General features: G+C 49.1%; 7 protein-coding genes across 12 annotated transcripts; 4 read left to right on the forward strand and 3 right to left on the reverse strand.

The window, feature by feature from the left end:
• Positions 1–44,012: 44,012 nt before the first annotated feature.
• Positions 44,013–55,424, reverse strand: WDR93 (WD repeat domain 93). 2 transcript variants are annotated; one of them, XM_053954946.1, is made up of 16 exons: positions 55,298–55,424; positions 54,492–54,803; positions 53,554–53,749; positions 52,862–52,926; positions 52,540–52,622; positions 51,585–51,708; positions 50,045–50,132; positions 49,322–49,499; positions 49,061–49,128; positions 48,502–48,588; positions 48,050–48,181; positions 47,301–47,532; positions 46,580–46,640; positions 45,715–45,871; positions 45,390–45,591; positions 44,013–44,303 (listed from the first exon to the last, which is right to left on the reverse strand). In XM_053954946.1, exons 2-16 carry the CDS (start codon positions 54,753–54,755, stop codon positions 44,192–44,194), a joined length of 2,049 nt encoding a protein of 682 aa, XP_053810921.1. In that variant the 5' UTR covers positions 54,756–54,803; positions 55,298–55,424; the 3' UTR covers positions 44,013–44,191. The 2 variants fall into 2 exon arrangements, with proteins under 2 accessions (XP_053810921.1, XP_053810920.1); XM_053954945.1 differs by having other exon boundaries at positions 51,585–51,712; positions 52,544–52,622; positions 55,298–55,423.
• An 85-nt stretch (positions 55,425–55,509) lies between these two features.
• PEX11A (peroxisomal biogenesis factor 11 alpha) lies at positions 55,510–58,476 on the forward strand. 2 transcript variants are annotated; one of them, XM_053954947.1, is made up of 4 exons: positions 55,510–55,640; positions 55,830–56,012; positions 56,164–56,279; positions 57,809–58,476. In XM_053954947.1, exons 1-4 carry the CDS (start codon positions 55,585–55,587, stop codon positions 58,372–58,374), a joined length of 921 nt encoding a protein of 306 aa, XP_053810922.1. In that variant the 5' UTR covers positions 55,510–55,584; the 3' UTR covers positions 58,375–58,476. The 2 variants fall into 2 exon arrangements, with proteins under 2 accessions (XP_053810922.1, XP_053810923.1); XM_053954948.1 differs by lacking the exon at positions 55,830–56,012.
• Positions 58,477–63,478: 5,002 nt separating this feature from the next.
• Positions 63,479–69,925, forward strand: PLIN1 (perilipin 1). 3 transcript variants are annotated; one of them, XM_053955170.1, is made up of 9 exons: positions 63,479–63,947; positions 64,576–64,634; positions 65,251–65,449; positions 65,580–65,662; positions 66,010–66,262; positions 66,449–66,801; positions 67,321–67,467; positions 68,132–68,365; positions 68,878–69,925. In XM_053955170.1, the coding sequence occupies exons 2-9, from the start codon at positions 64,590–64,592 to the stop codon at positions 69,256–69,258; spliced, it is 1,695 nt and encodes a 564-aa protein (XP_053811145.1). In that variant the 5' UTR covers positions 63,479–63,947; positions 64,576–64,589; the 3' UTR covers positions 69,259–69,925. The 3 variants fall into 3 exon arrangements, with proteins under 3 accessions (XP_053811145.1, XP_053811144.1, XP_053811143.1); XM_053955169.1 differs by having other exon boundaries at positions 63,479–64,634; XM_053955168.1 differs by lacking the exons at positions 63,479–63,947; positions 64,576–64,634 and having other exon boundaries at positions 64,854–65,449.
• Positions 69,926–70,131: 206 nt separating this feature from the next.
• On the reverse strand, positions 70,132–73,728 carry LOC128794891 (ras-related and estrogen-regulated growth inhibitor-like protein). The gene is given in 6 exon segments (XM_053955171.1): positions 70,132–71,556; positions 72,070–72,146; positions 72,411–72,464; positions 72,887–73,025; positions 73,027–73,083; positions 73,085–73,728. Coding segments are annotated over 6 exon segments (804 nt in total). The 5' UTR covers positions 73,136–73,728; the 3' UTR covers positions 70,132–71,130.
• Positions 73,729–73,812: 84 nt separating this feature from the next.
• KIF7 (kinesin family member 7) lies at positions 73,813–84,887 on the forward strand. Of its 2 annotated transcripts, none has more exons than XM_053955017.1 (18): positions 73,813–74,113; positions 75,681–75,881; positions 76,132–76,543; positions 77,095–77,626; positions 77,921–78,058; positions 78,204–78,428; positions 79,180–79,343; positions 79,644–79,750; positions 80,053–80,208; positions 80,512–80,714; positions 80,825–81,022; positions 81,208–81,333; positions 81,817–81,993; positions 82,291–82,506; positions 82,711–82,917; positions 83,387–83,585; positions 83,678–83,827; positions 84,041–84,887. In XM_053955017.1, exons 1-18 carry the CDS (start codon positions 73,813–73,815, stop codon positions 84,424–84,426), a joined length of 4,098 nt encoding a protein of 1,365 aa, XP_053810992.1. In that variant the 3' UTR covers positions 84,427–84,887. The 2 variants fall into 2 exon arrangements, with proteins under 2 accessions (XP_053810992.1, XP_053810993.1); XM_053955018.1 differs by having other exon boundaries at positions 84,044–84,887.
• Positions 84,888–86,572: 1,685 nt separating this feature from the next.
• TICRR (TOPBP1 interacting checkpoint and replication regulator) lies at positions 86,573–103,903 on the reverse strand. Its single transcript, XM_053954754.1, has 22 exons — positions 103,237–103,903; positions 102,401–102,686; positions 101,592–101,833; positions 101,085–101,328; positions 100,486–100,621; positions 99,658–99,800; positions 98,727–98,939; positions 97,924–98,072; positions 97,088–97,182; positions 96,637–96,730; positions 96,387–96,466; positions 95,830–96,066; positions 95,308–95,404; positions 95,015–95,087; positions 94,189–94,329; positions 93,593–93,683; positions 93,006–93,067; positions 92,061–92,216; positions 91,181–91,338; positions 88,689–90,975; positions 87,346–87,450; positions 86,573–86,999 (listed from the first exon to the last, which is right to left on the reverse strand). Exons 1-22 carry the CDS (start codon positions 103,882–103,884, stop codon positions 86,881–86,883), a joined length of 5,856 nt encoding a protein of 1,951 aa, XP_053810729.1. The 5' UTR covers positions 103,885–103,903; the 3' UTR covers positions 86,573–86,880.
• A 364-nt stretch (positions 103,904–104,267) lies between these two features.
• RHCG (Rh family C glycoprotein) lies at positions 104,268–116,575 on the forward strand. The gene is made up of 11 exons (XM_053954755.1): positions 104,268–104,495; positions 108,521–108,901; positions 112,217–112,403; positions 112,863–113,013; positions 113,345–113,492; positions 113,876–114,042; positions 114,718–114,855; positions 115,211–115,347; positions 115,880–116,004; positions 116,187–116,260; positions 116,355–116,575. The coding sequence occupies exons 2-11, from the start codon at positions 108,691–108,693 to the stop codon at positions 116,418–116,420; spliced, it is 1,404 nt and encodes a 467-aa protein (XP_053810730.1). The 5' UTR covers positions 104,268–104,495; positions 108,521–108,690; the 3' UTR covers positions 116,421–116,575.
• Positions 116,576–138,836: the final 22,261 nt, after the last annotated feature.

Genomic DNA, 138,836 nt, shown 5'->3' on the forward strand with positions numbered 1-138,836 from the left:
AAAAGCTGTCTTTCACAGGCAGAAAAAAGGAGAAAACAGCTGCTAAAGAGAGGGAAAAGATGCTGTAATGTTAGAAAACTCCTCTGGGCTTGCAATAAGTCACTGAAGCAAGTTTGTTCTTGAATGTGTCTGAAATACCTCCAAAGCAAACATGTTCTTTTGAAGAAGAATGTTTTTTATATGTAGCTTAAAAGAGATTAGTTGCCAATAGAAGAGCACAGCAGAAGAAAATATTGAAAAACAACTGGAGATTGTAGTAGTGGCTATCACACTGGTCAGCAATCAATATTAATGTTGTCACCATTAATTTAAATATTAGAAGCCCAAATGAACTAAGGAAACCCACATGAGCATAATGAAATCATTCACCTGCATCCAACCAACTCAGAGGAGGAGTTTTCTCCTGTCCAGCATCTGCAGCCTCTTGTACAAGTGACATGTGAATTTGCATCAGAATTTCAGATGGAAAATCCAGAAAATTGTTCAGATCAAGTTGGATTTGGCTCCATGACTGCAAATAGCAAATGCAAATCCTATTACATTGTGCACACTCACAGCAGGATAGAGATAAAGCAAGGGAGATGCTGGGACGTTCAGTAAAGAAACCACCACAAAATTTGGTCTGCCTTTCACCAAATGCCCAGAAAGAGAGAGGCTGAAAGGCTGTGCTCACTCGTTACTGTTCCCCATGTTTATTTTCTCCCCAGAAGATGCCAAAATATTTATCCAGCTGCTGTGTTTCAACACTGCACTGGAAAGGGACTAGAAATACTTTGCAGCTCTTTTGCAAGTTTGGTTTTGATGAAAAAAAGAAAAAAAAAAGAAAGTGGAGGATCTGTGTAGCTGGGTAAACTTCCACTTGAAACTCTCAAGTGCTGTTAGGCAAAACAGCAGGATTTTATTAAAGCAGAGATGTGCCTGTTGTCATACATTACTGTGTGCCTTTCTGGATGCTCACAGATGCAGATACTAAGGCTACAGGAGGTTTATCAGGGATCCAGCCTGATCCATGTTGCTGGGCACGGAGCTCAATAGCCCTTGAAAATAAACAAAGCAACCGAGAAACCCCAAACACCCCACCTGAGTTTTCAGCAGCAAACCAGGTTCAACCAGCTCCCCTTCACCTAATTGACTCAAACCCTTTAAATCTTACAGAAAACCCACAGGCCTAAAATCACAGACTGAGAGACAAAGTCACCTGGCTTTTAAAGGTTAATTTCTAGGCACTTTGGAAGATGCTTTATGTGTACAGCTCGGTTGGCTCCATTATTAAATTAGCAGGTTACAAAGTTGGTACACCATGCTCTGCACTGGGACATTAAGCTGCAGGAATTTTCCTCTCAGCACTGGCATCTCATTATTTGCTTCTGTTGATTATTCAGATTGCATTAGATGTCAAGGCTTGCTGGATTCAAAGACCTCAGTGAGACGAAGGCAGTTCTATCCATCACAGACAACGCCGAGGAAATGAGTACAAAAGCTACTCCATCCCTCAGGATAACAAGTGATGCAAAATATACCACACCATGCCTTATTTAAGAGCCTTTTGAAATGTCATAACTGCTTAGATTTAATAGGGGGAGGTGCAGAGGAGGGGGAAACCCATCCAGTTTCAAGAGGGTCTACAGCCAGAGCTCAGTGAATTGCTCTGTGTTTTGGTCCTCACCTCTACAGTTCATACCTAGCTCCCCTCTGCAGTACAGATTCCAACCCTGGAAAGTGGGAGGCATCTCTAAAACAGAGGAACAAACTAATGAGAGATTACACTTCCATCTCCCCCCCTAAACAGAGTGCTTGTTGTAGGAACAGGTGCAGCTCCCCCCTGCCCCAGCAGCTGGAAATAGCCTCTCTGGACAAAAACCAGCTGCACCTAAAGACAGAGCAGCCCTGTGGTCTGCAGCTCCGAGGCAGCCTCGTCCTTCCTGCCTGAGGTTCCCAACCAGGAGCACCTCAGTGCCCCATCCCCTTCTGCTGCTCCCTCCTGCCTGCCCTGGGCACAGGGAGACTCTCCAAATCAGACACATTTGATCCCACACCCTCACTCAGGCACAAACAATGAAAAAGAGCTGCACAGCCAGAAAGTTGAATTTGCTTTGGTTTAATAAAAAAAAAAAAAGTGGAGATTGCCTAATTGTCCTCTCAGCTAACCATTTTAACCTTCTTTCCTCCTACTGAGTGAATATCTTATGTGATTTCTGTGCTAAAAGCAGCTGAATGTCAGAGACATTGATCTTGGCTCCAGCTTTTTTTTTTTTTTTTTTTTTTTTTTTTTTTTTTTTTTTTTTTTTTTTTTTTTCCGGATTTGGATCTACTCTGATTTGGCACCACATTATTGGTTTCTATCAGTGTCAAAGTGCCACTTTCTGCTTTGTTTTTGCTTGCTCACAGACCTCAGCCCTTTGGAGGGCAAGTGCCAGCCTAAGTACTCGGGGCAATCAAACTGTCATGGGAGGAGACTCTCCTCGTGTCCCCAGAGCAATCCCTTGGTGCTTCCAGGGGACATGAATGTACCACTGGAATGGGAAAGTTATTCCCAGAGTAATTCACTGCCTCCCTTCTGTACCAAAATCACTACAGACATCACTGCCATCACAGACCAGCACAATGGGACCAAGCAATGCTGGGGGTGCAGCAGGACTTCCCAACTTGAAATCACAACCTCAGTCAAATGAGAGAGGGAAAATCCCTCTGCCCTGCACAAGTCTTGGGCTCACTGAATGATTTTTCTTTTTTAATAACTACCTTCTACATGCAGAGCATCCTCATTCTTTTGTTTCTGTTGCCTTCTCCCTAAATAGTGGACACTGTCTCAAGCTCCCTGCACGCTCTCTAGAAAACAAGTACAAAGCACTTTTCCCCTTCTAGGATGACACACTATATAAAACTACATAAAGGCACATTAATCACAGAGCTCACATTCATTTATTCACGCCATTATAGATGAGAAATATTCTTTGGTTTTAAAAGTTTCTGTAACAAATGAAGGTTGAAAAGCCAAAAGAGAAAAAGAAAGAAGAAAATGGAAATAAAAAAACTACATCAAAATATTAAACATGGGAGAATATCAAGTCAATGCTCTCATGGATTTCTTGCCAAAATCACTTGAAAGGCTTTCACAGCTGAAATCAGGACAGAATAAAAGAACTGAAAATCCTAAAAGAACATGCTGAACATTAAAAGGAAAAAAAGGTGAACAGAAGGTCTGACTGAAGAAACTTAACTGTGATCCCAAGGCAATTCCATTACCCATGAGAACCCAAGCTCTTCTCAGGAGCTGGAGCTACCCTTCCTTCCCTGCCAGCACCAGGACAGGGGTCCTGTTTGGGACATTAATCTCAGCATTTACCACCCCAAATCATAACCCCAGGCTCCAGAGAAACAGCACCTTCTGCAGAGGTCTAAGAGCAGGGAAAGGGACAAGTGTGGTGATAGCTGGGAATTCAAACAAGCCAATGTAGACGAGTTCAGATTTGGGCTCAGGAGACCATCAGCAACCCCTTCCTGAGGAGCAGGTGGGGATGAGAAGTGCAAAGGCAGAAAGGTGTGGGCAGGGCCAGCGCTGGATCTGGACCATCTGTTGGAGTAGGCTCTTCATTTCCAGCCCAGCCTGCATTGAAGGCAACTCAACACCAAGTTTTGGCTCGAGAGCATCAAAGAGAAGAAACAGATATGGGTTTTGGAGGGAACAGCCAAGAAGGTGCAGTGAAACACGAGAGATTCTTGTTGTCCATAGTAAGAGCTTAACGAGCCAAAGGGCTCTGAACACCTCTTGTGGGAAGATATAATCCACAGGAACTGTGATTGCTCTCAAAATCCAATTAGGCCTTGCCTACATCAAAATGTCAGAGGGAAATAAAGGTGTCTGATCCAAATTTGTCAAGTGCCTCCCAGCATTTCTGTAACAGATGGTGTGGTTTTTGACAGAACTATGATGCATGAAGTCAAGATTGATCTGCAAACTGCAGATGATGAAGACGTGATTAAGGAAATAAGAATAGCTCTCAGAGACATTGGTCTTTATCAATTAGTTTCCATTCCTTGAGTGCTTGCCAGTGTAAAGGCTGTTCTGCAGGCCATTTGCAAGTGACCAAGGACACCTATGTTACCAGTAGCTTCCTATAGCAGCCAGAAAACACAGTAACTGATTAAGCAAAAGGTGAATGCAAGTTTCCAAAACCCCTGTTCAAATTTGAAGTTGGCTATTATTTATTTTATAGTTAATCTTCTGCCTGTTTGTGGTGATGAGGGAGCCAGATGTTTAATTAGTTTTAACAAAAAATTCCATTAAAATTTGTATTGCTTCTACTGAACTAGATTTATAACCTGTGTAGACAGAGACAATTGAAAATCCCAAGAAAAATATTCTATGGGGAATTCAAGAAAATCTGTATCTCAGAACATTTTTTCCTGTACTTGGGGACCTTCAAGGTCTGCAGACTCAGATAGAAAGACCACATGCATTTTTCATCTGTCACCATCACTTACTCACTTAACAAAGGAAAAAGAAAAGCCTAATTACTCATGGGTCCATTTTTAATTTGCAGGGTTAGCGATGTTTAAGAAGGAAAAAAAAAAAAAAAAAAGGAAGAAAAACACAGAGATGAATTATCCCTTCACTTAGAGCAGTAAAAAGATAGTGGTTGTTTCCAGGCAGGCAGGTCCAGGGGGGAGTGCTCAGGAAGCTTCACAGCCCAGAGCACTGTTCCAGCCAACATCACACAGTAGCTGCCAGTTTGCAACCCTCTGCAGTTTGTTTGCATGCTTTTATGCAATATTTCGCTCAGGGACTAGTTTCTGTGTTATTCTACCCAACCTCATTAAGGCAATTTGTATCCCCACCCTCCTCAGGCACAACTTCCCCAGAATCCTCATTTCAGCAGGTCCAGCAAGCAGAATTTTTTTTCTCTGTACAAAAAAAGTTCCAATCTAGACTAAGGCTACCATTTTTTATTTAAAATAAAAAGTGCCCTTTCATCATAGCCTCCCCAGCTGTTATAGAAAACTTTCCACATGCAGACAAATTGTTGTGTGCAAATAACTACAAGCAGTTCCAAGCTCGTCTTTTGCAATCATATGTTCTACTATTATTCTGTTAAGCACAGGAAGATCTACAGTCATGTTTATTTTGGCTCTTCAACCCTCTGAGTGCCCCTCAGGTACTGCTGTGACTGAGAACAGATCCATCCCCTCGAGGCTGTTAACATGATTTTCTACTTGTTGCAATTTTCTTTTCTCTTCTCCTAATTAACACTGTTGTGAAACTGGTTGCTCTCCCTTAACCTAACCGATTTTAACATATGCAACAGCATCGAAATACTCCTCAATTAATTATTTAAAAATACCAATACAAACATGTTTTGGGGCATTGTACAACCAACTTGGTGTAAGTTGGACTGAGATATAAAGCAGATCCTTGTCTGAGCTGAAAGGGCTTAGTTTTGATCACAGAAAAAGCCTGTAAGCACAATAAGACTTTAGTCTTTTTCAGGCTGCATTCTCCTGCTTTCCTGCATGAAAAGGAAAAAAATAAAATTGCAAGCACGTTTCTTTCAGGGCAGATTTCAGCCTTATACAAAATTGAAATCTTTGTCTTAAATAACACTACCCCCTTTGCCATTGTGAGGGGCAAACTACATTAGCCAAGAATGTTTTTTAAACTGCTGTTAAGAAAAATAGGTTTTTCTAGTAAACAACAATCCCATGTCTAGACGGAGCCTGAAAGGAATCTACTAAAACCATCAAAAAAGAAATATGTAGAAACAGCATATTCTCCTCCAGGCAAGAAAAGGTTTTTCCTGGAGCTAAAGCACCTCCACAGGCTCATCCCCAGCCCTTTCTCAGGGGGTTCAGATGCATCTCAGTGGGGTCAGGAGAGTTGTTCCAAAACCTGACACCTTGGTCAATACTTGGGTCTATGGAAGCTGCATCCCTGTCCCTTACCAGCAAATTCCCTCTCTGGCACCACGGTGAGAGCCTTCAGAGCACCATGGCTCATGAGGAGCAAGATGTGTGAGTCAAATATATACAGGAACAAACCCCAGCAGAAAGGGGACTTCATGAAGGTCTTTCCATTTCCCTCAGGACCAGATTTCCCTGGTCCTCAGAACAGGAAGAATATGGGTGGGGGGCTACAGCCCCAGGGCTGATCTCCTGCCTCCAGATCCATCCCACTCCTGTGGCTGGCCTGACCCAGCAAACCTCCACTGTCATCTCAAGGCCATTCCCTGCTCAGGAAAAGCTCAGACAGTTTAGATTATCATCCTCCCTTTCTAAAACATGTCTTGTACTTGTGCCCAGGGCAGGAGCAGTTTAGATAGCATAAATAGAAATAAATGATAACTATAAAGCAAATAACAGCTGCGTGGCAGGAACGGCATCTTCTGGAGTGTGTTAAGGCAGTGTTAAGAAACACAGGACAAGCTGCACTGAATATCAAATTAGGAAGAATGGCTTTTTTCTTCCTCCTCTTCTACCCAGTGAAACCCCAAGGCATTTCTCATTCTGCTCTGAGGCACAGTGCCAGCACCTCTTTTAACAAAAACTTGTTTTCTGGCCAGGCACGGGGACTGGGAGACTCTGACTTAGCTGAAAGTGTTCTGGTCTCAGTATTCCAGAGTGTGCCAGGCTTTTCTAAACTTCTTTACCTCCCATGACAGCAACCTACAAAGTCCTGGCAGGACTCTGTTTTCCCCTCATTTTCCCCAATTACTGTCATTCCTCCCTCCGCCCCATCTCAGACACAGGTCCCTTCCCTGAGCACATCCCATTTACCAGCCTTCCTTGGGGACACTTCCATCCTCTTACTCCTCTGAACTTTTCACTCCCATTGGGCATCTCCACAGTTCACCCTTCAAGCCATGGCATGTAGGAAGGAGTATGAAAGCACTTTGTGTGTGGAGAACTGTTCATCATAAGAATGTATTTTACTGTGCCACGTCCTTTGTCCATTTGGTCCAGCCAGTGGAAATGGGTGGAGAGCACTTCCTGCAAAGGTTCAAAGTGCCCTGCATTGATAATAAGGCCAGACATCAAAATACAGGGAAGAAAATAAATGCAAAATGTAAGGTGACACCAATGTCACAGCAGACCTGGGAATTTCTTGCGTCTCAAACAAGTGAATCCTGAGAGGATTCCCTGAGTGCTGCTTTCCCCCACCCAAATCAGGGCTAAGGTCCCTGAGCACAGGGAGGGGAAATGAAGAAACAGCCCAGGGACATTGCAAGCAGCATGTTCAAGGTGGTGGTGGAGTTAACAAAACTTCCCCTCACTGAGGGAACTGAATATGGAATTGAACATGGCAGGTGAGAAGGCAGCAAGGCGTGTGTGTGACAGCACAGCAGCCCTGAGCCAGAGCCTGCAGAATGCAGGTGACTTTGGCAGGACGCGGAGCCAGCCGCAGGGCGTTGGAGGCTCTGCTGCCCAAACAAACCAGGGATGCTGTTCAGCATGTAAAACAGATGGCAAAAGGGCACAGGGCTCCTTGTGGCACGTTCAAAGCAAATCACTGAGGACTGGAGGATTAGACCAGCAAAGAGTCACTACATCATGCCCTGCTCCTGCTGTAGGGCCACCAGCACAGAGCGAGGCCTCTTCTCTGCAGCTTCTGCCACGGAGGGGGCTCTTGCATGGCAGGAATGGAGCAGAAAATAAACATACCTTTGTACAATCCCAAACCTAAGTGAAAATTCAACTTCAATTTGCACTCAAAAAAGTGCATTTTGAGTGCTGGGACACAAATAGGATGACTAATATGAATGAGTTAATAGAAATGGAAATCACTCCCATCTGAAGTGAAAGTAAGAGCCAGAGCTTAAGGCACTTAAGTTCTGGGGACTGGATAATTCCTGAGGATAATGATAATTCAAAAAAAAAAAAAAATCTATCAAGGCATAAATGGCAGTGTGCTAGGAAACAGCAAATATAAAACTATGTTTAAGAGAAGCCCATTAATCCCACTGCACTAGTGTGCAAGATTTCCTGAACAAGTTATGAAGGGAACAATAATTAAAAGATATGGTGGTTAATGGAAAGCAGTATAAAATGTAGCATGGATGTACAAAGAGAAGCTTATGCCAGACTGAATCCAATATCTTTCTTTAAAAAGATAACTAGTTTTCTACAGGAAAAATGTGGCAAGTCTAATCTATTTGGACATCTGTAAGGAACTTGGAAATAAAACTGCAGGGGAAAGTGCTGGTTGAAACTAGAGAAAAAAAGGGGTGCTACAAAAATTATTAGCAGTGAGAAACTCTTCAAGGAGCTGACCAGAATACACACATGCTGTCTTCTTGTCCTCCCATCTTTTATCTTAGCAGTGGCTTAATTTTTTAAGGTTAGTCTGAGTTTCTATGGTTGATGAAATTCAATTCTCACATCTTAGGTACTTAATAAGCTCACACATAAAATAAGTGCTTTTTGGGGTTTTTTTTAGGGAATGTAACAATTTATTGTCCTTTGAAGTAGAAAAGGACAGTGGTGTATGTCCTTAGCTTCAGGAAAGTTCTGCAGAACTTTGATGTCCTAAACCATCCAGTTTCTAATGCTCCCCAAGCCTGTATTCCTCTCCACAGCTGCACCACAACTTTGTTTCTCCACATAGTTTCAGTCCATCCTCTCTCCTCTGCTAACTCAGTCACGTCCTTGCCAATGATCTGGTGTGAAGTTTGCTTCATGCTGACAGAGAGGAGGCTCAGATACTCCATCTCCAGCTTTACACTGTGGATACTCCTGGGGCACCAAAGATGGACACCAGGCGTGTGCCAAGTCCTCTGCCCCACAAGGACCAGCAGCACTGAGGCGTGGTTTAGAAAAATACAGCCACTGGCAAAGGAAAAGACTAGGACCATTCTCCTGCCACCTGACAGGGAAACTCTGTGGTTATGGCTGTTCAGCAACACAGTCCCAGCACCAGTCAAACCCAACCTGCTGTGGAAAAGCCCAAAGAACCATTTCCCTGGGCCAGGAAAGCCCAGCACCAAACAGGAATGACACTGGTCTGGACCTTAGCTGTCTGTGCTGCCCTTTGGGAGCCTTTCTGCAAAGGCACCTTGCAGGAGCACATTCCCAACCCGAGTTTTGCCCAGACACAGTGACTCTTCAGCTCCAAGATTGCAAGCACAATCTTCCCTATACGGGCAAAGTGGCAGATACTTCGTCAGCAGGAAAATGTCTGTACGGCTATTAAAGAAATCAAACCCAGAAAGGCTGCACACACCAAGTGGTACTAAACTGCTATAAAATTCAAATTAAGCTGCATTGCATTGCACAAACTTCCCCCCAAACCCACCCCATGTGAGGTTATTAAATGAATGTGACTCGAGTGCTACAGAGAAAAAAAAACAATATGAAAATTCCAGTGCATAATTTTCCCATCTCCAAGCCATAATGTGGCAGTGCTAGAAGGTTTCCTATTTTGGAAACATCAGGCAGGCACATTCTGTCTCCATCCCAGCATGTCTTAATCAAAAGCATCCTGATCTCAGGTTCAGCAGCTATTTGCAGGAACAACCAGCAGCACACAAATGATCAGAGAGATTACAGAAGAGACAAGTCCTGTACCAAGAAGCCTTAGCAGGGTCTCCTACTCTCTCCGAACAAATAACTTTGTGCTTTAGTATCTCCATACACTGCTGCAGGAAGCAGAGAGGAACAGCAGAGTCAAGATGTGAGCAGTATGGCCAAACCAGACTGACCAGGACATCACTCACTCAAGGATGCTGAAGATAATTTGGGTTAATTGCACAGTGGGTTGTCTTTCAGCCTTTGGCTACAGTGAAAAAAGTGGGAGAGACAGTGGCAACAGGGTGGGAAGGTGCAGAACCAGCCTGGAAAGCATCTGGAAAGAGCAACAGCGTGTAAAATCAGAAGTTGGCTTTCTGTAGCGAGATAGAAGAAGGTCCAGTCCTGATGTAATTTAAGGTTTAACTGTTTTAAAGATGTTTATCTATGCAACAACTCACAGCTGTGCCCTCCCTGAAACCAGAGGTTCAGACGTTGTGAAATGGAAATCCGTGTCAATGAGCCAGAGCTCCCTTTTCATTACAGAAATAATGAATAAACAGCCACTCCTCACAAAGGGCAATAGAAAACTTTACAAGACCATCCACAATTTGAATCTTAACAAGATTAAAATGTATTAATACCACAAGTATTTGATCTTTTATGAGCAGGAAAAGAATATTAATTTACTGCTGAAGAATATTTTGGGTTTTCACCTCCTGTGATGAATCTCTCAGACAAAATCAAATCAATTCACGTTACTACTTGTCTATCATCAGATCATACTGAGGTACCATTCAGAAAGTAATTGAATAAAGTTTTTAATCTTAGATGGCATTGAAATACTAGCAAACAGCTTTCTCAGTATTAAAAAAGAAAAATCACTCTTACTTAACAGGTGGCAGATGTAATGATGGCTTTTAAGGAGATTGCAGTATTAAGCTGAACAGGAATGACAGAGCTGACAGTGTATCTTCAGTGGTCTTTAGAAAACAAAGTTTGCTTGCAAACTTTAGAGTCACTGTCTCAGAAGCTCTCTGGGAAAGCTTGGCTCTCCAAGGAAATGGTCAGATACACACTTTTGGTTGAGCTCCCTCACAGCACAGCCCCCAGTTCTCCAGAGCCTGTCCTCCAGCACAGCTCAGGTGCTGCTGTTCAACCCTGCCTCCACTCATCACCTTTTGGGGCACATCTTCCCTCTGGAAGACTTCAGGACATCAATATCCTCTGGTCTATGACTGTAAGAGAGAGACAGTGCTTCTTCCTGGAAGCTTTATATTTTATTAGAACAGTGATGTAGTTTTGTTTTGTTTTGTTTTTTTTTAATAATAAAAATTGAATAGGATGGAACATACTTGCCTGGAAGCCTTCCTCACTGCCTCCTTTACATTAATACAGATATTGTAAACCTCCTTCTCTAGACATATGAACACTTAAAGAATTTGCTGACCTGGCTCCACCTTGACACAACAGTTCCCACAGCACCTGCAATAACATCCACCTGAAAGAGACATTGCCATCAAAACCCAGCATGCCTGCTAAATTGAACAGTCCTGCAGAGACTGCAAAATTCTCCCAAGATGAAAACAAAATAGCTCACAAGAAGCCAAAGCCCTCCAGGTTAGCAGCGAGTTCACCCAAGCCAACCCCAGGATTTTTTCAGATACCTCAGCTCCTGGCTTCAGAGAACCAACCTCCCCTCACTGCCTGACCTATACACCTGTAAAATATTCCCTGCCCTGCTGCCCTGCACCAGGCTCGGTCCTGCTTAACCTGTGTGGTGCCCACCACGTCTCCATGCATTTGGGAAACCCCTGCAGTCAGAATTGCTCTCTGTTGAGAATGGTTAACAATCCAATTAGTTTAAAATTAGCTGGTTTTAAGGTGCAAGGTGAAAAAAAAATATTTAAGTCAGGAGGAATCCTCCTCTTTAATTAACTTTGGTGGAAAACAAGTTTGTCAGACAGCATGGATATGTTTGTTTTGGTTCAGTAGATTTCTTAATAAACACATTAGGTGTAACATACTACGGTGAGCTTAATTGCACAGCTATAACAAAATTCAATGAAGAACATAGTTAACAATTGCTAAACTGCAGCAGCTCCTTTATTGCTCACAGAGTTATTACAGCTGGCAGTGGTCATCTGGCTCCCCTAACAGAGCAGGGACTGCACCAACCCATAAAAGAGGAGGAGAGGGGAGAGACCAATACACACTTAAATAATTGTGCAGCAAGGCCTTGTAAATTCCAATTTCTGTTAACACTGCTTCCCATGGAGAACAAGCAGCCTGGGCTGGCATGGTCCATGCCTCTCCCACCCAGGAGCTGCTCTGTTCCCTTGCTGAGAGCTGAGCTGGCTGTGCTCTGAGCTGCAGAGATGCCCCAAGCAGAGGGCCAGTCCTGCCAAGCCCTCCATCAACACACCAGGGTGGAGGCTCACGGCATCAGTCACTCCTGTAGCACTCACTCGTAGCCCAGGGAGGAGCAATGAATTGTTCTTCTCTGCAGGTCAGTACGTGGCTTTAAGAGTTTCTGTCCACGAGCTGGGAATTCTTGGAAAGAAGAGCAGAAGGAAGAGACACAACCAGCACCTCCCTGCTGCCAGGGCCATCCCAGCTGTAAGGATTATGAGAGGCTGCCCAGTGTCCCCGTCTGAAGGTCACAGCCCAGCAAAATGCACACACTTGTTCAGTACCAGCCTCACTGCAGCCTCAGTTTGGCTATTACTTGTCCATGTGCTGCAGACTTCACTGCTGGGAGCTCTCATTTTGCAGCAAGAGGAATGAATGCTTCTCCACACGTGATCTTCCTCTGGCAGGAGAAAGGAAGCCAGACTGGGCTGTTGGAGAGTGATCCTTGCATGCTGCTAATGCAGAGAGACTGATCCTGCAAGAGCATGGCAAGGGCAGATCAGGTGAGACCCCGTGAGTCCCTGCACCATGAGCAGCACAGAGCAGCTCTGCACACACTGGATGAGACATGTCCCACCCCACAGAACCCTCCAGGAACACCCCCTCCACATCCCAACACAGCCAAGTCTCAAACTCAGTACAGGCTGATCCAGCCAAGACATTAAGCAGCAGTGACAGACACACAAATAATTTTAGTTTTGTTTGACATAGCTTTAATTTTCTACTCCTCCTGAGAATATGAGCAGCAGCAGTTGATCCTAATACATACACACACATATATATATATATATTATAGAACACATTCCTGTGATGGATGTCACCCTTCCCTACCACATCTCTCAGTCAGCACACAAATTAACTTCAGTCAATCAATCATTCTGCTATCTGCATCTATCACCACATATTAACCCCAGTGATAAGATAGTGTTAAGATGGAGTTTAGATATAGGCCTCTAACCTCTGGCTGGTGCAAATGAGTTTACACAGCCCATACTTTCACAATCCCATGAGAAGAAATAATACTTACTGCCTCTGGTTTAATGATGTTCACAGACTGCATAGCCATACTTTTATTGATACCCTGGAGAAAGGTGAGGGAAGGTGCACTCCATAAGCATATTGATGAGTTTTGTAGAAGTGCTCCAAGTACCCATTATGTTGTAGTCTATTAAGAGGAACACAGGCTGGACAACCCACTGCACTCTGTTACTTTATAAGTGATAGGCAAAGAGGCTGTGGACAGAAAGAAGTCCTCTGACTAGAATGTAATCAGGCAGGAGACAGTGCACAGCAGGGTTTCTGCTCTGTTTTACCCATCATCCCTCAAGAGGAGAAAAACAATCCTTGCTTAGCTTTGGAGGCAGAGAAAAATTAATGCCACACTAGGGATGACGGTTGAGGGCCTTTTCTCCACAAAACCATCCCTGAGATCTGTTCATACTTTTTTGCCTCTTCCCAAAAACAAACATGTCCCATGCCATCCATTGCACACACCCACAAAATGGTGTCATTTGTTCCACTCCTTGGTAAAGTCTATCTTGGCCTAAAACAGCAACAATTTAGCAAAGCAAAATGAATCCAGCTTCTTTTGGCAGATGAAGTGTATCGGTCATGGAGAAGATGTGCAGTTTTCCTCCCTTTGCCTGCAATTGGAACTGTACTTGGCCTCGGGTGGTTCAAAGCATTTATGTTTCGAAATCCTGGTTGTCTGCCATTAAAATTGTGCATTGCCATTCAAGGGAAAGTGCAAACATCCTCCCCAAAGGTTTTGCAGGTGCCTGGCTGACCACACACCCCTCCAGACCATGCAGCCATCTCAGGAGGCATCACCAGTGACTCTGATGTCCTTCCCCCTCAGTTTGGTGAATATTCTCTACTCACAGGGGATAACAACCCGAAGAAAGAAATAACCCCTTTTAGTTGTGTCACAGCAGAAATCCTGGAGAGCATTAATTAAGGTCAAGGGGAAGAGCTAGGAGGGTTAAGAGCACAGGAGCAGTCAGCAGCAAAACATTGCCAATTAACATAAAAAGCACACAAGTTGTTCGTTCTGTTTAAGCTTGTTAAATATTGAAATTAAGTGTTATGAACTATTAAATAAAATTAAAGTCAAAATTAACTGCCATGCCTCCCTTTTAATGGCTCATTAGTGATGCTCTCCAAGGAGCACCACCCCACGCACAGCACCAACGCTGCTCCCTCTGGGATTGCCTGTGGAGTGTTCCCATGCATCAGGCTGCCAGAGAAGTTGGTGGGCAAGAGTTTGACACTTGTGGATCAGGAACCAACCTCATCCATCTGAGCTAGACACAGCTGGAGAGGCATAATAACCAGCAACAGCCTCCTGGATGTTTCAAGTGACAGCTCTTCTCAGAGCAGCTTTAAAATCCCCCCTCTGCGTTTGCTAATTAGTCACACCTAAAAATACACCATTTGCCCCAGAGACCAAGAGGATTAAGTCACTCTTTTTTCCTAAAGACTTGATATTTTTATGGGAAGAAAATTTGGTAAATATATGGAAATGAACCAACTCTCCTAAAAGGTTCTCTGATTTTAAGTGAAGCCTGTTCTGCATCACCAGTTGTTTATATGCACTGATTGAAGGCATAATTGACAAGGGATAATTGCTTATTCTTCCTAATACATGGTGAATTACATTTTTCTGACTCAGCACACCATGCTGATGAGAAGCCCTGCAAAACACTTGGAACAGAATCCATTTGGAGGGCAGGAGCCAGACACATTTTTCAACAGGAGGGGCCACTTGGGCCTCATCTTGAGCACTGGAGAGCCATGCTGAGTCCTCAAGAAAGCTGTGACACCACCCAGGAGGGCTGGGTCTCCTTGGCACTACAAAATAGCTCAGCTAAAAGTGCTACAGAGCTACCAGCATGTCATGCCTTGTACAAATCTACCAAACACAGACGTATTAAAAGTACAACAGGATCAGAGTTCAAAACTGTGAGAGGGTTTAAATATTGAGTATTCACTACTCAGGTGAATGTAAGATCTACTTAAGACCACAAGCATTTAATAATGCTGATAAAAATTAGCAAAGGCCGATAATTGCTTTGCAGAAAATACAGCCCAAGGAATGAGTGGGAGGAGGATTTAAACCCCTGTAGTATTTGAAAGGAAAATATTTTTGTCCTTAAAATATTTCACGGCAGTTTAAAGGGGGCAAAGAGTTTTCAGAAAGGGTTTTAGGGATTTGGGAAGTGCATTTGGAAGTCTTTCCAAAAGTCTTGGCAATTAAGTTGGAAGAAGGTATTACTGAATGTCCTCGAGTCCAACCAATTCCCCAGGCTCAGCTCAAGAGCAGAAAGTGCCTCCTTGTTTTAGCACTGCTGGCAGGCTGGTACAAGGTCTGCTCAGGGCTGACACAGGGGTCCTGCACAGACAGAATGACAAAACTCTCCCTTGATCAAATGCTAATTGCAGTGCACAGGCAAAAGCTTCACACAAGTGAGGGCAGGGCAGTATTTTATGGATGTTCTCACAACACACCCCAGCCCTCCTGACTTCAGAGACTTTGGATAAGTATCTCCAGCTTTATCAGATAAGAAGCTTATTTGAAATTCAAGGCAAGGATATTCCAAGGCTCTTCCTTTTCTGCATGTTCATTCTGTTCTAATGGAAAGATATTTTATCTAATGCTTTTTAATTCTGGCTACAGAGTATAATTGGCCAAGACTGGAAGATAAGCAGTTAAAAATCTCCATTTCCTTTCTAAATTAAAGCTTTCTTGGAAACAACCTAAATCGCATTTAATGAGCTCAAAATATTTAATGCTAATTCAGTAAATTTCACAGGAATTAATTTTTGGTTTATATCCAAACAACACTTCTGATTGTTGAAATACAGTGTGCCTTCAAATTAAAATCTGCTGGTGGGAGATGTAATCTAACTTTTCCTTCAGATTAATGCCAACAATAGAGAGGACATTTCTTGAACAACCTTACTGCTCCAAAGACCTAATAAAGGATGCAAAAGAAGTTACAGATGCAGAGGTGCAGAGTTCATCCTCCCAGAGTGCTCCTCTTGCTGGCTCTCCCACCCCCACACATCAGGGGTGGCTGCTGAGCACAGACAGGTCCAGGTTCACCTCCCATCGCCCACAGGGGTCTCTGAATGGCCACAAAGTGACCAAATCAGGGTCTCTTTTCCAAATCTGCCTCCAACCTGTGCACCCCATGTGGTCACTGGTTGGGTGGTTCTCAGCCACAGCTGTATCCTGGTTTATACAGGCACTCAAAAGCATCCCAATGCTCAACTCTTAAAGAGCATCCTTTGCACAGACTTCCTTTGGAGTCAGCAGCAGTGCACAGCAAAGGGCAGCAAATTTTGTCAGCCCCTGTGAGGCTCTGTCCTGGCACAACTTCCCCAGGTCAAAGCTGGGCAAGGAGGAATCAAGGTGGGACATCATCAGCCACATCAGATCATAAGATGAAGTGATAATGTCCTAGAAGGTGCCACTGGAGAGGATTAGCAAAAGGCAGAGAAGCACTAATGAGACACAGATTAACAGTGACTTTGGCTTATCTCTTCTTTCCTAAGGGAGGGAAGAATCTCTAACAGCAGGAGTAGTAGTCTCAAGCAGCAATCGAACCTTTGGGAAGTCTTCACACCGTGTTCCCAGGCCCCCATATCCATCTTCCATCAGTGTGTGCCTGGGGGGAGAGGTGGAGCAGACCCCCTTTGGCACCCCAAGGGCCAGCCAGTGAGCTGCCATGGAGTGTTAAAGGCTCTGCAGTGTGACATGGGAATACAGCACCTGTAAAATCTCCATTTCAGAATTCTGCTGTTTATTTCAGGGAGATAAAAAGGGAGCAGTGGAAAGCTGTGAGTCTGGATTGTGTCTTTGAGGCACTTCAGGCTCCAGCAGTGATGCCCAATTAACACAAACAGCCAGTGCCAAGCACACCCCAGAGCACTAGGTGCAGATTACTCTGCACAACACAGACATTGCCCTGCATGGAGGTGGCAGGCTGTTTTCCAGAGACTCTGCTGCATCTCACACAGTAGAGTTGTTTCCTCAACCTACTGCTGTAGAAGCAATACAACAGAAAAATAAATGAGGATAACCCAAAGAAAATAAACCTGCACTTGCTTTCAAGAAAACTGCTGGCTCATTCACCAAGCCTGCCAGAGTTTAAAGAACTACTTGGTCAACACTCAGGCACGTGGTGTGATTCCTGGAGTGGTCCAGTTAATTTCAATGATCCTTGTGGGTTCCTTCCAGCTCAGGATAATCTAGGATTCATTGGCCAAGAATTAACTGGCAATGGCTGCTCCGCTTGGGTTTTGCTGGCCAGGATGAGTACCTGCTGCAAAAGCACCAGGTGAGCTATTAGCTGATAGAAAGGGTTAAAAGATGACTGCAAGGCAGGCAGATTTGGCATTTCAATAAAGGCACCTCTAACTAGGGCCACAGGCTGGGACAAGAGAGGGACAGCCAGCCTAAGACCTGGTACAAGCTCACACCAAACTGTTGTAAAACCAACTGTTTTACAGGGACCACTGGTCTTACCCAGGGTCATGGGAACCTGAGCAGAAGGCTCAACACAGGCTGAGAAAATGGGTAAGGAAAGTGAGTGTGCTAGAGATGCAGACCATGTAATTACAGACAGAGACACCTGGATGGCTTAACAGAGGTAAATGAACTTAAGTTCATTAAGGTCTAACACAAGACAGCCAGTGATCTCAAGTGTCAGCACTAAACAGAGTTTAGTGAGGAATTTAGGAGGAATTTAGCTCTTCAGGGCCATCACCAGTTTGTTTTGCATATCAGGATCCCAACAGGGCTGCTGGGGCACAGCTGGGAGCGGGAAGCAAGCAAAAACATTTTCCTGTGCGCTCATATAGAAAGGACAACACAGGGAGACCAGGAAGAGCCAGGAGATGAGGCAAAGCACACACAGGAGGGACTTCAGAGTCACAAACCTCTGTCTCAGCTTTGCTGGGAGATGCCTCTCTTAATGCAGTAGCCCTGGCTTCTTGTGACACCCTGTGCCACCAGCTGCACATTCAGACACAAAATGGCTTTTTCAGCCCTGAGCTCACAGCAAGAGTGAATGGCCAAGAGGCCACTGACTTTGTGCTGGCCAACCCTCACCTGATGTGTTAAGGGGACTGTGCAAGGAGCTCAGATGGGCATCAAGAAAATGTTCAGAGAGGCTTTGGGCTCCAAGAACACACTGGGCTTCTACTACCTTCTTCTCACTAGAGAAAAAAATTCAAACCAAGCATTAGGCCAGCAGGATTGCAGCAGCACACTTTGCACCAATGCAAAGTGTGCAGTTTGTGCTGCCTTCCTGCTCTGTCCTTACAGAGAGACTTTTCAATGCCAACCAACCGCCTGAACAGAACAAGAAGAACAACATTACGAGAAGGCAGAGAAAAATCCACTTTCCTGGACTGTATCAGAGCTGTTGGCAAAGAAAAAGAGAACCTGAGTGTCCTTCTTGCAGGAGATGAGTGAACAGCAAGCTGTGCCCAGCAGCCAGACCACTGAAGGCACCAGCTGCTTTGCAGAGCTGGACCCTGAGCCATGTGCTGCCATCCCACCCCTGGTGGCAGCTGGTGTCCCAGAGCCCAGTGGGAACCACCCTTGGTGGCACAGGTGCTGCCTCACAGTGCTCCAGAAGAGAACAAGCTGCCTCATTCAAACAAGAGAACTTGAATTCCTGCCCAGCAAACCATCCTCTTGAAAGGGAACTTTCAGATCAGCGTTTATTAATTCTGGAGTGTGATTTTGTTTCCAAGAAACTTTCTCAGCTGAAACAATGAAAAAATTGCTGGTTTGGCAAAGTGTCTGATTGAGAATTCAAGTGACAGAGCAAGTGTTTTGCTGATAACGAAATCATATACATTTTTGTTTTATAGACACTGCTATTTGCTGCAGAATATTTATGGGATGTGATAAAAATCTACACACTCAGCACAGCTCAAACTTCTTTCCACAGACAGGTCTTTACCCCATCAGAAGTTTTGTCAGGACAGAGGAGTTACTTCTCAGAGGTCCAAACAAATCTGCTGCACCAGTGGGCCAACTCACCCCTCTGCATGGGACCAGGACTGCCAGGAGCAGCTAGGAGCTGCACAAGACTCATCCATGTTCTTGAGTTCCTGTTGACCAAACTAATTTCACCTGGGAAAAGAACCTGAAATTCAAAGTAGCCAGAGGAACACACAGTTGTCCTGCTGCTCTGCACAAAGCATAAAAGCCTATTCAAGAACCCTCTTTCCCTCCTATACTTATATCAAATTAACATTAGGCCAAATAGATGCTCTCATATAAGCTGTTCATAGGCAGCCTGGCTTATGAGTGTAGTTTTATGCAACTTAGAAATTTTCTTTTTTCTTCTTGTTTTTTAAACCTCTTGCTGTTAAGACTGCAGACATAAGGAAATCTCCAGCTCTGGCTCTTGCCCCATTTGCTTTGCCCAAAAGCTCTTCAGGCAACAGTGCAGACTACTTGACTGTTGGTAGATCTCACACTGCCACCTCTGAAAATCAGTGTGTTGACAGCCACTGGTGACTGGAGGCCAGAGCAAGCAGCTGGCAAATGGCTACAAGCACTGCTGTGGGGGAAGCAAGACTATCCAGCCTGGAGTATTTATCAGACTGCAGGAGAGCTGACTTGCCTGCTAAACAGGATGGGTTGGGGTTTTTTTCCTCCATTCAGATGAGGAGGGAGTTGGAATCTCATACAGCTATTTGCTGGAAAGGAACAGCTTTCCACTCCAGCAGTAGCAGCCCTGCCTGAACTACTACCCTGACAGCCAGGATATATTGCCTTACTACTTTTGTTAAGAACAAAATCCAGGGATTTGCAGCTACAACCCCCACCATTAATCATTTAGGTTCAGAGATTTTACTTCTGTGCACCTCCAGCAGAGCCCTTTGATATGCAGAAGCTGTATCAAGCCCCAGGTGATGGCTCTGATGTGGGGAGGTTCAAGGGCACAAACCAAGACCAGAGTTTCCATTTGGACAAATGGCCATGATGGGAGAGGGGGGCACTGTGAAGAGCCTGGAAACCATCCCTGAGGCCTGCTGTCCTCAGGAATATGCACACACTGGAGATGAAGTGTGACTCAACTGAGAATTGAAGACTACATCCACCAGGTCATCCCCCAGCTGATCTGCTCAGGCCCGTGTTTGGCAGGTGAAAGCACCCCAGGTGTGTGCAGACAGGGAGCTGTGATGTATCTGCCACCATTACTGAACACACCTGGTTCCCTTCATTGCTCAGCTCATCAATCCAGGAAAAGGCTATTACTGTTATTGATGTGCCTCAGACCTCAGGAGCCCTCAGACTTCCAACCCCAAGAGCTTTAAAGTCATGAATTAAGCCCTAAGAGTCATTATTAAAAAAACTGCAACCATTGCATTATTTTCATCTGCCGTCTGTTTAAATGCTTTAGGCTATACTTAGCTCAAGGTTTCTCTCCACAAGAGCTAGAAATTTACTTGCTCTAAATGAAAAAAAAAAAAAAAAAGAACCCTCCAATTGTCCTGGAGTTATGCAGTGATTTGAACTGAAGTTTTCATTACTGTGATACTTGCAGTATAGGCAAAATGCTCCAGTGCTTCCAACTTGTCCTTGAGAATGTATTGCTCAAGGTGGGGAAGGATGGAAATCCAGGATCTGGCCAGAGCTCATCTCCCAGATGCATATGGGAAAAAATTACGTAAGACAGAAGTGCCACAGTCCACATCAAGGCAGTGATTTCCTTTGGTGTTTGCCTGCCCTCCCCATCACTGATTTTAAACCACTAGATCAAGAGGAGCTCACTTTACCTTAAGTTTTCAACTTGGATTAATTTTCAAGCCATCACAAGTGAGTTGAAAAGTAAACCACAGATTCAGTTTCCTAATCCACTCTGGTGGATGCACCCCATTCCTCACAAACAGCCTTCATTCACCTGCTCTCACCAAGAGCAGCACTGATGGCAAAAAAAGGAGGGCAGGGTAAGAAATAAGAATATCTACCCTCAAAAATAAGACTTCTTTTTAAAATTTTCTTCTTTACTGAATTCACTTTTCTCCAAATCCTAAAGAGAAGTAAAGATCAATTGATTAAAATATGTTCTATTCTGCAGCCACAATATTTGAAGTCCTTAGACCTCAGCCAGAAACAGCCCATTTAGATTTTAATTACTTCTAACTCTCATAGTAGAAAGTTTGTGGTTACACATTGGGATCCAAAATGGCACCAACCTCAGACTTGGCCTTGCAAAAGAAAAATAAAAACCTTTTTCTTTAAGAATAGCTTTAATTTCTATATTCAGTAAGAATTCAAGAAAAAAAAAAAAAAAGCCCAGTATGTCTCTCAAGCTGGAGAGTGCTGTTTTATTTTCTGCTTTATAAAATAATCCTACTGAAAACATTTCTCTGCATACATTCAGTAAATCTATTCCAACAGAAAAGGAAGCCCTAGCCCTTACTGTAGATAGCTTTAACAAATATTGAAGGGATTGCTCGACAAACACCAGGCCCTGCACAGAGCTGCAATCCAGAGCAGCACTGGAAGGTGCATGCATCACCCCCAGACAGGAGGCACTCTGCTTCCACAACACCCTTGCTATGCAATAGTCCCCTCTGTGGGCAGCAGCTCAGCCAATAGCAGTATAAAGAACATTTATTGCAAGGCATCCACAAAAGAAACCCATGAGGAGCACACACATTCCCACTGCTGGTAAGGCAATCGTTCCTTTAGGGAATGAGAGCATTCAGTGAAGCCAGTGCAAAGGGTCTCATTTGTAAATTATATATCTCACAGGGACTGACTCCTTGGAAATTTAGGAGCCAATTCTGTGGGTCCTCACACCCTTGAGGAAGACCAGGCCCTTTGCACAGCCCCAGTTGCATTTTTGGGTGGCTGGATTCCAAAAGGAAAAACAAAAGAACTAAGTTGACCTGCGTTAAAGTAATTTCCAAATTCAAAAATCACCAGTCCTGGCTGAATCAATTTGTATTTCCTCCTCCTGTTGCTAAGGTCCCCTTTCTGAGATCACCAAAAGCTCTAAAAGCTGTACCACTCACAAGGGCAATAACAATTGCCTTAATATGTAATTTTAAGCCACCCACCACACTCAATCATTCAAGCCTTTGATACTCACCTGCTGCTTTACTGAGGCCCTTTGTTGAGGCACAGTGGGATAGACCTGAAGCTCTCTAGAGTGAGCCAGTTTTCACAGAACGTGGCTTTAACAAATTCTATGTAGCCAACTGGAAAATTAAAAACTGTCTTTTTTTCCTCTGGAATTTATTAAGGTTGAAGTATCTTTATAAGTGTCTTCTCAACATGTCAGTGCTATCTAATCAATTGAAGATAAATTAAGGGTTTGATCAGACTTTCTTTCACAGGAATTGACCTGATGAGTAGAGACAATACTTTGCATGTTACTTCACCCAGTGCAAGAAGAAGAAAAATCAACTGTACCTTATTACAAGTGGCCAATTTTGGGTTCTTGAGGCCACCTGACCTTAAGCATCACTCAGTACCCATGCTGTCTAAGAATCACTGTACAACATACTTGCTTTGCATTTGACTCTGCAGGACAATTGTCATAGTTATTATTTAAATAGCTTAAAATTAGGACAGCTTGAAGTGCAGCAGGGCAGACTGGACCATGAAAACCCAAGCAGTGCCACCCAAACAGCCCCCTGAGATCACAACAATGCCTCCTCTAAAGCCTTCTTGAGAGGAGAGACAAACACTTGATTTCTTTACTCAGAAAGTCAGCACCACAGTCTCTGGGTAATCAAGAGAGATCAGAGATAAAGCCACTTTAAAAATCACAGAGTCACTGAGGTTGGAAAAGACCTCACAGATCTTCGACTCCAGCACCACCGTGCTCATCACTAAACCACATTCCTCCAGAGCCACATTCACTTGACTTTGAACTCTTCCAGGAGCAGTGATTCCACCACTTCCCTGGGCAGCCTGTTCCACTGCCTGACCACCCTTTCAGTGCAGAAGTTTTTCCTGACATCTGTTCTGTAAACCTCCCATAGCACAGCCTGAGGCCTTTTCCTCTCATCCTGTCACCCTCATGCATCCAAATTCCTGCTTCCACCATTTCCTGAACCAGGCAGGAAAAAGGCTGGAAAGCCCACACCAGCCACCTGCAGGGTTTGCAGAAATACCCCCACAGAGAGGGAAATATCTCCACAGAGGCATCTTTCCAGCATCCCAGTGCAGTGCTTCCATCCTTCCCAGGAGAGACTGCCCTTAACAGAGCTGCTCTGCTTTGCTGCCCAGGAGCCAGGATTGCTGAGCAGCACTGACAAATCTGGCCCATATCCTTCACCCCAAGATGCTTCTCAGACACACAAAGCTGATGGCTGCCAATCTCCCACGTACCCATAAAATCCTGAAACAACCAGGTATTCATTTCAGGGAAAGTGTTGAAAGAAGAATAGGAAAAAATAACCCATGGGAAACAATAGTTTCTGTTTCAGTGTAATAGATGGCCTGGGAAGATGACAACCTTTGTGTACTTGTTGATAGAACAAGCTGATGATGTGACTGGGCCACAAGAGAGGCTAATGAGTTTCTGCAGTTATTACAGAAGGTCTGCTCAGGAGAAGCCAAAGATCAGAGTTATTGCTCAGGCCCAGGAATCCCAATTTAGGAAAGATCTCATTCAGACTGAAACAGGTACAAAGAACCATACATGTTTAGTTAATCTCACAAAAGAAGATTAAAAATAACTCATTTCAGTTTGCAAATGAAAGTCTAGTGGCACAATTGCAGTCTTTGAATAGATCAGGGAGATTACCAGCATCAGACCCTGCCTATTTTTACACTGAGAGCTGGAGTGACCCTTGACTCCACCAACAATGTGCAAGACAAAAAAGCAGCATGGGCACAAGAGGAATTTCTACATTTAATTTCCAGCACAAATACATTGCCTAGTTAAATGTCTAAGTGCTAGATGAGGGCACAGCTGGAAAAGCTCTCCCATAGGAGAGGAAGAAATAAGCACCCTTTACTAAAAGGATCCCACCTGCTTGCCAGTTCTCTGAAAAGGACTGGGATCCTTCCTTGAGCCAAGACACTGAGTTAAACTTTCAGCCACTTCCTTTCTTGCCTGACCCCACAAACCAATTTGAGTGGATACCAACAGCCCCAGCAGCATCTCCAAAGCTGTTCATGTTTTTCAATCTCCTCATCACTGAATATTTCCATGAAGCAGGTTTTTCAGAAGAGGGATATGGGGAAGCAAGTTTAATATATGAAAAATTAAAAATTTAGGGGCAGGATAAAACTAATTGAATCTTGTGTTAAATTATACCACTGCAGGGATGCCAGTGCAATTTTATCATTCATACTTAGTCTAATAAAAACTCTCAGACCTTTAATTTATCTCCCCTCCAGAACCATCCTGCATCATGAAAGGGTTTTGCCACAGAGCAGAGGTCAGGCTGAGGAGCACCACAAGCTGTAAATACAGCAACTGGGCTCAGCTGCTTCCCCCATGGGAACCACACCAGGATGCTCTGTTCTTCTAAGGATAAATCAGAGATAAGCACAGCACCTGAGAGCTCATTTGCTTTCATGTCCTGTACAACTGCTCCACTCTCAGAAGTGAGTGTAGAACTATGCAAAACAAGGATGGGGAAGTCTCAGCTGGGCTTGGCCTCCAGCACAGTGTCCCCCACAAGGATAATTCAGAGCTTCTGTGCTTCTTGCTCATCAAGAGGACAGGAGAACAGCTTTCCTTTCTCCAAAACCATGATCCAACCTCAGGATTTAGGCAGCTTCCTCAGACCAGTCCCAGATTATTTGTAAAAGGGCAGGGCTGTGTACCAAGCAGTTACCGCAGCTGACCCCAGCAGACAGAGCAGATAGTGCTGGTGCTTGCACAGCCTGCAAAACATGCTGTACTTTTGTCCTCAGGCCTATAGGGATCTGTGACAGATATTTTGTGCATATTCTGGGCTAGAGATTTATTGCACAGTTGCCTGAGCTCAATGTGCCAGCTGTTCCACATTAGCCCCTTGCCCCCACACTCATTTGAAGCCCTGTTCTGAGTTGATTGTCCCAAGATGGGGACTCAGCAAGTTCTGGAAGATCTGTGTGGCTCCACCTGCCTGAGATCTGGGTGGATTTTGATTTCACATCAAGTTGCTCAGTGAAACCTTCCTACTCCATAGCTATTTCCCATCAGGTTTCACAGGATCTTGCACTTGAAGGAGCAGTGATCCCTGCCAGCCACTCACCCCAGTCAACACTCAAGCTCAGTCTGTGCACCAGTCCCCCCAAAACAGGCAGGGTAAAATTTCCACAGTGCCTTTTAAGACAGTTTCAACTTTAAAAAGCCAACAAGAAAATGAACAGCTGACTAAACTGTTGTATGGTTTTGAGGAATTATTAATTTCCCTTATTGGTACAAGCTATGCATTCATAAGCAGCTCAGAGCCTCACCAGACTCCTGCCAGACTGAATCATTTTAGCTGGAGGATGAGAAACTGCAAAAGTTCAAGGTTGCCACAACAGCAATCAGGCTTTAGTTCAGGAAATGCTATAAACAATTAAGCAAAAAAATCCTCCCAGCCTCAAGATGCTGGAGATTCAATTCCATCTTACAGAGCTGAGATGCACTGGAGGTGGGGATGGGATCTGTGGCAGCTCTGCAGTGGCCTCATCCCAAAATGACACAGGAGCACAGGGCTTTAGTGTCCATGGGGAGGAAGGCACCAAAGCGTACCCTGGAGACATCAGTAATTTCTTTGCTGCAAAGATGCCCTTCAGGTACTTCTTACAACTTTTAACCTATCCCAGGATGAAAAAGACCATTGGAGCATCTTCCCCAGGCTGAGAAAAACAGCACAACTACTCTGTCCTCTGCAGGGATATCTCGGACAGCAACCTGGAGAGCTGCACTGAGTGGGTACATATGGTCAGGGACCACCTTCAAAACACAGCAGCTTTAATTATTCTTGCTCCTGTGCCAGACATATGGCATTTTACCTTCAGTTTAAATGCCATCAGCTTCTCTTCCCATATTGTTCCTTTCCAAAACTTGTCCTTTCTCCCCACTTTAATATTTTAAGCGGCAATGGAACTAGATTTTTTCAAAGGAAAAGTTTGTAGCCAAGCAAATATGTCCATGTCATAAGATGAATGACTATGCAGCTAAAGCAGTGACGTTTTCAGGATTAATCTTGCCTAAATATTTCATTTCTTCATTTTGAATTATGAACATCTTTTTCATAAGTACTGACAGAGTTTATAGATCATCCCCAAAAGGAAAGTTTGATTAAAAAACTAGAAAACCACTTGAGGAAGAGGACTTCAGTAGGTGGCAAAAACTGTCCTTCAGATAAGACTGAAGAGCCTATAAGATGATAGGTCACTTATTTTTGATAGAGTTTATTTTGGCAAAAAAAAAGGACTATCATAAGTCTTGTGCTACTTAGCCTTTGTTGGATTAATATAATGAAACATTTGCTTGAGTCTAAAACCATTAGGCATTGTCAGAGAGTATCTGGGACTCGGCACTCTGCAAGATTTTGGCACCACATGCACCTCCTTGTACTGTGGGATTCATTGAGAGCTGTCGATACCCATTTCCTTCAGGAAATCAGGAAGCCTAAGAAACGCCCGTGGCAGATAAGATGCAAGACTGATGAGCTGCAATCAGTATAAATTAGCACCTGCAAAGGATAAATCCAATGCACAAGAAAATATCTATTATGACTATCAGAAAAATTCCAGGTGCAACATGAACTTGAGGAAGTCACAAGGTTGTTATTTACAGCCAGACTTCTTCAGCAACTGGAGTTTTGCAAAGAAAGAAAAAAAAAAAAACCCAAACAACAAGCCAAACCAAAGCTGCTAAAATCTTAGACACCCTGAAGATGGGTGTACACCCATCAGGGCACTATCCTTCCCAGCTCATGTTAGTTAACATGCCAGAACTCCTGGAAATGCTCAGCCCCCAGCTGGGAGGTGGTGGAGGGCTGGCTGGGCAGGCAGAAGTGTTGGATCTGCCAGAGGAACAGGTCTGCAGGAGGTCACTTGCACGCTCTGAAGGAACAACAGAGTCCACTTTCCCCCATGCATTGCTGTGTAGCCAGAGTGGGCAGGAGAAGTTTTAACAGACCAAGCAGATGAGAGAAAGAAATTGGTGTCAAGGACGAGCACAGCCCAGCGTCACCAGGCACCCCAGCAGGTCACATAAACCATCTAAGTAATAAAGTTCATTTAGAGCTCCTTGTTCTCACTACACCTGCAAAATCCAGATACTGGTCTCATCCAATGGCGTCTCTTAACTAGGAGATAAGTACCATTAATTACCTGCAGGCCTGAGGATATCTCCTTTCACTGCTAACCCACTCTCAAGTGCTTTGATAAATACCGCGTTTCCTCTTGCAGGGGGAGGGATCCTATCAGCAAAGTGTTAATGGTCTAAAGCCACTTTCAAAGTAGCGCCTACCAGCTGATAAGTTTATCCTATATCTCAGCACTTCACAAACAGCAGCTCCAAACACTTTTCCCTGACCAATTTATCAAGATTTATATCGGATTTGGGTTCTGTGCTCCAGTTTGACTCACCCAATATTTCAGCATTCTGTAATCAAACCCCAAGAGGCCCATGACTCTTGGGCATGACATCTTCTGCTTTTCAAGATATTCCTGTGCTATGAAATAAAGAGGTAACTGTGCCAGGCAATAAACAGCAAGAGACTATTTCAAGAATACAAGAGAAATAGTTAAAACTCAGCAATTTATTTGGGAACACATATGTGCTTTTGTTAGTAGGAGAACGTCATCCATGGCTTTTTTAATCTCGGGATGCACTGATGTATTGTGACTCTTTGTGCTTTTCAGTGCCCTGCATTTCCATCCATTTCCTTCCCTCAAGTGGGGCAGGCTTTCCAGTGGATCGTCACCATTTAGTAATTACAAATATAAATGTCACTGCTGTCAAATAATATAACACACCTCACGCATCAGGACACAAGCTGTTTAAAATCGAGCTATTATAGCAGAGCCACCGCTGTGTGAACACGCCTTGATTAAATTCATAGACATTAATCATTTTAAATAAAAAACCGAATTTCGTCAAGGCAGCAATGAACTTTCCAGAAGATATAGGAGTGAAGTGATGTTTCCAGAAGGCAGTGTTCCTCCAGGCATTCCTTTAACACTGGAGCACAGTAGGAGTACATAATGCATAGCTGCAAAAAGCAGTTTTTAAGCACGAGTTCCATGGAGCAGTTCAGGACCACAAAATCCCTGAAAGCTGCAGCCCTCAGCATATGGCAACTGCTCACCTGAGCACCAGCAGAGCCATCACAATCAGGAGTGTTGTCTGCACAGGCACAACCCCAGCGAGCCCAGACCAGGGTCCAGGGTAATTGGTTTTGCCACGCTGTCAATCCCACCCCCAGGAAGAGGTTTCCCTGCCAGCCTGCTCAGTGCCAAGACAGCTTCTATTTTCCAGACTGTCAGTCTCAAATCCTATCAGATTTCAGGCTGCAGAAGATAGATTATCTGGGCAGCATTATGACAGATGCACTGCTGAAGATGTCCACTTACTCAGAGAGAAAAGGGAAAATGTCTCCCCCTGCTCCTTTTCTGTCTGTGTCAGACCCATCTGCCATCCACTGCTGGGTTCATCTTTGTCACGCCTGGGAACAACAACTCCACCAAAGGGTCTGCACATGCATTCATTAAGAGGAAGTGTAGTTTGATGGAAAGATTTAGTTTCTTTATCTTCCCAGAGAAGGGATATCCTGGGAAAACAATCCATGATTATTCCCCTATATAATAAAGGGGTTATTCTGCATAGGGATCAAATAGCAGTTGCAGAGTGGAACAGCCACTTGGCATGATGACAGATTGCTGTATCAGTCATACCTGCAAACCTTATTTACAGAAGCACCACAAAAATATTTGAGCTGGCAGCTGTTCCATTGTGAAAGCAAATATAGCTTAAAAGGCTTTCTATTTTGCAGAATTTCCAACCCTTATTTAAAAAAAAAATGCACATGCAAAACACATCCCTCCCACTGTCATCCAGCTCCTGCCCACCCTTTTTGATGAAGAATCTCCTAAGTATGAAGGATTTGCTAAAATGCAGACAATGATGTTGCTGTCATTATTCAGTCTACTTATGAGTCCAGCTTTGAGATCAAGAGTAGATGAAAGAAGAGAGAAATCTCATTTGGAGTCAGATGATGCTCAGCCCCAGCTTGCTGCATGTCCAGCCAAGTTTTTTTACTCCATCACTCAGTCACCTTGCACTTACTGGTTTCCCAGGTGTGACTGGGCCTTGCCCAGTTTGGGGTGACTATGGGGACAGCAGACGACCCCCAGGGCCACGTCAGAACTGCAGCAGCAAACCAGCATCAGAGACTAAATTTCTTACCCTTCCATATCAAATGCAAGGAGAGCTCAGTGCCCTCACATGAACTGAGCACAGCCAATACACAGCCCTGCTGATCCCTCCCCTGCCCTCAGCCCTGTGCTGTTCCCTCCATCACCCAACTCCAGCTGTATGTGCAGCTGGCACAGCAAAAGCAGAGTGAGGAACTGATCTGGGCTAAAAAAAGAGGCAACTCCTTGCAAATGAACTCTTAAATTTAGCTTCAGAATTTGCAGCACAACTCTCCTTGATTGAGGCTGGTGTGCTGGGAGTGAGATGCCTCCTGGCATGGATCACCCACCCTGGCACGCTCAGCTCTTCCCTGGAGATGTGGGATTTCTCTGTGCTGCCCTGGGACACACCAGCATCGTGCACAGCCTGTGGTGCCCAGCTGCACCCTGCTCCTCCCTGGGCAGGCCCCACCAGACAGACAAGGAGCATTGCAAGGCCACTCACCCGACTTGAGGTACCAGGCAGCATTATCACAAGTCCTTAGGCAACAGTAAAGCCCCTAGATTTTGAGGTTTGCTATTTTTTTATAAGCTGAAACATGCATGCATATGTTCCAGCTCTCTGTTGCCAAAAAGAACCAGACAGGTTAAACGCAAAAAGGTAAAGTTTGTTATAAATGCAAAAGCCACAGCCCTTGCCCTTCTGTCCCTCAACCTGAGCCAAGCACATTAACCAGCTCTGCCCCCTCTTCCTGATATAAATGTGTAAAAGAAGGGAAATTGTGCCAGGATCCAGAACATGTTTGCCACTTACTAGGGTCAGAACTGCACTTTACACCAGAAAAATCTCCCCTGGACACCCACTTCAAACTCAGGTCAACATTTGACTCCCCCAGCACCAAGTGAAGCAGCTCTACTGAAAGCTGCTTCAACCACCCCCTCTACCTAAACTTTCTGCCTGAGGGACCAGAGAAGCTCACCATACACAAGGGGGTTTGCTTTCTCATTTGCTTTGCCTGAATACAAGCCCTCTGCTGCTCCTCAGCACCCCTCAACAAACAATTGAGCCTCAAACAAAAGCAGCTTTTCCAAGCCCAAGGAAAACCAGAGCAGACACCACCTCAACTTACCATCCAGGCCCCCAAGCAGCTCCATTTCCCACAGCCATGCTCCTCCTTTGCAAAGGTCATCCATCCATCCATCCATCCATCCATCCATCCATCCATCCATCCATCCATCCATCCATCCATCCATCCATCCATCCATCCATCCATCCATCCATCCATCCATCCATCCATCCATCCATCCATCCATCCATCCCTTCACCACCCCCCCCCCACCCCCCCCAAAGCTGGAGTCTTTTATACTCATGGCCCTTAATGATTTTTCAGGTGGTCTGGATTCAATGCACAAAAAACCTCATTTTCCCCACCTGAAAGCTTTTACACCACTCTCCTGGATTGCCCTGGGAAGAAATGTGTGAGTGTTGTGACAAAACATTTGCATTCCTTCACAGGGGCAGAAGAGAGGTCAACCTAGAGGAAAGGGATGGCATAAATGGAAAAGTTTGGTGTTTAGGGCATTTTTTTTTCTCTTTATAGATAAAGAAAACCTTTTCTATGCAGAAGAAATGTAAAAGTGTTAGGGGTCAGCAGCAAAGAACACATTTTGCACTAAAAAAAATACGTTTGTACAGATATTAAAAAAGCATCAGAGTCTTGCTCTGCTCTTCAGCAGTGGAAAACTACCTCTGGACTCCCCTTTGCCTCATAAATCACTGGCACAGTTGTCCTCCCTCACTGTAGCCAGGCTTGGGGTGGCAGGAAGGGCAGGGCTTGGTGTTGTCACCCAGTGCAGTGGCCAGCAGGGCAGGTTTGCAGCCAAAACCTGTGAGAATGAGGCTTCAGACTACGGTGTGCTGTCTTGTCCTTCACTTTTCATCCCCTGTTTGTCGTATGCAGGATTAAATTCTTTGCATTATCTTCAGAAGCAAGAACAGGTCCCCAGCATTACACAACTGAGAGCACTTGCTGCTGGGTGCAATGTGACATCTCCTACTCTTATCCACACATCATGAATGAAATTCAGAGTAACAGCTGTGCTGTACAGCCAAAGGGAACCTTCTCGTGGGCCACTGCAGACACGATTCTCTGCAAATCATGGTTTTTCTTTGCACATGCAGAAGATGAGCTCACTCAGACCACACAGGCACTGGAGCCTCAAAACGCCGGTGTGTGGCCAGCTCGGGGCAGCAGGGTGGGATGTGATGTGTGCTCAGTGTGGATGTGCACCTGGATTGTCCCTCCCATGGCAATCCAAGGAGCACAGAGTCCTACTCAGCTCCATGAGCCCTTGTTGAAGAGCAGGAGGAGGGAGCAGTGTGGGGCTGGGAGGGCTGCAGGAGGTACCACAGCAGTTTTGCTGAAGTCACGGCCGCACACGGCGCGTCAGCGATGGCACAGCCACAGACCTGAGCTCCGACCTCCACAAACACCAGCCTTCTGATCAGACTCTGAAACCCTTTAAAAACCCCCTTCATACACCTCAATTATTTTAACCGCTTAACCATCACGTTCCAGTATTGATTTGAACACAGACGAATTATTTAAGTCAATTGCCTATTAAAATTCATTTTCGGTGAAAGGTCAAAGCTGCAAATTGAAACCAGATGCAGTACATTATGTCTATCAGTACTGTGATCTGCACACAGGTTCATTATTATGTTTCTGCAGAAGTAATTTCTCTTGTCAAATTTTGCTCTGTTTGCCACTGTGGCTATTACAAGCTCTATTAATTAAGAGGCCTCTTTACTCTTATTAACAGAAAGTTTTAAATTCTGCAGTCTCAAATAAAGGTATGTAAAAAAGCATTAGGGCTTACCCTTCTTATAGCATGCTCTTCCTGAAATTCAGAGAGAAAGGAAAATGAATTAATTTTGTAGTATTTTATTCAGTTACAGGAGATCTGAGGAACTCTTAGACTCCCTGCAGTGACTAACAGTGACAAGTAGCACCCTCCCCCGAAGCCACCAGCGACATCCCTGCATCCAGGACTGTGTTGTTTGTAAAGTACAGTGACTTCTGGGCAGCTTTTGATCCATTTGAAGTCCATCAAGAGAAAAAGGCCACAAGAATGGCCTCTCTGTGTCACCTTGAAGCTTCCATCGACTCCTGATGAAAGGCAGCAGAAGCACAGCAAACCTCAAAGCAGCCTCTAAGTGTTTACACTGCTCTGTTCCTCAGCAGCCAGAGCTGGGAAATCCCACCCTGACTTGATTTGGGTTGCATCTGGTTTTAAGTTCCTAGAAAAATAAAGGCCAGTTACTCATGGCCTGCTCTGCCACTGCTTGCATGGATCTTTCCCCAACACAAGCACTGCCCATTGTGTCTTTCTTTATGTACACATGGCTTATGCAGCAAAGGGGGCAATGGACCACAGAGGGGAACATGGCATTTTCTCCCAGTCACAGAAGTGTTTTGTTTTCTTTGAGACTGACCCTGTAACTACTGTCTCAAGAGAAAAATTAGTTTTCTTCCAAAGTAAAAATCATTTGAAAGGAAGGCTGTTGTTCCAGTGGGAAAATGATGGTGTTCCTCTTGGGAAAACTGAAAACAAACCAAAATGGAAATTTTCATTTCATTTTAAAATGCCAGCTTGAAATAGGACATTTGCATTTCTGCCCTCCAATAGCAGGCATGTTGTTCCTATTAAGATGTTTATAAAAATATTGTGTTTTGGCAGAAGGAGGGGGTGTTTGATACTTCTGATAGGGAAAGCTGATCTCTGACCATCTCTGAACATCTGAAAGTGTTTTGAGCTCTTTGCAGCCTACATTGACATTTCAGAGTGTTGAAAGTTGCACAGATCAAGTCAACAAATTTCAGGTGTCTTATGAGTAATTCAGTTCATAGAATCTCTCCCAGCCCAGGGATTCACTTCACTTGCACATTGCACCAACACAGACCAAGGCTATACTTTAATTACAGCATCTTCCACAGTTCTTCCAAGAGTTCCTAATAACTCTTTAAGACAATTGCTAGGGAAAAGTGGAACAGAAGAGCCAAGAGAAGAGGAACTGCTCTCAGTGCCAAGCATATTCGGCAGTTCAGCAGACACACACAGACACGTTTTTTCTTTGCCAAAAGTTAAACCTTTTCTTCTTAAAGTTTTCTTGTAAAAATATTTATTTTCAGTGGAGCTCTGTAAAATCTGTCCAATTTCCTTATACTCTATTTGCTGGAACAAGGAACCTGCAAGTCCCCAGTGGGTCACCCCAGAAGTTGATGCCCTAGGATTTTAGCTTTTATATTTTTCAAATCCTGTAGTGCTTTAGGGTATAACTCTAAAGTCCATATAGAGTGTTAGTTAACCATCTTCACATTTTGGTCAGACAAAACAATCCCTCCAGGCCTGATCCTGATCAAAATGAGTGGGAGCTTGTGGGTGTCCCAGGGTGGGGGCATGAGTGGGTGCAGGGGCTGCAGCCAGATCAGATGTCTCTCTACAACACATCTGATGGGAAATGAGAAGGTGTCTCCTCCCCTGAAACTGGGATCATTGTGTGAGCAACCAGAGACAAGGGGCTGAGGATGGCAAAAGCATCAAAAGCAAGAGTCCTGTTTGAAGAGATGCAGTGGTGGTCCCGCTTCTGGTTGGCTTGGGCTTAACTCTTCTCTCTCTAAAGTTATTTGAAAATGACTCTGTGGACACAGCCTCTGGGAAGGGCCAGTGGAAGGGGTCAAGCTGCTGTCTCAGAGCCAGTCACGTCCTCAGCTCAGCTGCAGAGGTGGCTGGTCTGCAGGCAGGGCAGGGCCTCTCTTGCAGCGGGATTTGTGACACAGGCACAATCCTGCTGGGAAGGGAGTGGCGTGGCCAGGCCAGCAGCCCTGGCAGATGGTGAGGATCTTCCATCTCAGCAGAAGCTGCAGGGCTCTCTCAGGAGGAGGGGAGGCTAAACACCTGCTCTTCCAGACACACATGGCTCTGTGCAAGCAAAGGGATGATCCACGGGCAGGACATGCACTGCCCAGGGTGCTTCCTCGCAGCTGTGGCTGCTGAGGCCATGGCAAGAGCTCTGCAGGGCCATGGCTTTTGGAGGTCCCCAGGGGGATTTGAAACTGCTCCATTTGGTCAGAAGGGCTAAAGGCAAGGGCTTTAGTCATGGCAAGGGGCTAGTGCTGTAGGGCCATGTAATCCAGGGGTTAAATAACAAATTCCAGTATTATCTCTCCAACTCTCTTCCTCACTTTCTTGGAAAAAGGATGAGATAAGAATCCAGCCCTGGGCAGGACTTCACAGTCTGTGGCAGGCAGGTATGGGCCCTCTGAATGTGAGTCTCAGAGGGGAGGCATCTCAAAGCAGCTTCCAAATGACCAACATCGAGGGCTTCTCACCATTTGGCTGAGCTCATCCCTGTGCCAGTGTGAGCCAGTCCCAGGGTAGGGTGCACAGCTGATGCAGAACTGATGCTACACTTGATCTCAGCTGAAAGGCCATTACAGAGAAATCAGAAGAGACTGGCTAAAAGCAATTTATGGGGTTACAAAATGATGTATTACATGCACCATGGCTCCAGGTTTGCAGTAATTTAGGCTGGTATTGATTGAGGAGAGACTGGGGCATATTCCACCACCTTTTTAATTTCAGTCTGATTTGGCCACTACTTGCAGGTCAGCAGGCAATTTGATGAGACAAAAACAAACGAAGCATTAGAGCAGCCTAAATCACATGCTTTTAGAAGTACCTTGTAAATAACTTTTAAGGCTGAACAAGGAGAACAAAATGAAAGAATTGGCTATTAAGGAAATCGAGACTGAAGTTTCAGGCTCAGAAAAAATAGTTTCATGGCACAGCTAAGAAAGAATATCACTCACACCTACCATCATTGCCTGCCTGCATTTTCCCAAACAAATATGCTGTCTTTTTCCTCATATTATGGTGCTAATTATGATTCAATGTGTACTGATTAGATATGAAAATAAAGCCAAAGTTCATACAGTTTCTTACAAAGGCCTCTAATGATATTATTTCAGCAATGGGATGGATTACTTGGTAGGATTCCAGATGATTCAAACAAGGTAAAGGTGGAGTATTGTCTCTGCACTGCAAGGAAAGGGACAGGCTGTAAACCTGAGTGTAAAACTCCTGTAAGGGTAAACCTGAGATGATTTTCATTGTGGAGATAGTGATTACAGTATTAGTACATGGAAGGGCACCCATCAGTACTTGAGGTGGGGAAATTGCCCAGTGCCTTCCCTCAGGGAAGAAAAACTTGTCACATACTGTGTGATATTGAGGAGAAAAAACACAGGCAGAGGAAGTGGGAGAGAAAGGTTATTCAGTGCTTCATTATTTCTTTTTGATTTTAGGATTGAAGTGGTCCCCTCCTCACAAAATTACATTAAAGTGCACAAAATCCCAGATCCTTTTCCCTTCCCCTCCTAGGAATGTGCCCTGTAATTTATCAGGCACACCCACAGTCTCACAGGGTGAGAGGGTGGTGGAGGCACATGGTAGAGGGGGAATTGTTCCAAACCATAGAATGTATCCAACTGCAAACTGCCTGAATTCAGCCCCGAGCTCAGCTCTGCTGTGCTTGCATATTGATGTTGTGTAGGACGTGGACAAAGGTCTAAGCAAAGCAGATCGATTATGTCACTTACACCAGCCATCAGGTGTGGATATAAATGGATTTTCTGAGTTTGCTGTGACTATCAAATCTTGAACTCTGATGTGCACAGGTAAAGAGAGACACAGGAATCTCTGATTGGAGTAATTAGCACTTTCCTGCAGAAGGCTTCTCTGATCTCTAATTGCATGTTCATTTCAGTCTTTTAATAGCACACTTGCGAGGCGCTTTTCTACTTGCTGCAGGTAAAGGGAGACATGACCTTGTATTCCATCACACCTGCTGATGGAGCAGATGTGATGTCCAGACTTGCTGAAGCTTGGGAGGGAGCTGGAAAAATCTCTGAATTTACTTCAAACCAAGCAACTTCTGAGGACCCAGTTCTTTATTTCTGGCTAGCAGGGAGTTTGTTCAAATGACATCCCAGGAACATGAAGTCCCACTTGATGGTTTGTCTCATAATAAAATCAAGTTGAGTGGTGTGAGGGAGGATAACATCTCCTTCCATGGGCCTGTAGGAAATGGTAACCTGCTCCCAAATATATACACGTGTTGGGAAGGCCAGTCAGGCTCTATGGACTCTCACAGACATCACAGAAAGTGCAGGGCTCAACTGCCAGTGAACTTGATTCCACCCTTCTAATAATTCATTCACAACCAAATGAAACCACTTGAGCATCTTCTTCCTTTGTCTCAACTCCAGAAGTCAAACACCTCAGAAGTTATTGGCAGTTTTAATTAAAACTAGCTTTGAGACACAGAGCAACCTATAATGGTTATGGCTCTTTCTAGATAATACTGTAATAACCCTCTCTCATATTAAATATAGCAGCAATATTGTTCACCAGAGATGAGGACATTAGCACAAATAATCAGCCTCACTGTTGTGGGGAGGGCACTGAAGCCAAGAGGGGGTCTAAAATGATTGCATAAAATGCATTTGCTCCTGAAAAAGAGACATCCTGCAGCTCCCTGCCCTCATCAGCATCCTTCCCAGAAGGCCCCTGAATTTCCAGTAGATTTAGTTCACCCCCCCATACTATCTCAGCAACGTGCTGCCAGTGGGAGGCCATTTCCAGGTTCCTGCCCCTGCCTGGGCACTGCCTGCATTGTTTCTGCCAGACAGTCTCATTCACACGAGCCACTTGTCACCAGCACAGAGCTGTAGCAGGGAGGGCTGTGGGCTCAGTGACTGCAGATGTGTTCACAATTTCAGCCCCATTCAGCTCTTCTGATCCCAGGCCCTGGGCTCTGCCCAAGGGGTTGCAGCAAACGCAGGGCTCAGCTCAGAGAACTCGATGTTTGAGCAGGCTGACCAACAAAATCACTGCTTTGCTGCATTTCAGAGCTGGGGTGGCCGTGGCACTGCAGCAAAGGGACTTTGGGTGGAAGGCCACGAGGCTGTGCCTTGGGCTGGGGGTGCAGAAAGCATGGCAGATCATCACACCCTTGTTCTGAATGGCTCTGCAAATGCAGCCCTGGTGCAGTGCCTGTGGGATGTATGGAGGCACCTGCCTTCTGCTCACCTACAAATCCTCAGCATGGCTGCAATTAACTGAAGTTCCCTCCTGTTGATCTACATAGGAAATAAATTTTTTCCATGGTGTAAATCCACTAAAGTCAGGACATTCAAGGAAGGCACACAAGGAGTGAATTTGACCCAGGGCAGTTCCTGTCACAGACTCAGGTGTCCATTGAAACTGCCCAATGGCCCTTGCAGCCCCAGCCCAGTGCTATTTTAAGGGGCAGTGGAAAATTTAATTGTTTCTTCACATGAATGACAGCCAAATCTTCAGTGCATTTTCTAGAGAGATATCTTACGTTCATCTGAAAATCTCAAGACATTCTGATTCGAATTGAAGGAGGCCTTTGGGAGACAGTGAAAACAGTCCATTTGAGGAAACTCTAGTTGAGTATGTGAGGTAAAGGCATCGAAAATCATTAATTTCTTTTGCAAACCACGTCTCTTCTTTCCTACAGTACTGAGGATGTGCATGAAAACACTGAAACAAGTTTTGCTCAAAAGACCATTTCAGTGAAAAGGATTGTCATTTTTTAAACTAATGAAACAAAATGCAGCAGTAGTTCTCCTTTGAGAAAAATAAAAAAAAACACAACCTTCTTCCTTACAGTTCTTATTCCTTTCTCATCCAGTGTGTGTAATTAGATAACAAAGACAAGTGAAAAAACACTGGAGTTGGATTCAAAATTTGAAACCCACAGGGTTCTTTACAAACTTCTTGGGGAAATGTTTAGCTTTCTGATAGATGATACAAACCTTACTTATAGAACCATAAGCTCATGCTAACTTAAAATCCCTTACATATGAAATGCACTTCAGTGGCCATTCTGCTCAGGAACAGTTCATCCTTGGGAAAACATTATTGCTGGAATGCTATGTGAGTCCACAGCTTAGAGCTGGAGGATGCATTTAAATTCTCTGAAGAGGCTTTAGGAATTCATAACAGCACTTGATCTACCTTTTTGGGAGGGAGTATGGGGGGTTTTGTGCTGCAACAGCTGAAAGCATTAATTGGCTGATCTTTTCACCAACAATTCATTGTATTTCATTACGTGCCTTTTATGTGTCTGTTGTGTTGCCCAGTGCCTTGCTAAATATTTCTTAGCTGCAGCATGGCATCTTTGAAAGAGGGAGGGGGGCTCCAGCCATCACTCTGTTCCCAGAGAATGAAAGAAAAGTCAAAATTAAATGGGAAAACAACTGTCACCACAATGATAATCAAACTGCAGGCTGCATTAGTATTTTTCCTCCAGAAGCTCTGGTATGAGGAAACAAGATGCATGTCTTTCCACAAAATAATTATGTTGTAATGAGACTGTCTTAATGCATTCAGAAAGAAAAACTGCTGTTAAGGCTGACTAAATGGAAGTACTAAAGCAGAACAGGTAGCCTAAATGGCAGCTAGGCTTTATAGTTTCTTCCCCAGTCTGGAAGATTAGAAATAGTTGATCATAGTGAGATGCAAGTGTAAAATCCAGATCTGGATTTCAGGTTTTGCCTCAAGAGATGGAGAATATACAGAGGAAGGCTTCTGATTCAGATTAATTTTGTAAAGGAAATGTGTAAGTCTCTATCTGTTCATTCTGGTTCCAACAAGTAAATAACTTCAGCTCTCTGATCCCTGAGGAATGATGATTTACAACTGGTAATGTGCACTGGAGAAAAATACAACTTGTTCCTGAAAACCACTGATTAAAGTGATCATAGCAAAGCCAAATAACTCACGGCTTCCTCCTTTTATCACTCATACCTGCCTTACCCCTTGTTACTCCACTCAACAGCACTGACTCTGATTTAATCTGCTGGAAGGGGGCTTGTTTGCAATGCTGATCAACACAATTCAGCCTTTGCAAACATTGGCCAGTGCCAAGGGACCTTCTGGCAATGCTTTTAGCAGAAATAATCTTAAGAAAATGAATTGCTAAAATATGAACTTCCACAGAGACAGGACCAGAAGAAAAAATTACAAAACCATAATAGGCACTGCCTGCTCACTGGGAACCATGAAGGATACAAGTTATTGAACCAGGAGGGAAGTACAACCTGGCAAGTACAATCTGTTTAGTCCTGTCTCATCCACCATCACTGCCCCAGTCTCTGCCAGGACTCTGTCACAGGGGAGATCCATAAAGAGCAAAAGCTACTAGTGATGGAACTGAACATTCCATTCCCATTTGGACAATTGCAAATATTTTTCCTGGTTTGTAGCCCTGCTCCTGCTGCCTCTGCACTGTACCAGGGATTGTGTGAAATGCTTTTCTCATTTCCTTCTGTTTGTTATAGCCTTCAAAGAGAGAAAGGACCCAAATGCACAATGTGTGGGAAACACTTCAGGAACACAGTCCATTTCATTTCTAGAGACTGAGAATCACAGGGAATGTGGGCTAGAAAGAATTCAAGAGTGCCCTCTGTCCTACTGAATCTCCCTGGCCAGGAGGATCCCTCCACTGATGGATGCTGCATGACTCCCCAGAAATCTACACTTATGCTGCCTCCACAGCCAGTGCAAATTTCCCCTCACCTCTAACCTGAACCCACTGCTAAGGTCCTCCATGGACACTGGAGCCTGTTTAGTCCCCCTTTATCTGCTTTACACACACACACATGGCTTCTAAGTCCCTCCACGAATCCCACACCTTTTCCTGGTGGGCTTTTCCATCTCCCAGAGACCCAGCAAGCTGGAGGCTGGAGCGTGAGCTATTCAGATCAGAAACAGGGTGCAAATTTACACAGCACAGGTAGTTTAACAGCTGTGACAACTGACCACGGGCTGTGCTGGCATCAGCAACGGGCAGTTTAAAATTAGGATGCCAGATGTTTTTAAATGACGGCTGTGTTTCAAAAAGGAATTAATTCAGAAGCATCCTTCTTTTAGTGTTTACCCTGTATTACTGTGCTATATTATCCTATAATTGGTTGTTAGGTCAGGATTGCAACCTAGCAGGTTCCTCTTCCTTGCCTAATTAGCATATATTCCTCATTGCTAAGTGCAGGACTTGTTGTTTTCCCCCTACACATTTCCTTTTCCTATGAACACCCTCTCAACAACACAAATTTATTCCCTCTCCCTCTGACAGTCCAGCCCTTCACGTGCAGAAGAGCTGCTGTTTGCCCAAGCAGGCTGACCTGAAGCTTCTAACAAAACGAGCTGTTTAGTCTGACGAGCTCGAGGCAGTGGAAGTGTTTCAAACTTGGCAGCACAGCCAATTCACTACTCAGACACTGTACATTTTCCTCCTGTCTGATCTGCAGCCCTGCAGTGACATGAGTCACTCTCCTTCCCCTTCTCTTTAAACCATGGACTTCCCTGGGGCCGAACCAGCACATGGCCCTGCACAGAGGTGTGCCACGTGAAGACCCGGCTCCTGCGAGGACAAGTCCTCCCCTACGGCACAACCAGTCTGCTCCTCCACACCCCAGGCCCAGCACTTGGCTTGTGTAGGGTGTGAGTTCCTCAGAGCACAAGCACTGTCTGTCTTGAGCTGCATGGAGTGCCTGTAAATCCACGGGCCAAGAGCCAAAACACAGCATCACCCTCCTCATTGTGCAAATCTCTCGAGCACCCTCAGCTAAGCTCAGCCAACCTCATCCTGTATCTTGGCCTTGAAAAAGTGGCTCATTTCTCATCCCAGCCAATTGTCCTGCTCTTGCAAAATCTGGCATCAAGGCCAGCAGAACATGGCTCTCCATGTGAGACCACATGTGAATATTGTACAAGGTCCTGGACAGATCAGCACAAGAGGCACTGTACACCATCAAACTGGAATAGAAACAGGGACAAACTGGAAGGGTTTGCAGAAGACCCGAATGAAACCAGGCTGAGATGCCTGGCACAATGCATTAGGAAAGATTAAAAGAGTTGATCTGCATGGCTGGGCTGAACAGCACAATCCAACAGTGATAGCCTGGACTCGGAGGATGATGAGAAACCTCACCCTGGTACAGGGAACTGGCATTAGAGGTAATGAGGCAACACTAGTTTGGACAATGAGAGCTATTTCATAAATTAGGAATGGGATGCAGTACATAGTCACCTATATCTAGACACAGATTAGAATGGCAGGGGAGGCAGCTTGACCTTCCCTTGCTACTTCCAGAGCAAACGAAGCAATTGCTAGGACTGTCCTGCCCCAGGCACCACTGCATGCCCCACAGTGTCTTGCAGGGACTTTATTTCCCCCAGGTAGGACACAGAGGTTTTTGCATCTTCCTCCTCAGAATGGCTTCAGGTTTATGTGGTGAGACAGTGCAGGATATGTGGATTGTTGCATTAAAATTGGTAACACAGGCAACAAGGAGTGCAGATCCCAGAGCACACAGCACTTCAGCTCTTCCGAGGACCGCAGTCCTGCCAGCAGACACAGAGGTGGCTTACCCAAACAGCCCAAACTTTTGCTGGCCCCAGCAGCACGGGAATCAGGTCAGATCAGCCTCTGATTTCCTCTGCCTTCACAGCACAAGAAAGTATGCAAAGAAGGAAGATGACATTTGGCTTCTTGCAGAGAACAGCAGATAATTTAGCGAGATTAAACGACAGCCTCGTCTCCCTTCTCGCACAGAAAAACCATCTCCGCCCGGCTGGGCAGGGACCCGTCTCTGCTGGAACGATGCTGCTCGAGCGCCTCTCTGTGGATCTGAGCTCCTCTTCCTCCCTTGCAGCCTTCTCTAGCCATCAACTGATCTTTTAACTGTCTTTTACTTTTTCAAAATACAGTGCCAAATTGCTCCTATTATACCGTGAGCACCTCTGAGTTCACTGAACTTGGCACTGAGCAAGGAGCTGGCCCAGCCAGAATTCACAATTTCATCTTTTGATGGTGAGACACATGTATATGATACTACTCAAGGCCTTTCTATAGTTTCCAGCAGCAGAACAGCTGAAATTGGAACAGACCTGCAGCTGCCTAGGGCTCACAGAGTGACCAGGAATGAAAGCGTGGCTGCCAAGGGCACTGTCTTTGAACAAGCAATCAGGTGCCTGTGCTTGTCTCCAGAACATGTTGTGGAGCTCAGCACAGAGCTCCATCACTAATACACATGTCAACACACTGATCATGCCAATTTTTCTGTATTCCTCGAAGAAGCAGGAAACAAATGGTCCCCTGCTGAAATCATGAGTTAAAACAAAGGCTCTTCATCAGCCTCCTGCAGCTGCTTGTTGTTTTCCTTTCTCTGTGGAGCCTGCCAGCTCCTGGTTATCTTGGCCAAGCACATGATTAGAATCTTAGAGCAAATTCCAGCTGCAAACAAACAAGTACATCTTGAGAGGAATACACACAGACTGGTGGATGCACAGTACATCTTACTGTTCAGCAGATCCTGTCCTGCCTCTTTTGATGCCAGGCAAGCCCTGCTCCTCTTCTGGATGAAAAGCAGATGGGGTATGATTAATGGCACAGATCCCCAGACCCTTTATATTTGCACAAATAGCAAGAACTAGACCCAGTGCTGTTCAAGGGGCCACATATTTGTTGTGCTGGCTTTCTGCAGCATTGGAAGCAATGTCAGAATAGGAATTCCTGCCCTGAGTAATCCCCTCTGCCTGGCTATGGCAGAAGGTCTATTGTTTCCGAAAGTACCATAGAAACAAAATAATTAAGCTCTAAGGCCACCACAGCAAGAACAGAAGGAAGGATCAAGGATTGCTCCTTGTTCACTTCAGTGCTGGCCCAGGTGGCTCGGTTTAAACAGGCACTGAGGGTGGTTTGGGCTCACCCGCCTGGCTCTCACTGAGGCAGATGGCAAGAGCTCACACGGCCCAGTCCCAATATCCGTAACAATCAGATGAGCTGTGAAGCTGTAATCTGTGGCAGATGGAAAATGACAGCACAAAAGCTTTTACTACAGGCCTCAGAGCCTTCACAAAGGTAGCAAATAGGAAGGTTCAATTCAAATAGCTTGTCCTTCTCCAGAGCAAAGCCAGGCATCTGAGACTGAAACAAATTGAATGCTTCTCCCTCTTCCTCCCTCCCCAACAGATTGGCTGACTTCATTTCCAGAGGATGAGCTGAAACCTCTCATCAAAACTCAACCCAAAACAAGACAACTTGCTATGAAAAACTGAAATGGGACCTTGGCATGGGAGTGTCTACACAGCACAGTCTGTGCTGAATCCCTGACACCCTGCATTGGTGCTCTCCTAAACCTTTGTGGGAGGCACTGGAGGGAGATGGGGGGGGGAGAGGTGGGGGGTGGGGAATGTTCCCTGTGCACACAGATTGGAGTTGTTCCTGGGAGATTTGTCAGATTCTTTGTGGGTTAGGCAGTCATCCCAGAAGCATGATCAGTTGTAAAAAGACTGAAGCTTTCTCCAGGCTGCAATTCCTAAGCAGTGTTATCCCAAAACTGCCCGCTTTGAAGTCAAGAGAGACAACTGGAGAACATCCTATGTCAGGCCTGTCACACTCTGCAGTGTCACTGCTGCTTAGCACTGCTATGCTTTGAGGGAAGACACCTCCACAGCCAATTTGCTGCTTCCTTTGAAAGGACAAGGTTTCTGGTTAAGCACAAGGATGCTGATGGCTGCCCATCTGGGTAGGAACAGAAAATGAGACCCACTGGTGAGCTCCAGCAACACAAGGACAGAAAATCAGAGTCTGATGAAACACCAATTCTATGAAAAGCAAGAGACTTTTAATGGAAGAAAGGCTTTATTAAGGTACACCCTATTATTGTAACATACCAGATTGCTCTGATGTTCCAGGTCTCTGGGAGAGAGATGATTGCAATAGAGTGTCTATCAAAATGTCATTGCTGGATCATGAGCCTGGCCCTCAGGATGCAAGGCTGGCTACTGCTTCTTCTTTCCCTTCACTTTCTCTCTCTCACTGTCCATGGCAGCTGCCTGTGCCTGCAGACAATCCCAGTATTCCTGATTCTCCATTTCCAGCAGTACCTGCTGCCTGAAATGGTGGGGAAAGGGTGGTTAAAACAAAAACAATCCCTGACATTCCCCCGGTGCTCAGACAACACCCCCAAGGGCCCCTGGGGCTCACTACCAATTAAGCAGTTCTACTTCCTGTGTCCAAAAATCTCAGTGATTCCCTCGTGCCAATCAGTACTCAAGTTCACTGTTCCTGACAGCAAGGAACTCTGAATTTCTGTTGTCTCTAGACCTCTGTAGACACAGGTCTCACTGCAGTTATATTTGCACTACTCTGGCTTCAGCTCTCAGTTCCCAGGGAGCAAGATATCCCTGGAAGTGCTGACTCCCCAGTTTTCTGGTAGAAGGCAGCCAAGAGTCTCCTTTCCAGCATTTTGAGAAGAAGGGACAGAACTGCTGGCTGGTAGCATAGGATGGAATTTTTCTGCCCTTAACTAGCCAGACAACTCCACAGGATTCATCCTGGAGACAAGGAATTAGGGAAGGCCACCAGGCAATAAATATGTGCTATAAGGTCACACCTGCACCCACCTGTTTCGTTTCAAATTGGAAAATTAAAGTTTAGTGAAAAGAAGACACAAAATACTGACACGGATCTAGATCCAGGTTTCCAACAGAATTCCAGGCAAAGGACCCCAAAAAGAGATGTCACAGTGCCATCTAATGACGGCAGCGACGCAATGCCACATCCCCGAGGCTGCCGGGGACCTTCTCCAACCAAGGAACCTCCAGCACAAACCTACTTAAACATCACATGGACCCGGGAATTCGGGGGTCGAGAGAGGCACAAAAGGATCCCAGCTCTGCCTGGCTGTGGGATCTAAAGGAAGACGCAAACACGTGAGGATCATACTCCCTGGCAAGCTTGCACAAACTGTGTTGCACAAAAACACATTAGAACTTGCATCCTGACTTACAGCTGAAGCTGTTCTAGGAAGGACAGAAGGGAGATAAGGAGGGGTTCTGGGTGGCTGTCAGGTATCCTGACACCAACTTCACTTAGAAACAAATCTCTCACAGCACACAGAACAACCCAGAAGCTCCAGGGTGAGACATTGCATGAACTCAGCAACACCACAGCTTATAAAAATGCAGGTGCACTTACCTCTCAGGCAGAAAGCGAAACCTATTACGTAAAAAAATGTTACATCTCTCAATCCACTGCAGTTCCTGCATGGGTTTGAGAGGCAAATCTGGTTTCTTTGGGAAAGCTTCCTTCAGTGGGTAGGAGTTAAAGTCAAAAAGGAAGATGGTGCTGTGAGTGGCTTTGCTCTGGAAAAATTCATCTGCCTGCTGGTGCTCATCTCCTAGACAGAGACAATAACAAGCTACTGTATCAGGAGAAATCCAACAAGAACTATCAAGGATCAGTGCACAGCTGAATGCACCCAGTGATGGTGCACCAATGACCACCCCAAGGTGTCACCCACCTCGGAGCAGCAAGCAGCAGTTCACACAATCCACTGTGAACACTGGCTGCCAGGCAGGTGCTACAGCATGAGAAGGTGGAGTGCAGAAGCAGTAAACAGTCTGTGATGTGTCAGTGTTCATCAGGGACACTGTGCCATCCCAGGTGAAGATCAGCACCTGAAGCAGCAAAATTGACAAGTATGTGTAAAACAAGTGAAAAACATTTTCTGTAAAGGACTTGAGATGATATCCAGGGCTTCACATCCCCAATTATGATGCTGTTTTCTTTGCCTGCCCCATAGTCATAGGGTGACAGAGATGAAGAACAGCCCTTGCAGAGAACTTGGGCCAAAACTGCTAGAGGTTTGGATTGGAAAAGGGCAACAGGACACATTAGAAATGAGCTAGAGCCAGCCTTCTGCATGGCTGCTATGGTGAGTGGCTATTAGTCCTTTCCTCGCCATGCCTGCAAACTTTCTGAGGCCACTTGTAAGGTTGTGTTTGTAACTTTCTGCCCAGGATGCCCTCTCATATTTGACCCTGATGTCTGAGGCTTCATGGCTGAACCCTCCCAACTTCCAGAGGAACCTGTCCATGTGCACCTCAGTGGCCAGTTAGAGGACACAAGTGTAAGGGGACACTGAGTAAGATCATGGAAGATAAATCCTTTGAGCATTACCAGCTACACACAGACCTGTGACTGGTGCAGGAGGTCTTCACACCAAAAATATTTGGAGGCTGGAAAGGATGTGAGGCAATCATATCTGATTGCCCTGCTCATTATCTTCTAGGCACCCAGGTACTGTCCTTGCTGGAAACAAGATCCCAGCACAGCTGGACATGAGTTCCCACGCAGCTGTTAAGAGAGCTGGCAGTAATACTCACTGCACTGGGGAAGGCCTGGACAGGCATCACTGCACTGACAGTAAGATTTGGATTTTCAGGCCTGTAAAAGAGACACAGGTTTATGCTGCTGTTGCATGTACCCGGCACGTACTGAGAGACTGTGATAATGACAGTGGCAATTTGGGGCACACTGACTAGCAAAAAGTCTCAGCCAGGCCCCTCCCTTATAGAGACAAAGCCTGTCTCCTCCCAGGCAGGAACCCCTGAGGCCATCCCTGTGCAAACCTGCCTGGGAACTACATTGGAGATACAAATCCCTGCCTGCCATGAAGGCATGAATCCAGAGTCTTCAGAGCAGCAGCTTCCCTCCTCCTCAAACCAAGGGTATAAGTGAACACAAAAATTATAGAAAGATGGCAATACATGTTTATTCTGACTTCTAGGGAGATGGTGTTCTGTTAAGGGCAAAGGGGGGAATAAAAAAATCCCCTGGGTATCCAGCAGAGACACAAATAGTTCAGCATCAGCCCTGGAGCTGTGCTAGAAGTATTTGTGTTCTGGTGCACAGAAGAACCCAGAAACACCACTAATTCTGGCAAACCATTGAATTTTAGCATTAACAAAACCACACTGCTGACAGCAGCATGGCAGAGCCATCTGGGTAAAAACAGTAGGAAGTTCTCTACTCCACAGAAACCTGGGCCTCCCTGTTAGACTGGATCACTATAACCATGGCTTTTTTGGCTGGAGTCTACCTCACCTGTCTGCCAGGAGTGTGATGCTGGACTTCCCAGCCCTGGGTGCTTTCACCAAATACAAAGAGCTGTCTGTACACAGAACTAGAAGCTGTATGATGGGATAGACAGGATCTGCACCACAATAGACAGGATCTGTACCACATGTCTCATCACTGGCAGCTGCAGAATCACACAGAAAGTGGATACTACGGATGAAACGTTCCTCTAGAATGGCAGTCACAGACAGTGGGTATCCTGAGGAAGGAAGGAAGGAAGAAAAATGGAACTGGTAATTTATCCAAGCAAAGCTTAGTTTGGAGTGTGGAACACTCAGAGAGAGAACCAGCAGATGGCAGAAGAAGAGTCTTCTGCCAGGAGAGTCCCTGCATCATGGCAGGATGACTCTAGCACTGATGGCAGCCTGATCTGTGGTGCCACAACAGTCTCAAAAGTGACCTTAGAGTGCAGTGGCAAAGCAGTGACTGTCACTGTCTCATAGCCTTGGGGCAAGACTGATCAGTCCTTGCTGCAGCAGTTCCAGCCCCGACATTGCCCTGGATGGGGATGGTTCTGCAGGGACCAGGGCAGTCATGCTGTGCTGGCAACTTCTGGCCAAGCATCCAATAGATGACTGAATCCAAACTATTTTCAGATTTCCTTGTAAACTGACCATCAGCCCTTTATTCACACTAAGTCTGAGCCTCAAACTCCTAGGCAAAAGTGCAATTTATCCACAGTGATCCCAATACAGAGTCCCAAAGGGCAAGCTCACCTAGGTGCTTATCCCAAATAGTGATTGTTGCATCTTCACCTGCCAGTGCCAGGTACCTGGAGCAGGAACTGACAGCCGAGCATGCAATTGGAGCTGCACATGGCCACACAACATCAGGTTTCAGATCAGAACCTAAACAGAATGGCATGAAGAGAGACAACTGTAAGAAGATGCAGAACATCCTCTCACATAGTCTAGCATCCATTTTCCTCATCAAACATGCACCATTCTGTTGCTTCCTGCCAGAGTGGCTTCACTAAAAACACTGCCAGCCTGTGCAACACAGAGCCCCACAATCCAAATGCCAGCCTAATCCACAAGATATGAGTCAGCTTTCCTGCCAATTCCTCATTTATCTGAATAATGAAGACCTGGCAGAATGAGAGCCCCTGGCCACAGAACACTCCCACTCCCCATAGAGTGCTCTGCTAGAGAAAGCAAAACTTTCTTACCCTCTTTGTCCTTGAGTGAATGGTTGAGTAAGTACAAGCAGAAATTGTGGTTCCCATGCCAATGCACACCAATGCCAACTGGAATATCTGGTACAGAGAAGGGGATGACAAAAAGAGAAGATGACTGGGGACAAAGAAAGGAACAATCCAGGACACCAAAACACCATTAGAAAGCTCTCATTAGAGCTTTCATGGTACTTCTGATAGAAATTCTGCTCACACAGAAACTAAACCAGAGCAACCTCTCCCTTTGTTTGTTTGGGTTTTTTTAAATCTTGACTATATGCCTCCTTTTTCATTTTTTGGGGGGTTGTTTTGATTTGGGTTTTTTTTCAGAGGGAAGGTTGTGGAGTTTTTTTTTTTAATATGAAGATAAGTTTTTTTACTGCATGCCAGTAACTGACTTATAAGTCTTAGAGCTGACAGTTTTACCCAGGTCTACGTCCTTGGAGATGAACTTAGAGTGGATGCAAGCCAGATCCACTGAGCTCTCCTGGAACTCAGTGTCACACAATGACTGTGCTTCACAGATTAACAGCTTTTTGTCCATTTGGATTACCTGGCTGTACTTTCATTTCTGGTCCCACCAGGATCCGGCTAGGAAGGAGGAAATGAAAGGTAGCATATCTGAAAAGAGGAAGAAATATATGTAAAAGAAAGGCTTTGATAAGTAAGCAGCACTATGACAAGAGGTGGAATGGCTCCAGCCCCCTGCCCTGAAGCCTTGGGATGAAGGAAGCAAAGTAAATACAGGAAGCAAAGTAATACAGCTCAGTGTGGATGACTCATGGACTGAATCCTGGTTGGTGCTGCCACTCACCTGGGGATCTCCTCCTTGATCACACCCTCAGCCTCCAGATACTCCTGGTAAGTGCTACAGAAGATTGCTTCCTGCAGCTCCCACTGGGAATCCTTGATTAGGTGGTTGTACCCCAAGCCAAGCATGCTGCCATCATCCACTTCCTTCAAGGCATCCAAAGGGCCTTTAAAACTAGTGCCTGGGTTGGGAACACAAAGGGAAAAGGCACAGCCCTGGAGAAGCAGAAACCATGAAGCAAACACCATGGAGGCATTTGGGGGTGGCATGGTCTTGAAGCAGAAAACACTATATCTTGTGTGGGACTTTCCATATCACAAGTTCATTTTCCAGTATTTGAATGCAGGTATTAGGGCAAGACTTCTGAGGACCCCACTCACCTTGCCTCTCTGTAGCATTTTCCAACATATAGTCTGTCCCCTCCTCACCCTTGGCATTTTTCAGTAAATCCAGGACTCAGACTGATGAACTAGGAGTGCTGCTAGATCTAGCAAGCAGCCTCCTCCCTCTCCAATGACACCCACTCTGAGACACTCTAAAGCACTTTGTGCTGGCAAAGGTGAGATGGTCTGGGAGGAAGCAATTCCCACTACAGGATTACATGTAACTAGAAAGGACCAGGGATCATGTTACTGAAACTTTCTGACCTGTTCTGTATTTATAGGGGCCATGATGCCTTTGCCACCTGAAACAGCTGCAGGCTGCACATAGAAACTCAGTCCTGACCTGTAATGGGTTTGGGTGGCCTCACTGTCAGCAGCAGCACTGGGGGATCCAGCTTTACATCAGCTTGGATTGCAGACACAGGAAGCTCCTGCAACAGAAAAGTGCCCACCTGAGAACTGCCTTGTGTGCTACACTGCTGAGTTTTCACCTGTTCACGGGAATCAAATGCTTCCTAAAGAATTTAGGGAAAACTCCTTTGTGGATGCAAAGGTTGGCTGGCACTATCTGGGACATACTGGGTTTAGGCTCATTCTTCAGGCCAAAACACAGAAGCTTGAGGGCGTCACTACTTTCCCAACTACATTACAAGGATGTCCTGCCCAGACTTCTGTCTTTGTGCCGTCTCTCTATTCCTGTTTTAGCATAGGCCTGTGTGAGTCACAGCAATGCTCAGAAAATCGGGGTGGGAGGGACTGAGTGGAAGCAGGACTAAAGGTTGAAGAGTGTCTCCTGAAAGCAAGAACCAGATTTTACTTCACAGAGCCCAGGACTGGAGGAGGTCACATATATACTTGGCTGGGAACAGAAAATTGTAACAGGGGGCCAACATCACCCCACACACATTGACACTGGGCTAAACAGAAAAGGTCTGGCTTAATAATCAGCCACGTTTGAGAAGGAGGGGGCAGGAGCTTGGATAGTTTGCACAGAATCAGCAAAGAGAGAATGCTTGAGTGCTTGTTTTTGGCTTTGCTAAGTTAAGCAGGGTGTTTGCCCTGCGAACAAGGCTGAGAAGCAGTTCCCTCTTAAATGTCCAGGAAAGTCTTTGCTGAAGGAAGAGGAAAGAGTTGGGAGGTTGCTATCAGAGAGGGTTAGTTCAAGGTGCTGGGAAGGAGGTGTCTGTGTGCTGAGAGGTGAAATCCCACAGAGTGAAAGTGATAAAGGGGAGGGTTAAGCACTGATTCAGTACTTAAAATTCCCCATGGCAGCTCAGGACAGTCCCTGAGGCCAGTGACCATCTCTGCAGAACTGTTTCCATGCAGCTCCTCAGTTTTCTGCCAAAGAACCAGAGCTGACTGTGGTTAGTGCACGCAGGCAGAGACACTGCCCTGCTCAGGTGGGTGAGGCTGTGACCCCACCAGGCTCTTCTTGTATGTAATCTAAAACACAAACCCTGCTTCAGGGCCAGACTCCCAAACAGAGGCATCCTGCCCGATCCCCACTCCTCTTCTCCTTCCCCCAGTAACATAAGGGAGAAGCCCTGTGGGAATACCCTTACACAGGGCCCCCTCAGATGGAGCAATACTGCTGAGAAATGAGCTGCCAGTTTCAGGGAGGGGCAGCAGGAACATGAACCCTGGGACCAGGGGAATCTCTTTGGAAAGCCTGTTTTGGGAGAGTAAACATGTCCCAATAGCACAGAGGCCTTATGAAATGTGGGATGGGTGGCTGCAGCAGCTGCAGAGACACACACACCATCCCCTTGGGGCTCAGGCTGTGTTTTGCTGTCACTGTCTGCAGCAGCAAGGCTTGGGGGAACACCTGTGGGCAAAAAGGTCTAAGAAAAAACAGCACAGAGGGAGATGGAACTGTTTTGTACCACAGATGAGCAGCTTGACCTCCTCTCACTGCAAGACAGCTCTTCTGCAGCTCCTGCGTTCTTTCCCATCTCTGTCAGCCAGGAATCCTTAGGCAACTGGTAGATCTCCAGCCAAGCTTTTGTACTGTCTGCATTGGGAAACCATGTTAAGCAATTGGAAATGAGAAGGAAAGGTCTTCCAGGCAACCAGCCTGTTATCTTCTATTCTTATAAAAAGATTTGTGTATTTTCTGAAATATAAAATCTCTGTGAACTCCATGCAGCCCACCTCTCCTCCCACTTATGGCTTGACATGCTTGATTGAGACTGACATCTCAGCCTCCAGCTCAATTCCTCAAGGTCCCACATCCATCAAAGAAATTCCATGAAGCTACTCAGTCAAGAACCTGACTTGTAGCCAAGTAGAAAGTGAGGCATGGTCTCACATTAGTTCTCTGCTACATGTCTCATTCTCAGCATGTGTCCAGGCAGATCCCACCAAACATAGGTCCAGAAAACCTGTCTGCCATGGATTCAGCTGCCATGAAACAGAAGAACTTTTTAACAAGGAGTTTCTTGTAGTGTTTTTAGAGGTCCTCTATGCTCTCTGGCCTACATCTGCAGAGAAGATTCTTCAGGTCTACATCTTTCCAGTGTAAAAATGAGCCATAGCAAACCAGAGGAAGAACTGAGTTTGGTACTTCTGGAGAGAGGGAAACCTGCTTTCACCGAGCCTCCTGGGAGCTGGGGACTGCACTGACCAGCTCCAGACAGCTCGCTTTTGGGATCAGTCCTGATGCACACCAAGCGTTTTAGAAGGGACAGGGAGTGGCAGGGGCTGCTCTTTAACCTGGAGGAGAAACTGGGAGGATTAAAACAGGATCCCTGGGTACCCAGACCACTTGCAGCCTTCTAAAAATATTGCTGCTTCCCCTCTGTTAGAACACAAGAGTCTGCAAACAGCATGTTCCTGCACTTGCCTTGCAGCAGGATTCCTGCATATTCACCTCCTCGGGACAGCACCACCTCCACACAAGGGCTTTGCTGGCTGATGTCCTCCTGCCAAGGAAAATCAGGCTGATCAAAGCAAGATCACTGATTCAGAGAGCTCCATGGCCTTACACACTTCTCAACAGGCTGAAGGCCAGCTAGACTGTTGGAAGAACAAAAACAAATATTGGGCAGCAGGCTTGGAGGGCCACTGCCTATGAATAAATTTCTGAGGGCAACTGGTACTCCTCATGATTGATTACTTCCCAGCCTGTGCCCAGTGTCTATGGTATTAGCTCAGCACTTACCACTTCATTCAGGATTTTAATGAGCAGGAAGCTTTCCTTGTGAAAGCAGAAGAGCCAGGCAAGCCCTGAAACAGAAATACAGAAGCAGCAGAAGGAGTGAGAGAAAAGTGAATGAATGTTAGCCATGCTCTTGGGAGATGGCTGTTACAACATGTGCAGGAGAGTGAACAGGATTACATTACTTCCTGGGCCCAAGGAAAAATATCCCACTGTTTCCAGCACTAAACTTTTGCTGGCTTCCTTATGCAAACACCAGCAAACCTTTGATTGTGCACAGAGATAAGCCAGTCTGAAAAGTGTCTCCACCAGAACTGACAACTTTCAGATTCACCAGCAAACTTGTACAGGTGCAGGAGCAGCTCACAGGCAGGTCATACCAAGAAGAGTTCTTTCTGCCCGGCCCAAGATGTTCCTAAGCTTTACTGTGCTTCACCCTCTGCTCTGCTCCTGCCTCTGCTCTGCCAGAAAGGCCACCAAACCCACAGCCTCTGCTAATCACAAGGCCCTAAGGCCACTCTGTCACCCTGCAATCTGCTAGCTGTCCAATGCCCACTCTGCAGGGCTTTCGAGGAAACTTCTCAGCCACCCTAATGCTCCTCCTGATCTAGCAGTGTTCTGTAGCACAGCTGCCAATTCAGCTCCAGAGCACAGTTAATCCCCAGCTAGGGCAAGGAAATCCACGGCACACTAACCCATTTCATCCACAGCAAGCAGGACGTGGCACTCATTCCCCAAATCCGAGGCATGGATGGCACAGATCTCTGTCTTGGCTTCATTCCAAGCACAGACATCCTTGAAGTCACACGTGTTGAAGGCAGCCAGACCCACGGACAGACCAACAAAGACATGTTTTCCAGACACTGTAAGGCAATTGGCTCTTTCAGTTACCTGCCAAAAAAAAGGGAAAAGATGAGTGCACCCATCTGCATTCTCACAGCAGGGTGCATCAGCCATACTAATGATATGTTCCTGGCTTTTTCACCAGGAAATGCTGATTTATTCTACAAGGGAAACCTTTTGACACATTCTTTCCCCACGAGAGCAAAGGAGGGTCCCTCATCTCTGTCACAGAGATTGGTCTGTGTTGGGAATGAGAAAGTTTTCTCCCATCTTTCCCCTTCCCACAAACAGAAGGGGCTTTAAAGGCCAGGAACTCAGGAGCATTCAGGCCTTCCATTCTAGTGCAGAGCTGTGATGGGATGCTGAACTCCTCCAGGCAATCCCAGAACACCAGCAGACACCAGAGTATCCTCCTGGACACCCCCACATGATAATGGGGAAGGCAGCACTGTCATTCTGCTCCCGATGCTCCCACTGGAGTATTCACCAGAGCACAGAGCTGAGCTTGCCCACTTGTGTGCTACTGACTAATTACCTTCTCCCCAGCAAACAAGGCTGGAGCCAGCCTGGGGAGCAGAAGGTGAATTTAGTGTTTAATACCTGCTTCTCTCTTTTCAGAGAGGTGTGATAACTGGATGGGAAGCAGAACCTGTCAGACAAGCTGGGAAGCTGCAGGCTTTTAAACTGAACTAGTGAGATGGTGGTGCATTCTGAGGAAGGTCATGAACAGAAGAATGCACAAAATCTGCTGTGGTGGTTAATGCTGTCTCTGCTGGGAGAAGTTCTGTACCTGGAATTCAGCTGTAGGAAAGCATTTTTTGGGCTGGACCTTTCGTTTTTGTGCTTCTCGGAGCATCTCCCTTTTTTCAATGATTTCCACGGCACTCTCAAAAACCTGCATCACCAGTTTGTTGATCATCCTGAAGGGCTCCAGCAGCACATCACGCTTTCGATCAGGATCCAGCAGGAAGAAATTTTCCTCATCTTCCTTTGGCCAGTCCTTTCCAGATGGTGGGGGAATGCCCAGGGGATGCTTCCGGGTATTCACCGCCATGGCTCTCCCCTTCCAGATGCAAAACGCACCACGGATGCAGGAATCACCCTGGATGCAGAAGAATGAAGAGTCTTTCAATACTTTCTTTCATGAGGTAATGGGAGAAAATTTGATTAATGATGTCTAAGGGGGTTTCCTTTTAGTATTGATAGCCAGAGCAACTCTGCTCTGTACAGCTCAATTCTCCTTGTATCTCCTATGTTTCCCGGGGGTTTTGTCCTGCTCTGGGGATCTCAGCCACACAGGGATTTGCAGGCTGCGCACGGGTAAAGAGAGCCCAAAAACTTTGTCACAAGCTTGTATAAGAATTATGGCAAAGGATTCAAAAGTATTCAAAAATATTATCTTGTTCTTCGTTAATTACCCAGGAGTTATTCGGCCTGGGTAAAATCCCAATGATTAACTCTGAGAGCAGGCGCTCTCCCTGGAAGTTTTATATACTTCATTTCCGAGACACCGGGTGGTTTCGAGCTTCAGCTCTGCGGCGGGGCCGTGCTCACGCGGGCGCACCCCCCCGCCGCCACCCCGCACAGCGGCCTGACCTCGGAGCGGGGCCGGGGGCCGAGGGGCCGTGCCGGGAGCCGAGGGGCCGTGCCGGGCTCCGGTTTCCCGGGAGGATCCGCAGGTCAGCCGGCGGTTCCGATGCGGGGGAAGCCTTTAGGGGCGACACCGCCGCTGCTCCGTTGTTGACGGTTGCCGTGGTAACGGCATCTTGGTGCCGCAGCCCGGCCGGAAACGCGGCGCGCAGCGGAGCGTTCCGCGGCGGGGCGGGGCCCGGCGGGGCGGAGCGGCCGCGGCCCCCGCTCTGCTCCCGCGGCGCCGCCGAGCCATGGAGGGCTTCGTGGACTTCACCAACCGCTGCCAGGGCCGCGACCAGCTCTTCCGGTGAGTGTGGAGGCAGGTGTCCTCCCCGGGACCCCCAGCACCGACCCAGGGCGGGTCAGCGGCCCCGCGCCCGTGCCCGTCCCGCCGGGCCGCGGCCCCGGCCCCGCAGCCAGCCCGGCCCTGCCGCGGGCCGGGGGCACCTCCCGCTCTGCCGGGGGATGGTGCCGGACTCTCCTCCGTGGTGCCCAGCGACAGGACGAGGAGCAGTGGCCGTAAACTAAAACACAGCGAGTTTCACCTCAGCGTGAGGAGGAGCTTCTGTGCATTGCGGGTGGCAGAGCCCTGGAGCAGCTGCCCAGGGAGGTCCTGGATTCTCCCTCTCTGGAGACATTCCAAACCCACCTGGACACGTTCCCGTGTCACCCGCTCCAGGTGATCCTGCCTTGACAGTGGGGTTGTACTGCACGGTCTCCTTCCAACCCTGACAGTTCTGAGTCTGTGAAATAAACCTGTCCTGCTGCTGCCATCCTCTGATTGTCTGTGTCTCACCTGTGTCCCCCTCTCCTCGTTTTTTCCCTTCCAGAGCCACTCAGTACACATGCATGTTGCTTAGCTATTTAATAGAGAATAAAGCCGATAAAAAGAAGCTGGTAATGAAACTCAAGCAGCTGGAATCTAGCATGAGCTCTGGCCGGAAAAGTAAGTACCCGGTATCTAGAGGGATAAGACCTTCTTCACTTGCTCCCTCCAGTAAAACAGCTCCTGGCCTTGTGTTTCCCGTCGTTAAGCTACCTTGAGCCACAAAACCTCTTTTAGTATATTTACAAAACTGTCAATAGACCTTATCCCTGCCATGGCTTGCCGGGCTAGGTAGGGCTAAATAGACATTTTTTACTTCCTCAGCCTCCTCTTCAGTTAGACAATTGGATTCCCCCTGGAAGGATGAGAGGAGTAAGTTAACAGTCAGCTGTTGCTGTAGAGGCCAAACTCTGTTCAAGGGCAGAGCCAGGCTATGAGGCAAGGCTGGCTCACTGTGTGCTCATTAGTCCTTCCAGCTGATGGGTTGAGACAGCCCAGTGTTAAAAGATCATCATCCCACAAAATCACCTCTGAAGGACCATCCTTCATATGGCTTTTATATCCTACTTAACATATTAATTTTCTTTAGCATTTTTACCCTACTAAATCACAAACCCTTCCATGCTTCTTGCACAGCCTGACCATTTGCATCACTCGGTTCTGTGTCACGGTTGCATCCACGATGATTACATTGTTACTATGTGTGTATCACTTGTTTTCAGCTCGATCTTCCACCCACTTGTCAATTGCTCAATCCTGGAACAACTGCAACATATGAGACAAATATTCTGGTCTATCATATTGCCATGGATTTGTTTATTATTCCATTAGCTTCAGAGTTATGGTAATTTCTAGTGGGGAAGCCAGTTGGTTTATCAGCATAGCCATAATTCTCATGCTTCTGCTAAATAAATCACTAATAGACACCAGGCCTAAAATCCGGGCTCTTGTGCTTGGGCACCAGGTTTGGGTGCTGTCAACATCTGTCACTGTGACAAGGCAGCAGGGTGTAAAAAGTGTTTTGAATAATATTGTATTGACATTCAGGGGCCAAAACCCAAACGGTGCAGTGGGTGAAATCAGGTTTGCCACGTGTTGTAGCTTGAAATGGAGTACACTGTTCCACACAGTTTGCAGGGAGCTACATGTGCCTCTGACAGGTTCATGGCTGAGGAGGGACTTCGGTGTCTGTGCTCAGCACGTGAATCACCGGCTTTCACAGCCTCATGGACAACTTGTATCTCATGGCTGCAATAGGATTAATGCAGTAGCATCTTCTGTCCACAACTTGAGGTAAAATGCAGTGAAATGTCCAGCTGAAATTAGAGGCTCTGTTGGTGTTCTCTGTTTGCTGGCACTGACTCCTGCAGAGCCGAGGGTGATACTGGTCCAGAGGGCCCCCAGGTGCAAGAACAGAGTGGCAAGAGAAGCTGCAAGTCCTGGCTATTGACCAAACGTGTGTATGTCCTGGGCTGGTGATGTTTACACAGAACTGAGATGTTTACACCCCTTTCCTCACTAATTCTAGGAAGTGCTTAAGCATACAAGTGCCTGAAGCCCTCCAAGTTTTGTAAAACTACACGCGTCCTGTGGCAGGCTGAGTTCTGCGTGAGGCCGGGCCGTGCTAACCTGTGTGGGGTTTCTTGCAGTGTTCAGACTGGGCAACATGGTGCACGCCTTGGTGGCAGCCAGGAGAGCTGCAGAGCTGCCAGAGGTGGTTCCTCGCCTGTGCCTCACAGCCTCCCACCTGAGCCGGGCCCTGTACTTCGTGTGCGACGCCGTGCTGTGGCTCAGGAGCGTCGGGCTGCAGCCGCACGTCGACAAACCCAAGTGGCACACCTGGGCTACCAAGTGCTACTACTGCTCCCTCCTGATGAATCTGGCCAGGGACTGGTATGAGATCTCCTGGAGGCTGGAACAAGCTGCACTGGAAGAAAAGACAAAGGAGAATTCTGTCTGGCAGAAACACAGCGAGGAACTAAACGGTGTGAAAAGCGATGGTTTACAGAGTTTTCTCTGCCAGCTCTTTCAGATACTGAAAAGGAATCCTCCTTTGCTGCTGGACTTGGTGAAGAACCTCTGTGATCTCTCAGGCCCTTTAGATACACTGGGAATCTACAAGACCAACCCAGGAGTGATTGGTTTCTGCGGTGTCCTCTCCTCCCTGGTGGGGATCCTCACATTAGCAAGCCCACATCTGAAGATGAAACAGTGATATAAAAGGAGCTGCATAGTATAAGGCTGCAGCTTTGATCCTCTGGCAGATTTTTATCTTCATATAGCACTTTCGAATGAACATGTCTTAAAATAATCTCAAGATTAATTTTGTCCTCTGAAGAAGTGAATTCTGCCCCTTTTCCTTCCCTGTGCCTTTGCAGATGCGTTTGGTGCCATGACACACTCCCTGATGGGGTGGAGAGAGGAAAAGGCTGAGTAATATTTCACAAGCAGAAAGAGGACTTGGCTGCTAGATAAGAAAATATCCCTGTATTTTAATACAGGGTTGTGAAATAGCTGCATAGGCAACTGTAATAGATACATGAGTCATGACTACACTAATCATGTTTACACTGGAAAGTTTCAATTCACTAATCCAAGGTCCCTGCAGTCAGATTGTCTAGAGTGGGCTAAGGCAGGTTAGGAGCTGCAGTTAGAACAGCCTGAAGTCAGGGATGAGTGTTCTGATGGATTTGGGTTGATGGATCCTGTGTCCTGCAGGCACTGAGCACACAGTACCTGGAAATGGTCTCTGTGGTATGTGCACTGGTGGTGCTGGAGCTGCAGTCTAGTGAGTGCCAACTCCTGTCCCAAGAAATCTGCACTTTGTTTCCTTTGATACTGTGAGCCAAGGACTGTTGGCCAGTGACTCTAACTGCTCCAGCAGGCCACAGCTGAGGGCTTTGGTGCAGGACAGCATATTAACTCCCAAACCCCTGTAACTGCAAGCACAACTATTTTCCATTAACAATATTGTGATAAGGAGCTTGTTTTTCTCTTTAAATTTTACATGAAAATGTCCAGTATAATAAGGAGTCTGGAACATGCAGTTAAGGAGAGAAGCCTGGCTCAGAGCTCGTTGAGTCAGAAAAACTGCAAGGATGTGTTTCTAGTTGTGTAAGCTCCAGGAAGGAAGAGAATGGGGTTTATCATGATAACATCAGAATCCCATGTGGAAGAAAGCTTTTTACTGGATTTGGGCATTCATGGTTTAGACTTTCCTGTCTGGTGCTCCCTAACCTCCCTGCTCATGACCACATGATTGCTTGTGTGTTCCTTTGCTGGCTGAATGGGTTCAACCATTTGAAAATGCCTCATTTTGTTGCCCTGCAACTGTGTTATTGTTCATCACTGGCCTCACTGGCAGTGATGGCTGGCAGTGTAACTGGGTTCAAAGGGAAATGCTGTGTCCAGCTGTCTAGCATGGCATGCAGTTTTTGCTGCTCCTGTCTTTGCAGAGTACCAGTTTGACACCATCTGAGACAAAATTGCACATTATACAGGAGATAAATTTAACATTTTTCTTCATTAGAGTTCGGCCTGTGTGTTCTGCTGCTGCTTCCTGTAAGAAGTCCTGTTTAATCTGTCAGGGAGATGTGAACAGACTACTCTAACCTGGACCAAGGTGCTCTCTTATTATTTCTGATGCTATCTAAAACCAGAAAGTTAAAAGGCATGGGTCTCCTCTATTAAAAGGCAAAGGATGTGGAATTAAGTAGGCAAGTGAGGCAGTGCTCCAGTTTACCTGAAGTTGTGGTTGGGCTTGGAATTGCTTCCAGTTTGAATATGAAGTGATAGCCTGCCAATGAAGTGTTTGAAAAGAAAGAGGTTGCTGGGCAGGATAATTAAGTGTGTTTGAAGACCAGATGTGGCCTTCAGCAGCTCTTCTTTTTAATATAGAAATGAGTGGCACTAAAAGTAGAAGCATACTGGCAATTCAGGCCAAAATGGAGCATTGTATGTAGGATATGTATTATGGGCTATATTCTAGGCTTCCTCTCCTTTATAATATTTTTTCTTTCTCCATTTATCTTTCATCTCCTGGCAATGTGGAAGCCATCCCTACCTTAGTCAGAGTTGATCATTATCCCAGTGTGTAGCAACCCCTGGAAGAAAGGAAGAGGAGTCTCCATCATCTGACAGTGGAGGTTTGACCAGCTTTTGTCTAGAGAATTCCGTCTTATTGCTAAAAATATGTTTTCAGTCCCACTCAGGGGAGCTCTTAGATGCAAAATACTTCACAAAATACTTTCACTGCTTTGCCAACTGCTTTCTCTTTCTCTCTTACACTTTTCAGGGAAAGCCATTGATACAGCCCAATCTTCACCTCCCTGTGCCCTGCAGGCAAATGCTGTGCAAAGCCCCAAGCCAGGCTTTGATGTTTCTCCCATAGGGTCTGGTGTGGATTAGCTTGTACAATCTTATTGAGGGAAATGGAGTGTGAGTTTTCAGCCAGTCTCAGCCCTACCTGTCCCATTCTCCATGACGTAGGCTGGGACACACAGGAGTACCTCTGTTTACTGGATGTTAAGCACTAATATTTGCCTTCTGCTCCCCAGCTGGAGACTGGTGATTTAAGGTACCTTAACATAATGTGACTGACGCCATAGGATTGTGATCATATGGAGAAAATCCTTTTAGTGCCTTTTTTTGTACTGTTTTTAATACAACCGTTGGAGTAAGAACAAGATGTTTGAATATAAGCAATAAACTGTGATGAGGGTGACACTGTGTCTGTGTATAACTTGGAAAGTGGTGTAAAGAGGTGCTGAAGGAGGGAGAATTCCTCCCATCTCTGGATTTTATGAAGGGTGACACTTCTAAAGAGACATTGCCTGTGGTTAGATTCTAGAGCTTTCCCTTTGCAGTAGCCAATTGGCAGCTAGATTCATCCAGCTAATTTAGAATCACAAATTCAGCTGCAAAAACATTGAGAAATACGTGAGTAGGACATGAAACTGCATCCTTAGAATGCCCTGAAACAAGGTGGTGTTTTGGGAATTGCCATCAGCTGCCTTTGAGTACCAGCAGTGAGGGCTGGAGCCTTATGGCCAGTGTAGGCACAGCTGGGTGAAAGTGTCTTATAAACAGCTTTTCATTTGGATGGTCATAGTTTAATGACAAATTCCAGTTCAGGGAGGGAACAAAGGGTAACATCTCGGGCAGAGGTGGCAAGGGATGGAGCCAGGATAACCATTAAACTGAGCTCACTGTTCTCTCCTACCCCCTGCAGTGAAAGTCTTGCAAACTTGGAAGCTCCAAAATGTCAGCTCCTGAACAATGTATAAAGCATGGCATTCAGGAGTGCTTTAGCAAGAGTTTCCTTCTGGATTAGTGGCCTCATGCACATTTTGTAATGGAAACAGTAGGAGAGTGGTCTTCTTCTCTTTTGCTTACAGACAAGGCCTTCCTAACATTAACACTGTTAGGAACATTAACACTGACATTTCAAGGAATACGTGAGCCATTGGGAATTCCCAGGTGAGCGTCAAGAGCAGGCAAAGGTTAAAACCCAACACCTCCGGGGAGATACCAAATACACCCGTTCTGTAGAGGAAGTGTGACTGGGGGAGGGTGTGAGTAGTCTTCCAAGTGTCTAAAAGCTTTTCTGCCAAGAGCAAGGCAATAAATCGGTCTCCAAATCCTGGAGATGATACTTTTATATTGCCACAAAGAATTAAATCACACCTATTTTTTGAACTGAAAGTAAAATAAAAAATCTAAATAGTTTGCCTAGGAGGGTAGCCTTAAAAAGAAATTGGGCAGACATCAGTCAGCAGTGGTTATGGGGTTGCTGATCCTGAATGGAAATGAATCAGATACTTCTCAAGCCCCTTCCCAGACCAAAGTATAAAGGTGCCTTGCAGGCACCTTTGTGGGTCCCCTCACTGTGGTATATTACTGAGTATGGAGCAGACTGCGGGGGTGTGAAACTGCTTCCCTGTACCCTGTGGATCTGTGAGCTCTAAACATTGCCTGCAGGAGCACAGGGATCTGGTACAAGCTGGAGTGGTGGGGCAGGGAGGCCGTGGTACCTTTGCCCTGCAGAGCCAGGGCTGGCACAGCCTTTGCCCCAGAGGAAGGGGAGGGGATGAGCACAGGCATTAGTAGGGCAAAGGCTGTCTTGGCTCCTGACTCCAGCCAAGGGAAAGAGGAGGTTGCTGTGCCCTCTGCACTTTTAGCCAGGCCAGCGGGGCTGGAAAAATCTCAGTGCCAAGAGAGCAAACTTTCAAGCAGGCTGGTGCCCTTTGTCCCTCTGTCTCAAGGGCAGTGACTGACCCCAGCACCATCTGGAGGCAGCCCAGCACATTCATGTGCCTCTGTACCCAGCCAGGAAGGCAGGCACAGCCCCGGGCTGGGAGCAAATTCTGGGCTCTTCAGGAAGGAAAGGGGGTATTTTCTTTCCATCTCTGGCTTTCCCATGCCCCAGAGAAGCCCCCCACCCCCACGTAGGAGCAGTGCAGCCACAAGCAGGAAGCCATGGAGCCGTGTTGGGTGCTCACCTGCATGCGCTGAATGGGAGTGCTGGGCAGCTGTGGGCATTGTGTGGGCATGCCAAGGGGCTCCCTGCCTCACCAGCTGATCCAGGACACACAGCAGCCCTGGACCTCTCATCTGCACTGATCTCCCTGATTATTGCCTTGTCCTCTGGCATTTGTCCTCTTTCCACCACACTGTCCTCATCTCATCAGTGTAGCTCGTCTGTAGTCAATAACATTTGGGGAACCATGTCTTGTTTTGATCCCACCATCACAGGAGACATCTTGAATAGTCTTTCAGAAGATCACTGAGAGGGTAATGCATTCAGGGGCCTGGAACACAGGCTGCACCAGCACCAAATGGGGCACTAGCTCTGATCAGAAGTGCACAAAGCAAAGATAGGAGATGTCAAGTACAACAGAGAAAATTCCAGCTGGACATTAGGAAGAAATAGTTTAACCATTAGTATGGTTAGCACAGGAACTGGGGAATCCCCTCACTGGAAGTTTTTAAGACTGGACAAGACCTAGAGCAGCCTGATCTGGCTTTTAAGGGTAACCTTGCTTTGAGCAAGAGATGAATGAGGTGATCTTCAGAGATCACTTCCAAACTGATCTTTTTCTCCATCTACCCCAAATGTCTAAAGCTTTCCTAATGTAGTGTCTGCCCTGACCCTCAGCTAAAGCCTCCTCACCAAAAGCCTCATGAATCATCTTAGAAATTGCAGACCTGGCCAAACCAGAATGCTTCAAGCAGAATATGTCCCCCACATCTGCCTTCTGCTCCTTGTGCTTAGTAAACTCTCCTGGGGAGGAACCACGTTCTTGTTCTATGATAGGTTTCCCAGCAGCATCGTACCCTGGTCCATCATGAGGCACAAGAGGGCTTACAGAAATACAGGAAGGTTTTAATCTCTTAGGAAACCCTGACTCTTCACCTTCTCCCTGTCTACTCATGATCTGTTGCTTTTGAGGTGGTGAGGTCCCAGGGCAGCTTCTTCTCATCTTCTGTGGAAGGAGTGGTGTTAAACCCCAAAACGCTTCAGCCGTGCTGCGGCTTCTGGACTCTGCAGGGAAGGCGACAAAGGGGATTTTCTGCCATCATCTGTTCCCAATTACGGTGGTTTCAGGGAGCTCCTTGGCCCGTTTCCACCACAATCCGTCAGCTCCCGAGCCCACGCAACTGGGAGGTGGGGCCTCGTGGTGGTGGTAGTGGCCAGAGCACAGTGCATCACCCTCACAGGACCGGGGTGAAGGGACAGTGCAGACACCACTCTCTGCTCCTGCTCTGCTGGGGACAGGCTGGCCCTCGGTGAGTAGTCTGTGCCCACTGGGTGCTCCGGGACAGCTTCAGTGGGACCAGGGAGTGAGAGCAGGGATCACTCATTCTCTCTAGGTTTCCAGAATTTCATCTGCTGCTAAGAAAAAGGGGTCTATGCTGGGGCTGGAGCTGTGTTTTCACAAGGATGAGTGTTGGCATTATGAGCAGCAGATATATATGAGGGGGATGCTGACCTCAGCTGGACATCTCAACATATCCCTACCCATCGCTCTTCTATCTGCTCCTGTCCTGCCTTCTTACCCCTTCTCAGGCAGAGTCTACTCTCATGCACATCTGTTAGCATCCTGGTTGCTCTGAGTTTGCTTTGCCAGCATACTTTATCCTGCCCTTACCATAACTTCTCTAAATTACATGCCTTTAAGGAATTTTATTTTATCTTTGGGTGTTAAGGCACACGAGCAGGGCAGGGCTGTATGGAAGATTTGGTTTTACAGTTTAACTGGTAAAAAGTCAAGTGTTGGGCAATGCCACGTCCATTGCACCCACGAGAGGTGTGTGTCAGCCCAGCTGCTGTACTTGGGGCTGCAGGAGTGAGGGGGCAGCCCAAGCCCAGCCCTGCTTTCAGGCAGAGTCTGCGGTTCCCAACTTTGCTTTGCAGGTGGATGCGCCACAATGACGGTGAAGAAGACTCAGGCTCTGCAGGATGGAAGTGCAAAGGTGGGTGCAGGGAAAGGGAGAGAGAAAAGGGCAGAGATGTGCCAAGAGGGCCAGGTAGTGTGTGTTGACTGTGCTGGATGAATACCAGCCACACCTCATGCTGTCTCACATGTTCCCATGTTCTCTTTATATGGATCTTTACCTGCAGTAGTATGGAGCATCATCAAAGGGAAAAGACAAACCTTTTTGCATACTTGAAATTAAATAGTTCCGATTCAAAAAAGGTACCCTTGAGCTGATGCAAGTACTAAGTGATAGCTGCCAACTGTGCCTGTCCTTCATCTGTGCCCCATTTAGTTCCCAGACCTCCAGCAGTCACGGAGGTTTCCACAGGGTGGAAAGCCAGAGGGAGCACAGCTGGGCTTGGGATATTGGAGGAGTGGAGATCGATGCCTGCGGTGTCCCTGCTCCCTCAGTAGCAGCAGCCAGCCTGTTTGTCCTTACTCAGCATACTTGGGAGACCCTCAGCGGGGCTAGAGAAACGGCCTCCTCCTCTTCCTGTGCAAGCCGAGGTCCTCTGGTCACTGCCACCCACCAGGAGCCCCTGGTGTGTGGGCAGTGGGGCATTCCTCAGGGAAGAGCTGTTGGCTCACCCATGTCCATGCACCATGCGCAGGAGAACGTGCTGCAGAGGGTCCTGCAGCTGCCCGTGGTGAGCTCGACGTGCGAGACGCTGCAGCGGAAGTACAGCAGCACCAAGGAGTCCCACCCGCTGATGGCCTCGGTGTGCGAGGTGTACGAGCGGGGCGTGCAGGGCGCCGGCGCCCTGGCCATGTGGGGCATGGAGCCCGTGGTGCGCCGGCTGGAGCCGCAGTGTGAGTCCGTGAGCTGGGGGGGACGTGGCAGGGGGGCCCGGCAGAGCGTCCCCAGGGGGGACAGCACTGGCACAAGCACGTGCCTGCCGCAGCCCAGGTGCTCTTCTTACCATGCTTTTGCCCAAGGCAGTCGCTGTGGCCAACAACCTGGCTTGCCGGGGCTTGGACCACCTAGAGGAGAAGATCCCTGCTCTCCAGTACCCTGTTGACAAGGTAAGTCACAGGCAGGACAGTCTGGGACCCCCCACAGTACATCTCCTCTAGTCTTGTTTCTGGACGGTAACAGGCTGCTGGCTGGGAAACAAGGCAGCATCTCCAAGTGAGGGCTCTTCCGAGGGCCTCTGCAGCCTAAACGATGGTTGGGGATCCCAAATATAAGTCAGCAATGCCCGGTGTCCCATCCCTGCCAGCTACCTCCAGCCCAGGTGGGAGAGAGCTGTTATGCCCCTCTTGGAGCTGTTTACTGGCATGGACATGGCTGGGGTCCCTGCGGTCCCTCTGGCTGTCCTATGCCACCCCAAGCACACCAGAGGGGCTGTTCTCTACCTCTCTGCCCACAGCTCGCATCTGAACTGAAGGACACCATCTCCTGCCCCCTCCAAAGTGCCAAAAGCACCATTGGCAGCTCCATGGATAAGATCATAGAGCTGGCAGCGGAGGGCTATGAGGCCACCAAGAGCACAGTGGAAACGACAGCCAAGTACACAAGGAAGAACTCAGTGACCCAGATGGCAGCTGCAGGGGTCGACACAGCCCTGGGAGGGCTGGAGAAGCTGATGGAATACCTGCTGCCAGAGGAGGATGAAGAAGCAGGTAGTCCTGATGCCCAAATCCTCTCTGAGGGAGTCTGGTGACAGCTGGCTGGGTGGCTCCTCAGTTGTGGGGTGCATGGAGGTGCAGGAGGCAGCCCCTGGATTTTGGCATAAGGCTGCTTAGGACTGTTGTCCCACCAGAATGTAACCTTCCCACCATTCTTCTGCTGTACTCTTCTACCTTTAGATAAGAAGCCCAAAAAGAAACGTCTGTCAACACCAAAGGTGTCCCAGCACCAGCCCAGCACTACCACCACTCCCAGCACTCCCAGTGCTCCCAGTGCTACCAGGGCTCCCAGTGCTCCCAGGGCTCCAAGTGCTCCCAGGGCTCCCAGTGCTCCCAGGGCTCCCAGCGCTCCCAGGGCTCCCAGCACTCCCAGCACTCCCAGCACTCCCAGTACTCCCAGTGCTCCCAGCACCCTGGGCCGCATTGGCGCTTTGGTCAGCACCGTGTCCCACCGTGCTTACCAGCAAACCACCCAAAGCCTCCAGCGTGCCAAAACCAAAGGGCAGGAGCTGGCTTCCTGGATCCCCATCCTGGTGAGTGCCAGAACCCACCTGCTGGGTTCCTGCTCCCCCATATCCTCTTTTGAGCTGATTTTGCTTTCAGACAGGACATTTCAGGCTCCTTGGAGCAAGTCTGAGCAGAGTTCACTTCCCCTGCTCAGCAGGACAAGCTGCGCCTGGCGGTTCCTGCGTGATCTTCACACATAACCATGTACCACATTAGTGGGACAAGTTATTTTTAGCAGATTCCCAGCATGTAATTGTTGATTTATGGCCTTGCCATAACATCCTTCCTAAAGCAAAAAGCCCCTGCAGAGACCCAGAAGGGATGGGGAGAAGGAGGTACTTTTCCTACCCTGTGCTGCAGTGGGAACAACTTCCCTGGCCTGTGCCAAAATCCCAGAGTTCCCATCTCCCTCAGGATTTCTCCCCAGATGCACAAATGAATTCCCTGCTCCCTGTGCACCCCTGTGAAGTCCTCAGGCTAAACAGGACAGAGTGGATGGGACCAGCCAGCTCCCTCTGAGTGGTGGCTTTTTGCTCCCCTTCCAGGGAAGCCTGGCCAAGCCGAGTGCCCCTGCAGCCCCTCAGGCCCGCAGTGATGGGCAGGGCAGTGCGGGATGGCTGACCCGGCGCCAGAGCAAGGCACCGGAGCAGAAGCAGGAGAAGGCAGGGAAGAAAGACACCAACCACACCAAGGTATGGAGAAAAGCAGAGCAGTGAGCTAGGAATGCTCCCAAGCATCCTCCTACCCATGGACCATGGAGGCTGTTCCCCCGTACCTTTGGGGACTAAGCCCCTATCCCTGCTCAATCCAGAAATGCAGCTTGGAGAATGCAAGAGTGGGTTGGCAGTGCGGCAGCCCCAGGAGGCCCCTTCCCTTTCCCCAAAGCTGGGAGCTGTGGGCAGCCTCTGTGCCAGGCAAAATCACCCTGGCTTGTATGTTCAAAACTCCTTTGGAGCTGTGGGATGTCAGCACTGAACTCCCTATTGATCCTCTGAACACCCCTGAAAAATCCCCTGCCGTGGTCCCAGCAGGGAGGGGTGGCGTGAGCCGGTGGGGCTGGGAACATCTCCTGCATCGGCTCCGCTGGGACCTGGGGACGGGAAGCAGCAGGTTGGGGTCAGTGCCCTTTGCCTCTGCCTGCAGCGGAAGCACAGCCTCGAGCAGAGGGTCCCCCGGGGCCTGGAGTGGGGGGAGCTGGCAGAGACCCTGCTGCAAAGAGCTGTGGTGGCTTTTACAGAGCAGCAAGCTGAAATCTCTCAGGCTTAGAGCTGCAAGGAGGATAGGGGAAACCAGGGCCACCCCTGTCCTGCCTGGAGGTGGGGCAGCTCCAGGAGCTGAGCTGGTTTCTCTGGGCAGGCGGGACAGGACCCCGGGCTCGTGGGCAGCGTGGCTCACAACCTGCAAACCGCCTGCGCCTCGGGCATCTCCAGCGTGAAGAAGGTCCCAGCCGTGGCCTGGGATGCGGCAGAGGGCTTGATCCTCTTCACCCCCCGCAGGCTGTCCAGGGCCATGGAGACAGTGGATGCTCTCGGGGGGACCCTCGTCAGTGCCCCTAAGCATCTGCTGGGCACCCTGTACAGCTATGTGCCGGTGAGTTTGCCCCCAGCCAGGCCCTGTCCATCTCCAGCAAAGCCCCCTTTGCTCAATCTCCTGCCATGAGCACCCCACAGCTGCAGGCAATGTCAGGGGGTACCAGACTGGGGAGATGGCGTGCCATGAAGACGCCTCAGTGTGTTCACTGTGTCTTCACCCACCCTCCTCTTGAGCATCCCCGAAGTGAGTCCCCCAACAGAACAAATGGGTCAGACAGTGGTGACACCTTCACACAGTTCATGCCCAAGCCAAGGTGTGACCACATTCCTGGGAAGGTGAAAGTTCGGGCTGAGACCCTGTTCTCTGTCCTTTACCTCAGCCTGTTGTTCCCCTGGGAGCATTTCTCCACCACAGCTGCTCAAGGACTACAAGCCACCCACTCCTCTCCATTCTGGGGGCAAACTGGCTTCTCCTGCCATCCTCCCAGTTTAAGGGGGGGCTGTGAAGCACAGGTGGAGCAGGGCTGGAAGGTGGGTACAGCCTGGCTGGGTGCTCAGCCCATCTCTCAGCTCCGCAGGCAGTCGGTGAAGGAAGAAGAAGCATCCAGGGGCAGCAAGACCAACACGGAGAAGAAAGAGAAGAAGGAGGAGGAGGAGGAGACCAAGCCTGCTGCCCCCTCCACTGAGGAGAAATCCCAGCTGAGGAGTGACTGGCGTCTGTACCGTGGCCATCACCCCCTCTCCTTCCTGGGGCTCGAGGACCCCCTCTTCCTGCGGCACAACTACTACCGCAGCCCTGCCTTCGACCCCGACTACCCATTCCCGCGGAAATCCGCCTTCTCCCCCTACAACAGGCGGGTGAGTGAGGGCTCCTACCGCTTCAGCCCCGACTCCGTGTACAGCCGGGCCTACTACGGCAACTTGTACAGTCCTGTCTTCAAGAAGGACTGAGCCAGCGGGCGGGACAAGCACATCCCAGCCCCTCTCAGATCCCCTCAGCACGCTTTGCCTGGGCCCCTGCCAGCTTCCCACACACACCCCTGTTCCAGGACAGGAGCTTAAAGTGGTAGACAGGCCATGGGAGAGCTTATTCTGGAGTGCATCAAGGCCAGGATAGGGGAATAAAGGCAATGAAATGCCCTGCTGCCAGAAGGAGAAGGTAGGGGAAGGTGGGACTAGGAAGGTGAAGGAGATGTGGAAAGACCAGTGAGACCAGAAGAAGGGACCACACAGGGCTGGCACTGGGCTACCTGGGGCCTTGCTCAGCAGACAGAGTGAACTTAGATGGGCTACACATTGAGAGAGAGAGGGGAGGATGGCAAAGCTGTCAAACATCACCATAGCAAACCTACTTCCCCATCCTTCCTCCCTCCATCCCCCCTTGCAGGGCCCATCCCTAGGCACAGATTGCTCCTCCATGGAGGGGATGAAGATCCCCACCAACCAGCAGGATTCATGAGTGGGAAAGCCCTGGGCACTTCTCTCCCAGCTGGGATGGATGGTGGGGTCAGGAAAAAGAACAGGTGGAGCTCCTGGAGCCCCTCTCCCACAGGATCACCTGGCTTCCCACAACACCTTGTTGTATCTGCTGCAATAATAAACCTGCAATAATAAACCACCTGCCACTCACCCCATCTGCTCGACTTCTCTGTGGGAGTGAGACCCCCAACTCAGGGCCAAGGGAGTGGGTGCGGGAAACATCCTGTTACATTCCCTGCAGATAGCTGCCACTGGGAGAGTGGGTGCTCATACCCAGCACGGTACGTGTCTCTTCCCATGCCCCAAGTACAAATTCACAGCTCCAAGGAGCCGGGGCTTCCTGCCAAAGACAATTTATTGCATTTCCAGAAGAACACAGCAGAGAAATCAGTGTCCCTACAGCACACACAAGCCCTCTTCCAACACACTGCTTTCCCAGGGCACAAAGAGAAGGGTTTAGGAGTGGCAGGAAAAAGCCTCCCAGCAGCAGAGGGTTCAGCGAGGAGCCCAGCGACCCCTTTCTCCAGCTCCTTTCCTCCCCGGGGACAGGCAGCCCTACAGAAGGAGTGGCTTGGGAAGGCGTGTGGTGCAATTCCCATCCTGGGAACGAGCCCCGCGCCTGGCTTTTCCCAGGCACAGCCTGTACAGCTCACCCGCACAAGGGAAACGGCTGTGATCACTGAAAGGCTGTGGGGGAGAGGGCCATGAGCACGGCTGTTCAAAAGCACGGCGGGGGGATGGAAGGCACCAGCCCTCTCCAAAGTCCCCCAGGATCGCCAGTGCCCTGGGCTCTGGGACACTCTCACTCGGTGATACACACGTGGGAACTACCAGTGACTCCCCAGTGGAGAAAGCCCCACCTCTCCAGCTCATGGGTGCTCCAAGGTTACTGAAGAGGATCCTGATGAGGGTTAAACAGGAATAAGGATCCCAGAGTAGGAGTGGAGAGACAGGGAGTCGTGTGCTGTACAAGAGCAGGATATCCTCCCTAATCGCTGACAGCCTGGGCAGCTCCAGCTGCAAGAGCTAGGGATGCTGCTGCCTGGAGCTTTTGCAAAATCCCCCCATGGTTTCCAGTGTTGGAGAACAGAAGGAGAAAGCAGGAGGCACCTAAAGAGCTGGTACAGCAAAGAGATGAGCCTGTCCCACAGCAGAGCCAAGAGTAACCCACTACATCCTCAGCTGCACTGGCTGTGCGAGGCAGGACACCCAGACCCTGACACTAGGAGGACAGCAAGGAACCCGTCATACTTATGGAAAGAGACACACCACCTCCATGGGCACCCAGCGAGGAGGCTTGGCCCAGCAGGGCAGCACAGAGAGCAGCAACACCCGTGCAGGAGCTCAGAGGGAGTCTGTTCGCTTACGGGCAAACACGGCCGACATGGTCTTGACGATGCCACGGATCCCTGTGCCCTTCTTCAGGGCCAGCTTGGTGTCCGGGATGAGCTTGGCCAGTCCATGGAAGACCATGAGGGCCCCATGATAAGCCTCAGCTGCAGAGACCTCATAGAAACCGCAGTCTAAAGAGAGGGCCAGGAGCCGCCCCTCCTCGCTGGACACCACCCGTTGGTGGTGCAGGTCCCGTTTGTTGCCCACAATGACTATGGGCACCTTCTCCTGGCTCTGCCCCTCCTTGGCAGCCTTGATGAACTGGATTTTGAGGGGCAGGATGTTGAAGCTGGCACGGTCACAGATACTGTAGACCAGGACAAAGCTGTCTGCCCACTGGATTCGCTTCTCCTCTGAGGAGCCATCCTCTGCCTGCTCCTGGGGAAAGAGAAAAGGAAGGGTTGTTTTATTGGGCTCCCTCCCTCCAGGCCTGCCTGATAGAAGAGGGTAATCTTGAGAAAGAGGAGTACCAAGGAGGGCAGAGCAGCACCTGGCAGCACTAACCAAGGGGGGATGATTCAGCTTTCAGCATCACACCCTAATCCTAACCCTCAGCCAGCTACCAAGCACTGCAGGCTGTAGGTGATAACAGTGTGGGGATCTCAGAGCAGTACCTCTACTTCTTTAGCAGAGTCCTGTATTAGCATCAGTGCTTCAGCTCCAGTGTTCTCAGCCAGAGGGCCATGGGCTATGGTAACTATTGCTACCCTGTCAGCAACATTGCTGTCCTCTGCTTGGCAGGTGAGAAGAGTTCAGTCACTTATGAACCCTCTGATTTGAAAGCCTTGCTCAACTGGACCTCCCAGCCTGTGGTTCCCCATAGGTAACTTCCAGTAAAGGGGTTTTTTGTTCCTGAGGTAGAAACGGGTGATAGGAGTAGAGCCATCTCACCTGGGAATTGGGGACATCCCAGATGTGTAAGAGGATCTCTCGGCCATCCACAGTCAGGTTGTGGCTGTAGATGAATTCTGCACCCCCAAAAAGAAAAAAAAATAGTCATCTTCATGGTGTCACCAGCTGCCACTCTGGACCTTTTGCACCCCAGAGAAGCAGCTCTGGAGTAAAGAGATGCGTCACTGAATAAATACAACACTGAGCCCCTGGGAGCAGGCAAAGGCTCTGGAGAAAGGCAGGAGAGGATGGGCTGCAATGAAATCCCACAGGCAGAAGCAGGGCTGTCTGTCGACCCCAGTCCCTGTTGGGAACTGGCCTGGCCCTGGCCTGGCACTCACCCATGTCTCCATACTCTCCAATAAAGCGCCGGGTCAGGAAACGCACGGTCAGAGCTGCAGACGGAAGGACAGGAATCATCAGAATAACACAAAACCTGGAGGATTCTCCTTTCTAAATCCAGAGCAGAGTCAGGCACCATCTCTTTGTAAACTCCTACTAGCAGGAACGACCTCTGAGTTTCCCCAGCCACCAGCAGGTTTGTGAGTGCAGCAGAGGCACAGCACGAACCAAAGCATCTGCAGAATCCGGAGCATCAGCAAACTGCAGCTCAGTGGAAAATACCTTCCTCTGTCATTCCCCGGCTGGCTACAAGGTTGTGCTCAGCCTCCCCACCTTGAATCACAGCTGCTGCACCCCAGGGGCTCAGCCCCATCTCACCAATTTGGTCCAATTTGCTCCCTACCACTGGTCCTCCAAACACCGCTGCAGTTTTCAGCCTGGGAACCCCCTGCTACAGTTCACGGTCAGTTCTCACCTGATTTCCCTACGTTGTCTGCTCCCATGACAAGGACGTTTGCTTCCATCTTCAGGGCAGTGGGGCCAGGCACCTCCATGAGGGCAGGGTGGTCGGGGGTGAAGCTGGTGCTCCGGCGCAGCGGGAGCCGCAGCCCCATGCCGAGCGTGGCCGAGCCCCTCGGACGGTCCCAGCCGTGTGTTCAACTCGGCTCGGCACAGCCGACAGCCCAGTGCTTCCCACGGCACCCAGGGGACCCAGAAGGCCCATACCCCTCCCCGCAGCCGCAGGGGCGGTGCAGAGGGAACTGCAGGCAGCCGGATGAAAAACTTTGTCATCGCTCAGCTTGTCCTGAGCATACGTCAGTGGCTGAGCCGGCCCTGCCAGCCCCCAGCACGGCGGGCGGCCGGGAAGCACCAGCTGTCGGCACCAGCTGCTCCGCAAACTGCATCCCCGGAGGTGCCCACGCCCCCACCTCAAAGCACTCTGTGCCTCGGCAGGGCCACGCAGCCCCTTGTCCCTTCCCCACGGTGATCGTGGGAATGTCAGCCGGGAGTGGAGGAGTGTCACCGGCGCTGGGGTGTCTCGTCAGGGATGAAGCAGCTGATGAGAGACGTGAGCATCTCACGGGTGGTGGAACTTTGTTTGACCAGCGATGGAACACCTCACGATTAACGGAGCGCTGCCTCGCACGTGACGAGGCATCTCACGAGGGACGGAGTCCCCTGTGAGTGATGAAGCATCCCAAGAGTGATGGAGCATCTCCCGAGTGACGGAGCTTCTCTGGAGCACCGGGGAGCCGCCGCGCAACTCCTGCAGCCACGGGCGTCCCCCGCTCCCCCCGGGTGTAACGAGGACCGGCCGCATCCTCCTCCCGGCCCGCCGCATCCTCCTCCCGGCCCGCCGGGAGGAGCCGCTGACGCCATCGCGGCGCGCCCGGCGCGGCCATGGCGGCGGAGGCGGCGGTGGTGCGGGTGGCGGTGCGGGTGCGGCCGCTGCTGCCCCGGGAGACGCTGCGGGGACACCGGCCCTGCCTGCGGAGCGATGCCGCCACCGGCGAGGTGGCGCTGGGCCGCCGCCGGTTCCGCTTCGCCGCCGTGCTGCCCGAGGCGGCGGGGCAGGCGGCCGTGTACCGGGCCTGCGTCCAGCCGCTGCTGCGCGCCTTCTTCCGCGGCTTCAATGCCACCGTCTTCGCCTACGGACAGACCGGCTCCGGCAAGACCTACACCATCGGGGAGGCCAGCGTCGGTGAGTCTCGCCGCGAGCGGCGGCTCCGTGCCCGCCAGCATCCCTGTTCCGCCAGCATCCCTGTTCCACTAGCGTCCCGGTCCCGACAACATCCCTGTCCCGGCAGCATCCCGCTCCACCAGCATCCCTGCTCCTCCAGCATCCCTGTTCCTCCAGTATCCCTGTTCCTCCAGAATCCCTGTTCCTCCAGTATCCCTGTTCCTCCAGCATCCCTGTTCCTACAGTATCCCTGCTCCTCCAGCATCCCTGTTCCTCCAGCATCCCTGTTCCTCCAGTATCCCTGCTCCTCCAGCATCCCTGTTCCTCCAGTATCCCTGCTCCTCGAACATCCCTGCTCCTCCAGATCCCTGTTCCTCCAGTATCCCTGCTCTGCCAGCATCCCTGTCCTGCCGGCATCCCCACTGCCCCCCTGCCCTCCCCACCAGCCCCACATCGCCACCTCCTTCCATCTCCATCTCCTTCCCTTCCCAGCCAAGCCACCCACACCACCATTATCCCAGCCATCTCTCCCAATCCACCAGCCCCACAGATGCTGCTGTCCACACCCATTTCAGCACCTTTTCTCTCTTTACCCAAACCCAACTGCATCATCATCATCTCCATCACTTCCAGTTTCACTCCCAAACAACCCTTCCACCCTGCCAGCCCCTCCAGCTCAAGCCAACCTCCCCCCACCATCCCACCCCCAGCAGCCTTTCCTTTCCCCCTACCTATGTTTCTGTAGCCACCTCCCAAAGGTGTGTCTCCACACCTTTGAGATCACAGTGTCTAGGTTTCTCCTCTTTCACTGCAGGACAAGTGACAGGACCTGGTCCTCCACCAGCTCTGGAGGTGGTGGTGATAGTCCTAGGTCCTGAAATAAACCTGAAGGAGAGGGAGGTTTGCAAGTGTTAATCCTGTTCATTTTTTTATATGAAGGAAATGAGGAAAGAGACAAGTTTTTCTTTCTGGTTTAATGGCATTGTGATTTCTTGCAGAGGATGTTCTGTAAGCATTTCAGTCATCTTCAGTTAATTGCCTCGTTTGTAAACACTAAATTGTTTCATAGTTTTAATGTACGTCTGTTTTCAGTCTCCCAGTTCAGGCTATCATTCACCAGATTTGGGAATTGCAATTTTACATGGCTGTTGGAGACAAAAGGTAAAACATTTAAAATTCAGACAGTGAAGTGCTGTGGCCAGATACAAGCAAACAGCAAGCACCGAAAAAAGAGAAAAGCGTCTCACAGTTGGGAAAACTTGTGGAGTCATGCTGGCTTCAAAGGACAGCACACTGCAGCTGCAGGCATGGTGTTTGACACTCACTAAAATGCTGAGGTGCTTTTTCGTTCTTGAGGAAGGATTTGAAACAAGCAGCTTTGCTGGAATCCAGCACAGCAGTGGGCTAGGATTTGCCCACAGGTCTTGTGGGATGTTTAATCCAGGTTGCAAGGGCTGAGCTGTGGGAGAGTTGTGAGGCTGCTCCTTTCCAGCTGATGTGTGTTGCAGGCGGGTTTCTGACCTCAGCTCCATCCCCAGCCAGCTTGGGCTCCCTGGATGCTCCATGAGCGTGTGCCTGTCTTTGCCAGCTTCCATCAATGAAGACGAGCAGGGCATCATCCCACGAGCCATGGCTGAGACCTTCAGGCTCATCGATGAGAATGACCTGATCGACTACACCGTCCGAGTGTCCTACCTGGAAGTGTACAAGGAGGAGTTTCGGGACTTGCTGCAGGTGGATACAGCCAGCAAAGACATCCAGATCCGGGAGGATGACAAGGGGAACATTGGTATGTGTGGCTCTGCACTGGCTCTTTTTCTCCCCATGTTATAGGCCAGAGCTGGGTTATCTATCCATGAAAGCAGAGCCAGATCTTGCCCCTCCATCCCTTTGTCTCGTGCAGCAGTTTGCTGTGCTTAATCTTGAAAGCTGGTCTGGGCAAGGCCCAGTACGGGCAGGGTGACAGCACCAGGCTGTGCCGAGGAGCTGCATCCTCAGGCAGCCCATCCCTCCCAGCCACAGCTGCCTTTGCTTTGCAGTGCTCTGCGGTGTGAAGGAGTCAGAAGTGGAAGGGCTGGACGAGGTGCTGAGCCTGCTGGAGATGGGGAACACAGCCAAGCACACGGGAGCCACCCACATCAACAGGCAGTCGAGCCGCTCGCACACCATCTTCACGGTGACCATGGAGCAGCGGCGCGGGGCTGGCCGGCTGCCCCTGCACCACCGCCCCCCCGCTGTGCCCGCCGCCGGACAGGTCCTGGTGTCCAAGTTTCATTTTGTGGACCTGGCGGGCTCAGAGCGAATTGTGAAGACGGGAAACACAGGGGAGAGGCTGAAGGAGAGTATCCAGATCAACTGTGGCCTCCTGGCCTTGGGCAACGTCATCAGTGCCTTGGGAGATCCTCGGAGAAAGACCACCCACATCCCGTACAGGGACTCCAAAATCACCAGGTACCACTGGGAGCAGGACCCCCCACGTCTCATGGGCTCAGCTTACAGGTCTGCCCTCTCTGTGGGTTTTTCTGTAGGGAATCTTGAGGAGCAATGAGACCAGGATAGGAATGCAGGCCTAGCTTATTGCAGTGCTGGAGACAATGAGGCTTGCTAAAGCTGAGATGAGGTGTTGTTGTGGGTTATCCTGCCCTTCCTGCCTGTCAGGGAATAAAAAATACTCCCATTAGACTTGTTTAATGGTCCACAGTTAGTTCTTAGCTTGGGCAGGTGGCCTTTGCAATCTCCAGCAGGACTCCTGGCAGTACATACCTAGCAGCGATCACAGGGTCAAGGACCTCCCAACTTCAGGAGTTATTTGGATGGAGACTTGCCATGGTGCAAACTGTTAATCCTCTGCTTAATGATTCCATTCACCTCACTGTTGCCAAACCAACTACAGAGCAAGGACATCATTTTCCTTGGGCTTAACCTCTGAAAAGTGTTGAAAACTTTCCGTTTCCTGTATTATTTTGTATTTCTGCTATTTTAATCCCTGTGCTCTTCCTTAGGATCCTGAAAGACTCTCTGGGGGGGAATGCCCAGACCGTGATGATAGCTTGTGTCAGCCCCTCGTCCTCTGACTTCGACGAGAGCCTCAACACGCTCAATTACGCCAACCGGGCTCAGAACATCCAGAACAAGGCGGTGGTGAACTGCCGCAAGGAGACGGAGCACATCGAGGAGCTCCACCTGCAGATAAAGAACCTGCAGAAGGCGCTGGAGCAGCGGCAGCGCTCCGAGACCCGCATCATCCACCGCTCGGGCAGCGCCAAGCGCGGCGCGCCGGACGCCACGGCCCGGCTGCTGGCCGAGTGCGCCCATTACCGCACCTGCACCGACGCCGCGCACCGGCTGCTCACGGAGCTCCAGGAGGACAGCAACCTGACCGTGGAGCAGATCCTGCGCGTCAAGGAGTGGCTGTGCGCCGTGGAGAGCGAGAGGAGCGAGCTGACCTCGGCCGGGCTGGATAGCGGCATTGAGAGCACCTCCATGGAAGAGCAGGGACCGGAGGCTCAAGGTTCAAAACTGGCAAAAGCCCAGGTAATTGTGGGGTGTTGCAGCTCTGAGGTACATACATCTCATGGCCACAGCAGCCCCAGCACAGCATGATGGAAGGGTCAGGAGAGGCGGGGCAGGAGAAGTAACCTGTCCAGGAAGCCCTAGGGAGGCAGAAGGACATAGTCTTCCCAGCAGGCAGGGAGAAATTAGATTCAGCTGCAGCTGAGAGATTTATTGCATAGGAAGAATCTGGGTCTGCAGAGCTGTTGTGTCCTTGCAGAGATAGGAAGGGAAGGACAAATGCTGATGCTGCCTCTCTTTTATTTTGGGGATCAGGTGAGCACTGAGAAGAAGTGTGAGTCCATCAAAGATGAGCAAGTGGCCAAGCTACAGAGGCAAGTGGAACGCCTGGAGGAGGAGAACCGTGATTTCCTGGCTGCCCTGGAGGATGCTATGGAACAGTATAAGCTGCAGGTATTTCTGGGCTCTGCTCTCTTTGTAGGAACCTGCCCCACTCCTCTTCTTCCTGCCCAGGGGTGCTCAGCCCAGCTTTCAGGTTCCTCTGCAGTGGGTCTCAGATCAACTTATATGTAACCACATTTTTCTCATTTTTTCCTAGAGTGACAAACTGCAGGAGCAGCAGGATAAGATCTCAGAGCTGCACGTGCGCTTGGAGATGGCAATGCCAAACCTGTGTGTGCCAGGACTGCTGGAAAATCTTCACCTGGTCACTGCCAGCCAGAGACCTCACACAGCCCCGCTGGATGCTGCCCCGTCCCATGGCTTTGGTGGGGTTCCCTCTGGGCTGCTTCCTGAGCAGAATGGAAGAGCTCTTTGCAAGAAGGTGAGGGCATAAGGCCGTGCCACTGAAGAACTGCTGCCTCTTCACTTGGCTGCTCTCCACTGTAGGGAGAGCTTTTGCCCTGCTGTTCAATGGGATACTTGTCAGAAGTGTGGTTCAGAGGACTGTGCTCAGTGTTCAAATTCAGAGTTTTACAACTCCGGCAAAAATAGCCCAGCTTCAAAACTGAGGCTTTTGCTTTCATGTTGTGGGTGAGTCCCAGAATTGTTCAGTGTTTGAGCAGCAGAAGCACAGGCAGCTGGGTCTGGCAACACCGGTTCTCTTGAAAATACACTCAATCCATTTTGTTGCTTTTATGTCTAGCAGTGATGCTCAGCTGGGAGCCGCTTTTTCTAACACTGGCTCTCACACAGCTTGTTTCTTCTCTTTCCAATTCTGTGCCCAGAAGCTCAGCAGCAGCTCCTCCTTGCAGAAGGAGGAACTGGCAGGCTGGCACCTGTGGATGCCAGCCTGGTCAGGGAGAGAGAAACAGCAATCATTTCTCACAGTGGCATGTGAGAATTTTTAGGGAGTTGTAGGAATGTGTTAACTTGTTAGTCTAAACAATCTGCAGGTGGTGTTTTCTGTTCCTCTCAAGGATGGTGTGTGAGAAAGATGTTTTTATTAACTAACCAATCAAATAGAATGTATCATATCAGTCTATTTAAGCCGAAGTTTCCTTTCCATTGAAGCCTTCTTTTCTTCCTTTTTGCACTGCGTCTCTCATCTGTTCTTGTGTCATTCTTGGTGCAAGGGTGACAGGCACCCGAACCACACACAGCACCTGACTGGTGATTCTGAGGTCAGAGAGGTGATGCTGAGGAGGGAGCTCAGCCAGGACTCAGAGAAGCCATCAGAACTGTCCTCAGGAGAAGAGATGGAGGAATGGGAACAGAAACAGTCCCTATCCCAGTGCCGGTGAGTTGGGGCTGTCCCAGCCAGCTGTCCCTCTGCGTGTCCCTGCCCCTGGCTGTGACCTGGCTGCCCCACCGCTGCAGCTCAGCTCTCATTTCTGATGTAGAGGCAAATGCTGCCTGTGGGGTCAGTGATGCTGCTGATACACCTTACTGCTCCTTGGGGAGCTCATTACCATCATTCCTGACCACAGCTATTGTTTCCATCTCCTTCTGAATCATGGATCATGGATCATGAGGGTCCTTACTGGGAACAGCTTTAGCAGTGCCCAGACCAAACTGATTAATTTGCTTCTCCTTCTAGAAATGGGATCCAAAATTTGAGCAAGAAAGAGATTTTCAAGTGGAGCGAGGAGCCAAGTGGAGGCAATGCCCACTCAATGCAGGAGGAGCAGGGGGAGCTGACAAAAGGCAAGTAACACCCATAGGTTGTTGGATAATCTTCCATGGGCTGGTGGTGCTTCACTGGAAGATCTTGATGTCCTACCTGGATGTGCCCAGAGGACAAAAAAGGAGCAAAAATGGAGCCCAGCTACTTTTGTTAGGGAGAAACTTGAACTCATAGGGTCTGGCAAGGGTGTATGCTATCGTAGAAGCTTCAGGTGACTGGGCAATGCTGTGCCAGACTCCAGCTACAGATCCAAGATCAGATTGCCATTCTGTCACCCATCTGCTATGATAGGACTTTCCTGACCTGGGAATCTGTGTTCCAGAAGTCTGTGGGAAGCGGGAGTCACTGCTTGGTTCCTGGGAGCGCCTGCCAGGGAAGGACTCTGAGTGGAGGCTGGTGCAAGCACAGCAGAAGATTCGAGAGCTGGCGATCAACATCCGCATGAAGGAGGAGCTGATCACGGAGCTCATTAAGACAGGTGCAGGGCTACTGGCAGGAATATGCACCCATTTGCCATGAAATCTCCTCCTACTTGTGGTGCTTAGTCTCTTACTCCATCCTCATCTTCTCTCTCTGTGTTGTTTGTGCTCAGTCTCTTCCCCTATAAGCAGCAGGGCCTTGTTTCTCCATCCCTCCAGCTGACAGAAACCCTTCCCACTGGTTTGTCCCTTCCCTGGAGTGGCTGAGGGAAAGGGAACATTCAGTCTCTGTAGCGAAAAATACTTGGGGAGAGGGAGGAAGGGTCAGGATTCTGGCTGTAAGAGACGGGGCTGTGTTGCAGGCAAGGATGCCCAGGCTCTGAACAAGCAGTACAGCCAGAAGATCAATGAGCTGGAGCAGGAAGCAGAGCAGGTGCGGGCAGAGCTGAGCGACAGCCAGAAGCAGCTCCAGGAGCTGGAAGGCAAAGAGCCGTGGGACCCTGGGGAGAAGCGCAAGCTGCAGGAGTACCGCACGCGCTTGGCGGCCGCGCGGAGCAAGGCACAGGTGAGGGGGAAGGGCTCGGCCCACCCCGGCGCTGAGCGGGGGCAGAGCTGGGGGCATCTCTGCAAAGAGAGGAGCTGCCGAGGCCAAGGGTGGTTTTCACCCCCTGGCAGGTTCTGCGCAAGAAGAAGCAGGCGACAGAGAGGCTGGTGTCGCTGTCGGCGCAGAGCGAGAAGCGCGTGCAGGAGCTGGAGAGGAACATCCAGCTGATGCGGCGGCAGCAGGCACAGCTGCAGCGGCGGCTGCGCGAGGAGAGCGAGCAGAAACGGCGCCTGGAGACAGAGGTGAACAAGGGACAGCACCGAGTCAAGGTAGGAGAGGGCAGGAGCAGCTGTGCTACTGTGGGGTTTGTGAGGATGACAGTGGGCGGGCTCTGATGTGGTCTGTGATTGTCTTGGAGAGCATGGAGACAGCTCTATCCAAAGAGCTGTCCCCCAGCCCCTGGGCAAACACATCCCACTCCCCTCCATGCTCAGGGCTGCTCTTTCACATGCAGGAACTGGAACTGAAGCACGAGCAGCACCAGAAAATCCTGCGCATCAAAACAGAGGAAATTGCGGCTTTCCAGAGGAAGCGGCGGAGTGGCAGCAATGGTTCTGTGATCAGCCTGGAGCAGCAGCAGGTACAGACAGCAAGTCTGCCTCTGCTTTCCTGTTCAGAGGGGATGCTGGGCAGACTGCAGGCTGATGGGAGAGATCTGAAAACAGAGACCTGAGCCCATCTCACCCTTGAGAAGGACAGTCCATAATGTCATTTGCATCTAATAGCAGAGGACTTAAGATCTTCTCTTAGCCCAGAAACAGGATCTCATCTAAATGCTAGCACTGGTAAAAAAGTTTTGAAGTTTTGTCTGTTAGCAGAAGGGTGATGAGAGATGTGCCCTCCAAGAACTTGACAGCTGGGAATTTAGTTTAGCTCTGCCTTGTGGAGGAGATGGAAGGATAAAACCAGGAAGGATAGCCCAAAGTCTGGGCTATGGGGTTTAGCAGAGATGGAATAAGGACTCTTGTTCGGATCTCAACTCCACTGCTCTTTAGTCCAGCAGTCCTGGGCATTGCTGCTGCTGTCTGCACACACGCAAGCCTTTTGCTTCTCCCTCCATCAGAAAATTGAGGAACAGAAGAAGTGGCTGGACATGGAGATGGATAAAGTTCTCGAGCAGCGCCAGGCCCTGGATGAACTGGAAGATGAGCTGAGGAAGCGGGAAGCTATTGTGGCCAAAAAGGAAGCCCTGCTGCAGGAGAAGAATGGTCTGGAAAGCAAACGGCTGCGCTCCAGCCAGGTAAGACAAGAGTGTGACACCTCAACCCTTTGCTTGATTTCCAGCAGAGGTGGAGGCTGGAAGACCCAGGTGCCATCCTGGGTCTGGCTGCAGGCCAGGATGAGGTGGCGTTGGGAAGTGGGTGGGAAATCTTGTCTCTATGAAAGAGTCTGGTTGTGCTGTGTCTCTGAGCTTGCTGGTTTGGTAGCCCTTGGCTTATGTCTGCCTGGGAGGGTCATGACCTAGAGAGGGAGTAGAACGGGGCTGAGGGCCTGACTTGCCTTCGGAGCAGATCCCCTTGAGCGTGCTCTGCCGCAGGCCCTGACAGATGACATAGTGCGCGTGTCCAGCCGCCTGGAGCACCTGGAGAAGGAGCTGAGCGAGAAGAACGGGCAGCTGCGCCACGGCAGTGCCCACGACCAGCAGCAGATCCGCCAGGAGATCAACAGCCTGCGCCAGGAGAAGGACCAGCTGCTCAAACAGAGGCTGGAGCTCGACAACAAGCTGCGTCAGGGCACGCTGCTGTCCCCAGAGGTACCTCTGCTGGGGCTGGGAAGCAGGAGGCTGTAGGAGAAATGTAAAGACTGAGCATGAGGTCATTGGCAGATTCTCCTCCACATCCCTAACTGTGCATGTCCCAGCTTCTCACCAGCACTGTTGACATGACAAGGAAGGCTAGGACAGGGTGAGACAGAGCAAACCCTTTGCTTCTTGGTAACAAGAGCTCTGCCCTGGCAGGAAGAACGGATCTTGTTCCAGCTGGATGAGGCAATTGAGGCTCTGGATGCAGCCATTGAGTACAAGAATGAGTCCATCACGTGCAGGCAGCGAGTCCTGCGGGCCTCGGCCAGCCTGCTGTCGCAGTGTGAGATGAACCTCATGGCCAAGCTCAGCTACCTCTCCTCCTCCGAGACACGAGCTCTGCTCTGCAAGTACTTTGACAAGGTGGGAGACAACTGCCCTCTGTGCTGGTGGGAGCTGTATTTCACTTAGTGGCTGTTTGTGACTGCATTAATAGCCAGCCAGAACACATAATAACCATAACAGAGCTTGACCAGACTTGTTAACAAAAATGATGACCTAACCACACTCCTCTTCTCCTCAGTTTCAAGCTTTCTCCTTGCATCATATTGTAGTTTTGTCCTGTAAAGTAAGCCCACAAAGCCACAGCACCATGACCCCTAGCTGGGAGAAGGGTTTAACTAGTCATAGGAGGCATGGATCCCTGAAGTGGCTCTGCCACATCAGTGCAGCCACACCTTGCTCTTCCCTCCACAAGGCAGCTCTGACATCCCAGCACTGCTAATCTTCGTGAGCTGTACCAAAAAACTAACGTGACTGGGGCTCAGTGGGGCAGGAAATCTTCCCAGGCATGAAGGAGCTGAAGTGTTCCTTGCTCTTGGGCCCTGGCCAGGTGGTGACACTGCGAGAGGATCAGCACAGGCAGCACATTGCCTTCTCAGAGCTGGAGATGCAGCTGGAGGAGCAGCAGCAGCTGGTGTACTGGCTGGAGGCGGCCGTGGAGCGCCAGCGCCTGGAGATGGACCGCCAGCTGACCCTGCAGCAGAAGGAGCACGAGCAGAACATGCAGTTACTGCTGCAGCAGAGCCGTGGTAACCCCCAGCTCTCCAAATGGGCAGCAGTGCTAACTGCTTTTGTCTTTCACAGGGCTCCCAGGCTGAAATAGTCTTGTTTTTGCTTGTAGAGCACATGGATGAGGGGCTGGCCAGCAGCAAGCTGCAGTATGAGGCGAGGATTCAAGTGCTGGAAAAGGAGCTGAGCCGTTACATGCGGGCAAACCAGGAGCTGAACCAGAGACTGAGTAACATGAACCTCCATCCTGGACAGACCAAAGGTGAGAGGAAACCCAGGCTAGAGCTCTGCTGTTCTGCCAAATTAAAAGGGATGTTCAATTCCCATGCCTGGCAGTGAGAGAGAGCTTGGAGCAGTCCAGAGCAGTGCATGTGTAAGTCTTTCAGCAGCTGCTATACAGGCACCAATTTTGATGAGAAAAGTAGAAAAGTAGAGACCCTGATACTCTCCTCACTGTACCCTCAATTTTTCCCAGCAGGGATGGAGAGGAGCATTCATGGGGCTGGGGACAGAGCTGCCCCTGAGCTTGGCACCTGTGAGGAATTCAGCCTCAGGGAGCAGCCCGTGCCTCCAGCTGCCGCTGAAGAGAGCCCTCGGGCCAGGGATGAGAGCAGGGACCTGGTGCACGCCCCTTTGCCCTCGACATGGAGGCGTTCCTCGCTGCCCAGCGACAGCCCCGGCGACCCTCGGCAGAGGGACACAGAGCACTCGCTGAGAGCGGGGCAGCCCCACGAGCTGCTCCCACCACGGAGCCTGGCTGCTGCTCCCAAACCCCGCCGGGAGCTGCGCAGAGCCAGCCTGAACGTGAGCCCAGTGCCTTATCACCCAGCCATGATAGACGTGAGGAAAAACCCGCTCTAGAGCCGGGCTTAATGCTCACCTGGCACAGGGCAGGGAGCAGCAGGTATTGACCTGAGCTTGAGAGCCCTCCTGCCACACAAATCAGCCTGGTGACAACCCTGTTACATTTCAGAGGCCTGAGGAAGAGAAAGATGTGACTTGTTGTCATGAGGGAGTTGAGTGTGTAAGGTGTGGGAGCACCAGCCTACATTCTTCATGTTGCTGTCAGTCGAAGCTTTTCCTCTGCTCCCTCAGCAGCTTAAACACTGTGAAGCAGGAGACACTTTGCTTCCAGGCCTCTTAACACTAAAAACTTGTTTACAATGTGGAATTCTCAGCTGAAGAGCTTGCTCATCCCTGGCAGCCTCAGATGGAGATGCTCTGCAGTCCTGCAGAATTTGTACATAGCTTTTTGTAGTAACTTCGGGTTTTTTACATTTCTACTATAACTTTTCTAATAAAGCAGTGTGAGTTTTATGAAATGGTGACTTGTCAGAAGGGCCACTTAGTTCGGGCATGTAGGGAAGTTGTATTTAAGTCTCACTGCATGGGAAGTCAGCTGCTGTCACATTGTTGGCCTAATGTTTAAATATCTGTTTTGTTTAAGTAGCCCCAGCCACATCTAGTAGGCCTCTTACATTAAATTGCCACAGGAAGAACATCTCCAGCCAGCAGCAGAATTGTCTGAAATGTCCATGATAAAAGGAACTCTGGTTCTGTTTTTCTCTTGCAGCCTCTAAGCTGCTTTAAGCAGCGTTTTCATATTGTTGAAAGAACTTCCAGTCTGGATTTAAGAGAGACTAAATACAATCCTGCAGCTTAACGCTGACAGCTCAGGAAGGTGGACTGAGTTTAACTCTGGCAGAGCAAGAAATGAAAGCCCAGGTATCTGCCTTAAGAAAGGCAAGGGGTAGGGGCAAAGGGCTGCTTGACCACTTGATCCTAAAAAACAAGCCACTGCTTCAGCCTGAAATGAGAACAGCTACCACAACTTAAGGAGTAACATACCAAGTTAAAAGCCAGCATTTGATATAACAACCACCTTCTGATCTCCTACATCCTTGACCTTAACTGTAGTGGTGTCAGTGAGGAGGAGATATTATTGAGGGCTCTGTATGTGGTTGAGGTACTCAAGATTAAGTTCAGACACTTCATTTCCTGCTGTTGCAAAGAACTTCAATAGGAAAAATAACAATCCATCCTCCTTGGAAGTAAGTAGCAAATTTGGAGCTCCAAGCTTGTGTAATGCCACATCCTTCAAGACGGTGCAGCTGTCCCAGAAGCAAAACAATCACTGTTAAGCACAGGATTCCATTCCTCTTCCCAGTGGGAAATTAACAGCTTTCCTGCAACAAATGGTGTGTCCAGGAAACAAGTTCCGCTCAATCCCATCTAGCCCCTCAAAGCCTTAAAGCCACCTAACAAACCTCTGGTTTCCCAGAGGTTTTAGGATGGCCTTATTTTAGGATGACCTTACACCATCTTCATAGCTCTCCACCTCCTGTGCAGTCAGTAGACACAGGGGTGTGAGTTCCCTGAGATCCTGCTATGCACAAACAGCTCACTATCGCAAGGGAAAAAATTCAGCCCTTCCAATATTATGCACAATTTTAGCCCCTTGTAGGCTACATCTTAGGCACTGAACCACAGCTCCTGCTGTCTTCATGGGGTTAGAACACAAATGTGTCACAGGCTATTAAATCTCTATTTAATCCATGACTCAGTTTGGTAAAGAGTAGTCTTGAAACTGTCATTTTCAGTTATTCCATCCAAGTTTTACTTCTCAAGGACACTTCCCCAGCCAATTCTCTCTGGCTTACTGCAAGTTTGCAGAAAAGGACAATGAAGTCACTCCATCAGCATCTGCTTATCCAGCAGTAGCCAGGAGCGGATACACCAAACCACTCATGATCTACAAGGATGTTCCCAGTTAAATTATCTTTCTCCTTTTCTGTACTCTTGGCACTTGGCTAATTAATTAATCCGCTTGTTATTTTCCCACTAAGCTGTGGCAAACTGGAAGCAATTAACAGAGGGATCCATTTAGTATCAGGACAAGACACAGCAGGAGCACGCAGCTTGTTCTGTACCCATTCGCCTCCAGCATCCTCCTTCCTGCAGCCCACATCCCTCAAGTCAAATACCAATTCTGGATTAAAGGACACAATGAAAATTCCTATCAGTTTATTTTACAAGAAAGCTGTAGAAAAGTGACAATTCTCTCTCTTGACCTGGGAGAATTGGACCTTCAATTCAGAACTCACTCTAAGGTTCCACTAGCAAAAAGACCAAGCTAGGCTTTGAATGGATGGAAGACACCATACATTTTTAGAGTGGTCCTTATTTCTACTGCCATGTGCTTGCATCCAGTGTCCTACCAACACAAGGCAGCTCCAGTCTAGCACCAGTCTTTGTTAGAAGGTGTGTTGTACAGCTGGAATAATACAGTTTCCCATGCTGGCCTGGCTCTAAACTTCAGCTGAGCAGCTTTTTCCGTGAGTAAGTCCTGCTAAGGCGACGCTTCCTGGAAATCATGATGTGGAATGGAGACAGCTCCTGGTTGGCAGTAATTTGGACAGCATCAGATTCCTCTTCTACAAAAACAGAAAGAATACATGAAAGCCACAGTTTACCAGAATTCACTGGTGATTCCAAGAAGCCAAATACCAAGTGGAGACAACAAGAACTGGAAGTTGCAGTTCCCATGTAGCTACTCTCTTCATTCTGCAGCTATTCTTCTCTCCTTCCAAACTTCCCAGTTCATGCCAAGTTTCTTGTAAGCATGTGAGATCAAGACACTGAACACAGCAGTGGCAGGTACAGATTTTCTGTTCAGACCCCAACCCCCAGCACAGAATGATGTTGTTCTCACTAGCTGCAGGCAAGCAGAGAGCACAGCCAGTGTGCTCGAGCCCAGCCTTTCCTCTCCCCTGTGCTTACCTTGAACACGCTTCCTCTGAGCTGGCGGTGGGGACAGCAGTGGAGACTGGGTCAGGGCTCGAAGGCTGCTGGCAGAAAGTCCACTCTTCAAGGGTGGAGTGGAGCCTGGAGAAGCACAATGAGATACTGCAGCAAAACCACTCAACAACTCAAATGTTAAGTCTCACACACAGCCTTTATGCTACCTCAAAAACGACATGAGTGTAAGTGATACTTAGAGTTTATCTGAAATAAATTCTAGGCTGTCACAGTCTCAGACCACTAAAGCAGTGGTGTTTTAGCATTTGAGAAAGGTAAATGGCAGTCTGGAAGAGCTCTTAGCACATTTAGTTTTCTTAGCTGGTTTAGCAGAAAATCACTTCACTTGTATTAAACACAGGTAATTCACATTTCCTGGAAGAAAACTGCTACAACCACAATGATATAAAAATACAGACACAAGGTACAGAAAGTCTCTTACAGGACCATCTTAAGACTAAGCATTGCTATTATGTCATGTCCTGAATACAGATTAATGTTGATTCAAGATTTGGCCTTTTTTCTGTGATGATGTTGAGCAAGACACTACCTCTGTATACAAATCTTTCCTCGCAAGAGAAAATACACACCAAACTTAGTGCAATGACTACAGAACAATACCTGCCACAGCCCCCTGTAATTTATACAACAATACTGGATTAAGTATTTGAAATTCACAAGGCCTTGTTTACAGAGCTGAACAGCCTGTTTCACCAAGGCTGGCTGAATTGTCTGTACCCACAGCAAAAGCAGAGAGGCAGCTTAAACCTATACACCTCCTGATACATTATTGCTAGCAAGGGAATAATTTCTGGTAGCACTTTCAAGTGGCCCACCAGCACAGAGAGAGAAAGCTGGAGCAGCAATAAACACCAACATCCACAGGACCCCACCAAGACTCCAGTCTGAAGCAGTTAAACAGTCAAGCTTTACACTTAAAATTTTTGGCTCGTTGGCTTCGGAGCTGAATGCTGGGCGGAAACAGGCAGTGGCATCAACATAAACCTGAACAAATCACCAGCTGGTTGCAACTGTGATCCTCTCTCCTCAAGTTCTCAAAGTTCCCTTTTAGTTCCTCCAGCTTTCTGCTCTTTCATATTTCTCTGATCTCTCTTCCATCATTAATACTACTCATATCCAGTCTGCCTCTACACATAATTATCTTCCATGTCATCTACAAGTCAATTCCCTTTCACCTCACTCTCCCTCAGATAATTACATGGGAAATAACTGTGTTCTTGTTTTATTCTTGTTTTATTTAGTCTAACCCTCATTTTTAACCACATCTGAATTTCAATGGAGTGTCTTTCATGCCATTTAATTACCTGACAAAAGGAAGACATCATCATCCCCTAGACAACCCTGCTGCTCCAGTGTTTTGAGGGCACATGCTCCTGGTTTTTCAGGAAGTACAGAGTCTGTCCTTGATTTACTTCTGTTGCCCTCATCTGTGGAAAAGCCAGTGAGATCCAAGCTGCCCCTATCAAGACACGATCTCTTGGCACCGTGTTTCTCCTCCTTTTCTGGTGACAGGTAAGTAAAGACCCGCTTCCGAGATTTCAAGCCAAAAGTTCCCATGGCAGAATCCTCATCAGCCCTCGATTCAGAGTCACTAGGAGATGCCTGATCCTGGAGCCTGCAAATCCCTTCCAGTTCAAATTCCCCAAGAGTATTTGTCACTTTGCTGCTGCAGTGTTCTGAGATCCTCATCGTTCTCTCTATGCCTGCTGACGCCCGTGTCCGATCATCGGCATTCCTCTCGCTCTGACCACAGCTCACACTAGCAGTGCTGCCTGCTGCTCTCTTCCTCCGAGGCCAGTCATTGATGGCATCAGGAGTAGTCTTCCCCTTCTGCTTTGGAGAAGGTGTCCGGAGAACTCCTGCTTCCACTGGGAACGGGGAGGTGACAGTAGAGGCACAGCTTGTTGGGGTGTAGGACTGGCATATGTAGGTTTGTCCTGCACCTTTCCCAGGTGTACTATGGAAAGAACGGCAGGATGGGGAAACACAGGCAGCTGCTAGTTTTCCCGGGTGCTTGCTGCACCAGGTCATAGCAAATTCACTGAAGGGGCTTTCTCCTCCCCTGGGTTTGCTGGCACTTGCTTCAGGTTGAACTTCCAAGGATGAGCAAGAGCCAATTTTCTTAATGCGAAGCTTGGGCAGGCCTGAAGCTTGCATTTCAATTTCCACTTCGTAGGTCGGTGGGCTGACAGAGGCAAGTTTGCCACGACTTTCAGGAGTCGAGAACTTGGCTGCAAACTGAGGCTCTCCCATGCGAGCCGCAGCCTCCCGCTGCCTCCTGTCTGCAGTGCAGCGTAAGGAATAGGCAGGAGGAGACTTCTGCATAGGAGGCGAAGTATTCAGGGCAAATCTGGAGCGCCTCTTGAGACTTGGAGCCTTCAGCCTCATAGATTCTTCCCTCAGCAGAGTTCTTGCTTCCAAGTCATCACTGACTGTTTGCACATCGCTTAGGAAGGACTCACAGGTGTTTGCACTGCAGTTCTCCCCCTTAACTGATGGCTCACAGTCTCTCTCAGCATTCTGTGCATGCTCCTGCCCTCCAGCAAAATGCTTTGGAGACAAATGGTTTTCCAAGTTTTCCACGTCCTCTCTTGAAGGAGACTTTTGACACACTCTATCCATCTGTTTATTTTTCTCCCATACAGAAGTATTTTCAGTAACTTGGGACTGATGAAGCTGAAGGCTTTCCACAGAAGAGTTACCACTACTACCATGATGACTGTCCTCATTTTCTGTAAGTGTTGCACATGTGAGGCTCTCTCTAGAACCTGGTTCACATTTGGCCTGCTTGAGTGTGTGAAGCACGGACCTCAGTGAAGTGCCAGTAATACCTGGAGTCTTTTGAGAAGATGGTTTAGATGCAGCAGGTTCCCAGTCAGACTCCTCAGCCTGCGTGTGGGAAGCAGAGCAGCTTGTCACAGTGTTTGTGGAACTTTCATGGAGTGGAGAATTGCAGAGAGGCTCTGGCCTCACAGCAAGCTGAGGTATTTCTGTATTCAGTGGGCTGGTACATAACTTTGAACCTGAATCTTCAAGTTTCCTAGGTGTCCTTTTAGGTGCTTGAGATAACTGATCTGACTGCACCTGAATTTCCTTTGTGAGGATTTGCCTCCGAGCACTGACTTGAGATGCTAATTTTGAGAGGTATCTCAAGGAACATCTTGGAGTCTGAAGTTCTGTAAAACACCTTTCTTGGGTGGCAGAGGGGGGAGAGGCAGTTGGATTTGAATCTGTTGGAGGTAATACAGAGGCATTAAGCTCTGTGAACCCTTCACATTTTGGCGTTTGCCAGCCAGGCTCTTTGCAAGGAGGGGAAAGTGTTAGAGCTGCACAACAGTCCTCAGCAGTTACTTGCAGTAAGTGAACCCTCCTGCTGTCAGTTAGCGCAGATGGAGACTTGAGCCTTTGTGCAAGATCAGAAAAGCACTTTCCCAAACATTTAGCTACATTGTGCTTAGCTGCTGGACTTTTGCCAGGTGTCTTCTCCAGCTTTTGTGGTGTCCTGTGGACAAAGCGAGGCGATCTCCTTGGGAGATTACTGGCAGAATTTAGTGGCTTCTGGGCAAATTTATGAGGTGTTTTTCTAGGAGTCTGCAGGGGAAAAATAATAAATTAAAGAATCATGCTTGTTCTACTCCAGGAGTATTACCTATCCATCTTCATATTTACTTCCCAAGATTTGAAACAAAAAACCCATTGAATGAGACTTAACAAACACTAAATTTAAGATGCTGATGAACAGAGGAGAAAACAAGGATGGGAAGAAAGAGAAATGGAAGTAGGTAACTGTTTCTACCTGACATGAGGTAAGCTCCTCTAAGTGTAAGGAATCTTTTCTTGTTCTCCTCCTTCCAGGTGAATGCTTCCCTGTAGGACTACACATGTCAATGACTGCACCGAAGAAAAACCTCTTGGGAGTCTGGACGGGGGCGCTCTCTGAATGCTGGTTAAGGCCTATAGAATGGAACAGTACAATTTAACTAACACAAAGTAATGCGCCACAATTGTCTGAATCGCGTCAGATGTGTGGAAAAGTAGTGTAAAAAGCTCATATCCCTGGCATGTTCTTTTCTAACCAAGAGTTAAAGCTTCACCAGAATTATTTCCCATTATGAAATTAATAACCATCTTTAGAAAGAGTGCTCCAATGGTAAAAAAAGGTATAAAATACCTCAGCCTCTTATTCTATTTATAGCTTGTAGCTTTAGATAGTTCTGGTTCATGACTAAGGATTCTAATAAGTAGAATATAAAGAACTAAGTGTCACCATTTTTAGCTGATAATCCTACTGAGAAAGCCTGCAAAGAAGATCCCATCAGTCATTGCTTTATGCTGCCACAGAGTAAGCTATAGGATTTCTGTCCCATATTTTACAAGGATTCCACTGCTTTTAAGGAATGCAGACTGACAATCAGTGGTATTCTGTTAGATGGGCCTGACTGGTTTGTTAAGTTGGCAGTGAATTCATCATAGAAATAGCTGCCGTACCATCCTCAAAATTCAGATTACCAATTAAAAAATAATTACTGAGGATGAATTTCTGTCTACTGAAGATATTACATGACAGCTCTTAGCTTCTTACAGCCTCTTGTAGAGCCAAATCAAATCAAACTCAGAGCTATCCATGCCAGCTTTTCAGATCAGCAGTATCAGTCTGCTCAAATGCCACTCCGTACCTTCTACATCCTGCCGTTTACAGCTCTCCTTCTCTTGTCCCTGGTGGAGGTGCTGTGAATTTTTTGAGCTGGGCTGTGTAGTGGAACAGAAAGCACCAGAGCAAGTCCTATTCAAAGACAGCTGTTTGATGCGTGGGCTTCTTCTCAAACCTGCTTCTGAAAAGGCAAAGACATTGGAGACTGAGCCTTCTTTCCCCCTCAGCAATGGGCACATCATCAGGAACAGTTCACAACTGCAAGGAACATACTCTCAGAAGAAACTTCTCTACAGATGCCTATCTCATCCAGGAAGGCAAGCAGGTGAAGCAAAGGTTCAGTTTTCTTGAGGATTTGGAATATTTACGCATACAAATCTCCTAAAGTATGATGCCCCTCCTCTAACTCATGATTATCCTCATTCCTCTTTAGCAATTACATGGAAAGGAATGCTAGAAAAGCCATGTTCAATGCAAGTTACATCCAAGTTAAAAGATGGGTTAATGGTCTTGTCCCTTTTTTGCTAGCAATTTCATTTTCCTTCTTGTCCAGACATGCTGGTTTTCTTCTTCCCTTCCGGGGAAAAGGAACAGCAGTAGCCAACACAAGAGACACTCCCCAGAGCCAGGTGGCTGTCTGTTACAGCAGAAATCAGAGCAGGGTCACAGCACAACATGGTGAAATTACATTAAAAATAAGCATGCGCTGGTTTGACGGTAATTACAGCAGCTCAGACTCTTGTTCACCCTTCAAGTCCTTCATGTTATTTCATTTAAAAGACTTACTATCTACCTCTCTTCCTTAACTTAAACTGTACAGAGCTGTTAAAGCAGGGAGCAGCAAGTGGTTCTGTCAGAACAGAACAGTACACTTTTGGACTGATTTCTAATGAATTAGCCAAATCAAAGCACACTCATCTTACAAGCTACGACACAGCCAAATCACCTTTAATGAAAAATCAGTGCTTACCATATATGGCCTTCTCTGGAGATTCTTCTACAACACCAGTGTCACAACCTGGATCAGAAGACCTTGAGAAACAACAGACATTTTGGGTTTAGCATACTGAGCACATTACAGGAACAGAACTTGCCAGAGAGACTGAGAAGCAGTGCTCTATTCTACACCAAAGTATTGCTTTGTGGGCTACTCTAAGTGAGCAACCAGTAAGCACTTTGCCTCCTATTGACATGTAATTGAATATGGGTCGCTCCCTAGATGTACAGCTAACAGTTCTACATGAAAGAAAATGCTACGGCTCAGCCTGGAGCCCACAAAATACAGCAGAAGCCTTTTCTTCATAAGCCCTTGAATCAGCAACTGAACCTAATCAGACATTAGCTGCAGGAATTAAAGCAGCCTGACTTACATGACGAAGCAAGCAGTATTTCCCCCCACATAAGCAATGACATTTAGCCTCCGCTGGTTCTCTTACCGCCTTAAGTGAAAATTTTATTTGACTGTAACAATACCTGGTAATTCTGCTCATAGCCATTAATTAGGTATCCATTAATTAGACAGCTAGTAGTTACTGAAGAAATTCAGAAAGAACTCACCGGCCTTTGATCTGCTTGTGTAGGAGTCTCCTGGACACCTGCTTGTGTAGTGGTGTTTCTGCAACTCTCTTGGTCAATAACTTGCGATGATCTAAAAATCATGCAAGAGCTGTAACATCACACAATTATAAAGCACTTGGAACAAATAAATAAATAGAGTTTTGTACAGGCTTCAGCTTAAGAATGACAAGTCATTTTTAAGTCAACATAGAACCACTGTGCTGTCTCCCAGCACTCACAAGTTATCATTATTTCAGTCCAGTGTCTACACCTCCCTCCCACTCCCTCAATATTGTACCATGTCAGACATTGTTAACCTACTGAGATAACTTTCATTATTCATCTTTATTTTACAGATCCTTTTTTAACCAAGCATTTTTAACTTTAATTTTCTTTATGAGATGTAAAGAGTTCAGTAAAAATAGGTTTCAGTTTTAATACCATCATTATTCACCCTCCAAACACCACAGCAATCACCTCCTTTAATCCGTTATTAAAAACAGATCATAATTGTTTCATAGAATTGAGAATGCAAAACTAGGAATTTTAGCAAAAGCTCTTCCACAACAATCCTACATGTGCAAGTCATATCTTACCTTTGTTGCCCTCACTGGTGCATTTGTATTTTAGGCCTTCCACAGCAGATACTGACTGGCTTCTAAGCATCTTTTTCAGTGACCTTTTTGATGGTGAAAGTATCTCTTCATTGAAGAGATTCCTCCTTACCTTTGTAACCTCTGTGAGAAAAGAAAAGCAAGAAAAGATCAGATTTCAAGGAAAAACGGAAGAAAAAAAAGAAAGGAAAAAAATACAAAGATAATTTTGTCAGGCCACTAGGGATAAAACAATATACCAGCATGGAAAGACAACTTTTTAGAGGCTAAAAAGCTTTGAAAAGTTGTTTTTTCTGCTACTGGAACATGTCCTCCTCTAAATCCATTCTAGCCTTCTCTTCTCAATTTATATTATTTGCATTATTCCAGCAATAAGCTACAAGCAGATGCCATAGCAGAAAACACAGTCTCCCATATGGAACATTAGGTGCACTACAAAATCTCCACCAAAGTACATCTTGGTTCAGAGAACACATGTGAGATTTATTTTTATGAAGTATTTGTGGGGATATATCCTATTTTCATATATAGTTCATTCTTGTCCCCATTTTATTTTCAGGAAAGAGAAGTAGGAAATAATTTCAAGAGTCAAGGTTTTCTTTTGAGGACATGAAATTTAAGTTTTCTGCGTATGAGAACACAGAATACCACATTTTTTTTTCCCCTCAAAGTTTTTGCACAACTCAGCAAAACTTCCTTCAGATTTCCAGCATGCCTCAGCATAATTTCATCACAGCTCAGTAAAATTTACAGGGACAACATGTGCTGAAGATGCACCTTTCCACGAACAAGCCAGAAGTCAATATACCTTGCACTGCCTCTTTCTGCAACAAAGGCATCTGCTGGGACTTCTCAGTGGCAAGGTAAGAATGCAAGTTCTCCTGAAACAAATAAGAAATCAGCGTCAGCAGCAGTGCAATGTTATGTTCAAGTATGACTATTAACTACAAGCTCTGAACCACACATTATTTCAATTTTTCCCTTGAAACAATGTGACCTCTGTACAGCTGATACAGGGCACACTTACTAAGGGAATACAGAGCAAGAGTTTTTGCAGTCAAGCATCACAACTCTCAGACAATCCTTCTGGAAGGGTTTTACCTTTCTGATGGGGTTCTTGGCCACCTTGGGAATCTCAATTTGACGCAAGTTCTGTGGTGCTTCTGTCATGCTCCTGTGTCTGGCTAACACATTATTCCTTCAGAAAACACACAAAAATTAAGTTAAAATAAGATCAACAGCACAGTTATCAACCTACTGACAATTAAACTTAGGTGTGACTCGAGAGATAGGATGTGTTTACCTAAATTCAAATTGCAAACTACATTGATACCTCACTAACTACAACACTGGGATATAATTTGCAATATGAAAAGCTATTCCTAAGGTTGGTATTGGAATTCATTCACAATTTGCTAATATGAACACAGAATCCCCAACATAGAGATCTCCAGTAAATTACTTTTAACTTTAACAATATAGGTCAGCTACTGCACAGCATAGCATGCTTTTCCTCTCATGGAAGATGCTCCTGAAATCTACTTTTGCATAAGATAAAAATACAGAATCAAGACTGTATTTTTTATAGTCAACAAAAAGCTGCCTCCTGTTTGGAATTACTACCTTCTCTTTTTGGCAGATCTGGTGCGCAGCTCCTCCAGCTGATCACTCTCAGTGCAAACAGCACTGGGAGTTAAGACAGATGATAAAGAGGGAGGAAGGCCTGGAGATTTGCTATCCAGAGTCATCGAGTCATCACTGAAGAAGTCTGAAGGCAGAACAGATGCCAGCTTCTGAGGTATTTGTGTACCCAGACCATAGTAAATATCTCCAAGGGTCTTCGGTATAGAATTCATGTACCTGGAACACCAGAGAGAACACACATGAAATACACCTCTCCTCAAAACTTAGGTTATTTCAAACCCAAGGTGTGAACTAAATCCTTGTTCTCACATGTCAATTTAAAAACAACAAACTGAATATCAGCTGAGATTTTAAATTAGTTTACTTGCTTATCAGCTACTTTTCTTTAGCCAAAATAAAAGCATAATAAAGAGAACACATCTAAATTTCTGAGAATTACAAAGTAAATCAAAACTGTTGATTGTTCTCTACTCACAGACAACATCCAACCCAAACCACAGTCCCCAGCAATACATACGTCATGCCAAATAACTTACAATTCTAATATCTCCTCTAGAAACTTTGTAAGATAGGCTGGGTCTTCAGTCAGACATAAAATGCGCAGCATATCTGTCACCTGGAAGAGAAGGTCAGGTGGCAAAATGGATTAAGGTGTGACAGCTGCAACACCAGATATTTTAGTAATATAGGAATATAAAGTGTTAGTGTAAAATCAAAGGAAAAGCAGGTTCCAAGTCCACATTTCTAGTGCCATGCAGAAACAAAACCTGTTTATACTTTACTTGCCTCTTCTAACAGCTGCTCCATTTCCTCAGCGTTGCTTTGCAGCGAAGGGCACAGAAGGCACAACTCAAGGCGCAAAAATACCTGAAGTCGGCACCTAGAAAACAAGTAATTACCCACCACCTCTTTTTCTACTGGAAACAGCAGATTTACTGCAAAAGGTGTGCTCAAAAAAGCAATGGGAAGGGAAGTGGTTCCTTTTGACAGCAGTATTCAGTTAGCATTTCATTTGGGTGGCAAAGGAGATACCTCACTCCAGATATAGGCTGCAGTGCTTATCACACAGCACGGGTATATTTGCATTTAATGGAATGGTTTTACTGCAACCAGAGATTACTCTTGAAATATTTGCCCCATGTAAATACTTTTCCAGTTGTACAAAAAAGCCACCATTAAAAACTGCTAACCAACTCCACAGTATCTCAGAAGCTGAAGTAAATACAGTGTCTCGTACTCTCTGACTTTGGTCTCCTTCTGTGAGCCATGCTGTTGTCTGAGCATTTTGCTGGTCTTCAGGAGATGGTTTCTGACTCTTCCCACACAGGCCACCTGCAGACACATAATGACAGCAAGAACTTCAAAACTGTTCCCTACCTGCAGGGCAGGTTCCTCCCTTGTCCCCCAGTTACCACCCCAACCTATTCTTTTGGAAGTACAGTTTTTTCCTTTCCTTTCAAGGAAAGGAATTACTTTTCCTTTCAGTAGCAGAGTTACAACATAAAACAACTTAGACCTTGAAATCACAGAGGACTCTTGCTCACAGCTTCAGGCCTTCTTCACTCTGGATCCACTCTGGATTTGTTTCTCACAGTGTTTTTGTTAAATTAATCACAGGTTTACCAGTTTTGGTTTAAGATTATTGTAAGCCTATAAATAGTGCTAAAGATTGTAAGAAATAGCTTGAAACAATTTCTCTTACCTGACAAAGCCAGGCCTAGATTTGCTACGTAATGCAAAAACAAAAGCTATACCTTCTTTAAAATACAGTTTGCAAGAATGTATTTTTTTTTAATACTGTCATTGAAATCAGAATTTGTAAGGAGGTCAATGTAAAGAAAAGACGTCTTGCAACGTTTAGCAAAGTTGTAAACTGATAACTGAACTGGATTTTGCTACATTTTTTACAAGCATCCAGTTTTTCACTATTCAGTCCTCACAGACAGAAGCAGTCAGTGACCATGGTGCACCTCCACATAAAACTTCAGGGAACATGAAGGAAAGGTAGCACAAAAATAGTAAAAATTCTAACTTCCAGATCAGTAACAACCCTGCCCACGTGCTCTCACCTACCTCTTTCTCTTTGGCATCTTGTATTTTCAAGAACCTTTTAATGGCCATGATCATATTCTGGGCACACACAGATGAGGGAATTCCCTCAGCAACAGCCTTCTGGTAGCTTGCAGTCAAGTGGGACTGCAGCTCCTCCTCTGTTTGGAAGTCTGCAAGGAAATGGTCTCCATTAACTAAATGCATGTTCACCACACCTCCCTGATAAAATACTCACCCCAGCTGAAGCAGGGAACAGAGGAGGTAATAATAAATATTTCCTCCAGCAGTGATGCATCCAGACCACAGCACACTAACAGAGGCTGTCCCAGGTCCAGGACCATGACATATTATAGGGTACATCAGTCCTACAATCAACAAAGTTTGCTTAAGATCAGCAAACTTTTCAGACTACTGAAGCAGTCAAGAAATGCCCTTTATTTCTGCCTAATTAATAACTAGGACTACATTTCCAGTTATACCTTGATGAGTGCTTCCCTCTATTTCTTTTGGTTAAAAAAAAATAAAAAGTAAATCCCTATTGCTTTTTTCAGATGGATACAAGGCAAGAAACTAACCCCAGAAGCAGCTGTAACACCAGTTTGTAAAGAATCAGAAACCAAATGGCAGAAGGATAGGAAAAATGTCTACCCTTTGCCATGCTGAAAATACAGAAACTCAAACGCTGATTTGCTCCTTGGTACTGAATACTCCATTATTATCCTTTGCTCTCCCTTCCATAAAAATCCTCTATGACTCCTACATCAAGATATCAAGAGTTCATATGGATGTATCAAGACAGAAAGATAACAGGACTTAACACACACCAATTGATATTTTAAGTGCTTTTGCCTTTCCTTCCACCTTTTCATCCAATCTTTTTGCTGAAAGCTTCTGTGGAACCTTCTCATTCCCTGCTGGTGGCACAGCATCAGGTTGAAACTTCTGAGCTTTTACATTCAGTCTTGCTACATTGAGCATCTGCAGGGATCTGGGCATGGTCTTCATCTTCTGCCTGACTGGAGTTCGGGGAACCCCACCTGCAATGCCACAAGACAGAGTTCTACCATCAGGCACACTGGGGCAGGAACTCCATCCAAGGTAGAGAACAACACTAAATTCTGGATTACTGTGACCTTAGTAACCTCCTAAAGGAAAACATGGCCAAAAATGTTAGTATTTCTTTGTGAAATCAACATATAGGCAGTGTAGCAGGCAGCTACTTCTCCAAATAAAAAGCCAGCTGCATATGGCTCTGCATAAGAATTTATATAGGTTTAAACAGAAGTTATATATACAGGCAGCAATCTTATGTCACAGAAATAGAAACAGCTGACATAGGGACTTGCAGATACATGAAGCCAAGGTAAAGTCAACTGTAGTTAGTGCAGAGAAATGCAATGATTAAACTCTTCTACAAAAAAAAGTGTTTTATTTTTCTAATTAGAACAAAATTGAGAGGCTGTAATATTTATTAGTAGAGTTGAAGCAGTCCCTGTTTCAACAGCTAATTAAACTGCAGAGCTCTGCATGCTGCTTTTAGCAGCTTTGTCACTCACTGCACACTCCTGAATTACAATAACTTGGGTTATTGTAATAACTAGGACTAACCTAATACTAATAAGCAAATGAGACTGTCCCTAAATAAAAAAAAAAAAAAAAATCTAAAGCATGGTACTACTTAAGAGTACAGATCTCTGGAGTTCATGCATCATCTTTTATTGACAACAAGCACATATAACTCCAAACTACACATACGTCTTTTTTTGTTATTTCCTGGTCCAGCTGCAGCAGAGGTTTCACTGAATTTTCTCTGGTACAGCTCAGACAGACTTTCTGAGAGTTCCACATCAGATTGGCCTGCACCATCCTTCTTGTTAGCACAAGGAACCTGCAGGAGCCTGTATGAAAGAACAATACAGTTATTAAGAAAAGGAGGCATATCCCTTCCTTCCTGTGCACAGAAACAAGGTTTTTTCTAGATTCCAGTCTGCAGCAATATAGTGCAAGTAGCACACAGTAGTAACTCTTCCAGCACCTGTTCCCCAACACACTTAGGAGATGCAGGAAATCCAAACCCTCTTAAAATACTGGAAACAAGCATTATATTAATGTGCAATGGATATGGCACAGACCTGTACCACAAAACTAAATTAGCAGCTTTGTACTTTCTAAACTACCCTGCATTAGGCTCTTTTGTTTCACTCAGCAAGCTCTTTGAAGAAAGCAAGCTTATTCATTCCAAATAAACACCAACTGTGGTTGTGAGAACACAACCACATCTTCAATACTTGCACTGGATCTTACCATCCCATAGAAGCTGAAATTTGTCATTTCCCAAGTAGCTTAAGGTCATTTTAAGTGACTCCTGAAACTACCAAGATTTTAATCCATGCAAACTGATACCCAAACATCCTGTTCCCAGTTTCTTTTGTCTATATACCCCACCAAGAGACAAGCCACCAGTAAACTGAGTACAGAAACAAAAGCAGCAGAATTCTAGAACTCTAAGCAACACTACAGCCATACTTCCTTAATAAGAAGCAGAAATCCTTGATTATTGCTCAGAGACATTCAGAAAAATACCTGAATGACTCCATCAGATCTGAGCTTGCTCCACAAGCATTGGATGCAGGATACCACGCTTCCAGCACTGAAGGATGCCAGCCCCCCGTATGGGACAGTTCCCGTTGGACCCACTCTGGCACTGGAGTTTCTTCTCCTGTACAGACACACATACACAAGGATGAGAAAAGCTGAACTAAGTGGTAGAAGGTCCCAGCCTTCACAGAAGCTCAAAGACAGAGCTTTGATCCTGGAGAGACAATGAGAAGATTCACTCATGTAAAAGCAGCCTCCTTGCTGCAGTCCCACCCACAGGCTTTACTGGCCAGGGATGGCCCATGTGACACATTTCAGGAAGCCTCCTTCTAAATGCACATCCTCAGGCACATGTAGCTCTGTTTTATCTGCAAGCTAAGGAAACTAACACTGTCAATCAAACAGAAAGCTACCCCCATACAGATTTCCTTCTGTACCACATCACAAAGCCTTAGATACAGATGACACAATGAACAAGTCCCAAAAATGAGACTCCTCAAGGAGAAAATCATTAACTTTAGGGTTTTTTTTACTGCAGATCAAGAGATCAAAAGATGGCAAGTTTTGCATTTCCTGACACCTACCCAGACTAGCCAGAGAATCTTCCACTGACATGTCAATTTTACTCAACACACTATTCACAATCTCTGGCAGGTGAGTAGCAGAGTCTTGGGAAGAGTCTTCCACTACAGCTCCTTCAAGGCTGCATCCCTGAATTTCAGCAGTCTTCTCAGGACCAAGCACAGTCAGAACTGCAGCATCCCCAGAAAGAGGTGACAGGACAGCAGTGCAGGGACACCAAGTTTTAGACAGAGATACGTCAGCAATCTGCATTTTAAAAGAAAAAAAAAAAAGGGAAAAGAGAAGAGTTTACATTAGCTAGAAATACAGAGACCTAAGGAGCACAGATACTTTACAAGCAGGTTATAGAGTTACATGACCTCAAAAAAAAAAAAAGTTCTGAATTTAGTTTCAAATGAGCAATTTGCAGTGCAGTGTCTGTTATTGTCTTCATAACATGATACTGCCACCCCTTTTGGCACAATTAATTTCAGAGCAGGTATTATTTTAAGGCAAAGAAGAAGATTTACCATGTGCATTCCTTCAGCCACCAGACTCCTCAAGAGCTGATGAAACAGAGACCTGTTGCACTCTCCCTGCTCAGCCTGTGAGCTCTGCAGTATCCAGCTCTCTGTGAGGAAGTGGCCAGCCTGTGCCAAGCTCCAACCTGTCAAGCTTCCCTTCACGACAATGCTGACTGGACACTGCAGCTGTCTTTGGCTCATGGCAAGAGGTTCCAGGATCACGGCACAGCTTTCCTGCTTCTTCCCTCCTGTGCAAAGATAAAAAAGTCAGAAAGCAACCCTTTTCCATCACTTTTTTCCATCAAGGTGAAGAGACAACTTCAATGTCAAAGAAGTGAGTTCCAAGATTAAACAGGGACTATACAGTAAGTGTGTTGCAGAACTGACCTCCTTCCCATGCTCTCAAGGAGCCGAGTGCATGGAAGCACCACTAAAGAAGGACCCCATGCATGCTGCTTTACAGCTGATCTGTTTTCTTTGCAAGGGGTTTTTAATCTGTGTTCTTATTTTAGCTAAATCAAAGAACTGAATGAGAAAAGGGAGTACACCTCTATAAGGTGGGACCAGCAAAGAGCTCTCCATCCAAACTTCCAGGAGCATGGCAAACTGAAGAGGTTAAATCAGAAACATGGGCTCACAGGCCTCGTATCAGAAGTAGTAGAGCACAAGTAGAACTTTAAAAGAAAAACACCTAGGCTTTCAAATATGTGAAGTAATTCCTACACAAATTATTCACAAGGGAAGCTCATCAAGGACCCTGCATGAGAGATCAGTTACTACCATGCACATCTATATTTTCCTTTTTTTTTTATTACCAGGCATGCTGAGAAACAATGTTCCTTCTTGCTGGGGAAACACTGATCGATACAGGGATGGCCTGGAGAACAAACAGTTCAAAGTCCCATCCAGGGGCAGAAGCGTGGTCCAAGGCACAGCCTGTGGCTCTGGGAACCTGGAGTCTCCAAGGGAGCCAGGAGCAGCGGCTGCCCTGGGGTGACTCAAACAGTGTACCAAGGTTTCAGCTGGCAAAATGGTGCCTCCCATCTGACAAATCACTTCAAACATTGTCCAGTAGCCACCATGATCCGGGCATTCGATCAGCTGAAATAAAAGTAACAGAGAAGTCTCAAGTTAAGGTTGGCAGTGAGAGAGCTTTCATGTAAACAAATAAATATTGCACTTTTTCAGAATAGCTGGCATATGAAACATACCCACAGCACCTAAACACGGTGCCTTCTCAGTGTTTTTATGGACTTTATCAGCCCTCATAGGAACCTAACAAAGTAAATACTATTCCCAGTGAATTAAAAGTTAGCAATATTTTCAAGACACTTTTTTTTTTAATCTGGTATCTAGACACCTGAACTATCAGGCTGCTTATCTGCAATTCTGAACAGCTGTAACACCCCTCTAAGTCAAATCACAAGACATCCCATCAATGAACACTGTACAGCTGCTCCACTGCAGATGTAGCTCAGTCTCCACGTGGATGATTCCACTCCAGATTTCAGTCCCTTGCTGAAGATTATGTGGCAGTGAGTGAACCTTGGCGTGGTTCCCTACCACTCGAAGATTACTTCTGCCACAAAGCAGCGTGGCAGATGTCCCGCTAGTGCTCAGAGCTGAAAGCTGTGCCGTGTAGCCTCGTTACCTGAGCCCAGTCGGCAGTGTCCACCCAGAACAGGGTGATTTTCTGTTCCACAAGCAACTCCTGCACGCTCTTGGGCAGGAGTTTCTCCGCCAGCTCCTGCGCCGAGGGAGGCTCTCCAGGGGAGGAGGGGGCGTCGTTCCCCGACACGAACTGCCGGAGCTCCCTCCGCGAGTGCGGGCAGGGGGAGAACAGGAACACGGCGTTCACGAAGCCCTCGGGCGGCGCCTCCGGGGGCTCTCGAGCGGCCAGCCCCGTCCTGCGGCTCCTGCGGGCCGGCTTGGCGGGGGACGCGATCTCCGGGCGGTCCCACTGGAAGTCGAGGAGCGTCTCCTTGAGCCCGCTGTGCGTGAGGGCAGCGCGCGGCGCGGGGCCGGGCAGGGCGGCGGGGGCCCGTGCCCCGAGCCGCTCCGCCAGCTCCTCCTCGAAGCGCTCCCAGGCGCGGGGCCCCGGCGGGCGGAACCCACCGCCCCGCGAGGCGCCGCCGCGGCCGCCGAGCGAGTCGAAGAAACGGAAGGCCCAGCGCAGGCGGGAGAGGCCGAAGCGGCAGCCCAGGAGGGTGAGGAGGCGGAGGGCGCCGCGCTGGAGCCGCTCGCGGCGCGCGGGGCCGGCGGTGTCCAGCAGGAACACGGCGCTGTGCGAGCACGACATGGCGCGGCCCCTCACGCCACCGCCGCCATCGCCCGCCCGGCACGGCCGCTCGCGCCCTCGCCTAGAGCGGGCTCCCATTGGCTGCCGCGGAGCGCCCGCCACGCCCACTCCCCGCGCCTCCCTCTCCCATTGGCGGAGAACGGGGAGCGGGAGGGCGGAGCCGTGGGGGCGGTGAGAGGGGTGCTCGCTGCTGATTGGCCAGCCGCGCGGAGAGTGCTGCCATCCCATTGGCGGAGGGCAGTGACGGAGGGGGCCGGGGCCCGCGCGCAGACCGAGCCGATTGGGCGCCGCCACCGGTTTAAAATTTAAAGCCGGCAGGGCGCGCGTGGTGGTGACGTCACGCAGTGTGCGGTCTGACGTCAGCAGGGCGGGGCGTGCCGGGCACGGCGGCGTCCCCAGGCGGGAGCCGGGGCCGAGCCGCGACACCGGCCCGGTCCCGCCCGGCCTGCGCCGCGCAGGCTCCTCCGCTGCCGCGAGAGGACCGCGGCTGCCCGCACACCGGCCCCTCCCCATCCCCTGCGGGCACAGCGGCACACAAGGGTCCTGCCGATCCGGCATCCTCCTTCCCGAGCCTCCCTGGAGGACAGCAGGGATAGCCCAGGGCCCGCATGGTAAAATTCAGATTCAAATTCAGATTACATATTACCAAAAAAAAAAAAAAAACCAAAAAAAAAACGGACATTGAAACAGGTTGGGCAGGGAAGTGGTGGAGTCACCATCCCTGGAGGTGCCCAAGAGGCATCTGGATCTGGCGCTGGGTGACATGGTTTGGAGGTTACAGTGATAATGCTTTGTTGATGGTTAGACTTGATTGTAAACGCCTCTTCCAAACGTGATGATTCTATGAAAAAGTGTGGGGTCAGGGCACCTGGGCGGGATGCTTGTGGAGGACACAGACCCTGAGCTGTCATCAGCTGCCTTGCCCAGGAGCAGCCCCTCTCTGCAGGGCTGGAAGCACGTCTGTCCCCATGGTGTCAGCGGTCACGCTGTGATCACAGTGGGTAACAGCAGAGGAATCCCCACGGAGCATCCCCACCCAGGTGTCCGCTCCACCCTCACCTCCAGAGCTTGAACACCCCAGCCCAAACCAGTGTCACCGGCAGCCAGTGGTATTTATAGAGCAACAAAGACAAGGGGCACTAAAGGACCCGTTCGGCTCCGCTGGTGACTGTGAACACAAGTGGGTTTAATGAGCTGGAACCAGGAGCTGATCCACTCGGGTGGGCAGGAGTAACCTGCCACCAAGAGCAAGAGAAGGACAACAGGTGTCTCTGGAAAAGTGCAGCCTGCAGCCTTGGGGATGTGCGCTCCCTTCTCCTGCCTCTGGGCTGACATCTCGTGCTGCTTGACCTCGCTCTGCTGTCTGAGCCCTGAAGAAGAGCCAGCCACACCATGTCACTGCCATTGTCCAGCCACTGGCATCTGTCCCAGCGGTCTGCTGAGGACGCTTAGCAGAGTGTGACCAAAACCTGCCTTATCACACTCCACCTGGGGCCCGAAACAAACCCAGGGCAAAGGGGAGTTTCCCAGCAAAGTCTGACAGCTTCCAACACAGGAACTGCTGCTAGCTACTCAAACCCCTTCTCCTTTCCTGCCCACCTCAGTGTATTTGCTCTGGAAGCCTACCCAGCTCTTGGGAAGGCCAGCAGAGGTGTTGGCTGAGCCGGTGACAGTGTTTCCCAGTGTGACAGCCAGAGCTGCTCACACCCCTGCTTCTTGTGCTGTCCCGTGTTTGTGCTGCTTTCACAGACATTTGCCCTCTCTGCCTGCTCCACAAGGACACCGACTTCCCTCTCAAACAGTCCTTGGGTTCCTTCTGGACAATCATTTACTTGCTGATAAATGCTGTTTCCTGGGAGGAAGGAGAGGGCACAAGAAAAATAATTTGTGAATTTGGCTCGTGTGTGGTTGTCACTTTGATCCAGATAAGATTTTTTTTTTTTTAGGTTAAAAAAGTCTCGCTTTATTTTGTCCTGTTTCCAAGGGATGCTTAATGGTGGGGGCTGAAAAAAAGGGATGAGAAAGCCCAGAGCTAAGTGAACTGTTTGATCTCCACTCATACCACCACTCTGTCCTGCCCCAGTGGAAAGTTTGTTTGCCTTTCTTGCCTGAAAAAAAGTTTTGTTTTGTATTGACTCAGATGCTTTGCTTTCAGGTCACTCCTCAAGGACCTGAACAAGCAACAAGTCACCTTTGATACTTGGCAATGCCCAGAGCCTCACTTGTACTGCATCAAGGCTTCCAAGACTCCCCAAATCCTCATTCTCCGGTGCCTTCTTCACCCCATGTGCCCAAAGGCCACTGGCAGTGGCTGCTTTGAGCACAGATTCTGGGGAGCACCCATTCCCTCCTGTCCAGGGTGAAGCTGCCCCAAGGCCTCCAGGCAAGAGGGAAGGATTTCTGCGCTTTAGATTTTGTCTCTACATCTTTCAAATATACTTAGTGCTCATAAAAGTGAGAAATTGGGAGAGAGCCAGCTGGGACCAGTACTGTACAGCCCTCACCCAAGGTAACTAAGATCTGGACACTGCCAGACCTGGTCCCACATCTCTTGAGCAGAAAGGCAAATGTTCCTTCTCCCCCAGCGTCATCCCAGAGATTTTTTTTTTGGGAGAGCTTGCAGCTCTTGCAGGTGCTGGACACAATGGGCAAAATTCTGTGGTGGAGCAAGCTCACACCAGCCTGAAGTTTCCAACAGGGCATTTAAGCACCTTGATATTTGTGACTGAGGCATGGTGAAACCTGCCCTGTGTGTCCTACCACCCTTGTAGGGTGGATGCAGTGCTGGTCTAACCCACTGTAGGAAGTGCTCTGCCAGCACTGCTGCAGACACATGTGCTGGCACAGCCCCATCAGCCTTCCCAGTGTTATCCTGGCCCTGAAAAGGAGCCTGGAGAGAAGCTGGTCCTTTAATGGGCTCTCACAGCATGGACAGCCAGTGGAGCATGCCAGCCCTGATGGGACTGCAGTGACAAAGTGCTGATCTGCAGGTTGATAAGGAGGGGCAGTGCAGCAAGGTGAGACTATCAGGCCAGCAGAAAAGCCATTAGCCTTTGTTCCTGGCCTCCACACATGGGAGGAGGGGCTGGGGACAGCAGGTGGGACAGAACTGCTGCCTCTGGGGTCTGCACAAGGGCTTTGCAAGCTGCTTTTCTGGAGACCCTGCCATTTCAGTGATGGCATAGATTAGATAAGCTCTGCAGTTCCTCTTCTGCTCAAGTAATCACAAAGTGTAGCTGCCGGTGGCTACAGTACCTAAGCAAGTCCCCCTTTGTTTTAAAACGCTCCTCTGTGCTGCCTTTTTCGAGCTGACTAAAGGCTGCTCTAGGGCAGGGCAGAATACCACTCTTAGCACGTAGCTGGCACGAGAACATGCAACTGTCAACAGTGTTCCAGCAATTAGAGATCAAGTATTGTTTGGGGATTTCAGGTTCCTTCTAGCTGGAGATCTTTTGTATCCTGGCGTGTACGGCTGAGACAGCCCTGCAGACACCCTGTGTAATGGGAGACCCAAAACCACACCCTGAGCAGCATTGCTCGAGGGGGAGCTCGTCCTTCAGACAACAGCAAAATCCACTCGCTTTAGGTGTCCCCAAAAAGTGGCCCCAGTCACATGGAGCTCTGCTCATGCGGGGTAAGGGCTAAGGCAGATGGGCTCCTCTCTTCTTCCCAACGCTGTCTCTATCCTGCTGCCTGCACGGGTTCAAATGAGGTTGGAGAATGATTTTGTGTGGCCGTCAGTCTCTTCAAGACCATCCACAGCATTTTTCTGCCATCTGTCATTTTGAGAAGAAAGCACACAAGAAAAAATAATAAACTCAAATTATTGCCTAATCAACACCAAAATCAGTGCTGCTTGCTCAGCCTGCGGGCCACAATTAGATGCCATCAGCAAATTTGGGCAGCTTGCCTGGGCTGCAGTCTTTCATCTCTTGAAGACTGACAGGCAACCCAGGGATCTGCAGACAGAGGAAGAAGCTGGGATCCGTTTGAAGGACTTGTCTGGCTCTTTGGGGAAAGAGCATATAATTCAAAACAGTAGGAAAAATGGACTTCTGTGTTTATGTTTGTTAATTAAAGGAAAACAATACCAGAGGAGGGGCTGTTTAGGCCTCCAGCACCATCTCACAGTGTTGCCCTGGTTATGCTTGCCTTGCCAGGAGGATGCTCTGGGCAAATCACTTTGGGAAATTATAGAACATGTGTCACTTGAACATTCTTACAGCCTTGGCAGGGCCATCACGTGTCTGTGCACTCATGCAGGATCTCGGTACCTGGTTTGAAGCGCACACCTTCCTCTTCCTCCCGTTCTGCACCTCAGCTGCTTTTCCAAAAGGCAAGGGCTGGAGCAAAGGGCAGTGCCTTCACCCACAGTGCCAGCTGGGGAAGGGCGATCTCAGAGCTGGGGAGGGGGTGAGGGGAGCACTCAGAGCCGGGAGGGAGGGGAGCAGGGATCAAGGTTCTCCTGCCAGGGGCAGGGAAGGGGTGTGGGACTGGGCAGAGCAGGGGGCTGGACGCTCTGGCTCCACTCCCCAGTCACACTGGCCTCCACATCTGCTCGTCCCCGTGGAGGCAGGGCTCAGAGGTGCTCGGAGCAGCTCGGAGGAAAGGTGCTGAAGCCTGTCCCTCCTCCCAGGGCAGCAGGTGGGTTAGAGGAACAACCCTACCGAAGCTCCAGTGCTCTGAAATGTGATCCTGCCGGAGGCACCTCCCTGGGCCCCACCTCGCCCTCTCCGACCTATATATGTGACCGGCCTGGGGCGGGCGCGGGGGACGCGGCTCGACAGTCCCCCGGAGTCCCTGCGGATGGACAGGCCGAGGCACCAAGGCATGGCGAAGAACACGAACATGCGCTGGCGGCTCCCGCTCGTGTGCCTCCTCTGGGAGGTGGCCATGATCGTCCTCTTCGGGGTCTTCGTGCGCTTCGGTGCCGAAGCTGATGCGCACTGGGAGGAGGAGAAACGAGAGATGAACCTGACCAGTGACATAGAGAACGATTTCTACTTCCGATACCCCTGTGAGTATTCCGGAAGCCTGGTCCCCATCCCATCCATCCCATCCCAACCCGTTCTATCCCATCCATCCTGTCCTGTGCTGTGGCAGAGCCTGTCAGAGGCGCTGTCCCCACCAATTGCTAGAAAGCCGTGCTCTTGCCTTGAGGCTGGCTTGGGGTTCACCAAAGAACCAGAGAAAAACCTCATGGCCCTCCGCTGCCTTGAGGCTCTGTCAGCAGGGTACCGTGATGTCTTTTTTCCAGGAATAGGGCTGACGTGTTCCCAACACTCTGCAAGTTTCAGCTTTCTGCCCCCTCCCTCAGCCTTGGATCAGAGCAAGCCTTTCTGTGCTCACAGAGGAACGGCTGTCGAGATCCTGTGACATCTTCCTCCTCTTCCTCCGTCCACCCCCTCACTTGTGAATTACCCTTTAGCTACTGGCATTTCAGTGCCACAGTCCTCCTAAGCTGCCAGGTTCCCAGGGTTCTTGAGTCTCTGCATCATAGTGGCACAGAAATTATTCAGAAGGTTAAAGCTCTTCTGGCCATCCAGTGCCTCTGGGTGGCTTTGATCTCCAGGGCTGGTCATCTTTGTGAGCCTTTCAGAACAGGCTGCTTCTGTAGGCAATTGTTTCCAAGGAAGCAACAGGCCTGAGTCATGCATCTATTTAGAACATTTCCATTAAAAACACCTGCTAAATCAAAGGAGCTATAGCAACCTGTGGCTGCTGAGGATTAGCTAGTTGAGAAAAGGGTTTGCTTACGGAAACCTGCTGCTCAGTCAGCCTCCAGGTTCATGTACGGTCGCGGCTGCCCTGGGCTCTCCCTGGACATCTGCCCTTGGAACCAGCCCCACACAGGTTGGCGTGAAGCAGCAGCAGTGCCTGAGGGCTGCTCTTGTCACTGGTGTGCTGGGAGGACATCAGGAGCCCAAGAAAGAGTGTGTAGGAGCTAAGGAAGTGACATCTCTTCTGTCCTCATATCCCACTCCTGCTCTGCAGTGCCAAATATTCCCCCTCAAATGGCAAGATGGATTCAACACAACTAAATCAGTCTAAGGGCAACTGCTCAGTTTAGCTTTGAAATACATTTCTGTTTCAGACTTGAGGAAGGACTCACGTGCCCAAAAGCACAGCTGTTCTTTCTCCCTTATCTAAGCAGAAATCTTTTCTCTCTGCAAAGATAGATGAACATGACAAGGTGGCCAAGCCCTGGAATTTTAATCCTTGTGTCCATCCAGTGCTGCTCAGAAGACTGTGGTGGTTGGTCACCCGAAGATCATTTGTACCAACGTATCTGCGAGCAGTGCTGTCCACAGCACCTGTCTGCAGTGGCAGAGGGATTAGAGTGATAAATGAACAGGTCCTCCAAGCCAGAGAAGATTGGGAAGGGAGGCAGAGGGAAGTTGTCCTGGAAGCCAATATGTGGTTGTGTCAGTGGTGCCCATTGCCAGGTCCAGTCAGTGTGACAATTCCTTCTCATTTGGGATTGCACATGGATATTCCATAATCAGTGACTCATCTGCTCTCTAGGGGAAAAGAAATGGGAGCGTTCCCAAAGCCCAAACACTTATTCTTGATAGTTATGGCAATTGTCCTGCCACAAAAGCAGGCTTACAAAACCTGTAGGGCATGGCAATGCCTGTACTGCCTCTGAATGATAACAGTATTATTCCTACTAAGGGAAAACAAAGGCAAGGGTTAGGAAAAGGTTTTAGATTGGGTGTGGTTTAAAGAAAGATCTGCTCTTCCTCCTGAGTTCATACAGGGTCCAACACAGAGTGGGATCCTCTGGGTTTTTGGAAGGCGCACAGTCCACAGCTTTAACTCTGACCTGTGTATTTCTGCTTTTAGGATGAAAGAATAAATATATGATGCAAATGGCAGCAGATTAATCTAGCTTATATTGTGCTGCTTACACTGGAAAAGAGAGAGGGGAAATAAATACAGCTGCAGAGGGAAAGTCCATGGGATTGTGTGGTAAAACCACAGTAACTAAGATTGGTTCTTAGGGCATGTGGAGAAGTGCTTTGGAAGTGACCTCTGCTGAACAGTGCCAGCTGCAGATCTCGTCTCCTTCCTTTTTAAAGAGTGATTTCATAGACATGGGGGGCATTTTTAAAAGCAATCAGATTAGCATGGCACTACATGGCTTAAGCCTGTCCAAATGCTCATCCTTAAACATGTTGCAAGGTCTTCTAAAGCACAAAAGGACAAAACTCTCAGCTTCTGCAGAGCTGCGCTTCATGCAAGTCTTCACTCGCCCTCAGTGGAAGTAGCAGATATAAGCCCTGTGGAAATGGACCAGGGTCTGATGGATTTCAGCACAGTTTCAGGGTAGAGCAGACTTGCAGCCACAGAATTTCCTTTGCCCTGAGCTTACACTTTCTCTGAGTGCACAGACTTTGCTGGATGTAGTGGCTATAATGATTTGTGGACTGCAAAATGCAGAACATTCTGGTTTAGCTCCATCACTGCTCTATTTATCTGCTCTGCAGCATGTGTTTGCTGGCAGGAGTCTCCCAAGGGGGTTCCCAGCCTTGGGGTCTCCTGTTCTTTCCATTGGCTGAGTGGCCTGCAGTGTTAGGGTTTGCATGGTTCAATTTGTAAGTATGCAAGCGTTTCAGCTCACTTAATTGCAAAGCAATGCTTATCTGATAGAAAGGTGCAGCACTAAAAAGTTCAGGAGGTTTACTGCACCAAGAAGGTCTTTTAAGAGGCTCACACAGATCTGGTTTCCCCCAGGGAAGGGCATCTGAGGGGCTTGGGTGAGTAGGTCTGACCATTAGTGGGAAGAACTGGGTCTCTCTGGTTTAAGCACTAAAAATCTCACACGGTGGGTTTCTGCTCTCAAGGGTACTTTGCCGAAGCATTTAAAAATGTATTTGTAAACTTTCCTTGTTCTTGTGCTCTCCTTGCTCTGAGCCATCACCAGGACCCTGCACTGAATGGACCTACCCAAAATGACTATTTATGTGTTTTAACAAAACTCTACTGGTCATTTCACATGATGGTTTTGAGTTTTTCACAAAAGGAGAAAAAGCAATCTGAATAGAAAAATATTTTCCTTTGTACACTCCATTACTCTCAGGTCTTCTTTTTCACACAGCTTTTACTAAACATTTACTTTAAAGGCTGAGCCTTTTAACCAAAAGCCAGTTTCTAAAAGCTGAGCCATTTTCAGATTTAGAAACATGGGGACATGAGGCAAACACACATTTTCTCTTGAATTTTTCCCTTACTGCTACTGATGTAATTATTTTCTTTTCAACACCAAATGCATGTGGCACTTGCAGCCCTGCTGTCCCTACAGAGGTGACAGTCCCTTCCCTCTGCACAGCTTTCCAGGATGTCCATGTGATGATCTTTGTGGGCTTTGGCTTCCTCATGACCTTCCTCAAGCGCTATGGATTCGGAGCTGTGGGTTTCAATTTCCTCCTCGCTGCCTTTGGGATCCAGTGGGCTCTCCTGATGCAAGGCTGGTTCCACTCTTTCAAGGACGGGAAGATCCTCATTGGAGTGGAGAAGTAAGGAGGAGCTGGGCTCTGGGGTGGCACCTCTGGCCTGGCCAGTGGAAGAGCTGGAATGAGAGCCAAGCAGTTGGCAACACTGTCCCTCACTTATGTCAAATACAAATCAGTCTCTAAACTGTTGCTTTCTTTCCACATACTTCCACTTGCTTTCCATCTTCTAGTCCAAAGGTACCTGCCATTGTGGTGGTACTGCTCAAAGGGAAACTTGAGATGAGTGTCACCCCTTAGTGCCGAGCCAGGCACCACGGATGTCAGTGCTGAGAACATGTATCATCCACCTTACCTGAAAAATGTGGGGGTGTAAGGGTGGGAGGAAGGTCAGTGGGAAATCCAGGGATGTCTCCTAATCACTACTTCCTCTTCAGGTGGAATCTCTAGAGCTGGGGGTGGGTAAGAGTGATTTACAGAGAAGTATTTCCTTATTAAACCAGAATTTTCCTTCCCTTTTTTCAGCCTGATCAATGCTGATTTCTGCGTGGGCTCTGTGTGCATTGCCTTTGGGGCCATCCTGGGAAAAACCAGCCCCATACAGCTCCTTGTCATGACTTTGTTTCAAGTCACACTCTTTTCAGTGAATGAGTACATCCTCCTCAACCTTCTTCATGTAAGGCTTTAGGTAGTATCTGCTTTGTTCTGCTCCTTCCTCTCTGCACCTCTCCAAACTGTCTGCCTTTGCTATGGCTCCACCAAGCCACTGCCTTCATAAGCATGAAAAATGCAAGAATTCAGGCAGCAAAAGTAGGCAGATTGTGAAGGAGAGGGGCAGTGGGTCGTACTTCCCTGGGAAGGGAGATCTTCTGGGGTTTTACACATAAGCCTGGCAATTCAGGTCCCTCTGTCAAGTGCGCAGACAGCTGGGCATGATGCAAATCAGGCCTCAGCTCCAGACTGAGTGGCGATTGCTGAGGCAAACCTCTGTTTTCCCATGGCTGCAGGTAAAGGATGCAGGTGGCTCCATGACCATTCACACCTTCGGAGCCTACTTTGGCCTCACGGTGACACGGATCCTGTACAGACCCAACCTGGAGCAGAGCAAGGACAAGCAGGGCTCCGTGTACCACTCCGACCTCTTTGCCATGATCGGTGAGTCAGCCTTCAGCTCGGGGTGCTGCTGCATGGGGAGCACTCAGCTGCACAGGGCTGGCTCCTCCTGTGTCTCCGGGAAAAACTGAAACCAGGATATGGAGTTGAGGAGCTCTGTATCCCAGAGGTCTTTCACATTTCAGAGTTACTCAGCTCCCTTAATCTCAGCTGGGCTGAGGTGGTACCTGGGAAGATAAGGATGCATTTTGGTTCCCTTTCTCTGCCAGCCTTTCCTGATGCTGGTCTTATCATGTGGGGTGTGGATCTGGAGAAGCAGGACTATGGGATGTAACGTCCCCCTGTGCAGAAGAGGTTTTTTTTTCAATCCCTGTACTCTCTCTTTTCCCTTTCTCTTCCTCGTCCCATGTGCCCCATCCCACCAGGTACCCTGTACCTGTGGATGTACTGGCCCAGTTTTAACTCAGCCATTTCTGATCACGGGGATGCCCAGCACCGGTCTGCCATTAACACCTACTGCTCACTGGCTGCCTGTGTCCTCACCACCATGGCCTTCTCCAGCATGCTGCAAAAGAAGGGCAAGCTTGACATGGTAAGATGGGAGCAGAGAGCCCTGCACTGCCCCAGGGACATGTAATGAGGTTGATCAAGGGTCTAGGAAACAGCTGGCACTTGTGTTTTGCTGAACAGACACAGGGTTTCTGGGTATGATGGTGAAACCAGCATCCAGGCAGAAACTCTGAAGCTATATTGAATAAGAAAGTGGGAATGGGTCCTCAGGGCTTGAGGTGTGGAGTGATGCCCTGCCTGTGGTGGACCCAAATCAGAGCAGGGACTGGACTTGCTCTGCTGGGCACGTTGCAGAGCCCTTTTTGGCAGCACTCCCCATCAAACAAGGCCTGTGCAGCAGCTCATGAGCAATCGGGGGGCTGACTTGTACGTGTTGGATGTGTGGGTGACATGTCTCTGTGACAGCAGAGCTTGCATGACACACGGGTGAGACATTTTCCATCTCATCACAACTCCCCACCCATATCTGTAGATGCAAAGAACGTGTGTGGTACAGGGAGTGGGAGTCTATGTGCACCTGTGCTACAGACAGAAGCTGCTTGTTCTTTTCTTGTTTTTCACCACCAAGTAGGAAAATGGGCCCTGATATTTCCTCTGGAAACATTTTCAGAGCTGATTCTCCCACTTTGCCATTTGCACCATCCCTGAGCAATTGCAATCTCCCTGAGATGCCAAGGCAGAGTGGTTGCTCCTGCAGGTCCACATCCAGAATGCCACACTGGCCGGCGGCGTGGCCGTGGGCACCAGCGCCGAGATGATGCTGACTCCGTACGGCTCCCTCATTGTCGGCTCCATCTCTGGCATCGTGTCCACGGTGGGGTATGTCTACTTCACGGTGAGTGCTGCTCGAGGGGGCTGCAGCCCTGGTCCTGCTGAGGAGACCAGAAATGCATTCATTTCCCTTTGATGGTTCCTGCTTTCCAGAATCCCTTATGGGATGCAGTCCTGTCTCCTTTTACAGCCCAAAAATGCTCAGGAAGTTTCAGACTCCCAACCCGAGCATGTTTGGAGGATATGTTGTTAGTTTATCTTGAGCTTGGCTCACATCTTTGTCTACAAGCTTTTAGCTCTTTAATGGGACACAGTATCTCTCCTCTTTCTCTGCTTATCCTAGTCTCCCATGGAAGGAGCTAATCCTTTCCAGGGCCACGCTCAACTCCCTGATCTCTCTCTACTTCCCTTCCTCTCAGCCTTTTTTGGAGTCTAGGTTGCACATTCAGGACACATGTGGCATCCACAACCTCCACGCCATGCCAGGCCTTATTGGGGGCATTGTGGGGGCCATCACAGCAGCTGCAGCCACGGAGGATGTGTATGGAAAGGAAGGGTAAGATGGCTTGAAAATCTTCCCTGAGAATAGATTTTACCTGAAGCTCTGTGGGCTGGGAGCAGGGAGCAAATAACAGCTTTTGTTAATAGTTCAGAGTTGCCCAGAGTTATCCCTCAAAAACATGGGGTGCACTGACTGTGTTTGGCTTACTGAATTGTAGCCTCATGCAGCTGACTCTTGGTGGCCTCATAAAGTGAGCCACAGTCCCGCTGTTTGGCATTATCCTGGGCCACAATGGGGAGAGAAGTGCTTCTCCCTCTCCCCTGCACTGTTTTGTGGGGTCAGGTAAGGCTAAAGGCCTGAATTACAAAGAGAATGTTTATATTTTGGGCTCCTCCTTGGTAAAGCTTTGCCAGGGGTCAGAGAAAGAAGCGAGCGGTGTTTTGGTCATTGCAACACTCTCCTGGTCCACTGCAGAAGAGGGATGGGGCTAGGGAAGAGTTCCCAAAAGAGCAGGGCAGCATGGTTCCTCTGGAGCCAGGGAATGCCTCCTGCCAGGGGCAATCATCACCATTTCTGCCCTCGGCAGGTTCATCAAGGCGTTTGACTTCACGGGCGTGTACCAGAGGCGGACACCCAGCATCCAGGGAGGGTTCCAGGCAGCCGGCATCGTGGTGTCTCTGCTGATGGCATTTGCTGGGGGGGCCATCGTGGGTAAGCCGGAGGGGAGCACGGAGAGGGGAGCGCTGAGCCAGCCTGCAGCTGAAACAGCGGCATCCATGTGCCGCATGCATCCCGGGGGGACGGCACCGAGCGCTGTGCCAGGGCTGCGTTTGCCCCCTTGGGTGGACCACCCGCATCCCCCCGTGCCCACCGCCCTGCCCTCCTCCTCGCAGGGGGTATCCTGAAGCTGCCCATCTGGGGGGACGCCGCGGCCGAGAACTGCTTCGAGGATGACATTTACTGGGAGGTGAGGGGGGCGCGGGCGGGAGCGGGGCGGGGGGCACGAGATGGCGCTGTCGGCCCGCGGCCCGGCCCGGGGGGCTCAGGGGGCTCTACCGCAGGTGCCGGAGGACGAGGAGAGCGACGTGTACCACATGCACAACCCCGACAAGCCCGCCTCGCCCTGAGCCGCGCCCCGCCGCCGGCCGCCGTCCCCGCCGCAGGACCTCGCCCCGCTGCCGGGCCGAAGGATCCTCTTCTCCCCGTGACGACAGGGCTCTGCCCTCCTCTGCCGCTTTTGGAACGAGCTGCTGTGGATATAATAAAGTCGTGTTCTTCTTTCCAGGTCTGTGCTGCCGTGTGTCAGCGGCCGAGCGGGATGGGATGTGCGGCACAGCAGCTGCCAGGAGAGCTCTTGGCTGCCCGGGGCAAAGCAGAGGCGCTGGGACACTCCAGGTGCCCTGGGGACAAAGTGGAGGCACGAACGGTGGCAACGGAGGCTGGGTGTATTAGACAATGTATTAGATAATGCAGTCTGGGGAGGTATTTGGTTTGGGAGCTGGCACCTTGAGATGACAGCCCCCACGGTGGGAAGCACAGGCTGGGCTGGTTCTTTTTGAGGAGGGGATGTTGGGGTGCAGCAGCTGAGCCTCTACTCATTCTGCCATCCACGCTGGCGGTGAGGGCTGTCTGTGAGTCCAGCTACACTTCTGCATGATGGCCTCTGCCATCACCTTCCCTTGAACTGCCCTACCGAGGCCTCCATCAGCTCCTTGGGAACCTTGTTTGCATGTACAGCACAGACTGACAGGACCCTTTCCTCTTTTTTTGCCTTCATCCATTACTTCCAGTGTCATCAGATGGCTCTTTCCACTGTCTGGTGCTATTCTGATGGGAAGAGGACAGCCCCCATCTCTTAGCTGGACCATCAGGCTTCAGCCAGAGCTGGAGGAAGCAGGGATGAAAACCAGGCCTAAAATCCTGCATGTTTTCCAGGATGATATAATATGAGGAGCAGGGAAGGAAAAGGGAGAGGGGGAAAGGAGGTAGGAGTGCTGATAGGTCTCTTCACTGCATCTAGCTGTAATTCTTACACCTGAGGGGGGGAGTCAAAAGTAGCTATTCACATCCCCTTGGGATATGACACCCTCATTTTCCATGCTGGGTAAAGACAAAAACCCTTTACAACATGTTTCTGGAATTTGTCAGCGGCTGCCAGCAGCAGCATGTTAATTAAATGTCGGCAAAGATGGAAGCAAGAGGCTCTGCTCTAATTGGACACTTTGCTTGGTGGAGCTGAAAAACATTGTGACAGAGGAGGAGGTGCCGAAACACTGTGTTCCCCTGCCATGGCGGGGACAGGGACAGCCAGGCATGGGAGACGCTCTCTCCTGTACACGTTTGGCCTGAAACAACCTCACCACTGAAAAAAGAAGACTAATAAAAGGCCTAAAATCCTCCATGGGATTGGTCTCAAGCACTGCAGCAGTGTGGGATGCAGGGAAAGGGCTGGTTGGCTAAGGAGAATTTCAGAAATATCATAGCCAGGCCATCAGGAGCTCCAGCCCGCTTGCCAGCAAGTGGTGTATCATATATGTCTTTTATGATGGCAAAGGCAGGTCTGACAGGGGTCAGAAATGGTGTCTGGAGAATGATCCCTGCAGAGGCTGAAGCATACATTGAGCTGCATCCTTTCTCTAAGAAAGGGATGTGAAAATGTAGGGCAAGTGTTTTCCCTGTACTGGGATCTGCGGAAGGAGGGAGATCTCATCCCAGCTTCTCTGCACTGGGAAAGGGATGTAACAGCCATTTTGTGCTCACAGCTTCATCCAGAGAGTGCCTCAGAAACCACCACAGGGATGTTTACTGACAGGCACCATAGACAATGCCATTTCAGAAAGGGAGTCCAAAACTTTTCCCCACAAGCCTGCAAAATCTGAAAGCAGAAGCAGACCTTTTGGGCACTGCATTTCCTCCTGTGTGACTGGACTGGTGTCCCTTCATCCCACACCATTTGAGTTCTGTCTGTGTCCCAGATAATCTGTGAGTCCAACCTTCGTGGGCTCTGGTCTTTCCTCCCAGCAGCTTACAAGGGTCCATGGGGTTCAGTAATGGCAAAGACTGGGTGACCCTCATTGCTTCAGCAAGGTGGCCAACCCACATCTCTGGTGGGGCAGCACTGTGAGCCCTGGGAGACGGTCCTGTCCCATGTGCACATGCTGGAGGAAGAAGCCCTGACCCAATTCCCTGGCCCTCTGGGCTGTGCCTCCTCCTCGTGGGAAGACACCCAAATTGCCCAGGCTGCTGGGCAGCGAAGCGTTTTATTGCCCGTGCTCTTGCGGGGCTCAGTCTGGTCTCAGTACCTAAATCACTCGCTGGGGCTGGCCGTGCAGTCTTAATTCCCTGGCAAACAATGCCGGGATCGGGCTGGCGCGTTTGAAGTGCGGTCGCGGCCCCAGCAGTGGACGGAGGGTTTCTCAACGGGGGAGCATGGAGAGCAGAGGATTGAGCTGCTCCAGCAGGCGGGAGAACATGTGAGAAAGGGGCTGTAGATACTCGCGGGGATTAGGTGGTACAAATTGGCTGGGAAGCACCGGAGCCATTGACCAAAGTTGTCCTGGGGCAGGTTCCCATGGGGGGGGGTGGCTGAAACGACCTGCCTTCAAGGAGGCTGGAAGGCCCAGCCTGGCTGCTAATCCCCTGGGATCTCTGTGGCACGGAGCAGAAAAGAGGTTAAAAAAAAGGGAAAATCTCATGTAAAGGTGGTGGTTTCCCCAAGGGGATGATGTTAGAGAGAGAAGGGAGGAGGTGGGGGGAGGAACAGCATTGTTTAATCCCTCTTTTAATAGGCAGGTGGTGGGCTTTGCTCGCACTCCTGCTCCTGCAAGCTGCTGCAGAGATTTTGGCAGGAGGCCTTTGCTCACCTCTGCTGCCCCCCACTCTTGGTGGAGAGGGTTCCCATCTGTGGATCTGCCCGGGACAAGGGGGCTTGCCTGCTTACTACATCTGTGCCCATGTGTGTGTTGGTGTGCAGGGGTGCACGTCCATGGTGTCAACCCTGGATTTGGGCTGAAACGGGCTCGTTGCACACCCCAGCCACTGGCCACTGCGTATCTGCTGCTGGCAGCATGCTCACGTGTACAAAGCCACGTCCCCACAGCCGTGCCCTCAGCCTTCTTGCCCTTGCACGGCTGGCACACTGAAAGCCACGCTGCAGGTGCTGCTGGTGATGCTCACATGGTGTTGGCCGTGGTGCCACTGTGCACATCCTCCCACCTGTGCCTACCCACCTACCTTTGGGCCGTGGCGAGCGCGTGCGTGTCCGAGCCGGCGTGTCCACGCCTGCGTGAGCACCGCTCCAGCCCCTTCTGAAGGAGCGCTGTAAATTGTAATCAGATTAGGGCAGCCGGTCGCTTAGGGCCCTTGAAAAGGGCATACGTCCCCTCATCAGTACCTAGCATTGAGTCGCACAAAGGGTCTAAGTAACTCGGCAGGGGTCGGGCCCTCTGGAGCGCAGGGGAGGGGGCTCGCCTTTCTTTTCTCTCTGTCCCTTGTAATTATGTCAATTTGCTAGCCAAATTGTTTGCTTGAGTGGACAGTGGGTGCTTGCCCCCCTCCACACCTCCCCCCCACCCCTAACCCCATTCATGTGCTAATGTGGGAAGGAGCATGGCCTCCTGACTTCGGGAGGTGGCCATCAAGGAGCAAAGCACAGGGGGGCATGGGCCGGGAGCCCCCCATTTATGTGCCCATGGATGGCACGGCCTTGCAGCCCTGATGTACAGGGCTCTCCTGGTTACTTTACCCCATGGCAGGGTGTGCAATGGCCGACCAGCCCCAGCCAGCCCTGGTTTTCTCTGGCCACCCCTCACCTGTGCCACATGCCCGCTCGGGCCACGGCATCCCCAGGGCCAGGAGCCATGCCCTCTGCACTGTGGTTTTCCCGGCACACCTCCCCACCCGCGCACCTCCCAGCATTTGCATATATTCTGCCCGCAAATCCTTGTCAAGGGGACCCTCTTTATTGCCTGTATAGATCACAGGGTGTTAGTTAAGGGGCTTCTTTGTATTGCCTCAGACAGCTGGGGTCATCAAAAGTCCTGTGGTGGGAAGGAGAGACAGGAGGAGGGGGGAAGCTCTGACAATACAGACTGAAGGATTAAAGGAGCATATAAAGTTCCTATTGAGTGAGACAAGAGGCTGTTCACTCCCAAGATTGACAGCAACCAGGAGGCGATTCCCAACACAATGTCCAATTAATTCTCTACCCTCTTCGCTGCCGTCTCCTCCTCCCTCTTCTCCTGGGCTGGGGCATGAGCAGGGAAGGGCTGAAGCTAAGATCCTTGAGAAGGTAATTAATTATTCCTGACTAAGAGGAGCTTGCCGAGGTGAAGGCCAGTCCCCAGGCTCCCTGGGCATCCATCCCCCTCCCATCAGTTTGGGCCACTTTAGGGTGGTTTTCCTCTCTATCACAGAGCTGTTCCACCAAAGGTCCATCTTCATGGCATGTGCTGGACAATAACCTGGGCTACTATTACTGAGCCTGGAAGAGGCAGATTCAGGGCTAAAGCCAAGCTGACAGTGGAATGCAGCAGGACAAGGCAGCAGGAGGAAAGCCAGGGAGCAGGGCAAGGTGCATGACCAAGATGTATGGGCATGCAGAGCATCTGGGGAGAGGCAGAGCAGCATGTGCTGGGCCTAGAGATCAGATTTTACCTGTGTGTGCAGTGGCAGTGGTTAAAGCAGCTCCACCTGCCCTGGTTTTGTGGGGAGAAGTGGGTTTCTGGCAGTGGGGGTGCATTGCCACTGTTCCCTGGGCTGGCCAGACACACTGGCCCCAGTAGGGCATAGCAGGACATGTAGGAGACATTGTAGGATACTGCATCTCTGTGACATACCCCCATGTACAGGAGCAGAATCTGGGCTACCATGTGAAATTTCTGCAAGCCAATGAGTGCAAAATTGTCTGATTTGTCTTGTCTGTTTTTTTCCCTTACAAACACCTCAGCCCAGTGGGAGGAAAACACCTTTCTCTGAGCTGGCCATCTTTTTCTTGGTACTCTCTGTGCCAATGAGGCTCCCAGACATGAGTGGCCAAAGTCCTTCAACAGTGACAAACATCTTCAAACCACCTCATTTGGGAGAAAAAGCCATGCAACCAGGACAGCCTGTTCTCACCACAGGGACATTCTGGCCAGCCCATCTTCTACTGCTCAGCACTGACCCCTTCCCCTCCGCCACCCCTGCCCATGGCACTGAGGATGGCCCGGTCAGCACGGGGTGGGGAACCAGTGCTGCCCTCCCTGTGCACCTCATGATCAGAGGATGCCCCCAGGATGCCGGCATGGGGCTGCCAGTGGCTCGGCATCTCCTGCCCGCTCCCTCCCGCCGCACACGCTCCCAGTGAAGTTGTTTGAAAGTCTTCCGGCAGTTTTCACGGCCAGGAATAACAGATTAGCCATGATCTGATCAGCCCAGTATCTAAGCTGTATTCTCCCTGCTGACAAGTATTTGAAAGAGGGGAGGGGCCACTTTCAGCCCAACGATGAATCTTTCACCGACAAGAAAAGACCCTTTTTTCTCCCTGCCAGCCGTGCCCTGTTGCTAAGCGAGACCCGGGGCTGCTGCTTGCACGCGGCCGGCTCCAGCCGGGCCCTCGGGTTAGCAGGATCAGGATATTCACACCAGACATCTTGTTTTTTAGGGAGGATGTTTCTTTTCTCACCCACCTCTGAGTGGCAAATAACAGCTCGCCAGCGAGGCCCGGGGATGCTCCTGCTGAGGCAGCTTGCCCTGGGAGGAAAGGGAAAATGCAGAAGCTGTTGGAGGGCAGATTGGGGCATTGGGGTCAGGCACTCAGCTCTAAATGTCTGGGGTTTGCTACCACATGTGGGGCTGTCCCTGTCTGGGCTGTGGAAAGGCAGCCACCCCACAGCCCTCATGTCCTGGTGATTTTGGGCATAGTGGGACCGTGGGGACATGGACTTGGGGGATGCTTGGTGCTGGTGTCTGAGAAAAACCTGGCTTGGCCTCATGCAGGGGTGGCTCTGGGCATGGTATTGCAGGGGAACATGTGGCAGAGAAAACAGGAGGCTAATCTCCAGGTTTCGGATGCTTTTTTAGTCCCCACAGCTTCGCTCTGCTCCAGAGCACCGTCTTATCCTGTCAGCACCAGCCGTGTGACCCTGAGAGAAAGAAGGGAAAGGACTAAAACAAAGGCTTCCAGGCTATTTCTGAAGCTGCCAGCATGAGGTGCCCTCGCCTAAGACATGGTGCTCGCATCTCCCTCCTCTCCTGCAAGGCAGCCGTACAGGCAGGACTGCAGGCTGCCAGGGCCTGGGCTGGCACCTTCTCAGAGCCCTGCCCGCCCTGCCTGCCCTCGCTCGCAGGCTGAGTGTTGGGGGGGAGGAAGGTCTCAGTCCTTCGTGTACCCCTCCAGTGACTCTCTAGTGCTGCTGCCGAGCCTCCCTCACCAGCCCCAGGCAAAGGCATCCCAGTGTTAGTGATGCACGGCAGCTCAGGCTCTTTGTGAGCAGCCTGTGCAGGAAATCTCCCTCTCCACTGCTGCAGGAGGCCTGGAGAAACCCACTCATTTCTGCCTCAGCCCAGGAAGTCTTGCTTGACCTCAGAGTCCTTCAAGCCCTTGATCTCTTGACAGAGGTGACCAGGGTTCACTCCTCTGACATGCAGGACTGTGGAAGAGACATGCAGAGAGGCTGTTTCCTTTTCCACGGGAAAGATAAACCACTCTGGCATAGCATCACAAGCTGCTCCCTCTCCTCAAGCCATGCCCTGTGCCCAGCTGGTGCAAAAAGCCCCAGGGAAAGATGCCAGAGGGGATGTAAAAGTTACTGCTGCTTTGAGCAGCACAAAAAGGAAAGAAACCCTGAGCCTCCTGGATTGAAACACAAAATGCTGGATCCATGGCTGTGATGCAGCCCCTTTCTGGGTCTCGAGCAGCACTAAGCAGCTGAGCAACTGGCCTCTCTGGCCCAGTGAGCTCTTGTCCAGTTCATGGAGGGTCCCTCGATGACTGAAGGGGCAGCACCAGTGCTGATTTCATGGCCACCTCCAGTGCCATGGGCAATGGGACAGCTTTCCCAGCACCTAGAGCTTGTCCTAAGTCACATCAGAGGCATGATGACTTTCTCCTGTATTCCCAACCACCTACATTTGGCATTCTGGAGGAAGGTGGAGTTATGGGTGCAGGTGCTCTATCAGTTTGTGCTTGCCATGGGCAGCAATGGCTGTGTGGGCTTTTTCCCATTCTTGGCAGAGGGCACCCATGCCAAATAAATCCCTCCTAGCCAGCAGCTTCTGAAGGATGTGCTCAAATCTCTCTAGGTTTGAGCCAGCAAAGCACAGGCAAGGTCTGCTGACTTTTGAGGCTCTCACACAGTCCTACCTAATTCTCTGTTACCCTTTATTCCTGGCTGTTGGCCATTCTGGCATGGGCAAGCTCTCAGCTTTGGGACCTTAGCAGTCCTCTGGTACTTCAGGCCAGATTTCTCACTCTTTGTGTGTGTCTCTGCCAGCCATGAGTCATGCTCTCCACTGCACAGACAGGTCTCCTGCCTTGCTCTGCAGCCAAGAATCACCTGTGTGAACGAGCAGCAAGAGAGCTGGGTGGGGGCTGGAGCACAACTCCCTTCATCCTCTCCTGGGAAGGCTGAATGACTTCTGACATACATCTTAGAGCTTCTTGGCCCATTGCTTGATTAAACCTGAAAATGGCCTCTGTTCCTCTTGGATAAACTCTCTGACTCGTTGACTTCACCATCTGCAATACAATGACCTGCTGCTCACGCCATGGACATGAAGACCCATTTTTGACTGCTCCCGAATTTCACACTGTCATGGTACTGACCAGGTTTTTAGGAGCTCCATGTGCTACATACAGCAAATCCACAGCATCAAAATTAATTGTTCCTGGCTTTATTCTTTTTGTCTCAATTTTGTCTGCTGGCTTTGCTTCCAAGCCTTGGCTTTGCCTTGGATTGTGCTTGGCAGGTGCTGGAAGGTGCTTTGTGAATGAGAGCAGGAGCATCCCATATGGCTTCCCTTTTCTCTGGGGAATCTGGAACCACTAAAACCAATTTAGTCTGTAACTCTGGGTAGTGTCTACACTGGAAATGATCTATAAAACACTTGTTTGGGAAGGATGTGGTCTGCAGAGAGATTTGACTGTCCTCCTGATGTTCTGATCATCTGCAGGAGAGCACAAGGGCCTTTCCATGGCCAGGGCTGAGCAACACCATGTCTTCTTGAGGAAGAAAGGAAATTTTGCCTTCAAGAACTAGCAGGTAAAACCTGATCTGAGAATTCATGTGCAAGTGATGAAATAAACCATTGTGCAGCAAAGAATAGTACACAATGTAAGCACTCAGGAAAGAAGAAAATAATTTTATCCTGATTTCTAGTGTCTTCCTGACTTGTGAGCACCCTTCCATACTCACACATGTCAGCAGAACACCATGGAGATATATTTATATGAAAATCCATTTGTCTCCACAGCTATCTCTAGCGTTTCTTTCCCTGCCCTTAGCTCCTGTGGCTGTGGGTTGGGTTTGCCTGTTTGGTTCCAGCACCTGGAGCATCCCTGTGCAAAGGGACAGCATCAGCACCCTGTGTCCAAAGGAAACCAAAATAAAGAGCCATCATGGGATCAGAATGGGAGCTTGGATGCTTTGGGAGCACACGGGGAGCCTTGAGCATTGCAGCATCCTTTTCTGGGGCGCTGCTGGCAGGGAAGGGGGTCCCCCCACAGGCCTCCCTGCAGACGAGGGCCCCCGCTCAGAGAGAAGTGGCGGCACATCAGTATGCAGGAGTGGTCGCTGCTCGCCAATAAATTAGCATAAACCACTCTAGGAGGTAAATAGACATACAAGGCGCCAGTGTGTGCAGCGTGGGCTGTGGCTTTGTCTCAGCCCCACTATTGTCACGGCCCCTGCTGCACACTGACCGAGTGGGGCCGGTGTGGTGGGCTCTTACACTTTTGACTGCTGGATAAAAGGGGGGAACATAAAGAGAGGGGAGAACTTTTTTTCGGGGTTTTTTATAAGTCCAGACGAAGTTACAGACGTCTGTTAAACGTCAATTACAGCTGAATAAAGACGTCTGCTTGAGGCTTAGTTATGGCTCCTTTCAGCCACCGAGATTTTTCCAGGGCTGGTCCGGGATGCCTTCGGCAACCTAATTTGGAGATTGTAACTCTATAAACAGGCTCTGGCATTAATCAAGGCTGGTGAAAATGCAAATGATGGCATGGAGGGGGCTTGGGGACGGGACGGGGTCCTGTGCCTTGCAACTCAGGGCAGGGAGTAAAAAGAGGGAAGCAAAGAGGAGGAAGAAAGGGGCCATGCAGAGGAGTATGGATCCATAAATAGAGTGCTTGGTGGGGTTTGCTGACTTTCCTCAGGGTGCCCTGGGAATCTGGTCTCATCAAGACTCATCTGTATCCGACTCTGCTTCCCACTGATTAACCCTTGTGGTGCTCCTGGCCATATAAGCCTGGCTGCCTATGTTTTTCCCAGACCAAAGCCAAAACAAAGCAAAAAACCAGGCATTTAATGCTTTAAAATCCTGGAGGATCACTGGCTGTCTTGGAGCATCCAGACTATATGAGGGAGGGTGCCAGGACAGTTGGGAGACTGCAAGGGATGATTCCTTTTGGAAGGGCAGCTCATGCTCTCCATGTCTCCCTGTTGCTCATTATGTGGCCTGTTGATGATGTTTCAATTTTGTCATGGGGAAAAGACCTCTGAGCTCTAGCTGGGTGAGGGGGGAGTGAAGCCCCTGGCCAGTGTTGTCCATGCCATTAAAAGACATGCTGGTGACCACAGAGACCAAAACAGACTTCAGACAGAACAAGGTACATAAGGACCTTCTTCCCTCTAGGATACATCCATGTCAAGAGGCCAAGGGTGGAGGGATGGAACTCACCTTGGCCTCATTGGCAGATTGTGCCCTGGGACAGGTCAGTACCTGGTGGGGAGAACCATGTCCTATTGCATAGCCAGAAAAGCTGCAGCCCAGAATATGAGGAATAAGCCTGAAAATCAGAGTGGAAGCAGTGCAGATGCTGAGGGCTTGCTGTCTGATGTGTGCTGTGGAGGAAGCTCACTCCTCACTCCCTCAGATCATGGAGCATCCTTCCCATGCTGTGCCCTGGGGCTCAGCACTGTGCTGGCCCAATGTGCCATGCAGTGACTGTGGGATGGATGGTTCAGAGGAGCTCCAGTCTCCATCCTTCCCAGATCTGGGAATCTTCTATTTTGGAAATATTTGAGAGGAGAGGTGAGTATTTTAGAGGTGACAGTAGCACAGGAACCCCCTTTCCATTCCACTCCCTTGGGAAAGCATGTTCTCCTCTCATTTCCATTCTTTGGGGAACATTCTCTCCCCATCTTAACCCCACTTCTTTTATTCTCTATCACTCCCTCTCCCCCATCTCATATAAGCACACACTTTCCTGTCGCCTCTCCTCTCTGTCTCCATATCAGAAAAATCAAACACACAGAGAGGCACAGAAACTTCAGAGAGTCCCTTCTCTGATTTCTTGGAGAAACTCTTGTCCATTTTCAATAGATCCAGAGTACCAGGTTCTTCCTTGGCCCATGGGGATTGAGGCTGCAGTCCCATTTATCTCACACACCTGCCATGGGACTGGCTTGAGAGGTTGACAGAAAGGGGGATTTATTGCAGAGCACTGACACAGAAACGCACACCCCAGGTCCTTCCCCTTTGGGTGATGATTAGGAAGGAGCCTGCCCCTCCCAAACCATTATCCTGACACTGCTGGGGACTGAAACCTAATGCTTTTTCCCCAGTTTTTTTTCCATCCACCCATGGCTTCAGAAAATGGGCTGGAAAACCAGAAGCATGCTTCTGGAAAACCCCTGAAGGGTACCCTCCAACCCAAAGAGAATCTACAGGATGGATTTAGGCCAGAAGACATTCTTTTGATTATGGTTTATACACAGCTGAGCAGTTTTCCTGATGAAGCATCCTGAGAAATCTGTAGTTGGTCCTGGGGAAGTGTGAATGAGGTTCTCTGCCAAGGCTGTGGAAACCCCTTGCAGGAAAGTGGCACACATTCATGGGTGTCTTTTGCAGGATTTGATTTTTTGCAGCAGGATGTGGTTCAGAGGAAAGCCAAAGGAAGTACAGGAGGGTGCAACCTCGTAGGGCTGCCAAGACTGGCTTAGGCAGAGATGCAGAGCAGCAGGACCTGAACAGGCATCTGGTTCTTATGGGCTGAACTGCAACTGCTGGCTCTCCAAGGCTTGTGTTACCATGCACTCACACCCTTTCCCCTTTCACCTGGGAAGAGGGGTACAGGCAGATTTTTGGGGAGCATACAGCACTTCCACGGAAAGGAAGGTCAGACCTTGCAGTGAAAAAGTGTCACTGAGCCCAGAAACTATGAGGCAACAGAAAAAGAAGGGGTGGAGGTGGGAAGGAGGATGAAGATGAGAGGATGATAAAGGGGGATGTGAATCAGGGCACAGAGCCAGCCTGGCGGACAACGCCCAGGGCTTCCCGAAAAAAATGGAGGATGGGGTGGACCAGCGACAGCTGGAAGATTTAATTGCTCCTCTCCACAGACCTGTTCGGCTCCCTCCCTCTCAGATCTGCATTTCAATATGAGAGCAGCAGTAAGTGGGATGCCGCTGGAAGGGGTTAGAATGATTAATCATTTAAAAAGCAAGATCTTAATTACAGGGTGCAATTTTTGCTATTTAAGGAGTCCATTAGTTTCCAGAAAGGAAAAAAAATATATATACATTCATATATATATATATACATATATATATATATATATATATACACACTGCAGGTTATTCTCCTTTTGAAGAAAATGGGAAGGGGGGGGAAACCGGGGGGCCGCAGCACCCAGGCTGGCGTGGCCGCCCCTGCCTGGGCGAGGGCGTTGGTGTGCGAGGATGGCGAGGGGGAGGTGGTGTCATTTGTTCCCCGAGTGATATTTTTGAAGGGTGCTGGCTGCGAGCGTTCGCCGCGCTCAACCACGCGTTGGCACAATCTGTGCCGGAGCAGGCAGACGGCTTGTGTGTGCTCAGCCTCCCCCGGCACGGCTCCTCCTCGCCGGGAGCACGGGGAGTGTTCGGCCGCTGTCAGCACCGCTGACCCCTCGGCCAGAATAGCTCCCAAAGGATGTTTTGGGGGGTAATTGCCGTGATAACATCTTGTCTGCCGGGAGCCAGGTTGAGACCTCGGAAGGCTCATCTTGGCCCGCGGCTGGGGCTGCTCCGATCGTGCTGGGGGGCTGCAGAGCGCCACGGGCCGCAGTGCTACCCCCGATGGGTGGCACGGGCTGTCGGGGCACAAGGGGACACCAGCTCAACCGGTGCCGGGACCGGCGGCTGCGGGCTCGGCCCCGTCTCACGCCGCGCCGCTGCCTGGAGGGAGGTGACGGGGGTTAATCGCCCACCGCCTCCCCTCTGACCCCTCTGTGGGTTTTTCTCTTGTATGGTCATTTAGCCGTCCCCTGACACAAAAGGGAGCGATTAAACACAGCTCAGGCCCTTCATGCTTTAGTGGATTAATTTGCTGATCCCCCACGGATTAAAGGTCTCGACAGGATCAGCGGGAGCAGCGGGGCAGACCCCGGCGGGAGGAGGCCACTGATAGTCCCGGGCAAGCTCCAACCCGCAGCAATCCCCCTCTCCGGGGACTTCGCGGTGTCACCGAGCCATGTCAGGGTTCACGGCATCGGAAGCTCGCCTAAATAGCGCATCCCCAGCCCTCCTGCTCGCTCTGCCGACAGCCGAGCGATGCAGAGCCGCTGGGCCCGTTCGCTCCGGGAGCGCAGCCGGTTCCCATGCGCCCGGCAAAGGCGAGCGGGGCCAGCGTGAACGGCTGTTCCAAGGGAAAGGGGGAGCAGCGGTGATTTTGGGGGGCTGCACCCCCATGAGGGGGGAGCGTGGTTACCTCCCCCAGGCCTGCGGGAAGCAGAGATTGCATCTGCCTTTAATTACTCCCTCTCTACATATCAGATGCTCGTGCACCTTCTGCACATGAATGCTGATTAATTGCAGGGTTAGGCTCCGAGGCAGGCCGGACCACATTATTTCTGATGTTTGCTCTTTTCACGAGGAGAATAAATGCCATGAATCCACAGTAATCAGTGGCTTTTAGCTTGTCACTCTTATGACACTCTTTACTTAGACCAGGAAATGGCAAATGTGGTGGAAATAAGAACTTTATTATCTTCTTTTTTTTTTTCTCCCAAAAGGGAGGTGTCTGGTGAGGAGGGGGAAGAAGGTGGTAGGGGCATTTCGAGGGAGAGGGAGAAAGCGACTCCATTTTCCCTGTGCCTAAGGAGCTGAGCTTTGCCCTGTTCAGTCGAGGGAGAGAGAAAAAGCAGCAGCATCTTCTTTGTGATAGGAGGCTCGGGTGGCACATCAGACTGGGGCTGTCCTGGAGCAGTGGTGGCATCCTGGGGACAGCAGAGCTGGAGGGCAGTGGGATCTCTGCTACCCTCCGTAGCATCTGTGGCCTTGCCTGAAATGCTGAGCTTGGGCGTGCACCGTAGAGCCGCATCCGGGCACTGATACCCACGTGTGCTGCATCCAGCCCCGGAGACATCCCATAGCCTAACCGGAAAGAAACAAGGCTGGGGAGAAACCCAGAAGGATCATCACAGAAAGGTTGGGGTTGGAAAGGACCTTAAAGATCATCTAGTTCCAACCACCTCATTCCAAGGATGCTGAGTCTCCTGGCAGGGATGAGCTCCGGGGGACAAGCAGCAGCACCCACAGCATCTCCCAACCCTCACCCTTTGCCTTCCCTCGCCGGCAAGCCCCGTTCTCCTCCCAGCAGAGCCCCATCGGCTCAGGTGGGAAACCCTTTCACCGCCTCCCTCAATGCCCTGCTACCGATCTCATTGCCACCGCTTAGCTCAGTGCGAGGGCAGCCCTCGCCTTTTCAGCAGCGAACATCTGGCGTGCGGCGGGCGCCTGGCCACGGCCGCCCCGGCCCCCTCCCCGCGCCGCCCCGCCGGGGTTGCCCGCAATTAGGCAGCCCTGAGCCCCTGGCCGTGGCCCCGCTCAGGTGAGCACCCGGTTCCGAGGATGGAGGTGTAATTAAGGTTAATCAGGGGGCCGGGGATCAGGGCGGTGGTGGGGAGACCCAGTGAGCCTAATGGCGGCCGTAATTAGGCAGCTGTGGAGAAGCGGTTAATGAAGACGGCAACCGTTAATAAAGCTCTTCCTGAGCAGCCTTCTGGCCCGGGTAATTGAGGGATTTGCAAGTGCCATCTCCCCCTTAACCCTGTAATGAGCAGACCCGTGGCAGCCCGCGTTAACCCTTCCGGGGACGGAGGCGGTGGCAGCGGGGCCGTTTGCCGCTCTGCGGGGACGTGCCAGCAGGGCCGTGGTCGTGAGATGTGGGTTTGAGCATCTCCCCTTGCTACCGGGTCCCCAGGGCTCCCTCTGCCCCGTGGCTTCCCCCGGAGCCCTTTGAGCCATGCTCAAAGCGGCTGGCAGAGACTTTTCTCGCAGATGCTGTGGTTTCCCACGCCTGCCTCGGCATTATGCAATCCCCCCCAGCCCTCGCCACCCCCCCGGCCCCACCACCCACCAGCGCCGGGATGTCATCATCAGCCCAGGCCCTGGGAACCCACATTGTTAGCTTAGTAAATAGAGAAATCCCCACTCAAGCATTGCAAATGAGGGCAGAGGGGGAGCCGGGGAACCGCGCCGGCGGGCCGCAGGGTCTCTCCCCTCTCTCTCTCTCTCTCTTTGAGTTGTCAGATGAATTCAGTGGTTAACAAAGAGCAAGGGAGGGAGCTGAGCTGCTGTCGCAGCTGGGCAGGGCGGTAAGAGGAGGCAGGACTGCAATGCCACCACTCCAGAGAGCAGCTTTGGCCCTGCAATACCTGCTGCAGGTGGGCAGGAGCCCGGCGTACCCCCAGAGCTGGGCCTGCCAAGCACCTGAGCATCAGCATCTCTGCACCGTGAGGCTTGTACTGCAACAGGGGAGACAGCCAGGGAAAAGTAGGGGGGCTGGGGACACATCCCATCCTTGCTTTGCTTCTCTGCTGCTGGTTGTACTTGCGTGGATGCAATTCCCCAGGGAATCTTGGGACCTTGCTGAGGTATGGGGACCCACCACACCAAAATGCTTGTGAGCATCCTGAATGTGTCAGAAAGGAAGTGAGGCACATCAAAAGACACTGAAATGCTTTTATTTTCATCTGAAATAAAAAAGAAACACAACAGAGCTGCTTTTACAGAGCAATGGTTCTGCTTTTCTGAGTGGGGCGTGAAAATCACCTGGTGAGTGGAGCTCCCAGCTCTGGCAGCAGTGATGCTGCTTAGTCTGTAGCACAGCAAAGCCTCTCTTGGCCCTAGCAGGAGTTTTCCTTCAGCTCTCACTAGGGTTCCTCCTGTTTCCCTCTAGCTCTGGGTTTCTGTATGTGCAGGGAGCTGTTGGGAAGGGTACACAGCCCCCTTTGCAAGGTGCACAAGGGCTGAGAGCTGCCGAGTGAGCACATCCCACCCAGCACACGTGCCTGGAGCCAGACTCCATGCTGAAACTGCTGCCTATTGACTCTGCCCCGCAGCAGACAGGGCAACTGGGAGTCTTTATTAAGATGTGGAGGTGTGGGTGCCCTGCTCTGCCAGTTGCCTCAGTCTAGAGCCAGAAAAGGTTATGGATGCTGTGAGAAGCGATCTGTTCCTGATGCAAACAGTGTTTGAGGTCTTGCTTCATTCCAGAGTGCCCACAGAGCTGCTGTCCACAGCAACCCCAAGAGTGGGCACAGCCAGAGGGTCATGAGCCCCTGGCTGAGAGTGGGCATCCAGAGGTGAGCAGGTGAGAAGGGAGCACAGATTCAGGGCTGTTCTCTCTCCTAATAAAAAACTTTCACTTTTTTTGCATCCACCACTGGATGGTCAGAGAAATCTGCCCGGGGGAGCACACTTTCCCAGGCCATGGTGATTTGCAAGGGGTTGAAAGATCTCAGTCTTTGATTTCTAATGCTAACCTGGCTTCATTGAACTGTTTTGTTAAGTTCTTCAAATTGCGTGTTTCCATTATAATAACACATCGGGTTTAAAATAAAAAAGACCTCTTTAAGATTATTGCAAAAATGTTTCACACTGTGTCTTTGCCCCTGGCTTCAGCTGCTGCAGCTGGATTAGCAGTGGATGCAGGAGGCTTGGGGAGCCCCAGAATTCCTGCCAGGGTGTTCATCAGAGCACTGACAGCTCAGCCACCCTGTAACTTGCGCTGTTAGGTGTTGTCAGGATCAAATCATTACCCCAGCATAAGAGGGGCATCTGCTATTGCAATCAGGCAGCCAGAGGCAGAGCTGCTCAGATCCTGTACTGGGAGTGAACCTCGCATTCTACCCCATTTTGGGGGTACAGCTGGCATCTGGCACCTCTGTGCCATGGGTGCCAGCCCTGTGCCTGTCCCCAGGTAGGGACAGTCCAGTGTGGAACACCAGCCCTTATCTCCAGGCTTTCCATGTGTCACATGGTGCTGCAGCCCGAGACTTGCTCACATTCTGACCTCTCCCCAGAGCTCTTGGACTCTCCTCAGGCCATTCTCATTACCAGACTTACTGCTGGTTATACTGGGGGGATTGGAAGGAGCCAAAACCCAGCCCCATGAGACAAACCCAAAGCGTGGACAGAGGTTTGTCCTGCCCTGTAAGACAGTGTGTGTGGAGGGGTGGGGAAGAAGATGCTGTGATGGGAGAGCAGCTTGGAGCAGTGGTTGTATTCAGGAAGAATGATGAAGAAAGCTCTCCTTGCAGCCCTGCAGTTTCAGGGCCCAGATGCTCCAGATGCTTCCTACCCATGCCAGAAAGCAACCGTGCTGCAGGGTCAGGAGAGCTCCCAGGATTTCCCAGGCACACACCCACGTACCTTGGGAAGTCAGTGGTGGCTCAGCCTGCATCCCTCCCTCCCTGTCCCACGGGATGACCCTGCAGGGACACTCCCAGCCAAGCACTGCAATCCATCAGCTCCTACAGTGCAGGGTCACCAAGCTGGGAGTCACAGGTGAAAAGTCACTTCCAGGTGTTTGGGATGGCTTTCTCTTTTTTTTTTTTTTTTTTTTTTTTTTTGAAAAGAGCAATTTCCTATTAAAACATAGATAAATAAAGGGAAGAAAAAGACTCAGCAGAGACCAAGTGGTCTTCCATAGCTGGTGGCTGCTGGTGTTGAGCATCTCCAAAACAACCTGATAACAAATATATCCTCTCACCAGCAAACCTGCTTTGGCAGATCCCACATCAAATAAAATATGTAGATTTTTCATGAGAAGGTTTATTTTTTTTTTTTGGCTCGTTGCTCTATAAAACACATTTACTCAGTCACATACAAAATACATTTATCCAGTTTCTTTAAAACAAACAAAATAACCTCTCCTCTCCATCTGGCCCCTCTCTCTGCTCCTTTCTAGCCTGGTCTGCTTCCCTATTCCTCGCAATATGGAACATGACAGGGTATTTTCAATGCTATTTTTGTCCGTTGTGTCATAGCTTATATTTAAAATAGCATTTAAATCTGCCAAGTAGTGCGGTGTTTTAAACTGCTGTCAGACTGAATTTCTCCTCCTACATACCACAGATTTCAGCTACGACTTAAAGACAGCTGAGGGAAGCTTTTGAGGAAGGGGGGAGGTGGAGGTGGTTGGGGACCAGATTGTCTGCAGGTGTGAGGACAGTCAAAGGATATTAATAGGGTAAAAGGATGCTGTAGAGGGGACACAGACCCAAAGAAAACCAGGGAAGGTGCATGGGAATTAAATTGCCTTCCTAAAGGAAGCTCTTGCTTGGGACAAAAGGCTGTGATGGTGAGACCAGGAGGCTGCACCCAGCAGCCGTGGAAATGGGAGGGTTTCTGTTCTAAGGGTGAAAAGAGAGACCCCCATAATGGGATGTTTGCTCTGTATCTGAAGTTCACCTTTCAGGTCCTAAAACTAGGGTCAGTTGAGCCTTTAGTAAGGGCAGCCCTAAGACAGGGGAGGAGGTTGTGCTGCCTTGCTTGCATTGGGGTTTCTTCCCCCTTTCTTCATAATTTAATTTTTTTGGGACATGGCTGACATCTGAAAAGGCCCAAGGTGAAGCAGTATGATCATTGTTCATGATCATGGGAAAGGGCTCATTCCCCCTCTTTATGGTTTTGGGGATCTAAAAGTCAGCTGATCCCTTCCTTCCCCACCAGGAATAAACATTGCAGCCATCCCCAGCAGAGCTGGCTTGGTTGCAATCACACTAGAAACACCAGCCTAACCTTTCCCAGGCAAATCCTGAGCCAGTTCAAACATTCACAACCCCTCTGAAATCATCTCCCACAAAAGGAGATGCTCCAGGTATGGATCTTCTCTCCCATCTGAGCCCAAACCACCTTTGTTTCATACGTTCAGTCTTCACCCCTTTACTTTAGGTGCTGTTGTGTTCCCTTGGTTCCCTTTCACATTTGCCCTTCTATCCGTGGGCACATCCCAGCAGCGTGATGGGTCCTGAGTGGCACCTCCCACCCTCATTGCTCTGCTCCAGGAGCATCCTGCCTTGCATGTGCGTGTCATAAGAAGATGTGCCCTGTCACTGCTCGCAGCCGCTGGCACATGGCCAGCACAGGGATGCCCAGGCTGTGCTCCCAGTCACTTGGGCTGCCCCCGCCTTCCTCCCTTCTCTTCCTGGCTGCTCACGTCTCTGCTGGGCTCGGCTTGACAGCCTGCATGGGAATTGTGGGTACCACAGGGAGGCCAGTGGAGCTGGGAGCCTCCCCACGCCAAGCCTGGCAGGCACCTGCAGCCCCACCCCTCTGCAGAGGGCTTCTGTGTCTCTTCTTCCCCGTGTGATTTTTGGCTGCAGTGGAGGTCTGGCACAGCCCCACCAGAGCAGCTGATGTCCAGGAGGGGTCTCGTCCTGCACCCCTCTCTCCTCTAAGAGCTCCACAGACAAGGGGTGCAGAGTCTCTCCCAGCCCCTCGCTCAGCCCTGCACCTTCCCCAGTGCTGATGGGACCCATGCCAGGTCCTGATGGCTGCTTGATGCTCTCAGATGTCTGGAGGGATGAGTATTTCATAAGGTGCCCCCAGCCTGCAGGTGACTACTTCCAAAGAAGGTTTGGGTTTCTCTCCTGCAGCTGTCCAAGGCTCATTTCTTGTTCCATCTCTCTTGGTGTCTCACCCTCTCCTGGGACACGTGTGCCTGCCATTGAAATCTCCTACCCATCTTCTTCTGTCAACACCACCTAAGAAAGGGACAGATTGAAAATTTAGCAATGTGTCCTCTGTGTCAATAACTCCCCCTCGTCATCTCCTGGGTGGCACGGAGATCTGCTCAGCCATCTTCTCCCTGCTCTGCACACAGACTTCCTCTCCACCCTCTCCCCGTTCACCTTCCCCTTCTGCCTGGAGTTTTCCACTGCCCACCCTTGATCCCAGAGGGAGAGGTGACCCTTCCCAAAACTCCTTGTCGTGTCATGCAGTGCCACAATCCCTGACACATCCCTGTGCCGGCCCCAAAACCACCTCTGTGCCAGGATGGCAGAGGCATCTCTGTTACACCCCTCAGCTTCCTGGGCTGCTGCAGACAGACATCAGGATCTCTTCCTGTGGCATCACCTCCTGCCTCCAGTTCAGTCCCATTCTCTAGCTCAGTTCAGAATAGGATGAGGCACCGTGAGTGGGGGAGCCTGGTTGGGTTTGGTTATTTATTCCCCCAAAAGGCAAGGCTAGGGAAGGGGTACGGCTGGCTCCACGATTACACCGTGGCGCGTTAATCAGCCGCATTAAAATTCCGAGACAGCTCCTGCCAAAGTGGCTGCGCGCCGTGCAAGGTGGCTGGGAAACGCCGGGAGCCGTGACAGGCAGGCGAAGGCAGACAAAGAGCTCGCTCCGTCACTCCGGGTCTGCTCCGGGAGGAGAAAACCAACACACACACACCCCCCGCTCCACATCACCACACAGCCCACGCCGCCCGGCCACTCGGATGCTACCAGAAAGCCCCAGGCGAGCACGCGTGCAATGGCCAGCGAGCCTGCCAGTGCTCCAGCACCATCCCAGGGGATGTCTAGGCTGGATGAGCATCCTGGCTGACCCGCGGAGATGGGTGGGACCCGCCACGGGGGACTGGGATGTCACGGTGGAGGGTACCACCGGTTGTTCAGCCCCCGGCATCCCATCCCTGCCTGCCAGTGTCCCCGCGGGGTGTGAGCCCCCAGGGCGAGGGCCCCCCAGGCCGTGTCCCCCTCCGGAGTCCCTGCCAGCTGTAGTAATGCGTTTTGCCACAGGGTGCCACTATGGCAAAGCTGTAAGGCCGCCGAGCCCTCAGCCCCGTTGTGTAAGGATACCTGGCGTTCCTCACGCTACTCGTGGTTTCCTTCTTTCCCTCCGTTCCCATCTCCCCTCGTCCACCCCGCAAGGAAACTGCGGCAAGAGCTCCCCAGATATTCATCCGAAGGGGACAGTGCTGCCGGGCGACCCTTGCACTGCAGGGCAGAGGAGGGGATGCTGCAACTGCTCGGAGGTGTCCTGAGAGTGACACAGTGGACACTGACATGTCGTGATGGCATTGCTCTGTCTCCACCAGGCCTGGCAGGGAGGAGAGATTTTGGAGGCTTTGTGGGACCTTGTGCTGTGGCAGTGAGTTTGGGGGATGCTGTGTAAGACAGATGTCCAGGAACAATACTCCAGCCATGCTCCTCTGCTGCATTTGGGGTGCTGGGCTCTGGGCAGGCAGCTCCCTGACAAAGGGGGTCTGGCTCCATTGCTAGGGAGCAAGGCTACAGCCACTCATCTCCTCCAGCTTTTCTCCAAGGATGGATCTGGCCAGCCCTGTCCTCCTGAAGCTGGGCCTGTGAACTGCCTGAGAGAAAGGGGATGCTGCAGCTGGGGCATCCCATCCCATCCCATCCCATCCCATCCCATCCCATCCCATCCCATCCCATCCCATCCCATCCCATCCCATCCCAACACGCTGTAGGAGCGAGTGAGCTGGGTCCCACACCCTGAGTTTCTCTCCCCCTGGTACACTCCAGTCCCTTCCCTGCCTCTCCCCAAAGAAGAGGATATGCCAGGGGGCAGCTCAGACCTGCACCCACAGCAGCACCCTGAGAGCCCCACTCTGCAGCCACGCAAGCGAAATGGCACAGCTCACCTAGGAAACGCAGCTGATGAGAGCTATGGCAGGATCAGGCCACGAACCTAAGATTTTTTAGGGTGAAAAGTGTTCTGCAAATGGCAGGCAGTGGGATCCTGTGTGCTGCATCCGCTGCGGGCGGAGAGAGAAAGAAGATTCTGTTCTTCCCTCGCTAATAAAGTCTGGCTGAAATGACACAGTATAATCAGTGTTTACCTGGGAGTTTACATATGGTTTGTTGTAATTATAGTTTCAATTCCTGCTTTTGCTTTTTTTTTTTATTTTTTTTTTCCTAACATCTATTTTTCAATCAGTAAAAGTAAATACTATTTTCAGCCCAATGTAATTCTTCCACTCCCATGGCCACAAACACAGCGAGGAGAGCGATTCCATTTGCGCGCTGTGCAATTGAGCAGAGAGAGGAGCCCGGCGGCTGCGGAGCATCAGTGAAGCCACGGCCGAGCTGGGACCTGGGGACATGGGGACGAGCCTCCCCTCCCCACCACGAGTCCCCAGGGCGTCCACCCCACCTGGCAGGGCTACCTTTGCTGGTAAAAATCAGCACCAGGCCCAGACGTTGCTTCTCATCACATCGGCATCGTTAAAATCCTAAAGCTGCCTGGTCGGAGGCAGTGGGGAAGGGATAAGAGCCATTAGGTGAAGCATCATTTATTTCAGGGCTGGCAAAGCTTTGTTCCAGCTTGGGGATTGAGTTGGCACTAAAAGCACTGCAATCCCCAAGATTTAATTCCCCCCCCCCCCCCCAATTTTTATGTGTGTGATTTATAACAAATCAAGGATGCTGGTGTCAGGTCCCCTTCTTCACCCAACTATTGTCACACACACACACACATGCTGATTAAAACCACTCTGCTCCCGCCGGTTCCTCCTTGTCCATCCATCAGCCGCTCCGGGGACAAACTTAGACATCCCACTCCTAGCCCACACCTCCATCCGTGTGTGTTCTGACACCCTGGCTTTACACCAATATTGTACATTCATTTGGTGTGCACATGCCCACCTTTACATATATATAAATAGGTGTATTTATTTATACCATGCACCTAAACCCCTGTAAAAACAATTGGGAGCTTTGTCTCAAGGAGGGATTGGGCACTATTGGGATGCAGAACAAACACGTTGCCCTAGAGACACACGGAGTGTTTCTGCCTCGGCCACTCCAGTTGAATATTTGCCGGTTCAGGCACGGTTTGAACTCGGTGCCAAGGCAGAGCCGCTGCCGGAGGGCAGCTGGGCAATGCTGTCAGGAAGGGGATTGGGAAGGGACCCTTCTCCTGCCCAGACGGTCTCAGCCCCTCAGGGGAACTGAGCAGCCCTGCCTGCACCCCATCCTCATCATCCTCATCTGGGGGTTAAAAAACAGGCGATGAGGATGCTTCTCCCAAAGCTCTGTCTTTGGCCTCCACTCTCCCACATGCCCTGCTCCCCACCAGGGGAATTACTGGGGTTTTACCACCTTG

Source organism: Vidua chalybeata, chromosome 13, assembly GCF_026979565.1.
Source record: "Vidua chalybeata isolate OUT-0048 chromosome 13, bVidCha1 merged haplotype, whole genome shotgun sequence".
In the NCBI taxonomy this organism is placed as follows: domain Eukaryota; kingdom Metazoa; phylum Chordata; class Aves; order Passeriformes; family Viduidae; genus Vidua; species Vidua chalybeata.

Excerpts from the sequence above, each read along its gene's own strand:
- RHCG (XM_053954755.1), top strand. The coding sequence starts at position 108,691 with ATGGACAGGCCGAGGCACCAAGGCATGGCGAAGAACACGAACATGCGC. Across the intron at positions 114,043-114,717 it reads AGAAGGGCAAGCTTGACATG|GTCCACATCCAGAATGCCAC; the intron begins GTAAGATGGGAG and ends TTGCTCCTGCAG. Across the intron at positions 114,856-115,210 it reads TGGGGTATGTCTACTTCACG|CCTTTTTTGGAGTCTAGGTT; the intron begins GTGAGTGCTGCT and ends CCTTCCTCTCAG.
- PLIN1 (XM_053955168.1), top strand. The coding sequence starts at position 64,873 with ATGCAAGTACTAAGTGATAGCTGCCAACTGTGCCTGTCCTTCATCTGT. Across the intron at positions 66,802-67,320 it reads CTTCCTGGATCCCCATCCTG|GGAAGCCTGGCCAAGCCGAG; the intron begins GTGAGTGCCAGA and ends CTCCCCTTCCAG. Across the intron at positions 68,366-68,877 it reads CCCTGTACAGCTATGTGCCG|CTCCGCAGGCAGTCGGTGAA; the intron begins GTGAGTTTGCCC and ends CCCATCTCTCAG.
- KIF7 (XM_053955017.1), top strand. The coding sequence starts at position 73,813 with ATGGCGGCGGAGGCGGCGGTGGTGCGGGTGGCGGTGCGGGTGCGGCCG. Across the intron at positions 76,544-77,094 it reads AGGGACTCCAAAATCACCAG|GATCCTGAAAGACTCTCTGG; the intron begins GTACCACTGGGA and ends GCTCTTCCTTAG. Across the intron at positions 78,059-78,203 it reads TGGAACAGTATAAGCTGCAG|AGTGACAAACTGCAGGAGCA; the intron begins GTATTTCTGGGC and ends ATTTTTTCCTAG.
- TICRR (XM_053954754.1), bottom strand. The coding sequence starts at position 103,884 with ATGTCGTGCTCGCACAGCGCCGTGTTCCTGCTGGACACCGCCGGCCCC. Across the intron at positions 95,088-95,307 it reads CCAAGAACCCCATCAGAAAG|GAGAACTTGCATTCTTACCT; the intron begins GTAAAACCCTTC and ends TATTTGTTTCAG. Across the intron at positions 94,330-95,014 it reads GCAGAAAGAGGCAGTGCAAG|AGGTTACAAAGGTAAGGAGG; the intron begins GTATATTGACTT and ends CTTTTCTCACAG.
- PEX11A (XM_053954947.1), top strand. The coding sequence starts at position 55,585 with ATGGAGGGCTTCGTGGACTTCACCAACCGCTGCCAGGGCCGCGACCAG. Across the intron at positions 55,641-55,829 it reads GGCCGCGACCAGCTCTTCCG|CGACAGGACGAGGAGCAGTG; the intron begins GTGAGTGTGGAG and ends CGTGGTGCCCAG. Across the intron at positions 56,280-57,808 it reads CATGAGCTCTGGCCGGAAAA|TGTTCAGACTGGGCAACATG; the intron begins GTAAGTACCCGG and ends GGTTTCTTGCAG.
- WDR93 (XM_053954946.1), bottom strand. The coding sequence starts at position 54,755 with ATGGCGGTGAATACCCGGAAGCATCCCCTGGGCATTCCCCCACCATCT. Across the intron at positions 52,623-52,861 it reads TTAAAATCCTGAATGAAGTG|GAGGACATCAGCCAGCAAAG; the intron begins GTAAGTGCTGAG and ends TTTCCTTGGCAG. Across the intron at positions 51,709-52,539 it reads GGAATCCTGCTGCAAGGCAA|TACAAAAGCTTGGCTGGAGA; the intron begins GTGCAGGAACAT and ends CAATGCAGACAG.